Consider the following 139,437-nt stretch of genomic DNA (forward strand, 5'->3'; position numbering starts at 1 on the left):
GAAGCAGAAGACGATGATTCCCCGTTGACATCTAAGGATAGTGATGATGATAGTAGTGATGCTTATGAATAAATGTAAATGCACAGATGACGTTGAATTTGATTGCAAATTTGTTATGTTTGTTAGTTACTGTTAATGTTATGTTTCGCTATAACTTTGTTAATTTAATTGTATGCAACAGGCATCATGTCTACCTCTCGAGGTTTCTTGGGATTTGGGAGGCGATCTGGCGTTAATGCGCCAGAAGCTACAGCAGATACATCTGATGGGTCTGGGACGCATATTTCTGGGACTCCCGAGACTCCCCAGGCTTCTAGTGTTTCACGGGCTAGAAGGCCTAGGGGCCCTACAGCTGCCGCTATCAGAAAGAGAGAGGTTAAGGCACCTGATGGGAGGACGGTATTTCAGAGGCATCCTACGACTGGGTAAGTATTTTTGTTAAAATTACTGTTTCTCGTACACCATGATTAAGTGACAAAATTACTTGTACACAGTGTTTTGTTGGAGCCCACTGGCCTGTCCAAAGCTTGCACGAGCACATTTAAGATGTTTGAAAACCCAGGCGGGTACACATGGAAGTTGACGCCCCCGGCGATGAAGGATAATTTTTTTGATGAATTACAGGTACAATTAAATTTATAATACATATAAATATATCATATTAAATTGTTAAAATGTTTGATATTAAATTAATTTTCTTTTTTTCAACAGAAAGAGTTTATGTGGCAGCCCGATGATGAGCGTGACGTGAGGAAAATGTGGGAGACAAAAGCCCGCAAAAGGTACTCCGACATGATGAGCGACTACAAGACAGATCTCAAGCAGTGTATCCGCCAAGGGAGAGAGATGTCTAGGCCCGTCTGGATGACTCCCGATTTTTGGACTGGACTCCGGGATTACTGGCATCAGCCCGAGGTTGAGGCTGTTTCAAATCGAGCACGTGCCAACCGGATGTCCGAGCCCGACGGGGAGGGTACAGGGATCAGTAGGCACGTGGGCGGGTCCCAGTCGACTCGTATCCTGCAACAGTATATGGTATGTAATTAACAAATAATTAAGTATATAAATTAAATTAATATATTGACTAATATAACTTATTTATCTTATATAAATGCATCTACAGAGCTTGGATCCTGGTACTCCCCAGGATGCACCGAACTATGCCACCTTCCTCCGCCTCCACACGTACGCCGATGGAAGTTATACGTCGGAAAGAGATGCTAGAATTGACGTAAGTGTTTAAGTTTATTCAAATATTTAGTGAATGTATTTATTTTCTAACAATTATGCATTGTTATGTATGTATTAGGCCGAGGTTCATCGACTGGCCGCTGCCACAGGACGACAGGAGCGGCTAGACGAGGTGTATTTGGAGGTGGTGCAAATTGATAGGTCACGGATCTACGGCGTCGGGAGTGCCGGGCAGAGTCAGGCTAGTAGGGGGTCTATCCGCAGCACGGGCAGTTCTGCGGTGTCTCAGCAGCTTTATGAGACACGGATCTCCACGCTGGAGGAGCGATTGGCGGCAGAGCAAGCACAACGCCAACAGATGGAGGACCGCATGGCGGCAAAGCAAGCAGCACGCCAACAGATGCAGGACCGCGTAGCTCAATTGGAGGCGTTTATGAGGATGTATAATGCTCAGCTACCTCCAGGGCCTGATGCCGATGATGATGATGATGATGCTTAGAATTATTAAAACTATATATTTATGTTTTCAAACAAAATTACATTTGCACTTTCCTTTCAAATTTATGTTTTATTGAACTATATATTTCAAGTGCTTTAATTATTAAAACTATATATGTTTTATATATTTATGGCAATGATGATGATGATTGCATTTAACATAAACAAATAAATTCAAATCACATTATAATAACCAAATTAAAACACTTTTGGTGTATTAATGTTAAAATTAAAAAAAATAATAATAATTAATTATTAAATATTAATTAAATATTTTACCGACGATAAAAATAAGGACCGAAACGAACTCGCTCACTAATTAACAACATATTTCAGGTATTATCTCCACATATTCAAAGATTATAATTATATGAGTGAGTATATAGCATTTAAATGAATTAATAGATGTAGATATATCAATAATACGAGTGTTCTGTACTGGTGATCACTCGAAAAGAATTTCAAAGTTAAGCGTGCTTGACACAGAGCACAAGCAAGATGGGTGACCCACTGGGAAGTCGGATCGCCGACTGGGAAGTTCGTCTAAAGTATGCAATACCGTATAAATACGGAAATAAATTGTGGATATACAATATACAATAAAATAAATAAATAAATAAATAAATAAATAAATAAAATAAAATAAAATAAAAAAATAAAATAAAAAACATTACCGTGGGCAAAACGCCGTCGGTAGTTACCGACGGCAATTTGCCCTCGGTAAATACCCGGCCATCCTCCGGCATGACCCACCGGCCGGCGGTAGCTTGTTACCGACGGCGTTTCACCGCCGCTAGTTAGCGGCGGTAATCGCCGTCGCTAGTTTTCCGGCAAGGTCAGCCGGACTCCGGTGGCTCTCTACCGACGGCAAAATAGCCCTCGGTAACTAGCGGCGGTGTATGCCGACGCTAATTCTCCGGCTAGGCTCCGCCGTTTAACGGCGACAATTCCGACGGCATCGCCGCCGTTAACTGCCGACGGCTGATGTTCGCCGCCGTTATTGTTGTTGCCGACGAAACGTTTAGCGGCGGGAGCTTGCCGCCGTTATCGCCGCCGGTAACACTATTTACCGGCGGCCGTCTTTTGTTACCGACGACATTTAGCCGTCGGTAATCAACGTTTTTTTTGTAGTGTTCGATATACCGAAGAGTTTGGTACGACAACGATATGAAAAATCTCATAAGACAATTTACAGTACGGTATACGGTATGACAAAAAAAATTCAGTATACCGTACCGCTCCACCCTGGGGCCTCTAGTCATGAAGTGTGCACCTCAAAATTTAGGGTTTAATTGATTATTTCATTGTAAATTTAATCATTTTCTTCGACTTTATAATTTTTTTTATTTTGATTTCGTTTTTTTAGTACATTTCCATTATTGATTCGATCTTATTTTTCCACGATCAGGATTTTATGACGATTTAGCTCTTAATTAAAAAAAATATTGAAAAACCTAGAAAAAGAAATAGAAAAGGAAAAAAAGTGCCAAAGCGGCGTCGTTTCATAATGAGTAGCAGCAGGCAATCTGAAGCCCTTTGATTTGACTTTCATCAAACCCCCATCGCCCAACTCCCGACGCTCCCTCTCTCTCTCCGGTCCGAAGGTATACATCTTCTTCTCTCTCTTGCTTTTCTATTTAATTTCTCTTGATTTCTATTTCAACTTTCCGTCACCGAGGGCATGCTTTAGTGTAACTTGTGTAAGAATTCGTTTTCCTTTAATCCTGCTTTGATTGAGAGAGTTTGGGTGTTGGAATGGTGAAGGAGCGTCGTATTCATGGTTTGAGGGCGCCGTGAATGATCAAGTGGCGTTATGGAGTACTGGTGTTGGTTCGTTGTTTTCTTGTGATATCAGCTGTTGCTGCTAGCTTGATTAGGGTTTAATCTAGTATTATTTTAGATTACTTATGATGCTTTGAGGAATTCTTAATAATAAGTTTATATTCTAAAGTGTCAGTAGATAGATCAATAGATGATGGATGATTTGTTATTTTATTGAGGGTAGTGTTTTCTTGACGCTAGAGCCTAGATCTTAAGAATGGTGCTCAGAGATTCCTTTGTAAAATATATGAATCAGCTTGTATTTAATAGATTTAGGCTTCATCTTCGGTAGATCTTTGATTATGAGTGTAGATGTAAGTGTAACCAGAAATGAAGTTTACAAGAAAGAGCTAAAATCCCTTGTTTCTTATTTTGACAGCAATAGTTTTCCAACTTGTGACTCAATTTTTAGATGTTTTGGTTTCAAATTTGGAATAATACAACAACTGAAAATGGTACTTGTTTCTTTGGATTTCTGATGGTAATTGAATTACAAAAATGGCAATACTGTATACAAAGTTAAGTCTAAAATACCAAGCAGTGTCAGACCTGCTTCTCAAAATGATTTCGGCTGTGAAGTATTTTTATCTGTTGATGCACCTGTTATTTGCACTGTCTTCTTTATTGGGCAACTGCTGCAGCCTGCAGGAAATTGTGGGGTTTTGGTGAAGTAATTGATTTAACTGTTGCAAGTGGTTAGTGTTAGCTCTTATATTGCTTCATTTGTTTGGACATCTTCTGAGCAGTGACTCTGATATTCAGGCTTTGTCCACTTGCTGCAATGGCTTTGTTTCTTTGAATCAAAACCCGAGGCGTATGCAACTCTTTTCGCTGTACTATTGGCTGTGAATTGGTTGTTAAGCATTGATCAAGTTGGGAAAAATGACCACAAAGTTCGAAAAGGTATTGGATAGTGGCAGAAGTGTCATTGTTGATCTGAAGAGAAAGCGGTCAGAACGATGCACCATCCCTTCAAAGGGAGCTAGTCACGTGCCGTTCACTCTGCAATGCCCTCCGAGATCATCGATCAAGAAGATTGACAAGCGGAGGAAACTAGATGGATCAATAAACAAGTATAGCAGCTATACCTTTCCATCTGGGAAGCGTCTGCTTAAATATTATTCCAACTTTAAGAAAAGTGGGAATTTGCAACGCTTGATGTATCATGACAATGATGACTGGAACGATTTTTCCTTGGACATCATTGCACATGTCAACAAAGATCTTCGTGTTGACAAACCTGCAATTGAAGTGGAGTTTAATGGAACCAAGATTCTGCTAGATTTCTTGCATATGATGCAGTTGGACCTGAACACTGGCATGCATCGGCCCATTGCTTGGATTGACATCTCTGGGAACTGTTTTTTCCCTGAAATATTTAGTGATTATGATGAAACAGATAGTTATGCCAATGAATTTGCTGAAGGTGAAGGCGATAAGGATATGGGAAATGGGCCATTTGGTTCCAATGGTATAAACTTGCATTTGGAGATTGCTATACATGGACTAGATAATGAGTCTAGTGGGGAATCCAATGTGATTGTCGAGCAGGTACATGCTCATGACAGTGCAGCTCCTAGAAAATGTGATGATGAAACTAATGATAGTTGCGCTAAGGCATCATATGAGGAAGGTAATGTGAAATGTGAGGACAGTCAGCAAATTGATGGAAACATGATTCAAGTGGTTGGTCCTGTACCTTGGTCATTGGAAAGTGACATTGTAAAGGAGCTGTTCGTAAAAAGTATTAGCTCGGCTGCTGCAGAGATTGTTAAGATACACCATTGTGGGGGCATTCTAATGAAAAGTCGTTTGGAACTATTCGAGAAACAGGTGGAAATAACAAAAAAATACCGTGGAGATGCAAATGTCCAGTATGCGTGGCTTCCTTGTTTGAAAGAATCTGTTTCAACTATACTACAGTATGGGTTAGGGCATTACAAGCCCTTGAAGATGAAGCCCTTTAATGGTATGGGGATACATCTGATCCCTGCTAATGGTATTCCGATCAGGTTGGTTTAACAACTCTCTTATCTGCATATAATAAAGAATTGTATGAGTGAGATAAATATATCAAGAAATGCTGCAGGTCTGGTTCTTCATTAAGTATTTATTTGTCTCCTACTTATATTTCTGTCCTTTCATTTGATTTTGTTTTGTTCTTCAACAAAAGCCATGCTCTTGAAAAATCTGTTTTAATGCCAATGTTCTAGAATATGTCATGTAAGTTCTGGTTAACATTCCTTATGTCTTATGCTACAGAGCTGTAATCAGTACTATATTGTTAGGCAGTTCATCATTTACGGTGTGAAGTACCATCAGATTCTGACTGCAATGAGTTATTGTTTTTTCTGTTGAATTACATTCTTGTGCTATATTTTGGTCTGGACTATTTTTTCGCGTGGTTCTATATCATCTGTTTTTTTCAGTACCGATTGTTTTGATGTTGACGAAAATGATATACGGCATATGGTATTCTGCCGTGTTATAATGGGGAATATGGAGCTTGTTAGCGGTGGATCAAGTCAGTTCCATCCCAGTAGCGAGGAATTTGATAGCGGTGTTGATAAACTTCCGAATCCAAATCGCTATGTTGTATGGAACATGAATATGACTTCTCATGTCTACCCTGAATGTGCAATTAGTTTCAAGATGACTTCTGATGTTAAAGGTAATGGTTTAGCCTTGCATTTGATTTTCTTATTTGGTTGTATTTTCAAAGATATTATATTTAGTTAGTTATAGGGTTTCATATCTTAGCATCTTAAATGTGGCTCTGTTATTTTCATGCTGTCATGTATTTTCCGATTCCAGTCAGGTGATTCTTCATAATGATATATTTCAAGTTGGCTATTTATTATTCCCATCGTCCCAATTCAATAGGCCATGTTTCCTTATTTGGATGTCTCAATTCAATTCAATTCAATTCAATAGGCCATTTCCTAAAATGGAAAATCATACTTAACAAACACCCTCACACAACTCATTACTTACACCAATTGCCATTGTGGTCCCCACAAAATTATCTCTTCGTTCACTTAAAAAATAATATCTCCATTTCTCTCTCCTACTTTTTTCACAAATTTACCCTAATCTCTCTCCTATTTTATTATAAACTATTTGTTTCTTAATATCCGTGCGCAGGCCTTGTGGCCTATTGAATTGGGACGGAGGGAGTAGTAATTTATGCTTTTTCGTAACTAGAGATACAATCTTTATTTCTTGAGCAAGGTTTTGGATATACTCAATGAAAGCCAAGTATTGGTTACACTGTACTTACTTATCTTGAACCCTTCAACCTCCTGAACATCCATTATTAAGAATGTAAGGGGCTTGTGTATAAGCCCTTTATAACTGGATTTTCTCATGTCTAGACTAACTATTATGTTAAAAGGAGGAAAATTTGTCACTTCCTTAATTAGCTGTTGAGCTTTTCATTTTGCTCTAAACTTTTCAGTACTTGAGTGCATTTATTTAATTCTTCTACAGAACCTGTTTTTGGGAAAGAGAGCATGGTTGATCTTCCTGCCTTCAATAATTGTGATGAAAGACCTCAAGACCAGGTATGCTTGGCCTGTTTAATCCTTCACATTTTATTTTAGATAAAGTAAAACCCCAAGCAAACTGCAAGTTGTAGAACAGTAAAAGAGAAGAGAAATCAGTAAAATGGGTGTAGATATTAAATGAAATTGGAAACAAAATTGGGAAGAACCCTTGTCAGGAACTATACTCCAGCCCTGCAAATCTGTCGAAACAACAATATAAATGGATTCCATCCCATAATTCTTTACTTCAGCTCTACTAAAGGATCCACTAGGGGCTAAAACTAGCTTGAAAATAAGATAGAAGATCATGTAGTCGTAAATAGAAATAAAATAAACCAATCCACCTGTAGCCTAATCAACTGAAAAATACAAGTTCAATTGGCTAGGTACGGAACTAAGGATGGTTCTTGACTCGTCAGGAGGTCGATCTGTCCACTTAGTGAAAAACAGGGTCACATGATCATCTTCTTGCTAGTCTTCCACATCTGCAAAATCTGTTTGGGTGCAATCAGCAAGGTTCTTGGCAACTTTTGAGTACTTTTTTGCATATGTAGCATTTAACCTCTCTTCTATGGTTAGTCGCAGAATGCTTTGTACTTTGGCTAGCTCGTTGCAAGAGGACATCATAAGTTGGTTTCTTGTAACTTCTAGTCCACCCTCTTTTCCAACTTAACTTTGTCTCTGACTCGGGCTGTCTGCATTCGAGAATCTTGCTCTGCTCGAGTGGTGAACAGCACTGCTGGATCAGTCTATTATGATTGGATGCTTTATTCTTTCTGGTACTTATTTATTGAGGGAAATTTGGTGCCTTTTGGATTGTATTTAATGAATCTGTCGAATCCACCCGCCTCCAAATTTCAGCATCTCTTGTGACCCTCATATGCTCATTGCTACCTGCCTGGAGATATACATCATTGCTGCCTATTGGGTGGAAAGAATTCTGGGCCATGGATGGTGGCACAATGTTAGCACCCTGATTGCTGCCGTTGCCTTTTCACGGATGAGAGCAAATGTTACGATATCCCACATCGGTTCCACATGAAAGTGTGGAATGGTATATAAGAGGGGGTCAACCCTTTACCCTTGACCATGGTTTTGGGTTAAGTTAGGGCTCCCTAACTTATATGTCTAACAATTTGAGCCGACTTGCCGGATCCGGAAGTTTACGGGAGAGGGCTACCTGGGGAGAGTGCCGCACGACTCCAGGGGCTCGAAGGCTACCTGCCTGGGTCGATCGAAGGCTCCCCAGTGTGAGAGCCGTCCGTGGACGTCCGGTCTTAATGGGGGATGGATTGTTACGATATCCCACATCGGTTCCACATGAAAGTGTGGAATGGTATATAAGAGGGGGTCAACCCTTTACCCTTGACCATGGTTTTGGGTTAAGTTAGGGCTCCCCAACTTATATGTCTAACAGCAAACAAGAGGTTCTCTAATTTGTCTGACTTCCCCATTTTAGCTTGCTGCTTAGCTAACTTTGGCCAAATAGCCACGAGGCCCTTCTCTCAGGCAGCCACACGATTCTCCAACTGTGTGATTGTCATGAAAACTCTTGTGAAGGACTATTGGAATTAGCAGGTCGGAACAGTTGATAGAGTTGAAGGCCCTGAACACGTCTCAAGTTGTAGTAGAGAGAATAAAAAGCCAGAAAAATGGGGGGAATAATCTTTCATTTGTGAAATTCGGAAACAGTATCAGGAATAGTTCCAGTCATGTGCAAAGCTAATATGCTGAAAAAACTATCCAAAGTGGTGACATCCTAACTCCTAACTACAGCCTCACTTGTACTAAAAGACCCTCAAGTGCTAAATACTCTAGCATAACATAGAACAATTAGAGATGACATCAGGCAAATAGAGATAGAAATGAATGAAAATCTTTCTCCCAAAGCCAAATCAATTGATAGGCACAAATTCTATCAACTTTGGTGACTCCATACACATGATTGCTTGTTAGTTGTTACCTTTTCAGTTCTTCATAATTAAACTTATCAAGAATCTCTCCTATTTTTTGATTATCATAGCACAATGCTGAATTGACTCTAGAATCATGTTAGAAGAATTGCTTATTGTCTGGCTTTGGGCTGTGGCTTTATTATTGATATCAGCGCTGTCTCAGTGAGGTTATTTGGTTATAGTGCATTGGTTAAGCAATAAGCACTACATATTTCCACTATTTATTGGGTTCTTTTCAGTCTCATACACTTCCATTTCAGTGATATGCATTGAGACTTACTTTTTTTGGTCAGAGGAACTGTGTTATGCAAGCTATAATTTTAACTAGGGGTGGTAAACGGTTTGGTTACGGGTTAACTGACCAAAATTTCAGTTAGCCGTAACCAAAATTGGTAACTGAAACTGGTTGCCTGTTCGGTTAACCGATTAACCGATTCGATTAATCGAATCGGTTAACCAAAATTAACTGATTTTTACTCAAATTCAGTTTACCATTATAAGAACCTTGCACAAAGGTCATGTTAGGGGGCTGCACGCAGCATTGATCGTAGGGGGTGAGTTCCGAACTCTTTGATAAGAACTTTCTTGCATATTTCTTGAGCAAGATGATGTAGATGAAACAGAAGCAGCTGCTCCAAACTCAGAAGGCGCACTCACTGCTTTACATTCCACTTTCAAGACTTGCCCAATACCTGACGAATTATTTGATTGAAGCAAGGGATTAATGTAATCCACTGCAGAATTTCTAAAGCTGCAATTTTGATTGACAGAAGCAGGACTTTTTCCTGCTTGATGATTTGGTGAAGACCTCCATGGAACTACTAAGCTAGAAGGTTGCACATTGATTGAACGACTTGGTTTTGGCATCATAGATTGTTTCTGCTGTTGCTGTATAAAGCTTAACAAACCGTTTGTTTCTGCTACAGTACCAAGATTGCAGGCTGGTACCATGTCACCAAGGTTCTTACCAGGTTGCAAATTCTGGGTGTACATCGCCATTGGACCTAAGAGGCTGAAAACTTTGTTTGGAAATGTTGGGTAAACATTTTATCAAATGTTGAGCATAAGCAACCCGCAGCCACGCACTATTTTATTTCTCTGAAGTCTGTGAAATTCACTGAATATTGAATAGGAAATTAGGAATTAGGAATCAGGAAATTAGTATAAATTAATATTAGGTGTGTTTTAATTTTAAAGTAAAATATACTCCCTCCGTACCATTGTTCTTGTCTCATTTCTTTTGGGTACGAGAATTAAGATGTAGGTAGTGGAGTTAAATTGTGTGGTCACGGAAATTAAGATGTTCTTGTCCACTAATTTGTCCCCAATTTAGGAAATGGGACAAGAACAATGGGACAACCCAACAAGGAAAATGGGACGAGAACAATGGGACGGAAGGAGTAATCATTTTTATTTTTTTAAAATTTAATTGGTTAATCGGTTTTAACCGATTGGTTATCGGTTAAACCGATTAACCGATTTCCAACCAAAGCTAAAACCGATAACCAAACCGAACCCGTAAATTTCGATTATCGGTTAACCGAAATTTCGGTTCAGTTACGGTTATAACCGAATAACTGAAACTGGTTTACCACCCCTAATTTTAACATGAATTACTTTGGGTAGTGAGTGATAAAATGCTGAGTTTCAATAATCATAAAAGGTATTTGCTACAGATTGCAGGAAAAACATTCCAAGTTAGGACCCCTAAGAGCCCTTGGATGCCATTTCCTATGCTGTTTGCTGCCATTTCAAGCAAAGTCCCTTCTCAGCACATGGACCTTGTGAAGACCAACTATGCGTTGTTCAGAGTATGCTGGTTGACACATCAAAATATTATCTTAACTGAAATAGTTTTCTGCTGTACTAACTAATAGCCATTTGCTGTTCGACAGCATAAAAAGATAAGCCGGGATACATTTGTGAAGAAATTGAGGACGATTGTTGGTGATAATTTACTGAAGTCAGCAATAACAAGTCTTCAGTGCAAGGTATGGCCTATTTAATTCTTGGTGCATGTTATGTTCTGTTCAATTGGTATGCCTGCATACCATGTATGCTTTACCCTAAAAAAGTTGAGGTGGATGGTTATGTGTATATATTTTCTGCCGTGTCCCATTTCCTTGTTCTAATTGTAATCTTATGTCTGGCTCATGTTGACAAAGTCACGCAGTATCTATAATTTCAACAATATTTACTTGCAGATGTTCTGTTTCATCATGCGATCTTGGTCTGTATAATTTCGTATAAACACCAGATATAAGCTCTTGGATTTTCCATTTTGGGCCATAGTCATCTTCTGAATATCTTTGAGCTCCATACTCTCTGAATATCCTGTCCAAACATGTGGTTAATGAGTTTGTTGTCTTTGGCTTTCCACAGGGCTCGTCAAACTCCAACGTTGAAACGGTGTGCAGCTAATCATGAGTGACCTATAGTTGAATTATCGTACAAATATATGTGCATGTAATGTCAATAAGTATCAGTTTGCACTTCACAACATTTCGTGTAGTTTTATGCTTTCTGAAAAGCTCTAGAAGTGTTAGTTTGCTGTATGGTTGTCACCAATTACGCTTCATTGAATTGGTTGGAAAATAACGATGTTTTGTGTTTTGACAATTTTTTCTTTATATTTTCTCTAAATTATATATATAGACATGCTAAAGTTAGCAACTTTTCTCCGGTCAACAAAGTGAGTATTGTTTGTGATAATTTGCTTGGATAAGAGCATTATTGAACATTAAAATTTGTCAACATTGACTGTATAATACAGAAACCGGTGTTACCGTCATGAAGCAGGGGGCTCATAGGGTAAGGTTTTGATGAAGCTCGGCCTGTGATCTTCTAGGATTGGTTTAGTTTTGTATCTATTTATTTCTTTCATTTTAATAAAGCTTTATTTCTGTGTCATGAGGCGGGGGCAGTGGTTGACGGATCCCAGGCAGGAGCTTTGATATCGGGCCAATCGCCTCGGCATCCCAGTCTCACATACAAACTTTTTCTACCTTGAAGATCAAACACAGATGAGAAACAGGACTTTACAAACTAGCAAATACATTGCAATCAAGGTGGTGATGTTACCTGTAATGTTTTTATCGGACAAAACCAATCGTTTAAGAGCACTGAGTGAAGCTTGAGCCACGGTTTTGGTGTAAGTCGCATCCCAACCTTGGACCTTCACTACTACTTCTGCGTTCGCGTAGCCTCGCTCACCATCTTTGATATCGTTCCTCACCTCTTCTTTTGCTGACTCTTCATCTGATTTTATAAGATATTTTGAGCCCATTAACATCCTTCCAATATCACATTTTCTATGGTATTTATGAAGAAAAATATTGCAGGGCATTTACCTGTTGTACAAAAAGTTAAGGAGACACATGAAACGAATCCAATCTAAACACCATTTTTGAATGATCAATAGATATAATTACAGGGAAGATGCACTTGGTTTTGAGTATCAAAATGAATACCCTGAGCTTTATCACATTGATCGGCATGGAACATAACCTGATTTTTGTGAGGCACTAACTCGACCTATGGATAAAATTGGTAAAATCACTTGAACACAGACAGATTGCGTATCTGCAAATGGTGATTTGCAGCAATGAAATAAAAATGGGTAATTGTGTTTAAATATATGAACTTTCACTAAATTGTAATTTTGTATATGAACTAAGACTTCTACCTACACAAACTTCTACTTGTTCTGATTTTCACGTGGATTTCAATTTTCGGCAAATTAATACCATGGCTAGCTGAAGTGACAAATTAATGACATTGTGACTAACTGAAGTGTCGTAAACATTCAACTTCATTGTTTAGTACACTGACCGTTTAAGCCATGCAAATATTTCAGACGTCCACATTAGCATTAATTTGGAGACAATTGACAACTGTATAAAAAAATTAGAACAATAGAAAGTTCGTGTATTTGGAGGTAGAATTTTCAGTTCACGTGCAAACCCAAAATTTGGTGGTGTATTTACGCATAATTTACCCCTAAAAAAAATTAAAATGTTAAAAGTAGATTCGAGAAACAGGCAATCCAACATAAGGCTACTAATCTTAGACTGCTTACGCGTTGTTGGAGGTTGCGCTCCAACATATCAATACCTCGACATTTTGTCATTGAAATGCAAAATGAAGTCTCAGAGAAAAGTTGCGAAGATGCATGAAGACTTTCAAAAATACAGAAAATAACTGAAAGGAAGTGGTGCATGCTAATCATACTTGAGAAATATGTTTGGAGATCTATGAAAGAGCCATTCATCACAGTTTTCAGACACTAACTCTTGTAAGAAAGCATGCCATTGAATTAGATATATTACTAAAAGAGTGGGAATAATCACCTGTGGCTTCAGATTGGGACAGCCAAATTGTAAATCCTGCAAACAGATGCTGCCATTTGTTGGGCCTCCTGGCAGCACCGTGCTTCCCTCCTAATGTTGCAACGACTACTCTTGCTTGACTGGATTTATGATACAGTTAGGCTTGCCACATCTGAACATCTAATAAGTTCTTGTAGGAGATGAACAGTGCTCAACCAATGACCGTAAATGTAAATGCATGTAAGAAATCTTACCTACTAAGACTTTCTAATATAGCAGCTTCTGCTTCTGTGATAGAATCAGATCTGTCCTCGCTCTTCCCTGGATTGATTTGAGTGTATGGTAAAACATACTAGACCGAATTTTAGGAGAATATTTGCCATTGCAACTAGATGCTAACAATAGGAAAAATAATGTATCCTAGAAATATCTAACCAGGGGTTAAGTATAACCAGTTCAATATCTAGACAATCACTTACAAGATGTTAAGCAACTAGGAAAATTTGAAGTCTAAGAATAGGCAAGGGATTAAGAACCCCGAGAAAAGAACATCGGTACGAAACGAACTACTGGGATAGACAAACAAACTGGATATTTTATTTGACAAAATGATAAATCCAGTGCTAGATTCAGATCCCAAAAGGGGATTGATGACAGGAAATGACACTTCCATTTAGCTCGTTGCAAGTTTTCCCCTTCCAGAGGGCAAATCAAATACACGATGAATATATGACATGCAAGCATTACCACATATTACACCAAAAACAAGTGCTTGAATATCTAAAGCAAAATTTGTGCAGACAAAGAGACCATCAAAACATTTCAGTTCACTGATTGCTAAAGCCTGATGGCGCGACTCTTCCCGAAAGAGAGGCTATTCCTTGTTGCATGACTTGGAGTCTTGGTCATGATTATTCAAAGTGTTATGAATAGTAATAAGTATCCCACATTGGTTTAGTGTTCCTAGTTGTGATAGTTCTCTTACATATAAATATGTACTCTTTTCTCCAATATAAATACACCTTCCTACTTCTTCTCCTTCAATATGTTTTATATCTTTATTCTCTACATGGTATCAGAGCATGTTAGATACCTGATAATTTTTTCTACTGTACGTATTTATGAATAGTATTGTACGTATTTATGAATAGTACTTTACGTATTTATGAATAGTTTTTTTTTTTTTTCTATTCCTATAAGTATGCTCTGTGGTTGCAGCATTGTCTGATCTTCCACATCAGAAAATTTTGTTCTTATTTGTTTTCCTTCATCTCTCCGGCCGTCCTTCTCTCCGGCTGGCACTACTATTGCTGCTCGGGTCTCCCCGTCGCACAGCCTCCCTCCCTAGCTTTTGTTCTCAGCCACCGCTGCTGTCTATTCTCTATATAGGGTTTCAGTTTTCTAATCCTTTTACATCATGTCTGATTCAAAATCCGCTGCCCTAGGAACCACCATAAAATTGAATGGTTCCAATTATCTTCTCTGGTCTCGTGCCTTTCTATTGTTCTTAGGCTCTCAGAAAAAGAAAACACATGTTCTAAGTGATCCAGTTGCTTCTACGGATCTCAAATATGATGCCTGGAGTGCCGACGATTGTGCTGTCATGACTTGGCTTTTGAATAGTCTTGAAGACTCTGTTAGTAAGAATATCATGTTCTTAGAAACTGCTAAAGACATGTGGGATACATTGCGGCAGATGTATTCCAATGACAAGAACGTATCTCGTGTCTTCGAGTTATATGAGAAACTTTTCTCTCATACTCAGTCTGGCCAATCAGTTAATGACTATTTCTCTACACTCAAGGGACTTGCTGATGAAATTCTTGTTTATCATCCACTATCCTGTTCTGTCACTCAGCGGGCCACACAGTGGGAAGAGTTCATGGTTGCCAAATTCTTATCAGGTTTGGATGCTGATCTCCGACCAGTTCGTGACAGCCTGTTATCAAGTGATAATGTTCCATCATTATCCAATGCCTTATCTCGTGTGTTGCGGGTTTCCACTGGTCGTACCGATGATGCTACTTCACCTAATTCTTCTGCCATGGCTGCTCGCGGTCAGAATTATCATGTTAATGCCTCTTTTTCGCCCTCCAGCCAGGCTGTTCAGAATCAAAATTATGCTCACGGTCAAAATTCTTACGGTGGTCGTGGTCGTGGCCGTAGTGGTGAACGAGGTCGTGGCCGAGGTCGCGGTTCTGATCGTTATTGTGAGTATTGCCACCGAACCAACCACACTTCTGAAAATTGTTGGAAAACCTTTGGCAAACCAGGTCGGGCTCATACAGTTGTTCCTGATCCTCAGTCTTCCTCCAGTGATGATACGGTCTCGCTCTCACGGGCTCAATACGACAAACTGATCCAATCCATCAATTTGTCATCTGGTACTGCTCCATCAACTAGTGCAGCCTCTCCTATAGTTGCTTCTGCAGGTGCGTTTGCAGTGTCTCATGGTAAGTCTTGGTTGGTAGATTCTGGTGCCTCTGTCCATATTACTGGTACTAAATCTCTTTTGACATCTTTTACTCCTTCATCCTTACCTTCTGTCCGTGTCGCTGATGGCACCTATTCTTCGGTGACGGGGAGTGGTGTTGTCCGTCCTACTCCTCAATTAACTCTTAACAATGTCATGTTTGCTTCTAAATTTCCCGTTAGCTTATTATCGGTTAGTCAACTTACCAAAACTCACAATTGCTCTGTCACTTTTTTTCCTACCTTTGTTACCTTTCAGGACCTGCAGACGAAGAAGACGATTGGTGGAGGACATGAGCGTGACGGGGTTTACTACTTGGATTATGGTATTCCGGCACCTTCGCGTGCTCTCTCTGCCACCGTGACTCCATATCAGTGGCATTGTCGCCTTGGTCATCCGTCGCCGTCTAGTCTTCGCAGTTTAATTCCTACTTCGTCTGTTGAATTTCAATGTGAGTCTTGTGAGTTGGGCAAGCACCATCGCACATCTTTTCCTTCTAGAATTGATAAACGTAGTTCTTTTGCTTTTGAGCTTGTTCATTGTGATGTTTGGGGTCAGAGTCGAGTTGAGTCTAGAGGGGGTTTCAGATATTTTATGGTCTTGGTTGATGATTATTCGCGTATGACATGGGTGTATTTGCTCAAACAGAGAACTGGAGTCCCTACTATACTAAACTCTTTTTATCATGAAATAAAAACTCAATATTCTGTCGATTTGCGTATTCTTCGCACTGATAATGCTCTTGAATTCACTCAAAAATCTATTTCATCTTTTTGTGATTCTCGTGGCATAATTCATCAAACTTCCTGCTCACATACTTCCCAACAAAATGGAGTTGCAGAACGAAAACACCGTCATATTTTGGATGTTGCTCGTACTCTTATGTCTCATATGCGGGTTCCTAAGTGGTTATGGGGTGATGCTGTTCTTACGGCATGTTTTCTCATTAATAGAATGCCTTCTAGTGTGCTTCATGGAGATATTCCTTTTTCGTATCTTCATCCTGACAAACCTCTTTACCCTGTCCCTCCTCGCATTTTTGGGTGTGTTTGTTTTGTTCATGATCTAAGTCCTGGGTTAGATAAGTTATCTCCTCGTTCTATTAAGTGTGTTTTTCTCGGGTATTCTAGAACACAGAAAGGGTATAGATGTCTTGACCCTCTTACCAAACGTCACTATGTCTGTGCCGATGTCACCTTCTTTGAATCTCTTCCTTTTTTTCCTCATACTAGCACTACTTCTCAAAATAAGTTACAATCTGCTCCTTTGCCTATACCGGCGATAGTTTCTCCTCCTACTCAACCCTTACAAGTGTATACCCGTCGTCCTCGTCCCGCACCAGTTCCAGAGACTGTTGTTGAACCGGCCTCATGTTCTCCACCCGAGTTATCTTCTTCTGCAGATTCTGAGGATGACCAACCTGCCAACACAGATGACTTACCTATCGCTATACGCAAAGGTAAACGTACTTGTACCACTCGCCATCCAATGTCTAACTATGTCTCTTTTGCCTGTTTGAGTCTTTCTTTTCGGTCTTTTGCTCTTTCCCTTTTCTCTACAGATATTCCAACTTCTTACCTTGAGGCACTCAAACATCCGCATTGGAAGGCTGCTATGGATGAGGAGATGTGTGCCCTTTTATCTCGTGGCACTTGGGTTCTAGCAACTGCTCCTGTTTCTGCTGTTATTGTTTCTTGTCGTTGGGTGTTCACTATCAAGTTTCTTGCTGATGGTACCATTGATCGGTACAAAGCCCGCCTTGTAGCAAAAGGTTTTACACAGACTTATGGTGTGGATTACTTTGAGACATTCTCTCCCACCGCTCGTTTGAACTCCATTCGCATCTTGTTCTCCTTGGCTGTTAATCTTTCTTGGCCTATGTATCAGCTTGATGTGAAGAATGCTTTTCTCTATGGCGATATATCTCCAACTGTTTATATGGAGCAACCTCCTGGGTATGTTGCTCAGGGGGAGGATTCTACTAAGGTGTGTTGTCTTAAGAAGGCTATTTATGGTCTTAAGCAAAGTCCGAAGGCATGGTTTGACAAGTTTAGTAGTGTTCTCAGCAAAATTGGGTTTAAGCAATGCAAGTCTGACCACTCTGTTTTTGTGCGCCATCAAGCCTCTGGAATTGTCATTCTCGTTGTCTATGTCGATGACATCCTTATATCTGGGAGTGATGTACAAGGAATTGCTGATACAAAGGCATACTTGCAAGAACAATTCGTTATTAAGGATTTGGGACGTCCCAAGTACTTCTTGGGAATTGAAATTGCTCACAGCAAGTATGGAATTTCTCTGTCTCAGCAGAAGTATGCTACTGATTTACTTAAAGAAACCGGGTTGTTGGGAACGAAGCCGGTTGATACTCCTATGGATATTGACCCGAATGTCTGGGATGAGAGTGAAGATTTCTTGGAGGACAAAGCTAAGTACAGACGTCTTGTTGGGAAACTTATCTACTTGACAGTGACACGGCCTGATATTTCTTTTGCGGTTGGTTTGGTTAGTCGTTTCTTGGATAAGCCTAAACAAGTTCATTGGGAAGCTGCTATTCGAATTCTTCGATATATCAAGAAATCTCCGGGAAAAGGATTGTTCTTTAAAAAAAATGGTCATCTAAAAATTGAAGGGTACTCTGATGCTGATTATGCTGGCTCTAAAATTGATCGGAAATCGACATCTGGATACTGTACTTACTTGGGTGGAAATTTGATAACTTGGAGGAGCAAGAAACAACAAACAGTTGCTAGATCTTCAGCCGAGGCTGAGTATAGAGCTATGGCTCATACTGCAACTGAGATGATTGGTGTGAAGAATCTGCTTGGGGAATTAGGATTCACTTTCAATGAACCATTACCCATGCACTGTGATAACCAAGCAGCTATTTACATTGCTAACAATCCAGTTTTTCATGAACGGACTAAACATATTGAGGTTGACTGCCATTTCATTCGTGAGTGTGTATTGAACCAAACTATTTCTACTCCGTTCACTTCTTCGTCAGATCAAATTGCTGATATCTTCACTAAACCGTTGGGAGGCAAGCGTTTCTCTGAGTTGTGTATCAAGCTGGATATGATTAACATATATGCTCCAGCTTGAGGGGGAGTGTTATGAATAGTAATAAGTATCCCACATTGGTTTAGTGTTCCTAGTTGTGATAGTTCTCTTACATATAAATATGTACTCTTTTCTCCAATATAAATACACCTTCCTACTTCTTCTCCTTCAATATGTTTTATATCTTTATTCTCTACACAAAGAAATATGGAGCTTTATTCTGAATTCTTAATGGTTAAATAACGGTTTCCTTTTTAGCATTGCAGATGATTAATACATGCTCGGATCCGAATAGCACGTGCAATTATATATTAGACTTTGTGATTTTAAAAAAAAACCCTGCATAAACAAATCATAAGCATCAAAGCAGTGTCATTAGAAAGACTTGTTTATAGTGGATTATTGTTAACTGTTTATGGTCTCAAGAAGGACTTGAAACAGTGAAAGGCACTTTAACATAACACTTTTTTTTGGATAGTATAATTAATTCCCATTTTCTCCATACTCACGCAACAATTACGAATTTACAATCATGCCAAAGAACCACTTTAACTCTATAATATATGACAAACAGTCAAACATTCCTTTTTCCCTATGTGCACAGAGAGAGAGAGAGAGTCTTCACATACATGAATCGATAGTTTGATTGGAACACGCTTCAAGAAGCTCCTTGGTGCTAAGTGGAGTGTATCTATCACAAAGAAGCATGAAACTCTTATGGACATAAAGAAAGCGGGCCAAGCCACCAGCTAGCTATAATAGTTCTAGATGAGCTAAACACTCGAAGACGAATGCAATTAGAACAAAAAACACACTTAATACTTCTTTGTATTTTCACCTTTCTTATTTCTTTTCACCATAAAGCTATCAAAAGAGAAAGATTAAGGTTGAGTGTTCACATACCCAAGACCGACTGCTAATTCTCGAGCAATATTGTTGTTTATCTCTGTTGATTCTCCAACTAAGAAGATCGATGTTCCTTTCAGTAGTTGGGCAACTCCAGTAGTTAATGACTCCCATGATTCCACGATGTCATGCCATTTTAGTTCTGGATCTTGCTTTTTCAAGTTAACTACCAGTTGAGTGTCGTCTATATACCTGTTCAAGATGATAAATTCCTATTCAGCAATTATATACTTGTAGCCATTGGGGGTTCAGTTATCAATAGCAAATGCCAAATGCCAAATGCCAAATGCCAAATACCAAATACCAAATACCATATCGTTTCAGAAGGCTTTATCATTCCATATAGATTATTAGTATCCAAGAGAGTTTTCGTGAATCCAGAATACTGCACTTTGATTACCAAAGAGTTCTCACTTCCATCCACATAAACTTCCCCCGGACTTTTGCTTTCTTCCCCGAGTTCCAATCTCAACTCCACCTCGGATGAATCATCACAAAACTGCATTTAAGCATCACCCAAACATCACATCTGTCAAATTCAAATCTGAATGGCATTCATTGATTCGAGCTTTACAAAGAACTTTGCTAACAGACTTATTTAAAACTCAATTCTGAATTTTCTATATAATATACATGGAAAGTGTTCAGAGGAAAGGATAAGACACATAGGAAAAATATTTAGAACTGGACTTGCCACTTGAATATTGGGGAAGAATGCTGGCAAGATACAGTATTATTCCTTCTTCATTAACCCTATAAATCAGTTTCAATTCTTCTGGAAGGCAATAACAGCAACAAAAGATAACTCAAAATTATCCTGTTACACAATAAACATAGTATGATGATTTAGTTGTTAATATTAAGATTTAAACTTTCTGTTTGATTCTACTTCATGATATCCATTGAGGACATGCAGAACTACACCTCAATTTATGCAAAAGTCAATATAAACAATAACAGATGATCCAAAGCATGGTCAGTTGACAAACAAAAATGTTCCAGTTAGTGAAGTAAGCAACTCCAGAGTCCTCCTTGAAACATAATCGAGTAATGAATTGAGTAATTTTCTTAGTAGGGACAAGACAAGATCAGCCAAAAGAAGTAGCAATTTCAAGACTGCAGTATCTTGTTATATAAAATTCCTAGAAAAAGAAAACATTTTTTTTGGAGTTTAAGACACGTAATGGATTTGAATCTATAAAAGGTATAACCTTCCAAAATGTGAATTTGACCAATACAAACTTGAATTCTTAAAATTTGCAATGCCTAGATGGCCCCAGCAAGATTTGCAACTCTGCTACAAATTACTAGACAACAATTGGTAATATTAACCTTCTAAGCTGCACAAAATGTCATCCAAAGTTAATCATTCTACGCCCTATTAATTTGCAGAATTGCCCAAGTTACCCAACTACTGGAAACAGAATTTGGTTTCGTGATATTAAGTACCTCATACTGAGTTGCATTTGTGGAGATAATGGGGCTGATGCTACAGGGAGTTGTGGATGAGATTGAGGGCAATGAAACACGAGAAAAAGGAAAACAATGGCTTCGGAGTGACAAGAGATTTTGAGTAGAGAGACAAGTCTGACGAGAGAGAATTGGAGAGTGGAAGCTAAGTGTTGTGGCCATTCTTGTTGACAACAAGATAATACTAATATGGATGTTTTCTTGCACCCTATATATGCATCAATATCTCTCTCTCTCTCTCTCTCTCACTGTACTACTTTTGTTAGATATACTAAAATACACACTTATTAAATTACGTTTTTTCTATTTTTTTTTTAAATCCTTGAAAGCATGAAAAAAAAAATTAAAAAAAAATCCTTGAAAGCATGGAGTATAAAATAACTAAAATCAAATTTACATTTTTGGTTCTACAATGACATCAGTTAAAATTGAACAATAAATATTCTGTATAAAGAAATGCTTCAAAAATTGTAATGGTCGTTGGATAGTTATTTTTTAATTATTACTAGCATTGAATAGTATTCAGTTTCACTTTTTCTCAAAAAAAAATCTGTTTCACTTCTGTCAGATAGTAATATGCATTTTTTGTTGTTTTAATTTGTCCAATAGACTGTGCACGTTTGTTTTTTATCTTTACTTTTCTTAATTTATTCATAATTTTAGTGTTACGATTCCCCCAACATAATAAAAATAATTATTTAAGGCATGTTTGATAGCCATAGATAAAGTAAGATAGATAAATAATCATATCTTATTTAAGTGTTTGATAGTAATATTGATTAACAAGAAGGCCGGCATTAAGCGAGAGGCTCGCTTTTATATCACTGTTCCACTGAGAAATTTAATATTTATTCTCCCCTGGTATTATTTATCTAAGTTTTATTTGTCTAAGTTTTATTTATCACCCTTTATCTCAATTTATATATCAAAATACATTAATTTGCTAACATTTATTAAAACTCATGTCGTAACTACTACTCTTTATAGCAATGAATAAGCTCATATTTCTATTGCTTACTTTTTTGTAGGCATTGAGTAAATTCATCGTTTTGTTCTTATTTTTTATAGTTAGCGAGTAAACTCATCTTTATATGTAATATTTTTTCTATTCATAAAAAAGAGTCTCATTTAAAATGGACACGAGTTTTAATAAAATTATTATAAGCAAAATACAAGTATAATTTATAGGCATAGTGATGTGGATTAAATATAGGTGATAAGGTATGACCGTATGATGTGATGATTTAAAAAAGGGTTAAGTTGTAGATGCACCCCAGAAGTAGAGGCCTCTAGAGCATATACCCCCCATTCTCGACCTTGGATCAAATACTCCCCATAGTCTAAAAAATGGTGCAATTAAAATCAGGCCTCAAACGACCTTTTGCTTGCTTTTATTTTAATTTTTATTCCGCTGCGCATCGACCACTCCTTCCCCCACCACCGACAGTCCCTTCCTGTTCTAACCACCACCGCGCACCACTGGTATCGCTCCAACACAGTAAAGATATCTATCACATCCTCGTTGATATCCTCGGAAGCAACATAGAGTTCCCGTTCATGTGGGATTTCCTGACGGAGATGAAAAGCACCGAATCTTGTGAAATAACCCGAGAAATTTTTTGGATTGTTTTTAGGGCTTACAATAGGGCTAACTTACCGAATCTCGAATCCGAGTGTCAAGACATACAATATTTTGATGAGGGGCTGGGGCGAAATTGGCCAGTGCGGTCATATACAAAAATTGTTCAATGAAATGCTTCAATAAGGTTGTGCGGTGGATTTGCTCGCTTGGAATAGTGTTCTTGACGCTCTGCGCAAAACGGGGAAGCAGATGAAGCCTACGTGATTTTTCATAGTATGAGGAGCAAAGGGCTTGAGCACCATGCTTACTCGTATTCGATATTCATCCGCGCTTACTACGATGCAGATGATGTTCATTCGGTTTTTAAGATTCTTGACACGATGAAGAGGTACAATCTGGTGGCGAATGTGTTCACCTACAATTGTATAATCAAGAGGCTCGCTCTGCAAGAAGGGAGAGAAGCTGGAAGAGGCTTGCAGGTATTTTGAGATGATGATTGATGAAGGGATGTGTTGAGGAACAAGCTGATTGGGTTTAGATTCGCGGAGAAGACGAATACCGGTGGTGCGCACTTCTGGAGTGGAGCAATACCGGTGGTGTGCGGTGGTCGAAACGGCCGGTTGGGGGGGTTCGGTGGGCGGAGGAATAAAAATAAAAAATAAAGCAAACAGACGCTTAACGGTGGTCTAAGACTACCCACAGTCGTGACACTCACCCAACCCAACTTTACTCCACTTTTTAATAAAATATTCATTTCTCTCTCATCCACCTACGCAACCCACAACCTAACACAATTTTTACTCCCAATGGTGACACCAACCCAACCTACATATTTTTTCTTTTCACTTTATTTTTAAATTATCTTAATATCTAAAATAAAATATAAATATAAATTAAATATTTATTTATTATATTTAATAAATAAAATAAATATTTTTTTTAAAAAAATTGTAATTATACTATAATTAAACATTGTCCTATATTATAATTGATATTTAACTCAATCACAAAGGAAGATTACAAGAATTAAACATACAACTGAAATTAAATATATCAAAGTACAATACGTGAAATTTAAAAATACAATTAGAAAATGTAAATTACATATTTAATTGCCAGTGCCAAATTTTTCCCATACGTGCTCAATCAAATCACATTGAAGAGTTCTATGAGCTTCTCTATTGCGAAGTTGATCTCTATTAGTCATATAAGTAGACAAGCTCGCAATACGTTCAGTAGAATAGTGAAAATGTCCGCCATCTTCTGTTTGTACTCTTGTAGGTGTATCCATAAAAAATTCTGTTGGATCATAATAATTTTGGTAGGTATCTCGTTCATCCTCAACTATCATATTATGCATGATGATACAAGCCATCATAATTTTTCCCATCAAAACTTTGTCCCAAACAAGACATGGGCGTCGTAGAAATGCAAATCGAGCTTGTAGAACTCCAAATGCTCGCTCAACATCTTTTCTAACAGACTTTTGGTGTTGAGCGAACAACTTGTGTTTTCGGATCTGTGGGGAAGTAATTGACTTGACAAATACAGCCCATGAAGGTATATACCATCAGTTAAATAATATGCCCTATCATAATGACGACCATTCACTACGTAATTAACCTTTGGTGTTCGACCTTCTAAGACATCATTAAAAACAGGAGATCGATGGAGTACATTAATACCATTGCACGAACCTGGTGTTCCAAAGAACGCATGCCATATCCACAAGTCGTATGAAGCAATAGCTTCCAAAATGATCGTTGGTTTTCCACTTCTCCCAGTATATTGGCCGGCCCATGTATTAGGACAATTTTTCCACTCCCAATGCATGCAATCAATACTGCCAATCATGCCTGGGAAACCACGTTGTTCTCCAACATAGAGTAGCCTTGCCAAATCTTGTTCATTAGCCCTTCTAAGATACGTACCACCGAAGCCAGAAATAACACCTTCCACAAAATGAACTAAAGCATCTCTTGTGGAAGATGAACTCATTCGTAGATACTCATCGACAACATGGGAAGATGTGCCATATGCCAATACCCTCATGGCTCCAGTACATTTCTGCAATGATGAAAGACCTACTCTGCCGGTGGCATCTCGTCTCTGTTGAAAAAACTCATCATTAGCAGTAACAGCTTCCACTATTCGAATGAATAGCGGTTTCTGCATGCGAAATCTCCGCCGGAAGATTTCTGGAGTATACGTTGGGCTGTCACTGAAGTAGTCGTTGATTAAACGCTCTGCACCAAACTCACGTTCTCTATCACAATATCTCCTGTTGGCTGTTGGAATTTGATTTCCTACAATCAAATTATGATTGTTTATGATCATAGTTTGGATGATGCTATCAAATTGACGATTTTGTTGATAAACCCGTTCTTCCCATTCATCAAGTTCATTGGAATGGGAAACATCAGAACTTGAGTCTGAATCAACCGAAGAGTTTTCATTCACATACATATTTGTATGAGAAATGGAAAAATAATAGGGTAAATGTATACTTGAGTAAAGAGTGAGATGTGCTTGTATTTTATTGAGATGTGTTTCATCTGGTATTTATAGAATAATATTGAAAAGTGGGATAAGATAGCTAGATTTGAATTGATACGGTTGCATGTGATCTAGGCTGGCAAAAATGACATACGCATGTGTTTGGAAATAATGTTGTGTCAGAATGACATATGCATGTGAATCGGAAGAAATGACAAGTGCACGTGAATTGGAAGAAATGACAAGTGCATGTGAATTGGAAGAAATGACAAGTGCATGTGAATGCACTTAAAGCTTTGTCAGAATTGGTCAAATGTTTTGGGAAGCTAAACGGATCCAATGTTATTCAATTTTACATGAAATACACTTTTTCATTAATTAAACATAAAATAAGTACATAACACAATTTGCGAAAACTAAAATCAGACAAATAGAAAGCACGCAAATTAAAAGCACACAAATAAAAAGTACATAAACTAAAATTACATAGAAAGTACATGATTAAAATACATTCACTCTCCAAACACAATTTTAGTTAGTTGACGTTTCATCTCTTCGTCTTCTGGAGATAAGTGCTCTTTCGCCAACAATTGAAGCAACATATTCTCTTTCATCTTCATTGCATTTCTTTGCAACTTCTCGCGCTCCAGTTCGATTCGAGTCTTTATTAACTCAGCTTCGACATCTATAGTGAGTCTCATTGCATGAATTTCTACAGCAACAACAGATTCATGAGTACATTCAGATTGTGAGACCTTAACTTTACCTTTCCTTTTTGCCTTATCTCTTCCAGTGGGACGAGTCGCAATTGATTGTTCAGATGTTGGAGTTTCTGGATTAGAAGAGATAGAAAATCCCCCATCTTCTGAAGTCTTTGATCTTTTTGAACTGCCACCACTTTGCTGGTCATCAACATCTTCACTTTGACGATGAAAAACATGGGTGGTATCATGAACATTCCATTTGGGATGTTTACTCATAACTTCATTAAATACAACCAACTTGTTTCCACCTGCTTCGTAAATGGAATGAGCTTCTTTCTCAACATCATTGTCGCTCATTCCACTCCTTCTTCGAGCATTTGCTTCCCTACAAACAGCAACCCATTTGTTTCCATTTTTGTTAAGACGTTTCCAGCGACCTTTCATCGATTCAATGTTGCGTTCATTGAGCTCATTTGGATTTTCTGCTTGAGTGTTGTGATACAATTTATGAATACGTGCCCAAAGCGATTCTCCTCTTTGACTTTTTCCTCGAACGCTATCTTCGCTAGCATAGATCCAAGATGACATAAGGGTAACATCTTCTTTCACACACCAAGCTACATTTTTTACCCCTTTCTGATTTTTGTTTGGGCGTTGAACACCCATAAACAAATTACGAAAGACATTTTCTGGTGTGGAAATTCTTTGAGAGGTAGGAATTTGACTCAAATTTGGAGAAAATTGAGATTCATAAAATTGAGAATTTGGTCGATTTTCGAAATTTGGAAAAAAATGAGTCGAATAAGATGAAAATTTGCAGAATCTTGAGGGTTAGGATAATCTTGGGAGTTTTGATGATTTTGAGAATTTGGATAATAATAATTGGGATGATTTGGATCCATAATAGAAACAAAACGGTGAGGAAAAAATTCAACCAAATATGAAAAGAAGAAAGAGAAAGTTTTTGTTTGGATGTGAAAATGTAGTGACATTGGGCTCTATTTATAGAGCTAAAAATAATAAAAAAAAATTAATATAATTTTTATATATTTTTTTTATGCAGAAAAATCATTATTAAAATTTATCTACCATAAAATTTAATACACCAATAATAATTTGACAAGTGGCAACATCTACACAAAAGAAAGAGGGTGACCTGGGGGCGGCTGGCATCCCGGGTTATGGAAAAAGCATGACTTTGCATTTTTTTTTTTGCCAATCAATTTGTCTTATTCGGGTGACCCTCGCCGCGGGTCACCGTTGTGGATAGCCTAAGGTCTGAGTTTAATTCCATTATTTTTTGGACTATGGGGGAATATTTGATTCAAGGTCATGAATGAGGGTATACGCTCTAGGGCCTTCTACTTCAAGGGTGCATTTGCACTTTAACCCTTTAAAAAATGAAACGACACCTTTTTATGAAGAAAGAAAAGGGTAAATAGAATAGTCAATAACATATAGACATGTATATAAAATTTGAAATCAAGGTATTTGGCATGAGCGATATCCAATTAACCCTCACCCTTATGTCGTCATAAATGTATTATTAGTGGAGATTTTTCGTTCTTATACAAATATGTTTAAAATTAAGACTTGGCCTAAGTAGGTCTTGAATTCGAATTCCCTATGAGGCGATCTTAAAATTTTTTTATTTAATATTGTTAATTATCAAAAATAGACTTGGCCTAAGTAATACTTAGATAATTATTATACCGGCGTAAATTTATTGGTGGGGGTTGTTTGGTTGGATGTAGGGTTGTACACGAGCCAAGCTACTCGTGAGCTATTCGACGTTCGATTCGATAAAAGCTCGATCGGTAATTTAATGAGCAACTGTTTATCTAAACAAGCCAAGCTTGAGCATGACGATACTCGACTCGTTAGCTCGTGAGCAAACTCATTAAATGATTTATCTTAAAAACATAAGATTATTAATTGATTGTCGTATATTTTATACTATAATTAGTAATATTTGAATTAAGTATCTAATTAACATCATTTATTTACAAGAAAATAGTAAATATATTGCATTGTTGTGAATAAAATATCTTATAGTATATTTGAAAAATAGCTTATGTATTAGAAAAATAATAAAAATTTTAAATTTAAAAAATTCGATTAGGCTCGGTATTATATTCGACTCAATTAAAGCTCGATCGATAATTAAGCAAATAGCTCGTTTAGCTAAACAAGTCAAGCTTGAGCAAGACATTATTCAGCTCGAGTCGGCTCGATTACACCCCTAATTGGATGGGCACAATTAATCGATGTTCTTGAACGTAAAATTAATTTAAAATAATTTTAAATTAATTAAATCTCGAATAATTTAATACACGCCTAAAATATAAAATGAACACCGTCGCCTTGGCCTTGATAGTTGATCCGCCGCCACCTCTGCCGTATTCGTAACTTAGTTTTCTGCTCTGTTATATCTTCTTGTAAGAAGGGATTTACCAATTACCACTACTCCTACCTTTTCTGATTTCTCTCGCTGCTCCAAATTCTTCCTTGCCCTCGTCTCGTTTCACAACTTTGACTGCAGACATTGTGATGGGGAAAGAGGGGGAGCTTTGGGACGATTCTGCCCTAATTAAAGCCTTCGACCACGCCATTTCCAAATATAAGGCAACCCTCTATCATATATTTTACGCACGCGCTGATATCTGATATTTATTTTGGCTGTATTAATAATTTTCGTTTTCCAATCGGACTCTTCTGCAGATGATGCATGGAAAGGGTGGAGACAAGGCCATTATTAATACCGAGGAAAATTTACCAGGCGCTGGAGCTGATAATGGAAGCATTGAGAATGGCTCCAACACTGAGTGAGTCTGCATCTACTGATATCTACTTTGCGGTGTTTTATTTGTTGCATCTCTTCTTGGACTATGACGATGATAGTAGAAAAGCAGAAGATTTTAATTAAATATTGTTTTAGGGTTTAATGTGAAAAACTAGGGCATCAATTTGACGTATGGAGAAAAAACGGAAATCTTCGAGTTTTTGAAATGATTTAAGGGGGTGTTTGCCCTTGCTTATTTTAGGGAGCTTATAAGCTTCAAAAACTTATTAGATGTAATGTCTTAGAGTTTATAAGTCGTCAAAATGTGTAGATAATTGAGCTTATAAGTTAGAGAGAGAATTGTAAGTTTGTTAGAGAATTTTGAGTTAGAGAAAGAAAATTGAAGATAGAAGAAATTGTAAGTGTATGTACTGGAAAACAAACTATAGTAAGGTTATTTTTGTAAAATAATTGTTGTTTATAAGATTATGAAAAAATAGCATGGTGTTGAGGAATTTATTTTTTGGAGGGCTTATTTTTACAGCTTATAAGCTCCAACAACTTATAAGTTGTTTAGGAGCTTATTTTGCAAACATTTTTCAAGAGCTTGTAAGCTCCTACACAAGTTATAAGCTGTTTTAAGGAGCTTATAAGATGAGCCAAACATCCCTTAAGTTGGTTTCTACTAGTAGTACCAATTACGTATTAAGGAAAGGATTATGGCATTTTACCTCATCTTTTCTTATGCTGTTCCATATGGTGGGAGGGAACGTATGGCTATATGGATATAGAAAATGGGGGAGTTTAACGACATAATAAAGGGTTATGCCTCCACTGTTATGCTGAGCTATCTGTAATTATGGCTGATCTTAGCCTTATTAACTGCATGTTAGACAAGCTTCCCCCCTATAGACGGAATGTAAGATTATCAAGCTCCAAAATTATGTTGTCTATCGGTCATAGGCTATATGGCACAAAATATATTGTTATGGACTTGTTGAAAAAACCATACATACTCATTACTGAAAGTCTTTTAGGGCTTGTCCATCTGTAATTCAAAGGCTTTCCTTTAGTCCGATTGGAAGTTAAATCTGCCAAAAAAAATTGAAATAGATTCCACAGGGACATCATTGTTTTTCAGAATGGGTTTCTCTTATTAAGTGCAACATTTCCATACATGTTCTCGTAATGGAATTCTGAAAGCAGTGCGCTGAGTGCACCTTTGGAGGTGTAGGCGCAAGAAGATGGCAGGGCAGTCTGTTTAGGTGTTTTTATTTACCTTTCAGTTATTTGTTAGTCACTATTTTATCTATTAAGCAATTCTTTGAAAATGCTTTTGCTTGGGCCTGTCGAGTCCAGTTCAGTCTAGATTTAAATAGTGGGTTTTGCAGTTTGGTTTTTCATCCGATTGATCATAGATTATTGGAAAGCGATAGCTATGACAGGAATTCCTGTGAACCTCGGTTCAGGTGTTACTTCCTTTCTTGAACGGCCTTAACTCTATCAAATTCTGGTTCCTCAGTTTTTTGAACTTCGAACTTGCAGGTATATGCCCCATTGATTTTCTCTTTCAGGTGCCTAAACTGTAAAGTAAAGTTCTCCTCCTTAGTATGAGCATAATGCTTTTATAATTTCATGGCAAGGCATTTGAGAGCTATTTTCATCTATGACATACTGATGCTAACTTTCTTGTTATTTGTATGTTGATGAAGATTTGTCCAGAATGATGACAGCCATTTCAATGGGCTGGAAACCGCAACAAAAGTCGTGGAGACTGCAGAGATTTTAGTAAGCACAGAAGATTCTCCTTCGGAGTTGGGTTCTTCTGCACAATGTGTTGATATTTCCAATATTCAAGAGCGCCATGTTCCACCCACCAATGACATTTCTGCTACTACATCAGTTTCCCAAGGCGAACATACAGTCTCAACTGATTTAAAATATCAAAATGACACAACGTGCTATCTGGATGGTTCAGAAGAGTATAGCAAGTTGTTGAACAAATATTATGAGGTCGAGAATCAGAGGCAGCATATTCTGCAGCAACTTAACCAATACAGTAATTGGGATCATCAATATCCTTTTTCTAGTACATCCGCAACCCAAGAGTATCAAGCGTCTGTTCCCCAACCTTATGAAACTGTAGCTTGTAACTGTCCATATGGCTGTCAAAATTGGGTTGTTCCGTGCAATTCATCACCTGCTGCTTATTCTGGCAGTAAATATATTCATACTACCTGTCTTGCTAAAGGCTCTCCGGATGCGAATTCTGGGTTAAAAAAGGATCCTGATTTTGTTAATACGGCGATGGCTGCTGCTGAAAAGGCACTTTCATTAACAAAGGAAGCAAATAAAGGTGAGATGTCTATCTATGTTTTCATGTATCTCAACTTCTTTTCATTCTTAGATGTCTGATGCTTTTAATCGTTTTCATGTCTTGCTGTATCATTTTATATGCTTGGGACAATTAATCAAAATCATGTTATGGAAATATTCCTCCCAAAGTTGACTGTTCTATTCTTCTAAGAAGTGAACCGACACAAAAAATAGAAACTGTGGTATACTATCTTTTTTTGTATCGGCAGTTTAAGAATTTGATGAGTTTTGCATCAACTCTTATCACCTTTTCTTGTTATAAATTTGCAACCAAAGTGAACACACCCTTAGGAAGACATGTTTCTCTGTTTTACAAGCTTATAACCAATGTTGTAGCCATCTTAAGCAGTGTACTTTGTTCTCTATGGTGAATTTCAGGGACATTCGAAAGCAGGCAATCTCCTGAAAGCAAGTCTGCAACAGATCTTGATGTTGTTCTGAGTGCTTGGTACACTGCAGGCTTCTATACTGGAAAGTAAGAATATGCTAAACATTACATTAGATGCATCTTTAAAAGTTTAAACACCTAATTAGTGCTAATTATGTGTCATTGAAGCTTACATTGTCTTGTTTGTGATGTAGGTATGTTTCTGAGCAGTCTTCAGAGGGAAGTAAACAAGGTCAAGGCGTTTGAGGTTTGGAGTCTTATGATGTAATTTAAGCAACAGAAATCATGTCCTTTAAACAAGCATGAGGATATTGCACTTTGATGCATACTGTTTCTGCAGTCCAACCGTTTTGAAATTATTATTTTCATTTATTTTTTAGGGGCTCCATGATGAAATTATGGTCTGAAATAGATCATGGAAATCAGTTCAAAAGTACAAATCGATAAATAATGTGCGTCTCTCGTTGCATTACATTTAAGTTGATTAAAATACTTGTCCAAGGTTGCCTATGACAATGACTTAATCTTTTGTGTTGAAATGTGTTATTGTTAAAACAAAAAAAATAAAGATATGTATAGCTGAATTTAAAAAAAAAATCTAAATATGTTAAATAGGATTATATATGATTTAATGTTTCTTAAAGTAAATTTTATATATAATATGCTACTGCCTCCGTCCCACTCCAATAGGCTCGTTTTCTTTTTTGGGACGTTCCACTCCAATAGGCCCAGTCTAAAATTAGAAATAATTAGGGACTTCTTTATTATTATTTTATTTTTATTTAGTTTTATTTTAATTTTATTTTTTAAAAATAAAAAGTTACAAAAAATAATTATAAAGTGGATAATACGATAAAATAATTATTTTTCGTAAAATAAAATCCTTTCTTAAAATAAAAAATAAAAGTGGATAATTTTTCTTAAAATAAAATCCTTACGAATTATTTTTACTAAAATGAGATAAGGGAACCAAAGGTAATTAACAAAAATTAGGGATATACTTAAAAGGTTAAAATTGTGTGGGCCACACTATTTATCTATCAAAAATTGAGTTTCTTAATCTCCATGCCGAAAAGAATTGAGCCTATTGGGCTGGGACGGAGGGAGTATTATTCTACAATAAATATATGATGTCATATTAATATTTTTGTATATGTAAAATAAATAAAAATACATAACTTAAAAAATTAAAATACTAAAACTAAGAAAATAACGAAAATATTTTTTTTAAAACTAAGGTTTCTAGTTTAAATGAAAATATGGAGTATTACTTAAAAATACTCCCCCACCCCCCTCCCCCCCAAAAAAAAAGATAGTCCTAGACTAGTATTGAATAAAAATTTGGGGTCTACCATGTTATATTGAGAATAATATATTGGTTGGGTAAGTAGAACGGGACTATCTTTTTATTGACGTCCCAAAATAAAAAATTATGATTATTTTTCTTAGACGGAGGGAGTATCAAATTAAGGTCCTTTTATGATAAGGGTAAAATTTTAGAATAGCCAAAATGAATCATAAAACACAAATTATGGTCACTCATTGAAAAAACATAAATTTTGGCCATTTTTATAGCTTTGGGACGTTTTTGCCCTTAATTGGGCGGACTGGGTAGGATCAGGAGCGCGGGTCGCGTGCCGGGTAGGATCAGGCACGCGGGTCGGGTTAGGCACTTATGGCACTAATAGTGCCATAAGTGCCAACGATTTTTTTTTTACTCCCCCTGCCCTGTCTACCCCAGACCCCCGACCCCACCCACCCCCAAGCCAAAAAAATTTACTTTATTATTTTATTTTATGGCACTTATGACACTAATAGTGCCATAAGTGCCAACGAAAATCTAAAATAAAATAAAGTAAAATGGTCTTTTTAGCACTTATGGCACTATTAGTGCCATAAGTGCCAAACATGCAGAACAAATATAGAAACAACAGCATCATCTAAACCCTAAATGGAACATTTAAACCCTAAATGGATAATCTAAACCCTAAATGGAACATCTAAACCCTAAATGGATAATCTAAACCCTAAATGGAATATCTAAACCCTAGGGGAAGTGTTTGAAAAGTTCATTTTGGCTTGGGGGTGGGTGGGGGGGGGGTAGGGTCGGGGGTCAGGGGGTAGGCAGGGCAGTGGGAGTAAAAAAAAAATTATTGGCTTGGGGTGGGTGGTGGGGGGGTGGGTGGGGTCGGGGGTCTGGGGGGGTAGACAAGGCAGGGGAAGTAAAAAAAATAAAAAATTTGGCTTGGGGGTGGGTGGTGGGGGGGGAGGGGTGGGTGGGGTCGGGGGTCTGGGGGGTAGACAAGGCAGGGGAAGTAAAAAAAAAAAAAATTGGCTTGGAGGTGGGGTGGGTGGGGTCGGGGGTCTGGGGGGTGGACAAGGCAGGGGAAGTAAAAAAAAAAAAAAATTTGGCTTGGGGGGGTGGGTGGGGGGTGGGTGAGGTCGGGGGTCTGGGGGGGGTAGACAAGGCAGGGGAAGTAAAAAAAAAAAAATTGGCTTGGGGGTGGGTGGTGGGGGGGGGGTGGGGGGGGGTGGGTGGGGTCGGGGGTAGACAAGCAGGGGAAGTAAAAAAAAACAATTTTTTTTGGCTTGGGGGGGTGGGTGGGGTCGGGGGTATGGGGGGTAGACAAGGCATGAGTTAATCCCTAAATCTGGATCCGGGTCAAAGGAAGTTGTTGGATCTATTGGTTTAAAGGGTAGATTAGGTAGATCACATAAAAGATGGCCAAATATTGATATTTTAAATTTTGTGGACAAAATTTAAGTTTCAATCACCAATAGGGCCATCCGGCCCTATTGTTTCCTTATGATAATTTGTTTCACAATGTATATTATATATTTTATTCAAAACATAATTAAATGAAAAGGAACAAAATGTGCTCTATCTACCATATGTGAAAAAAGAAAAAGAAAAAAAATGAAAGTAGCAACTAATTGAGGGGCTAATGGATAACTAATTTGATTTTCATGAGATATTAAATTTTGCATAGATTATGACATTGATTTCTCCTTAATTTTCAAAATTGTCATTGCCATTGTTAAAATTATCCTAGGCACACATATTTTTGGTAATAAAATTTTGGAATAGTCAAAATGGATCATAAAACATAAATTATGGCCACTCATTGAAAAAACATAAATTTTGGCCATTTTTATAGCTTTGGGACGTTTTTGCCCTTAATTGGGCGGACTGGGTAGGGTCAGGAGCGCGGGTCGCGTGCCGGGTAGGATCAGGCACGCGGGTCGGGTTAGGCACTTATGGCACTATTAGTGCCATAAGTGCCAACGAAAATTTTTTTTTACTCCCCCTGCCCTGTCTACCCCCCAGACCCCCGACCCCACCCACCCCCAAGCCAAAAAAAAAAAAAAAATTACTCCCCCTAGATAAAAATAAATCAAATTTTACTTTTGTTATTTTATTTTATGGCACTAATAGTGCCATAAGTGCCAACGAAAATTCAAAATAAAATAAAGTAAAATAGTCTTTTTAGCACTTATGGCACTATTAGTGCCATAAGTGTCAAACATGCAGAACAAATATAGAAACAACAACATCATCTAAACCCTAAATGGAACATTTAAACCCTAAATGGATAATCTAAACCCTAAATAGAATATCTAAACCCTAGGGGAAGTGTTTAAAAAGTTCATTTTGGCTTGGGGGTGGGTGGGGTCGGGGGTCTGGGGGGTAGACATGGCAGGGGGAGTAAAAAAAAAATTCGTTGGCACTTACGGCACTAACAGTGCCATAAGTGCCTAACCCGACCCGCGTGCCTGATCCTACCCGGCACGCGACCCGCGCTCCTGACCCTACCCAGTCCGCCCAATTTGGGGTATATTAGGCATATGGCCTAATTAATGGCCATAATTTGTGTTTTTTCAATTAGTGGCCAAATATTGTGTTTGCATGTTCAATGTGGCCATTTGACACCATTGTTTCTTTTTGGTAATTATAACCTTTGTGTATTTTGCATGCATTTTAAAATATGTATTTAAAAATCATCTTTATTTAAAAACAATTTTTTATAATCCCAAAAATGAGTTAATAGAGGTTTGAGTGTAATGATAAAGAATGTTAGTAGTAAATCATTAATTGGGGGGGCGAGGATGATGCGGTAGCTGAAATGCACGACTAACCTGGCAGCTGCATAATTTTGCCAACCCCCAATCCCAATCCCAATCCCATACATATATATGGTTGAAAAAAACATAAAAATGAATAGAGATGGCGAGTGATGCATCTCTGAACAAAGGGGCGTGGAGTGTGGATGAAGATACGACTCTGGCCCAATACGTCGCCCTTCACGGCCCCAAGAGGTGGAAATCTGTGGCCATCAAATCAGGTTCCGATCGATTCTCATCATTTCTCATTTCCTTCTCAACATTGTTGAATGGGAGTTGTGGCATTGCAGGCCTCAACAGGTGCGGTAAGAGTTGCAGGTTGAGATGGCTCAACTATCTTAGACCTGATATCAAAAGAGGCAACTTCTCCGATGCTGAAGAGGACTTGATTCTTAGGTTACATAGGCTCCTAGGAAATAAGTTTGTGTTTCTCAACTTATTAACTAATTGGAAATTCCTGAGCATGTGTGTGTGCATTACTCATTTAGTATGTATGTATGTATGTATATGTAGGTGGTCGTTGATCGCCAAGAGAATCCCTGGGCGGACTGACAACGAGATCAAGAACTACTGGAATGCTCACTTGAGGAAGAAAGCCATGTTGATGGACAAGTTACCCGCAATCTCAACCGCAGCAATGAAGCAAAACAATATTTGGAATGAAACGGACGAAACCGGAGGCGACGATGAATCCTTGGACGTCTCTGCCTCTGGGTTGGATTGGGTTAAAAGTTTTCTTGAACTCGACGAGGATGAATGAACGATGCTGCAATTCATCACCAGCTGTAGACACTCAGTTTTAGCATACGGTACAGTATGTCACAATCCAATAATTAATGTTCAAGTAGAAGAATGGAAAGGGAATGAAATCAAATAAAAGAGTGAAATTGTAACAATAATCATTACTTTTATTGAGTGTTTGGTTTAACTTTGGAAATGAATCATTAATAAGAGATTCTCTTTCTTTGTTTCCCCTCTATTTTGAGGGGTAATAAATTGGGTGATTGCGTTACCCTCAAGTAAGGGTAATGATTATCTCATTATCCAAACCAAACAACAAGTAATGGATTCAATCACTTGATTCCCTTTCCAACTTCTAAAAACGATCAATTTTTGAGCTTAGTATTTTCAACTTTAATTTGTTTGTTATAGTGTATGCCTTACGATTTTGAGAAATTATTTAATTGTGATCTGTTTAAAATTTTCCAACAGCGAAAATATCACACTCCCACCAAATATAGTAATAGCGGTTCTTTTTAAAATTACACCATGAAATAATGACCGATCGCCATGAGCTAAAGCTTAATATATTCTATTAAAGGGAATTTCCAATAATAAGTAGCCCAATTGTCATGGGAACAATGATGTGATCAGAATTGCCATTAACAGTTGGTTCAACAATATCAATTTTCAAGAATCATTTGGATCACTTGTGACAAAAAAAAAGAAAAATCATCATTTCGATCACAACAATGTTCCAATAATAGATGAATTATCAACATTTGAAAATCCCTTTTAATGTAGAATGCATTTAACTTTAGTTTATAGCTGAAATTATGGCATTTCAAAACTAATCATAATTAAATAATTTTCAAAATTTAAAACAAAAATAAATCAAATTGAAGCTACAAAACTAAGTCACTAAAAGTTCGAAGCTATAATTAACCCTCAAATAAACCAAAATCCAAATTAATGCTGACGGGGGCAGACTGCAATGGATCATGGTCAACTGTATCAAAATTTCCGGTACAACAATGTTGCACGAAGAAGGTTTTCTATACAATCTTGCATTCTTTTTTACTATTCACTGTTTATCTCACTCTTCATAATAATACATATATATTTATATATAAGAAGTTCTCTAGAGAGCAAAAGCTCTTCTAAAAAGATTGAACATTGTAAGAAGCAGGAGCATCGCAACTATCCTTTTAGAAGCTAGCACCCTGAGATTTACCCTCAGACCATATCTTCTCATTAGTTGCAGTCCAGCCTCACACAGCCACATCACCCAAGAAAGAAAGCAAGAGAGAACCACTCTCATGGTTTCCTTGGTTCCATGCACGCGTTTTACGTCGCTCACAACCTCCAAATATGACCAACCGATGGCCTCTTGGTTCGGGTCAACCCGGTCTAGACCAACCTTCTCATTCAGCCAACCGGATATACTGACCAAAATGGAGGCTAGCCACGCAATCTCATCGCTGGAGGCGGGCCGCTTCATCCAGTCACCCTTGTATTTTATCTCGGTCCCTGTTTGGTTGCCAAAGCTTCTAGGCTTGAATATTTCTTCACGTGATTGATGTCTCAACTGAGGTGTTCCTGATGGAGATTTTGAGAGGGGACTACCAAACAATTGGCTTAACTGGGCTCTAATAGAGTCCAGACATTGCAGATTCTGAGAGAGATTGTTTCCAGATACTGACTGCAGTTCAGACTCAGCACGCAACAAAAATAGCTGCAAAATAGTAATCCTTCCAAGTTAATAAAGGACGTGAAGATGTAGATATCACCAAGAAGCTACATTCTTATGTATAAATCTAAACCTGAAGCAATTGTTGCCCACCATCTTCACCGTCTGCAAAAAGTCGTAAATCTTTATTCCAGTTCTCATGCAAAAAGGATCCATCTGCATCACTCTCACACAGGCCATCCTCCCAATCCTGAAAAGAACAGAAACTAATGATTTAGAGCATCTCCAATGGGAGATGCTTAAGGGGTTGCTTAAATGGTGGTCCCCACCTTAGCACCTCCCCTCTCCAATGCAAAGGTGCTTAAATCCCCATTTCCATTTAATCCTATTTCTACATTTCTATTTTAAATTTGAAATTTTCATTTTTAATAAAATTAAACATTACATTAAAAATAAAAATTACATAATTTAAATAATTAAAAATAAAATCCAGCCCAAACCCTAATAGCCCAACTGAAAGAAAATCAGCCCAACAGCTCCTCAGGCCCAACTCCCCAGCCCTCAAACCCCTTTCTCCTTCTTCTCCCAACATATGCCGCTCAACACACACAAACCTCTCTCAGCTCTCAAAGTTCAGACGGAAATCACGCGTCCCCAGCACGCACTCCCCATCTCCCCCCCTTCGCCTCGGTTCTCCGCCAAGCATCGGGGACGCACCACCGCGGTGCGCCCCATTCGGCGGGTCGATCCGGATGCTCTTAGGAACAAGTCTAAGAAATATAACACCAAGTTCCAACATATACCAGCAGTAGCATATAAATGCCAGGGAATTAGGAGACAATCTACAATATTCCACTTGCCACTATTAGTTCAACAATTTCCTTTATTCACTATTATAAGGGAAACTAGAGATTTAATAAATTGTAGAATATACGGATATCATGCCTGTTCAATAGATGTAAATGGAGCAGGGTTGTTGAAACCAGGAAACTACCCGGATAAGGCTTTTTAGGGTCCGCAGACCTGTTCTACTATTTTATTAACAATAACATCATAAGCTCTATAAATTAACACCAAGAAGAACAGCCTTTCAGTAGGACAAACAAGGGCAGAATATATCAAATAATTCCAACATCACAGGCAAAGCTCTTTTCATTATGAGGTAGTATAACTACAATTGCAGTGAAATATTTTTAGGAAGATGACATAGCAATTTAGAGAGAAGAAAAAAACTGCACGAAAGAGACAGACAAACAAATGGAATACCTGCAACTGTTGGCGTATTGTTGGAATATATTTGTTCAATCCAGTAAGTATCGATTTAGAAGGTTCAGCAGCAGCTTTTGAATGAAAAACACTGTCGACATTCTTTATCAGATCCACAAGCTCAACAGATGAAGTTAAGATATTAATTACCTGCATTAATTCACAATACATGAAAATCTCAGCATGGCAAATGAGCCAAGAGTCCAACATAAGTCCATAAACCTCAACTGTTGGACTAGTTATACTTCAACAATTCAAAAGTAAATAAATAATTACTCCCTCCATCCCCCAAATAACTTCCTAGGAGGGAGGGGCACGAGTTTAAAGACGAAAAGGTGAAAAGTAACGACAAATGAGGTATTGGGAATGGTGAAAAGGTGAAAAGTAAGGGTAAATGGAGTATTATCAGTGGTGGGGTATAATCCAAAAATAGAAATCGAAGGTTTTTTGGGGACGGCCCAAAAAGGAAAGTTAGAAAGTTATTTTACGGACGGAGGGAGTATCTAAGTCAAACAAAAAGTCAGCGCTTAATAATGTGTACAAATAAAAGAATATATCAGTTATTTTTTGGGGTAAAAAAACACTCCAACATTATTCAAAAATTCCCTTGGGAAGATAAATGATTTTTAAGAAAAATATAAAACAATCAGCAGATCCCACTTGGTCACTTCATAAGTTTAAGATATCAAAAGAACCAAGTTTAGATTTTATTTTTGTTTTAAAGTGCCAGAAATGGTGGCACCACATGGATGGGAACAGTCGCTAATATCAAGTTATCTATCCATTCTAAAATAGGACTCATTGAGCATATATATGATAGTGTCATAGACTCATAGTGCACACATCAAATAAAATGAGTCAGAAAAGATGCAAACAGAAAATGCAGGCAATCGCAATGCTAGGATTGAGTCAATAAACATAAGCCCCGTACAGCGCTAAAGTTAAGCCTCACTCTCGATCTCATGACTAGATGGTGTTCTGATCAGAGAAGGCATTGAAGTTAACAGCTTATCACATGTACTGACACATAGCCCATCTACAATGTTAATAGCTTATGCAAGCATACAGACGTGTGCAGCATCATGGAGAGAGAGAATAACAAAATCAGTGAAATAATAACAGCATCATGTGTTCAGATAACATCTGTGAGCACTGAATTAACAAGCAGAAAATACAATATTCACGGTCTCAGGCACATAGCAGTTGATACATTACAAAAACATAAAACAACATTCATCCAGTTAGTTCGTGCATGTAAGAACTACAACGAGGAAGAAACCACAGTAGAACTCAAAGGTTTATATATAAAGTCATACTCCATGTAGCCAAGACCCATTTTCAGAGCATTCTCCTTTGTTAAAAGATGCAAATGCCTCATCCTAGCTCATCCTGTCAGACCTTTTTCAAAAAGTGTAACTGCCCTGCCCCAGACATGGCTCCTTGAAGATTTTATTAAATACCCAGGGAGATTATGCTCCATCAAGACCATCATAGCAGACTAAGACTATGAAGACAGTCTTCTAAAGCAGAAAAATGAAGCCTCATTTCCCACAGGCCTATTTAATTCCAGAAGCATGCTCAAATCTCCCTACATGCACTTTAAAAGTTTTGGACACTCAAATGAGAACGGTCTATGCGTTTATGCTTTCTACCGCACCAGAAACTTGGGACTAATAAGAGTTAGAAAATACTGAAGATGCAAAGATAAATTATTACTTGTGAGATTAAACATTAATGTAAATATGATGAATCCCAGGAGAAGGGTTACAAGATTCAAAACAGATACTCTCTCCGTCTCACAAAAACATGAACATTTGTAAGTGGCATAGGTTTTAAGAAATATTAGATAAAAGTGTATTATGAGTGAAAAATGGGTCCCACTTTATGAAAAGCAGAGATGAAAAAGTAAAGGGATTGTGGTGGGGTAGTGTCCCAAAATAGAAATGTTCATGTTTTTGTGAGACGCCCCAAAATGGAAAAATGTTCATATTTTTGTGAGACGGAAGGAGTACTATTTTAATAGCCAAAAGCTTTGAAATGTGGCATAAAGAAGTGCAACTTCAGGGTAAAAAGATAAGCAACAAGGAAATCACCAGTTGTCAGGCGAGTTGCTCTAGAAGATTTAAACAACAAACTTAAAAAGTAACAAGTTGAGGTCTGAGGGGTACAGCATGTAATAAAGAGAAAGATAAGTTGGCAGAAAAGATAATTGAGTACAACTTCAGGCAGGTGATACCTAGGGTGTAAGAAAGTTATAACTTGAACTACAACAAGGATCCAAGGAATGTTGCTAAGAGAAGTTTCCAATACATATAGATGCAACCATGGAATAATCACTACCCATATTATAGGAAGGATAGTGTGAGACTGAGACATGAGGACAAAAGGGGAAGAGAAAACTTATTTGAAGGTGACAGAGAAGTGTAAAGCTGGCTGGGCGTAATGGTAAAGGATTTAAAACATTAGCAAGACCAAGGTTGTGACAAGCTGCCTCTTCACTAACTGGTCTGGCATCTATGATTTATTAGTTTCGAGCAATCCCCATACTTAAGAACAAGATAGATCCAGGAGAGAGAGAGAGAGAAGAATTACCAGGTGTAACAAGTTGTAACACAAGCAGTAAATACAAAGATAAAAGGTGGGAAGTTCGTGATGCAAAATCAAGATGTAACTGACCTTAGCAACCATCTGAACAATTATTTCTGCATCTGTATGGAGAAATTTGTGAGCAAATCCAATAAAATGCATGACCAATGAGCTATAGAACAGATAGTTGTCCAGTACAAATCCCTGCCAAGAGGATGCATATCCAGGAGTTGATGATTTATTGATGCAGTTTTCTGAGCTTAAAGTTGGCAGTCCTAAAGTCTCATTGAGATCAGCAAACTCTTTGAAGCTAATTAACCAAGGTTCCATGTAATTGACCCAGAGAGAAAATGCTTGGGATGCATTTTTTATAGAGGATTCCACAGGACAAAATAGAAATGTTCTCAATATATATCTGTACAATGGCCTTTGAATCATCAAGTTCCATGATCCACTAGAATTTACAGTTAGAGCAGCATCCCTTGTCTTTGCAACATCATACGAACCAGAAACTCTCCACCCAGGACTTCTGACATCAGACTCATCTGGCCCATCCATAGCTACTAGCGAAGTCATATTTAAATACTTAACGAAAACATTAATCTCATCACCCAGTCCTGATGTAGGAGGGGTCTCTCCAAGAACAGACCTAAAAGGGAAAGTAACACCATTTGCCTTGCACAAGCCTGTAGGCAAGGGTGAAAAGTCACTATCGACCAGCCAAAAATGGATCATTGTACTAATTACAAACTCAGCTCGCTCCACTGCAGAACTATCATAACCCGGAGAATAATGAAGCAGGGAACTGCGGTAAGGCTGCACATACAGATCTTGGGAAGGCACAAAAGTATGAAGATACACATATAGTAGCCGTATGTACAAATTACCCTCCGTCTTCTTTTCTGTTTCCCGTTTAGTACTTGAAAGGCCGGGTATTGAATAAGACCAATTCTCCAACCGAAACTTTTTTGTTCTCTGAACCTTCACTGTCTCAGAACCCTCACTGTTACCTCTACAAACAGGGTAATAAGCAAACCAAAATAAGTAATACTCCAAAACATTCAGTTGAACCTGATATGGAGTGCCCTTGATTGGATCTCCCTTAATTCTGTTCCTAAACAGAGGGCACAAATCAGTCAAAATCCTACAATCTTGCTCAGTTTGAAGCATGTAACGAACCCACTCTGGTAATCTTTCATTGGGGAAGACATATTTAACTAGAGAAAGCCGATCAACTCCTGAGATTGAAGACAACAGCAATCCATTTGGAGATAGAAGGCTGAAGATTCTACCTACAACCAATAAATCCGAACATAACTAATATCAGTAATATAGATGCAGAAAACAGCAAATAAGTCATATCAACAGATAAAATGTAGAAGGCTAGTGTACTCACGCACACGCTCTAACTTATAACAAACTTTTCTAACATGGAACAGACAAAATTTAAAACCCGAAGCAGAGTTTAAAAGTAAAGAAGAAACAAAACATCGACTAAATTCCAACATATTTTGTTTAATATAATTCCAGAAACATAGAAGGAAATTTCATTTAAGAGGATGAACCGCACATTATGTCCATATAGCTGTGGTTTTGGCAATTGTCAATTAGTAATACAATACAGTAATTTTTAAAATCAACAAACAATATCAAAGAGTCCCTGAATTTAAGTGGCTGATGCTGTTAGGAAGAGAGGGGGGGGGGGGGATACCAGCTGAAAAGCAAAAACAGGTTTAAAGTAGAGGAAAACAAACTCACTTATAAAAAAAATGATTCAACAGTTCATACCAACAGGAAAAATTAGCTAGGCAAATTAAGAACTCCAGAAGTTTCTGTAGACGGATCAAATGGGAGGAGACTTAAATTAGCAACTAGAGCTTGTGCACATTAAGCGTTTACTGTGTTGCAATTAGACAATACATAAAAGCTTGACGACAAATCTATGAAATCGAGGAAACGAGAGTCCTCCAACAAATTCGGAGCCGAAATCCACGAGTGTTGGCAGTAACCATACCTGAAAGCTCAGTATCGTGTACGGAAGTAGCAACGTCTATCCAGCCGCTGGACGGAGGGCGTTTGGTGGTTGCAGAAGGAGGCGATGAGTCATCGAAGCCGAAGATTCTGCAAATTAGGGCAGGGAAAGTGAGGGAGAAGAACCAGCGCTGCTGGTCGGGGGCGTGCTTCCGGAGGAAGGACTCTACGGCGGCGCAGGCGGAGGCGATCTGCGGCTGAGAAACGGCGGCGGAGACGGTGGAGGCGAGCTCGGTGGCCTTGGCCTGAGTGTCCGTAGCGTAAGAGTGAGGAATCATTAGGTCGGTGTGAGAGCGAGAAATGTAAATGTGTAGGGCTAGAGAGAGAGGCAGAGGTTAATGGAGATTTTGAATGGGGGAAGAGGCAAATGGCGCGTTGTTAAGTAGCGTAGGTGAGAAATGGAGATAACTACGTGGCTGTGCGGAACGTATGATGTGATGGTGGGGCCCCACTGATGGGTGGAGTGACCGAGAAGATGAAATTCCAATTTCCAACTTCTCTTTTTTTTTTTTTTTTTTTTAATTTACAATATTAAATAAAGAAATTAAAATGCATCACATCACATGAGACTTGAACTCAAGACCTTTAGCCTTAGCAATTAATCCCTTATCGTTTGGCCAACACACTCACACTTGACAAACATAATTTTCGTACCCCAATTCCACATGATTTGTTGTCATTTCCCTTCATGTTTTGCTTGTGAATGTTTGTTTGTGCCCTAATATTTAATTTTATGAAAATTTGATGCATTGGTGTAGTTTTGGAGTGATTTCAGGGAAAATCAAGGATTAATTGGAGGATTTTGAAGACATGAGATTGAAGTACATCAGATTGAAGTACATCTCGAGAGGAATCCGTGAGCGCAAACGGCGACCAAATCGGAGTTCGGACGAGAGAGAACGGAGCCGAACGAGCGGACTCCGCATGAAGCCCAGTACCCCGCGGTCCCGGGCCCCTGCTCCAGAAGTGCCAGAACGCACGGTTCGGGCCGCGACCACGGGCCCGACCGCGGGCCCCTCCAACAGCTTCCCCACGGTCCTGTACCGCGGTCACGGCCGTGACCACGGCCAAAAGGCGGAATTGCTCATTTTGTGGGGGCCCTAGAGGGATTTTAAGCTCATATACTCTTTCAACCTTCAATTTAGGGGGATTCATCACATTCTCTACCATTCTTCACCTCTCCAAACCCTAGCCTCCAATTTTCTTCTCCAACCCATCATTTTCTTCTACCATTTTCTCTCTTCCACACATTAGAACAACGCCAAAATCAAAGAAAGAAGGGGAAGACTTGGAAAGGAACTCATCAAAACTACATGATTGAAGATCAAGATTATAGGATTTGTCTATGAATCTCTATCTCTCTATATCTTTATTTATGTTTTCTTATGACTTGAGATTTGCTTTTATTATGAATATGATTGGCTAAAATCTCTTATCCTAGGGATTATATTAGATGGATTTGTAATGGATTAATTTCTTTGTTCAATATATATCTTGATTGTGTTTATTGTTATATTTTCAAGCCCTAGATTTATCTCTTGTATGCAGTGACGTAGCCAGGATTTTATTTTAGGGGGGGCCAATATATAATAATTTTAATTATAATTAATTAATTAATTAAAATTTATAATAAATAGTGTTATAATAATTTTTGAAATATTTATATATGACTATCACATGTCCTAATAACTTACATGTTTAAAATTATAAATATTTAATAAAACTTGATTCATTTACCCAACACGTACTAATATTCACATAAAAAATTGTTTACTAATAAGTTGTTACAAATAAAATATGAGGTGGGAATATCTAATTAAATTATATTACTCCGTCCATCCCGGCTTTTGGTATCCAGTTGAGAACGGCACGGGTTTTAATAAAGTGATTGATGAGTTGTGAGTGGAATAAGGGTCCCACATTTTATGTGAGAGTTATAATAATTAAAGTGGAGTAAGAGCCCCACCTACTTTTACCAAAAATAGAAATGGATACTAAAATATGGGACGACCAAAAAAGGAAAGTTGGATACTAAAAGCTGGGACGGAGAGAGTAATAACTAAGATTTTAATAATCACACAATAATAAAAATTGAATATTTGAAAAAGCTCAAACACACAAGCTATTATATAAAAAAAATCATAGAGAATTCAAGATACAAAAATAAATTACGAGTGTGTTTGTAAAGGATTCTACATTTAAACTCAAATTTTATATTTTTATAAGTCCACTACAAAAAATTACCCTATAAAAAAAATTAATTTAATCTCACCTAATAGATAAAGAAAAATAAACAAAAAGATATGAAATAATAATAAAATTACAATATATAATACTATAAGGGAAAATTATAGTATATAATATTAATCAAAATGAATTCTCAATTAAATAATTAATAAAAAAATACATACTATATATATACTATTTTTTTTAAAAAATCCAGTGGGGCCCAGTGCCCCCACTGGACCCCCTGGCTACGTCACTGCTTGTATGATTGGTTGGCCACCTTTTGTGCATTTCTAATTTGTGATTTGAATCGAGAGATGACAATTACAATAGATTAGGAGTTTGAAATATATCATTTCAATAAATCGGGAGGTTGAGAGTTGGGTGAGGGTTGTTGATCTTTTGTGCTCCTGGGAGTTATAGGTTAGAAATTGACCGGGACGGCAATTATGACCCGTAATCTACTGTTTTAGTCGTCCGGGAGGGGGCTAAAACCAGTGGGGAGATCGCCCTAGATAAGTAGACCATATCAAAATTAATATTGATGTAGATTGAAATTCATTACGATCCATCGAAATCTAGTCCCTGGGATAACTTTCCTTTGAGTCAATCCCCAATTTATTAATTAAGTTTATGTTATTGTTATTTATTTTGCTTGCTTTAATTTAGCTTTGTTTTAGTTATAAACATCTTTTGAATTTTGGTTGTCTAAATAGATTGAAAACAACTTATTAATAGTATTTTGAAATTTGAATTCACCAATCCTTCTGGGATACGACCTTGCTTCCACTTATTGCAACTACACTGTACACTTGCGGCGTAGCGAAAATAATTAGCGAACAACACTCCCAATCCAATGGGCCAAAACGTGTAGGGCGGGGAAGCCGACTTCTAAATGCTTGGCTGTGCAATGATCAAACATTTTTTACGACTCGAATTCTCGTACAATCTATATCTATTTAGTGCATGTTTGGTTGTAAAGTTGGGTTTATGTTTAGTTAGAAAAATTAAAGGGCCCAAAATTACTAAAGCTAGTTTAGTAATATGTAATTGTGTTTGATAGTTAGGGCATGTTTGATTTCCTAGTTTAGTCCTAAATAGATTAGTTATCTAGTCTAATAGTGGTGATTGGTATTTTTTTTAAAACACTTATCGGCCCTACACTAATAGAAGGCCCGTCCTTTTTCTCCTGTAGCCTTTTGGGTAATTAATCCTTCCACTGATGTCCGATTATTTGACTTGAAATGAACAGTATTAATTACTTAATCACATTTTCTCACTTTTGCCCTCATTTTCGATATCTACATCTGTTACTCAGGCATTCTTTTTTCTTTCCAGAAGCGCCGATTCACGATTCCTTCTTTGTGTGGAGAACGAAACCATTGATCGTCGTCGAAGCTCCGATTCGCAAGATTGCTGCACCCCTCTCGCATTCCAAACACGATTCAAGGTTGTATATTTCTGGTCGAGAAATACTGGTCGTCGGGCCGGACGCGTCCGTCTAGGGTTTTAAATCTGCCCCTAATTTATATTCAAGGTTAATTTATGTCTCCACTTTGGTTTTCTTGTTGATGGTGCGTGCGTGTTCTTACCAGTTTTATTTGAATCAAAACTAGAAAAAAGTCAGATGATGTTTCCTTTTCCTTTCTTTTTCTATTTATTTGTCTCATCATAAGCTCATTATTCTCTCTTTGTTTCACTATTAATTTTGAATTGATTTTTTCAATTTCATCAATTGAAAAGGGTGTTTTTATTGGTTTTGAATCATGGTATACATTATTCTTTCAATTCTTTAGATATATACATGGTGTATAAGTGAGTTTTGAACTATACTGTTGATATGATTAATTTGTTCACGGTGTTTTATATCATGTATGAAATTTGGTTTTATATCCATGGGAAATAATGCATAAGAGAGTGAATTTAAATGATGAAAGTAAATTCTGTTTTGTGATTTTTTTTTTATTTTTTTGTTGTTGCTGTCATTACTTTGATATCAGTTTTTTGGTGTGATACAATGCACTGCTTATGAGAATTATCTGCTATTATTGGCATTGCTTCCTATAGCTAAGAGTATATTATTTTACTTCCAATTATATGCAGAATTTTGTATACCTATCCATCCACAGTAGCCAATGACGCGCACTCGTAGAGATGTTGAAATTGTCCTATTGATACAGGAGATTGTTCATCAGTTTTTGATGCAAATGATATGTGTAATTGCAATTCTAACTAGATTGAACTATCGAAAGAGAAAGCGTAGTAATATAGCTAATACATATTCTTTGATCCAAAGAATACCAGACCAAATTAAGCACTTGAACAGAATGGTAGGACTTACTGACATTGATTGCATGGCAAATCTTCGCATGGATCGAAACACTTTCGGTAGATTATGTCTTTTATTGCGACAGTTAGGGGGTTTGACTGATGGGAGATTTGTTAGTGTAGAAGAGCAAGTCGCAATGTTTATATCTATTTTGGCACATCACCAAAAAAATAGAATAATTGGGTTTAATTTCTCGCGGTCCAGCCAAACAATATCCCATTACCTCCATGTTGTTTTAAAAGGTATTTTGAAATTACATGGGATATTCTTGGCCAAACCACAGCCTGTCCCAGAAGACAGCAATGACCCAAGATGGAAGTGGTTTAAGGTATCTCGTTCTAATGTTCTTTAATAGTTATGTTTAGTTTAATGTAGGCTAAATTGACTCTGTCTCTTGTTGTGTATAGGGTTGCTTAGGAGCATTGGATGGCACATACATTAATATTGTAGTGCCAAACGTAGACAAGCCGAGGTATAGGTCAAGAAAGGGTACCATTTGTACGAATACACTAGCCGTATGTGACAGAAATATGAAGTTTGTTTACATATTAACTGGTTGGGAGGGATCAGCTGCTGACTCTCGGGTTTTAAGAGATGCTATCAACCGAGTGCACGGACTCAAAGTTCCAAGAGGTATATATACTTATGTAAATTGTTAATTAACGCATCTTTGTTATCATTTGTGGAGGACATATACGCTAACTAGGCCTTATGGTGTGTTTGTGTTTGTTATTCTTTAGGAAATTACTATTTATGTGATAACGGTTACGCGAATAGCGAAGGGTTTTTGTCTCCATACAAAGGTGTTAGGTATCACCTTAAGGAGTGGGGTCCTGAATCTGTGAGACCTCAAAACGCCAAGGAAATGTTCAATATGAGGCACACTAAAGCTAGAAATGTGATTGAGCGTGCATTCGGACTCATGAAGATGCGATGGGCGATACTTCGGAGTGCGTCGTATTATCCTGTCCATGTTCATAATAGGCTGGTTATGTGCTGTTTTCTACTGCACAATTTCATTCGTTCAGAAATGGTGCATGATCCACTTGAAGCACTGGTTGATAGACAGCCTGGTGCAGATGCCTATGAAGAGCATGGAGACGAAGATGATGGTTTTGTTGATGCTATTCAAACGTCTCCCCAGTGGAATCGCGCTAGAGATGCAATCGCTGAAGCAATGTGGAGACAGCCTTGATCAGCTTTAAGGAGACATTAGTACTATATTGTGCTTAGTTTATGCATAATAAGGTGTGTTTGTGTTGTCATAAGTGAACAAGTGGATTATGTTTTGCAAACATGTGTTTAGCTGGATTCTAACTTATTTACCTTTTGCCCATGTTTTTTGGTGGCTGCAATTATGTGATTGTGATTATTGGCCTTGTTTAAAGCTTTGTTTCCAATTGTATAGTTTATTTTTGGCTGATTTAAGAGCTCAATGAATAAATCAGCGGGAGCTCAATTGTATAATTTATTTTTTGGCTGATTTGTCAAGCTTCCTGTTTTAGTCAAAAACCAGCATGGGCTATCACTTCTCTATCTTTCAAAAACGTGCTGTCATGCATTGAAATTTTCCTTTATCTGCAACTTGGTTGAAAAGAGTGTGTTTTGTCATTTCTACGCAGTGAACTTGATAAACAAGGATGTCTTCCTCGCGTGGGGACCAAATACGTCTGGTCTTATCGGTTTTGTTAGCCTTGCCTCCATCTCCGCCACTAGCTGTATCCAAATCTCACGAAAATGCGCAGCACAAGTATTAGATAATCTACAAATATATGATTTTTCTAACAAATTAAAAAGCTACATCAACGAAACAACGATTTTCTGTACTAGACCACAATGTTAGGGTAAAACTGATAAATTTGACAAAGTACAGAATCGATCGTTTCGCTTAACAAATCGAGGTCAATTAGCATAAACAAGTGATAAATGGACGATTATTATGAAGCAAAAATATCGTAAAGGAAATCTACATACCTTCTTGGGTAGAACTCATGTCGAACGAAATCGAGAGCACCGGTGCCAAATTTCCAGAGGAGAGTAGTAGGGATGTGAGCGATTTTGGTAAACTTCAACAATTTCGCTGCTTGAAAATGGGGTCACGCAGAGATTAGAGCCATAGCTTGAGGAAGATGGAGAAATTGGGAAAACCCGCCAGATTGTTCATCTGCGTGAAACTAGTTTTGATTTGGTAAATGGAAAGGTGATTTGATAAGTGATAGGCACTCTTGTAATTTTTTTATTTTATTAAGGGCATTTTTGTAAAACTGTATATTAGTCTTCAAGTTAAACAAGGAAACCAAACTGTGCTTGTGTGTTATCTAAGTTTTTAATATTACATATCAATCACCTAAAATATAATACTAATCTACTAGAGCCATACTAATTATCTCAAGTTTAATTAACTAAAGTTAATTTGAGATGGAAATCAAACATGCCCTTAAGATACACCACACTAGTTTAACTAGTCGGTATATATATATATATATATATATATATATATATATATATATATATATATATATATATCTTAAAAATAGAATTTCAAATATGATTTAGATTTATTAAATTTTTAATATGTTTTTGTATGAATTTTATTATTATTATTATTATTAAATTTAATATTCCCTCCGTCCACTAATTCAAGACCTTCTTTCCTTTTTGGTCCGTCCACCAACTCAAGGCCTATCTATTTTTAGTAAGTTTTTATTCATATTTTAATTGGTGGGTCCCAATAAACAATACATTTTTTCTCCGCTCAACTAATAAACAAATACACTTTGTGGGTCCCTTATCGATTTTCTTTAAAAATAAATTGAAGAGTTTAATTTTGTAGTAGCACGTCTATTTAAATTTACTGAAATTGTATACATTTTATTTTTGAAAATGAACGACACATATCTCATGTTGAACCCTTTATTTTTTTCACTTACCAATTGATAAAAAATATTTGTCAGTAAAATAACACAAATAAGAATTTTGATGTATATAAAAATAATTATTGTCATGTTTATTCAAATTACATGGTATCAGGGGCATATCCAAAGGCCAGGCACCCTCAGTGGCTGCCTAGTCATTTATTTTTATTTTTATTACCCATATATTTTATGGATTAAAAAAATTATATAAATTCATCCATGAAATCTCGCCCGTCCATGATTAAATTCCTAGATCTGTTACTTCATGGCATGTATACACTTACGACTCACTGATAGAACCATTTTTTCAATGAATTTTTTTTTTATTATTATTAAAATCGAGCTGTACTAACATAATGGAACGTCATTGTTCAATATTATAAAATTAGACTTAATAAATTGACCAATTTTATTTATGAAAACAAATCATATATTTTATGAAAAATCAAATCTTTGGATGTTGATAGAACTTTATTTTAAAATTTGTATTTAAACAAAATGACCTCATAAATATGATTTAAATATGTATTCAAAAAATATATTAAACTATATGTAAATAAATAGTTTCGTACATCTTAGAATATTATATAATCCATAATGATACTCATTATCATTTATACTTGCTTTTGATATTTGATGATTTATACTATATTTATACACTTTATCAATTAAATCAATTAATTGCTATTTTAAAAATTAAAAAATTCAAATGTTTTCATATTCATATTTTTTTATTAAGATTATGTTTTGGATAATTTAATTTTTTTTATTGAGATTCATGTTTGTATTTACTTGTATATAAGTTATGTTTAATATTTATATTTATTTATATAAATTAATATTTAATTTCGATGATGGTCGTGCATCGCACGATCGGGCACATACTATTTGTTAGGTCCGGAGGATCTCGAATAGGTGTATGGGGGGGGAGAGAATACACCTATAGGCTATTTTTCAAAATGAAACTTGAAACACAAACTGGCACAACCTTTTCAGTTAAATGAGTTTAGTAAAGTTTAGGTTGATGACTGATTCTGAATACTCTTCACTAAGGAGTTATTAATTAAGTCTGAGACTTTAACTGATACACGTAAATCTTCAGTCAAGTTTGTTGAACAGAGAGATGTTATGAATCTTACTGACTATCCGAAGATTATCAGTTAGACTATTAACACACGCAGCGGAAAATTTTTCTTCCGAAATAGCCCGGGAGATCAATCACGTTGTCAGATATTAAGTTTCTCTTTGCAGTTAATCAGTTTTCAGTTGGAGAAGGTTTGGACACAAGTAAGAAGGTAAAAACTGAAAGTTGTAAACAACACAGAGATTTTTACATGGTTCCGAAAATAATTCCTACATCCACGGTCTATTGATCACGCTGACAAACTTCACTGGGCATGTGCTTACGGGTGCACAACAAACCTAGACAACTGAAGATCCTATCTGCAGTACCAACACATGTGGTTGAATTTCTCACTCTTAGCGCACACTGGGCACTAAGATCTCTTCGGAGATAGAGTACTGGTCTGAACTCCTTTACAACTCAAACTCTCAATTCGGTCAGTTGAATAGAGGTTCGAAAACTTGCCAACTAGATTACAAAGAACAAGTTCTCTGCAATCAGTTATACCTAGGCTTTGGATATACAATATTTGCCTAAGTTCTAAGAGAATGTATGTAATCAGCAGTAACTGATTTTTGACTTTGTGATTCTCTTCTTTGATTCAAACTTTGGAATGGCTTTGAATGCTGAGTGACGAATTCGACAGCGTTTCAGCTTATATAGTTGAATCGATGAAGATTGAAGTGATCCTCAAGCTCTATTTATATGAGAGGTTTTGAATAGATCCGTTTGCTGAAATGGTCTTCAAGAATTCATCTGTTAGAGATAGATTTGAACTTTGTTGTGGGAAAAAACGAAAAGTGACTATAGTTTAAGAATTTAGAGGCATAATAGTGTGGATATGGCACGCCTTTTTCGACATCGCAGGCTCAAACAATGACATCAACGTCCTTAACCAATTGTCATTGTTCAATGATGTTCTTTCGGGCAACGAAGCAGCGGTCCACTTCATCGGCAATGGCGTCCACCACACAAGGGGCTACGGGATAGCCGGTTGCATGCTCGCCTTCGAGATGATTTAGTGGAGCATCTATAGGCACATTTTGGTCCACTTGAGCCTCAGGTGGTCTATGTGGTCCCTTGCGTGGATGGACTTGACTAACATGTCGTCGATGTAAACTTCCATTGTTTGCCCCAATAAATTCACAAATATTCGGTTGACTAAGCACCCTCCATCATTCTTCAGTCCGAATGGCATATATTATTATTATTATTTGTAGATATTCTTTTATTTTTATGCTTTTATTTGTTTGATATTTTTTCTTCTCTTTATTTTATTAGATCAATAGTATCACAAAATCACTAAGGAATTTTTTAAATTGTAAAATAGTAATATTTTCATCGGTTCCAACACTACAAATACATATCTTAAACTTTTACATTAATGAGAATCGTGTTTGCTTAAAGCGTTAGACCATTAAAGCAACTACGGGTATGATTACATGAAGATGACTACTAGCTTTATAGTGTGCTAATCTTAATCGCACAACGTGAGCCATGGACATCAGTTCCATAAACTTAGTTTGGCCTCTGTATATATTTGTATGTTCTGTTAAATAATATATCCCCATAAATATTTTAAAAATCAATTCAAAGGGTCGGAATATACAAAATAAACCCCAACATCAGAAGCTTTTGTTCGAAAAATCTTTAGAACTACAATTGAAAAACTATAATCAAAGCAACTAAAACACATAAAAATCAAATTAATTAAACATGCTCATATTGCATTAGCCTCATTGCAGTCTTGACTCTTGACAGAGTAGGCCATTTAAGTTTGGGATTTGCCCTTATTTAGTGATCTAATAGAAAGAAACGGGACTACAGTCTTTTAGATGGTATAAGAATATCAATATATTTCATACCAAAATATCAGGCCTGATTATTGCGACTATCCCTAATTGCTATTTCAATATTCATGATTTTTCATTTGGATTTCTGTATGTCACAGTTACAAACTGCAGGATCATAGTTACCAACTTACAAGCTTAAACATCCAAGAGTGTAATAAGAGAGGTGAAACATAACTTCTCCATCTCATTGATATCTAGAAACAATCACTAATAATCTGCTCTCACTATATGCTGCAATACTAACATATTTTTCATTGAGGAAATTGACCCAATATTAACACTAACGGATGTCCAGTTTTACTCGTTATCCATTGTCCCGACAATATTCAGCAGGTTACCAGCAAGCTCCGCTCAGTCAATTTTAGATACATACCTATCCAAGAAGGCCCGAGCAAGATTGCTAAAGCTTCCATTAACTGCACCAGCTGCTGCAAATCTTTTGATAGCATCCAGTACCTCTGGTTTCAAAATTTCACGCTCAGCATTTTCACTACACAGATAGTACAGAGCCCCGATAGCGTAATTCACCTACATATAAAGTAGAGTGTTTTAAGGAAATTTCAATGAACATAACCTCAAGTATACCGTGGGATGAGAGATAAGTCAAATCCAGTTCAAAGTACCAAAACAATCTTGAATGGAATATTTTTTTGATGACAGTAAAGCCAATGTAAAAATGATTGAGATCAGTACTAATGCATTAAGAGCTCAAATAACATTTCTTAGATGCAGAATCCAGTAAGAAACTGGATGTAAGCTGGAAAATAAAATCAATCAGGGCGCTGATAACATAGCTAACCTAGTTCTAACTAAATGAAGTGGTTGTATATAGACTAGCTGCACCTAAAGCAGGAAACCTTTCAGTCTGTAGTAGGCTGGTCGTTGTATGGCATATTGAAATAGTCCATTATAAAAGAAAGTCCACTTGCCTCAGAGCAAGCATGCATAGGCAGTTAAAGTAAGTTCATTAGCTTCAGAGCACATGCCAAAACTCTTAAAGTAATTCAGATACCATGTTATTGCTTTTACCGTATTTCTAACAGGACTTGATAAGCACTGGATGACAAGAGGAACACCGTCACATTGAATGACTACTGCAGCATTTGTTGGATCTGCATATGTTGGAAAAGAATTCTAAATGAGAAAATGTTGCAAGGTAAAAATGATAACTACATAGCCTCTGATCATTACCAGCACAAGCATTGCAAATTCCTCCGACTGCAAACTCCACAAGCCTCTCATTGGACTCTGTTAGGCAGTCCAGAAAAAGTTCCAAAATATTTAGCTGCTCCACAAAAAGGAATCATTGTTTGTGTAGACAATACAAGAGCTGTTTTAATCAACTAAACCTGACGGAAGAATGTATAATTGTAAGGATCATAAGCAAAGTTTCCCAAACTAGCAACAATTTTCTCTTTTGTTTCTGCAATATCACGAAGTCAACAAGTCGTCATATATTTAATGCCCAAAAGCATAAAATACAAGAACAAATCCTACATACTATATGAAAGATAGATCTAAAGAGTTAAAGTCAAGGACACAACACAAACGTGCGCGCGCGCACACAGAGCTCCTATTGCACAAGCCTACGAGCAGGTTTCTCTATCAGAGCTAGAAAGATTTCATTGAATCATTGATATTAATGCACGGAAAACATAAGACATTGTTCTAAGAGTACTGCACAAAAAGGAAATGATTCCATCGCATCTCTATTGAAATTTTCAGACAGCTCTACCTACTTGTATGTGTTACAGAAATGAACACTGTATGACCCCTAGGTGAGAATGATATGTTACCCTAGTTCATCAATAAATTAAACTTTAAAAAAATTACTAAAGTAATACAAAGCAGCCACATATTGTCATCACTCATCAGATCGAGTAATAGATATCGGAAACCAGAAAGCCAGGTATATACTAGATTTTTCAAAATTAAATAAACTTCCCAATATAAACAATAAGTCTTCCTACTTGTTCAAGCCTTTAAGGTCCCTAATATGCAGTGACACTATGAATGTTAAGTCACTTTTCATGAATGTTAAAGCAGAAATCACTAGGTTTTTCCTTGTCAGTTCATTAACAAGGAGAACAGAGACCCCTCCAAAAACATCGAGAAATTTCAATCAAAGTATGTAATATGATAACCATTCCTTAAAAAAATGAGTACCCGTCTCAGAACCAATCATCATGCTGAAACCACGATAGGAGACGATATCATTTTAAAGAAGATAAATTCTCATGTGCTTCAATTGGTCTATAACCATAACATCATTTAACAATAAAATCTGGTTAGAAATGACAGCCACCAATCAAATTTATAGCTAAAGTACGTTTGCTCATGCAATTCGAAAATGTATTTAATTTAGGGTCCACTAAGAGCATCCACAGAGGGATACTCAATCCCACCTACTCTCGATCCCACCTACTCGAGTAAGGTGGGGATCGAATACCCCACTGCAGCCCCCTTCTACTCGATGCTTACTTGATAGATCGGGTATGATTCATTCTCTCTTATTTTGAGCGCGTGCATGCACGCATGGAATTAAAAAAAAAATCGTTTCTTTTCTTGTTTTCTTGCGTCCCATATGTATTTACATTCATTTGTTTGTTTATGTTTTGCTTTTCTTCCTTTTATTTTAAATTTCTTTTGTTTTGCTTTCCATTTTCCTTACGTTTTATTTAAATAAATTATATTTTATTTTTAAATACACAATATAATTTGCTTTAAATTTTTTTATTTGTTACATTTTGTTTTTGAATTAATGCAATTTAAATTTGAAGTAAATTGTATTATTTAAATTTGTGCAATTACATTTAAATGAAAAATACAAAAATCAAAACTAAAAAAATCAAGTAAGCTATCAAGTCACTCCACTGAGGCCTCCTTACTCATTGTGGCCCCCTCCTATCAAGTAAGTTATCAAGTAACCCCTGTGGATGCTCTAAATCTTAATAGATTATTCTTGTAAACTGGAGCTGGTTAAAATCACATAAATGGTGAATCCCGAGTTCAAATATAAGCAAGTGGGTATTAACCCGTACCTTCATCGGATGCATTTTGAAATTGTGCAACCAGTTCCTGTGATACAGAAATAAAAGAAAGCTAAAGCGCTAACAAGGAGCAAAACTCTCCATCAATTGATAATTATCATTTAAGGAATCAAAATTCAAAAGATGTGTTAAATAAACGATAAATTGAATAAGTTAGCTTTTGATTGAGCGAGAGGAAACTGAGCAGTGGCACCTGGAGATATTGCAATCTTGGACTTCCATATTTTCCAGTACGCTCCTTTTGTCTCTGATCATTGGTAAACATGTTACTGTAACGACAAAAATAGAACATCCAAACTGTTCAAGAAAGTGGAATACAGTTTGTGCTATACTATGTGTAATTAGCTATACTATATAGTACAATATCACTATTTATCCAATGTACTGTATAATTTAAAAGTGAAATCTGATATTCAAAAATGAATTCAAGTCTTGGATAGAAAATTAATATGTGAATATAACAAAAAATTTGATGATTAATACTAAATACTGAGCTTTGGAGGTTGGATTCCAGAATTGAATTCAATTCTTAGCCTCCAAGTTTCACCCCCTATAAATATGAATTCTTCACTCCCACATTTTAGATTTGAGATTTGCTCCCACATTTCAGATTTGCAGTCGATTTACCTGCTAATGCTATTAGCCGTTGGGCTGGAGAGGTGTCGGTAGCTGCTACAGAGTCGCCGGAGGAAGCAAGACGACGGAAATTGATGGGTTGCACAGTGGCGCACTGAGGCGGAGCAGGGGCAGGCTGCTGCTACAAAGATTTCGAGGTGAAGCGAGGTGGGCGACGACAAACGGAGCAGGCGAGCGGCATCGACGACCGGCCGGAAACAGAGATAGGGAGAGCTTGCAGACGAGAGAAGAGGGGGAAATAAGGATTTGTGAATGCAAACCTAATAAAGAGAGTCTTTTTATTAGTTATATTAAAAGTTAAGATTGTGATTTTTTAAATTAATGATAATTAAGAGAGAAGAAGAAAAAAATAGACGAAAAGAAAAGATGCGGCTCAAACAATAGAGATAGTAGGGTAGAACTATTTTTCATTTTATAATGGTTATATTTATTTATTTTGAATTTTGCTTTTGATTGTTAAGTTTAGTTAATTTTTTTTATTATTATTTGGGCTTTTGATTTGAGCTAATTCTATTCACGTCCTCATTTTACTCACATATAAAATAATAACAAAAAGTAATTATAAAATTACAATTTTATCCTATTATTCATAGCCTCAATTAATTAAGTTAGATTAAATCTCTACTTTTATATTGTCCCCAACTCTTTTAAATTATTTTCATAACAAAAAATCTCCACGAAAACACATCTAGCCAATACTTTTGTACTTTTCTTGTGGTAACATATTCTATCACACAAAATCCCCATGAAAACACATCTTGCCAATATAAATGCATCATATATCATAATCACGTGTGCATAAACCAACAAAATTATGATTTCTCAAATCATCAGTTGAAAAATACAAAACAAAAAATTGACATGTGATAAATGGCTTCAAGGCAATCGAAATGGCCGTAGTAAGCCAAGTAGTGCAAGCGAGTTCTTCCACTAAGCATATCAAACATCAAATTCTAACAAGATAGAATCAAAATTAGGTATGAGCAAAGATGCCTGTTTTGATTGATACTGTAAATAAAGAGACATTTGTGAGGAATACTGACGTACATTGGCACCAGACTAAATTAGCTTATCAAAACAGACACCAAGAACCCAAAAGGGAAGGGGAAAAAAAACAACTAAAACTAAAATTGAGCAAAATAAAGTAAGACACTTTCAAAATTCCCACCTCGATCTGGCCATTGGCAGCAGTGATATCCAGAGGAGAGTTACGATCATTAACATTAGAATGATAAATGAGAGATGAATCCCTTTTCAATATGGCTTCAAACATCTCTAAATCCCCCAATTGCATTGCACTGAACAGCCTCTGTGCTCCTCACTACTATTGCAGCTCATCCCCTGACTAGGGATGCCACGGTTCAACCGGGACCGGTGGGCCGACCCTGAACCGGCCCGAAAGTCTACGGTCCGGGCCCGGACCGTTGACCACGGGCCGGTTCCGGGACCGGCCCGCCAAGGAGCTCGGTCCGGTTACGGTTCAAGGGGAGGGCGGCCCGCGGCCCGCCGGGCCGGCCAGCCGGTTCGGCCCTGAACCGCCGGGCCCAGCCAATTTTTTATTTTTTTTAATTTTATATTCAAATCTTAATAATTTTAACTAAATGTAGTTTCACTATTTATAGTGTACTACACATGTAGAGAATCCTACATTTTTCAATGTGGGATAATGTAGCTTCACTATTTATATTTATAGTGTACTAAACATGGTAGAGAATCCTACATTTTTCAATGTGGGATAATGTAACTTCACTATCTATAATGTACTACACATTGTAAAGAATCCTACATTTTCAATGTGGGATCACTCAACCTAACTTATAAATATATAACTTATATTCATGTAATAACTTATAACTTCTAAATATATAACTTATAAATATGTAACTTATAACTTATAAGGTCTAGGGATCAATTAGTTAATATTAGTTAGTTTACTTATTCAATTTTAAAGATTATGTAATTTGTATCCTTGTAATATTTTTTAAAAAACAAAACATATATTTAAAAATTATATATTTATATGACAATAGTATATAAGTTATTAAGTAATTTACGACTTTAAGTTGAGTAATTTTAACATTTTAAGTTTTTAACATCATAATTTATAAAACTATATAGTAAAAGTTGAGTAATTTTAATATTTTTTTCAACATTTGTAAAGTAAAAACTATTACATGAATATAAGTTATAAGTTACAAGTTATATATTTATAAGTTGTAAGTTATATATTACATGAATATAAGTTCTATATTTATAAGTTAGGTTGAGTGATCCCACATTGAAAAATGTAGTATTCTTTACAATATGTAGTACACTATAGATAGTGAAGGTCCATTAAGTTGAAATTATCCCACATTGAAAAATGTAGGATTCTCTACCATGTGTAGTACACTATAAATAGTGAAGCTACATTTATCCCACATTGAAAAATGTAGGATTCTCTACCATGTGTAGTACACTATAAATAGTGAAGTTACATTTAGTTGAAATTAACACAAATCATTTAATTTCATTAAAAATAAAAAAAATAAAAATAATACAAAAAAAAAGTGAAAAATCGGGAACCGCCGGTTTTTGGCCCGGCCCGGAACCGCCGGTTCAAGGTCCGAAAACCGGCCTTTCACATTTCATCCGGGCCGGTTCCGGTCCGCCAGATTCTCGACCCTGAACCGCCGGTTCGGGCCCGGAACCGGCGGCAACACTACCCCTGACCCATTTCTCCCCCTCTCACTCTCAAGATAGATATTCATATGCAGAACTTGGAGCAATGGGGCACCTTCTACTATTTATGATTGTAACTCTGGGAAGGATTGACACAAACGTAAGGTCAGAAAATAGTAAAATTTAGAATTTAATTTTGCTAAGAAAAGAACAAGAAGAGTGGCCTGTGATGGTTGGGGGTTATACAAAAGTAGGGATTTGATTTGAACTTAATTTGGGGCTATGAATAATAGGGTAAAATAATAATTTTATAATTATTTTTTGTTATTATTTTATATGGGGGCTATAGTGAAAAAAATGGGCGCTGTAATATAGTTTGAACTTTTAAGAGCCCAAACTTGTAATCTTACGTGTGAGCTATTAATTTCATTTTAAAAATGCCAAAATTATAAAATTAAGGAGGACCTATTTTGTTAAATTTAATTATTTTTTTAAAATATTGGATGCTGATTTGATAATAGTTTGGACTTTTAATTTAAAGTTACTTAATCCAATTTTTTTTTTTTGATCAGAAAAGATTTCATTAAGATAACTGTGGTACCAGGGGTACCTAAAAATTCAAACAAGAAGAGAGAAAAAAGGAATCAGAACACCAAGAACTGAAGCTCGATTCCTTTGCAACAATATCAAAAGATTTATTCCAACTCCAAATTCTTCCTTTAATTTCCAGCATCAAGTTTTGGATCCCCCACGTTTTCCCTTCAAATCTGCTCTCGTTACGTCGTTTCCAAAGGAGCCACACCGTGCAAATCCAGACCGCCTTGAGCATGTTACCGCTCTTCTTTCCTTTCCCAAGATGAATGAACCAATTGTAGTGCTGCTCCAGCTTCATGGGTCTCGCTGAAGAGATACCAATCCACTTCTGGATCTCATCCCACACTTGTTGAACTTTATGACAGTGCAGGAACAAGTGGTTTGTTGTCTCTTCACTAGCCACACACCCATTACACCAAGACTCCTCAACATTCACTGCCACGTTTCTCTTAATCAAATTATCACACGTAGCTAACCTGTTTCTCAGACATCTCCAAGCGTGGACTTTGGCCTTATGAGGGATGGGCGACTTCCACACCGTTGCCAGAAGATCTACTGGAGTGTTTGTTGTGGGCTCTTCAATTATTGTAGTTGCAATAATTTGATACGCAGATTTTGTCGAGAATACTCCATCTTTAGTCGCCTTCCAAGTCCACTTATCCTTCTTACCTGCACAAGGAGCAAAACAGACAAGTACTCGCTCAAGGACTCGATCGCCCCCCTCTCCCTCTCAAACAGCTCCCTACGCCAAAGAAACTCCCACTCCCATTTACCCTCAACCCACCTGCCCGACTCCCCGATGGACGCCTCCTTATTACCACATAACTGGAACAATCTAGGGAAGACAAAACGTAACGGTTTTTGTCCCACCCACCTGTCTCCCCAGAACTTGGTATCAAACCCATCACCCACTAGACGTGATAGGTTTTGAACAAACCAATTCTCGGACGACCCCCCACAGCCTTCAACAATCTTTGGCCACCAACCCCCCTTCGGATGCCTCTTCCCCAACCTCAACCTACCCTCCTCCCCCCACTCCACCTCCCCAAAAATAGATCTCACCACCCTTGCCCACAGAGACTCCCTTTCTTGAAGGTACCTCCAAACCCATTTCACCACCAAGACTCGATTAAACTCCTCTAAATTTCTAAAACCCAACCCACCTTCATCAAATTTAGAACAAAGATCACTCCATTTAATCCAAGCCAAAGACTTCGATTCACCATTCCCTCCCCATAAAAACTTGACAAAGATAGAATTGACACTTCTCACAATGGTTTTAGGCATGAGAGAGAAGGAGAGCTGATAGATAGGAATGGCTTGCAACACCGCTTTAACCAAGGTAATACGACCAGCTAAAGACAAATTCCTCACCTTCCAATCTACAACTTTCTGTTTGATTTTATCGGCAATGTTATTCCAATCAACGACGCTATTGCTTCGGCCACCTATTTTGATACCAAGATACTTGAAAGGCAATGAGCCAACTTTGCATTCCAGAATATCAGTCATCCTCCTTACCTTCGCCTCCTCGACCCCCACTCCAATCAAACTGCTTTTTTCGTAATTCACCTTCAACCCCGAAACAAACTGGAAAAGATGTAGAATATTCTTGACAACAGCTGCGTTCCTCTCACAACCATTAAGGATAAAAATTGTGTCATCGGCGTATTGAAGATGAGAAATCAACACATTCTCGCTCCCCACTTCGGCAGGGAATAACAATTGCTTTGACGTTGCTTTCTGAATCAGCGAATGGAGTCATTCAGCTGCAATAAGGAATAAAAAAGGAGACATCGGATCTCCTTGGCGTAGACCCCTTTCCATCGAAAACTCCCCCGACGGCGATCCGTTAACCAACACATTTGCCGACGCGGAAGAGAGACAGCCATTAATCCACTTCCTCCACTGAGGATCGAAGTTAAGTAATTCCATCATGGCGTCAATGAAATCCCATTCGATCGAGTCATAGGCCTTTGCAAAATCAATCTTGAAAAAGATTCTGCCGAGCCTCTTCTTTTTTGCCTCATTAATCAGTTCGTTCAGTATTACTACACCATCAAGAATGAATCTTCCACAAATGAAGGCGCTCTGATTGTCGGAAATGATTGAGCCCATGACTTCTTTCAATCTCCTTGCGAGGATCTTGGCAATAATCTTATAAAGGCTGCTGATCAACGAGATGGGTCTGAACTCTTCAATTGACCCTGCTTCTTGCTTTTTTGGTATGAGAACCACGAACGAAGTGTTACACCCTCTTGGAATTTTACCATTAGCATGGAATTCCGCCAATACCTGGACGAGGTCTCCTTTGATAGTGTCCCAAGAGGCCTTCCAGAATGTGAAATTAAATCCGTCCGGCCCCGGACTTTTGTTCCCGTCGCTGTTCCAAATTGCTTCTTTGATCTCGTTTTCCTCGAAGGGTCGGATGAGCCATCTACTATCATTGTCATCCAATTTTCTTTCCATGAAATCTGAAGGAAATCGCGGCAGATTCCTTTGTCTTTTCTTGAAGAACTGTTGAAAATGGTCCTTAACTTTGCTCTTGACTATCTCCGGCTCTGAAATCCATTGATTGTTGAAGGAAAGCCCTGAGAAATCAATCCTCTTCCTTCGGCCCGTAATCACTCGATGAAAGAAACTCGTATTGAGGTCTCCTTCCCGAAGCCATTTTCCATTTGTTTTTTGATGTAGCAAGCTTATCTTGTTTTTCATCTGTAGAAAGATATTGGCTTTAATTTCATTCCTTCTGATTATTTCCGACTCTTCTAACCCGAGCGTATCATCCAAAGCATCCAGCTGCGAGAGTTCATCTTTAAGATTTTGGATCCTATGTTCGATGTTGCCAAATGAGGTCAAGTTCCATTCCTTCAAAGCTCCCTTCAACTTCTTAAGTTTTTCTTTTACTACAAAACTCCTCCATCCATTAACCTTTGTCTCCCCCCACACTTTTTCCACCAGCTGCGCGAACTCTGGATGGGAAGTCCACGCATTGATGAAACGAAATGGCCTCGGACCCCAATCCGTTGATTTGGTTGTGAGAATTATTGGGCAATGATCCGACACTGATCTTTGTATCCCCCGACTGCTGGTTGAAGCCCACACTCTAAGCCACTTCTCATTGACAAGAAACCTGTCCAATTTGCTCTTGCAGGCTCCACTTGGCTGATACCAAGTATACTTCCTCCCTTGGGTACGAATCTCCATCAACCCACCCTCTGTAATAAAATTGTCAAAGTTCCTAATTTCTGCTGAAACGTTCATCTCCCCACATCTCATTCTCTCATCCGGTTTCCTTACGGCATTGAAGTCGCCCAACACACACACACAAACATCCTCATTCTGTTCAACAATCAAACCAATCACCTCCCATAGTGCTGCCATCTCACCCGAATTTGCAGGTCCGTAAACATTAATGAAACAGTTTTTAATATTACCTTGTTTCCAAACTCCGTTGACGATCACCGCTCCTGGAACATTCCAAGTGCTTGATGCCTCAAAAACCTCTCTATTCCACACACTGGCAATTCCTCCTGATCTTCCGTCGGCCATCCGGACAGCGAAATCGACGCTATTCGATCCCCACCAAGCTTTGCATACACCTTCCTTGAAGCACTCCATCTTAGTTTCCTGTAAAAAGCACAAATCGATATTCTGAGCTTTGATGATATCTCTCACATCTTTTTGTTTCACACTGCTTCCCAGGTCTCTAATATTGTAAGACACTATATTCATGGATTCACGATTTGTTCATCTCCCGGCTTTTGAACCTCACTGGCCTTCTCCCTTTGTGCTTCGATTTGTTCAACAATCACTTCCTCCGGCAATTCTGTTGTCAGACCCAATTGTTTCCCCAATTTCCAAATTTCGCATCCTTCGATTTTGTTGAGTAGATCGGTCTTTTGAGGCGCCTCGTCTCGTTCTTTGTCTCTTCTAGCGGTCAACTCGCCTTGTTCCCCTTCATCTTGAGCGATTTGAGAGATGAAATCCTTCCATCCACTTTTTTCAATTTCTCTTACACAAGCCTTTTTCTTCTTCTTGTTTTTCCCTTCACCTTTCTTCCTCGGTTGAATGTCCTCTCCCCTGTTTCGCATCGAGCTCTCGACCACCCCGGAAGAGACAAGAACTGTTGAACTGGACTCCAGCGACCCGGAGACCCAATTCGCGTCATTCCTTTGTGCAGAGACGCCGGATTTCCTTCCTGAATTTGGAGCTGCCTCCCTCGGATCCAAAGTTGCGGTAATTGCGGCCACTGAAACAGACATCCTGCCTTGACTTGTTTGTTGGTTGTCATCGTGACTTGTGGTCCCCTCTTCTTGGGCGTGGATAATGGGTTGCTGCGAGATTGATGGATTATTGCAAGGCCCAAGATCATTCCCATCATTCACTTGGTTTGGGAAGTCACAATATTCTTTATGGACTCCCACTTGTTTTAGAACCTTTATGACCCCACAAGGATTCCCCATCTGCGTGAAAAGCTCCCCCAAAGCACCAGAATTATTATTAAATTGTATCCTCCTCTGAGACCCTACTTCCACCCACCCGACATTACCATCCTCGGTTTGGAGCGCCCCAGCCACGCTTAGCTCAGGAATCGAAGATGTCTTCTCCTGGGTGACTGAGATATCTTTTTCATGATTGCTTTGTTCCTCTCCGTAACCGATGCATGCCTCCGCCGGTGCCTGAGAACCCGCATCCGACGACCAGTCGGACTCGGTTCCTGATTCCTCAAACACCTGGGAGGTCTCCAACTCCGATCTCCTCAAGTCGTGCAATTCTTGGATCCTGATTCTAAAGCAGGCTCCTTCGATTCTACACTCCATCACTCTGTCAATCGGTGCTAGCCCTGTAGAGATTTGGATAAGGGCCTCATCCAATTTCTCTTTTTGCTTTGTTTTTTCGTTGATCTTAAGAACCATTCCGAAACAAGCACTTGCGGTTTCGAAAAACCTAGGACACCATGCGTGGAGCGGGACTCCGCTCCATTTGGTCCAAACCACGCGTTGCTGTGCTACATCCACATACTTCCAAGGACGGTACCATTGGAACCAGAAGTCACGCCATTCGTCGAGCTCCTGTAACGCCTTCTCCACCGTAATCTCTCCGTTCTTTTGAATAAGCACTAGATTACCCCCCATGGTTGTCACTTTGAGTTTGCCAGCACACTCACAATTAATCTCTTCTCTAATATCTTCCCAGCAAAAGTCAGATTTGATAAACCCAGAGTATGTTCCTTCCAACCACGACTTTTCCGCTTCCGAAGGTTGGAACTGCAGCAATTTCGTTACATGTGTATCCATACCTTTGTTTCCCACCAAGGCGTCCTTAAAAGTGGTTCCCGTCGTTCGTTTGTTATCTGAAATGATCCCGCTTTTTTTATACTTCGGGTTCGCCTCAAACTTCGTCACCTGCCTTTGATCGCTTGCCACCTCCTTTTCTCTTTCGAATCTCGGTTTGTAAACTCTCAGTTTATAACTCCCAATCCAAAGAGAATTAAGCTTTGCAAGAAGGCTCTCTTGTTCATCAACTCTTTCGAACCTAACAAAGCCAAAAGGCTTACCCTTTAGGTCGAATTTTCTCGGACAATATACCTCGACTGGTTTCCGTACTGTACCAAACTTTCTTCTCAGGAAATCCACGCTACAATCTTTAGGGAGATTATTGAAGAAGAAGGTAGTCATTCCATCCCTTCGTTTTGCCAAAACCTCGCCTCTGTCATGATTCCGACGTCCATCAGCGCCATTCCTCCCAGCAGCTCTCCATGCATGAAGGTTAAGGTTCCTAGGGTTTGGGGAATTTTGATGCCTCACCGGAATACGCTCGGGACGGGACCAACCTACCCCTCTCTTCCTCACCACTCTCCACTCACTCTCCATTTTACTTAATCCAATTAAGTGTTCAAAATTTTCATATTGCATAGATTGTTGATTCCTCTAAAAAAATATTCACTTCGTCCGCGATATCGTTTCCACATTTACCATTTCGATCCGTCCGCAATATCATTTCCACATTTACCATTTCGATCCGTCCGCAATATCGTTTTCACTTCCATTTATAGAAGTATGGTTCATAAACTCCACTCACAACAATAGTGAGACCCAAACTCCACTCATCACAATATTCATTACTATCTACTATTATTCATCACTTTTCTTAAAACCTGCGCCGTCCACAATGTGGAAGCAGCATCGCGGACGGAGGGAGTATGAGTTATTGAATATTATGCATTATTCATATACTATTATTAACTTTATCTCTTATCTAGCATAGCTAATTTTATCTATTATAGCTAGGGTCCAAATATGATAACGGTAACAATGATATAAATGACATATGTTAAATAAAATTTAAAAGTTTTGTGGACTAATATGTAATTTATAAAAATATATAGATAAAATTTAAAATTATAAAAAGCTATATAATCGGTATATATATAAGAAGAATGTAAATAAATTCAATTAGAATGGTAAATTGAAATTGACAAAAAAGAAATTAAATTCACAATCAAATACAAAAGTAACGAAACTTTGAATACACTTCAAAATAGAAAACCACTGAAAATTTCACTATTGGGGCGTGTTTGTTAGGGGTTACAAGGGGGTATTAGCTTATTTATCTCCCCTAATTGCATGTTTGATAGGCAACATAAGTTATAGCCTCGGCCCGCAAGAAAATCGAGGCCCGCTGTAATTCTACTGTTACACTTAGATAATGGAACCCTGCCTCCCCCCCCCTACCCACAATCCCTTTTCTACAGTAGATGACACTAATTTTGGGTCTTCCAATTTTGGCCTCCCTCGTCTCTCTCACGGTCCTCCTCTCGCCTTCCGTCAACCACGCCGCCGTCTCCCTTCCCTTCCCTCAGCCACGACAGCCTCAGTCAGCCGGAGGGCCGCCATCATCGCCTCCCTCATCAGCCGCTGCCGACCGATGATAGGCCCCCCTCCTTGCCCGCTCTCATTCTTGCGGCTGGACGGCGAACGACGAAGAGTTGCCGCCGCCTCGCCTCCCTTTGAGTCTCGTCCCTTTGGACGGCGAACGACGAAGAGTCGACGAAGATAGGGCCCCGCCTCGCCTCCCTTTGAGTCGCCGCCGCCTCGCCTCGCTTTGGGGGTTGGGCAGATGGGGTTGGATCTGGTGCAAGGGGGTGCATTCTCGTTGAATAAATTGGGCAGATGGGGGTTGGCGAGGCTGAGAAGAAGAAGAAAATGGGTTGGGGGGGTGGGGGGGCGAGAATGAGAAGAAGATGGGGTTGGATCTGGTGCAAGGGGGGTGGGGGGCCGAGAATGAGAAGAAGAAGAAAATGGGGTGGGGGGTACGTGTACAATCACCCCATTTTTGATAGTTTTTTTTATATTTTTTTTATTTCTTAAATAAAGGGCAAAAAGGTAATTTACTAATTTAATCTTTTTTTTTAGACAATTTGTTCATTTAATCTTAACTTATATATTGTCTATCAAACAAAAATATTAGTTATCTCAACGATTATATCTAATTATCAAACACCTATAACATATTAACAATCTCACTCAATCTATATTATTTATCTAGGTTTTATTTATTATCCATTATCTCATTCCAACTATCAAACAGGCCCTTGCAATATTATTTAAAAATTTCAATTTCTTCCTTTTTCTTTTAATTTATGATATGATATACAAATAAAAACAAAAATTCACTATTGCAATATTATTTAAAGGGTTAAGGTGCAGATAGGCCCCTTAAGTGGAGGCCCTTAGAGCGTTTCAGTCCCCTTACTAACTGTGTGTGCAAATTGGCCCCCGAACTCAAAAAAACGGTGCAGATCGGCCCTTCTGACTTAACACCGTTATGGGCCGTTAGTCAAGGGGGCGATCTGCACCGTTTTTTCGGAGTTCAGGGGCTAATCTGCACCTTTTAACTTTTTAATTAATTCATCTCTCTCGCTCAAAATTTGATCATCGTTGTCGCTGATTCAAGCTCCGGCGAGGTCGGCGGAGGGCGCCGCCCCTTTCTTTCTCTCTTGGGCCCTAAACCTCGGAGCTCGCTCGACTGCACACGCTTAGCATCAAGGACGAGCCCTAATTCTCCCATTCCGTCGGAAATCGCCGCCGCAATATCCGGTGAACCCGCCGCCTGGCTTTTCTCGATGAGGAGTCGCCTAGCTTTTTTCGATAAGGAGTCGCCTCTTTCTCTCAAATCCGGTGAAATCCGGTGATAAAGGCCGACGATGCCCGTTGCCATCTACACTATCGACGTGTTGTTGAAGAAGGACGCCTCCAAATCAGAGACCATGGCCAACATGATCTCGATCTCGATTGGGGTCACGATCACCGCCTACGGCGAGGCGAAGTTCGATTCGTTGGGGGTGATTCTGCAATTGGGGGGCGGTGACGTTCGAGGGAGAATTCGAGTTTCCATTTCGATTATGTGATTTTCGGGAGCAATGACGCCGATTTGGAATTCCCCATTTGGGGCTTGGGAACTTGATTTCGTGATTTTCCTCATCTGACGGCGATTGACGCCGGAAAAGTTGGTCGGAGAAGATGAGATGTGATTTTTTTTAATGAACGGTGTGCAGATTAGCCCCCGAACTCCAAAAAGGGAAAATGTGCAGATTAGCCCCTGAACTCCAAAAAAACGGTGCAGATCGCCCCCTCTGACTAACGGCCCATAACGGCGTTAAGTCAGAGGGGGCGATCTGCACCATTTTTTTGAGTTTGAGGGCCAATCTGCACACACAGTTAGTAAGGGGACTGAAACGCTCTAAGGGCCTCCACTTGAGGGGCCTATCTGCACCTTAACCCTTATTTATAAATTTTAATTTCTTCCTTTTTCGTATTTTATATAGTGACATGCACCTATCGTATGATACGATCAAAATACTTGTGTATGTCCCAGACGGACAATACACACTCATATGCCCACAATCGGACTGGTTAGTCTCAGCGGTAAGTTAGGGTCAAATCCCATAGAGAGTGAGGAACACTTTGTTGTCAGTGTACAAATTGAGTTGTCACGATCTCAACTTGTTTATCTGCACAAATAAACTTAACGAAGATCAAATATAAAAAAGTGTAAGATTTGAGTTAGGTCATGATCATTGTTGATATTTGCATTCGATCATAGGCATACTAAGGATTCGTCCATACTTCGTATAAACTCAATGCGTGGCCCAAAGACATTGGGGCGTTTCAAGAGGTTATACTCCACACTTGGGATGGTTGAGTCCCTTGTAGTCACTTGGTTCGAAGGTCACGCACCCCGTCACAAGGTTGTGCTTCACTCTTCCTTAGATAGTAGACATACCCGAGCTCTTCAAGTATGCCCCTCACCAACATTCTCTCCCAAGGTCCCCGACTCCGCATCTAGTCAGCAGACATACCTCGCGGGATATTCACTTTCGGTACTACGTCCAATCGGTTATTGATACGTCTACGATACGTGAGGTGTTTTCCTTGATCAATAACCATGACTTTATGCCTCGTCACAGTTGATGGGTGATAACACTCATGTTTCCATAGTTTTTAGTGTTCATATAATGTCAATTTTATAAGAAATTGAGTGTTGGATAGTTGTTTTGTGCTTATATTACCATATCTTGTGAAATATGATACTTGCTCGAACTTTGAAAGAATTTATAGGAATATTGAGCCTGAATTTGAAAAAAAGGTCTGAAATAGAAGTTGTAGTTCGTCTCGACACGATTTCAAGAATGCAAACGGATCGCATATCGGAGTTCCGACGAGAGAGTTATGATCGAAACAAGAAAGTCACGTGCAACAACGAAGTCGCGGCCTGAAGAGCAAATATTGTGTGCTGGCCGGCGTTCCAGCCGGCGACCTCCGGCAAGGTCGCCGAAAGCTCGGCGACGGCGGTGATTTCCGGGAAGGTCGCCGGAAAATGCAGTTTATTGTATTGGAGTGCGGCGGTCGCCGCCGAGCGTCCAAAAAACTTTATTTTTATGCGTTTTTCAGTGTTTTTTCGAGCTCTAGTTGTATTTTTTTCTCTGTGCCTTTATATAAATCCTTTTCTTGACCTATTAGAGATTTATTCACCTCTTTTCATATTTTCTTTCTTTTAGACTTAGAATTTTATTGTTTTCATAAATTAACTTTATTTTCCTGCAAGATTCCAACTGTCAGTCAACATTCATTCCGAGTTTTATATAATTCAGTTTTTATTATTGCTTTCTTCTGTATTATGCTTTTGATTTATTTTCTGATGTTTGGCTAATTATTTTATCTAAACCTAGGGTTGTACATAGTTGATTGAATATGTTTATTTGATTTATTGATATAAATTTGCCCTCCAACTTGTGATTCATGATTTCTGGTGCTTGATTTCTTGTGAATTACCTGATCAATAATTTACATGTCTAGTTGTTCAACTTGAGTCTTGAATGTGATAATTGTTCAGCCGATTCAGGAATGCATGATATAATTTTGCCTTGAGTCTTGAATGTGATAGGTGGGCTATAGGAAGCTATTATTTGTGTGCTATTTGGACTTAATTTTTTTATTTGAGTCTTGAATGCGATAAGGGGTTTATTAATCTACTTTCATAGTTGTTCGTTAGAGAAGATTATGAATAATGTTGTGAGTTTTCATCTAGGCTAGATTAAATTGGTAATTGAATCAATAGGTTGAACGCATGTGTTTGATTAACAATAGTACATTCCCTAGGGTCAGAGTCTTTTATATTTGATTTATTTACCTGATTTTTATTTGTTATATTTTGCATTATAAAATTTAATTTTAATTGTTCATCATCTTGGTGTTTTGCCTGAATATTGTTAGAGTTCTTTTTAGGATTATTTAGAGTGATTTCATTTATGAGTCATCGTGGATACGATACTCTGCTTACTATTTATTGCTACAATTACACTGATATAGTTGCAGTTACAATTACTATTTGTTTCTACAATTACACTGCTTACTATTCCCCCCATACACCAGAACATACTCATCTTGGGACCAACAAAAATTTTGCTCCATCTATCCACCAAAGTAATACTCATTTTGTCATTTCGATCCGTCCATAAAAAAATATATTCATTATATATTTTCCTTTGTAGTATGTACCCCACTAATTTTACTCCTCGATATTACCCTTTATTTACCAATATTGTTATTACTGAATCCACCACTCAACTTATAAATTGATTAATTTAAAACTACAATAAAAATGAGAGCCTTATTCTACTCGCACAACGCACCTAATTAAAATTCTTAATATTAGTACTTCTTATTTATCAATGTTACTATTTTGGGCCCACCAAAATAATCAATTTAAAATTACAATAAAAATATTACCCATATTATACCACAACATACGAAATATGTATTTTTTTGGAGGATGGAAACAATATATACCATTTATGTTTGTATATTATAATTTGATCTAAAATTATGTTTTTTTTAAAAAATACCCTATAAATTAATAAATAATTATATTAATATCTCTCTAAACTGATAAAATTTTTCCATAGAGGTCTTACTATATTAGAATATCAAGCAGAACTAACAAAAGAAAAGAAAATCCCATAAAGCAATACTGTCGTCCATCACAAATTAATTCAAAATTACAACATATACATATAATTTTTTTCTTTCCACCAAATACAATCATGAGACACCATATACTGATGTATATACACAATGTTATAAATATCGAAAAGTAAATATGAAAATAAAATAAAAAGAACGTAGATTTATGTGAAACCTGAGATAGGGAGAAAACCACTAATAAATGAGAGAATTTTATTATGTGTCGAAAATAGAGTATAAAATGAACAATAAACCCTAGATGATATTGTGTATACATATGGGTCCAATCTCTCAAACCTCAATCACATAACGAAAAAAATTCTAAAAGTCGCATCGCGAGCATATCGAACTCACCCAAACATAATAATGCGTTACTAATGTCAACACTCAACACACAGAGATGTCAAATGGGTGGATAATCAGCATAATTTAGAATTTAAAATATTAATTATATTTTTGTTTTAATCTTGTTTGATATGGAATTACAATATGCGCATACGCAAATGGATTAATTCAACTCCCTATACAGTAATATAAATCTCGATGCTTTCTCTGTTCACGTGCAGTCGATTTTGAAGCCTTGTGGCCATCCAAATTCCTCCAAGAGCGCTAATACGACGCCGTTCGACCAGCCAAATCCCGTCTGCTCACATTCATATTCATATATATAGTATTAAACTAAGAAACAAGAATGAGGAATTCATGCTCTTAATTCCATTTTTCATTAAGGGTGCGTTTATTTTGATGGAAAATGGGAGAAAAGGTATATTTTAACCTATTTTTCACTATTTTTAATGTTTATTATGATGGAAAATTTATCCGAAGCAAGGTGAAATTGCTATAGAATTGCTATCTTTCACTAATGGCAATATTTTCCTTGAATAAGCATCCTACAACTTATTTACTAGCATAATATCTGTTTGAATTTCTAAGTAGTTGACCTAATAATTCAATCATATAAAGATGATCATAAATACCAGCCATGCAATTCTCACTCTTTCAATACGAAATTGTGTGTAACCTTAATCTTTTTGAGGTGATGAGCTTAAATTAGATGGAAGTGATGCGAAATTAAAATAACTTACTTGGGGTTTATATTCGCCACCCCCACCGGAAGCTCCACATTTTCGTACGTCGTATTTTTCGTGCATTGCTCCTGTCTCCTTAAAACCCACATAGTTGGTCCTTATCCACTTCACCGCGATATCTTGAGCAACTTGCCTAGCCTTTTCGCTTCCGGACTTTACAAGTCCTTCAGCAATCATGTGTTGCAGAGGAGCCCAACCGTTTGGAAAATCCCTATACAAAAAAAATAAATGAAGTATATATATGTATATATGTACCAAAATTCATGCCATAACGAGTTCAAATCTACTTACCATTGTTGTCCTGATTCGATGAGAGAGGTCGCAATCCCAGCAGCACAGATCAGACCGGATTTTTCAAGACTTTCGGTTACTTCATCTACCAACTTCGCATCTTCGATCACATAGAAACACATGAAGCATGAAAGTCGTAAATGATGTTGTAAGAGAAAGGGACATATTCGATCATTAATTACTTATGAAATCATATATTTGTATTATACAATTAAGTTAATTACTTCAAATATCAGAGATGAAGAATCTTGTGTAAGACAGTTTGAGCTTCAAATACTTGATTCGTGAGACAGTCTTACACAAATTTTTAGGACGAACCTGAATTAAAAGGGTGGATCCACAAGGGGACGAAGTTGGAGGCGTATAATTTGTGATTCTGGTTGGAAGCGTTCCATGTATGGGAGGTGGAATCGGGTAGCCAGTAGTCGAGCCACTGGTGCTTCTCGGCATTCCAAAGAATTGAATTCATAGCCATTTTTCTAGAATCAGAAGCTTCTCTGAAACGTTCTGCTGTCACCGAATCTCCAATTGCATTTGCCAACAAGCTTATGTCAACTTCCATCTAATTATATATATATTTACCACACAATTAATTAATCTGTGATCATCATCATTTATTACTAAAACTCTGAAAGCATGCACGCAAGTTTACCTTGAGAATAAAAGCATTCAAGTCCACTGGTAAAATTGATGTCGTAGCCAATGTTGTTAGATCAGATTCATCCCTGAATCAACAACATTTAACATATATAATGGATATATAATATAAAAATGGAAAATATATATACGTTTAATGTTTTTTCTAAAAAAGGTTCTAAGGACATCCAAGTTATGTGAACAGCGAGGTTTAGAGTTTTGACGTTTAAACCCTAAAATATTATGATTTCAAGGTTGGCATATTTACATTGTAACATTGATATTTGAATTTGGAGGAGAAGGAGAGTTGTGGTACCTCATCCATCTAGTGCTGAAATCCCATCCAGATTCAGCAGCAGATGCCAATTCGCGATATAGTTTTTCTTTACCACATTTGCTTGAGAGTTTAGAGGCCGTTTCTGTATCCTGCATGCAAACACGAATTTCTTGTTTTTGGAATCTTATTTATTTGATAAATAAGATTTAATAAGTTTAATTTGATTGTTCATACAATGGTTAAGGACTCTGGTCTGGGTTGATTCCACCTTGCATAGTATCGACTCAAAGTGTGATTCGAGCCTTGAGCATCTTCAACAATCACCTTATGAATCCCTTCAACAATCGCAACACTACTTCAGCTACTCATACACTTTATTAATAACCTAGCTTGTTTTAGGGACAACTTCTATTCTAGGGCCTCATTTGAGGATTTACTCGATTAGTCACAATGACATTAATTTGACACTTTAATTAGTCACGATGACATGGATTCATCGGGAACTAACATTCGTGTAAGAAAATAAGAAAAATTATTATTCATATATTGCAAGGCAGAACTTTGAGTTTATGCGCAAAAGTAGAATCGGGTGAAATTTCGTGTATTTAAGCGCCATCATTCCTACATAAAAATAATCTGTTTATACAACGAAATTGGAGATACGAGAAGAAGATAGGAACTTGGTGGTTACCTGAGTTCCAAAAGTGGTACTCCTTGAGCAATGCAGGAAGCGATTTTGTAAGTAGAGTCTCATCTCTTGTTCTATTGTATACATCAACAACCATTGAGCTAAGTAGAGGAGGTTGGCTGCACAAGTTTAGTTATACCTCAACACGTTATACAAAGTGAACTACTTTTTTTTAAAAATAAATTAACAGTATTAAATAAAAAAATTTAAAGGCCGCCACAGGGAACTCGAACCAAGACTTGTGGCCTTAGAAGCATGAACCCCCAACACATGCACACACAAAGTGAATTACTTGACTTCACTTGTGATGAATAACTAGTTAAAAGAGAGGGAAAAGCTATAGAGAGGCCAGGCATATACCTCCTATTAGTGTAATAGGCCCTTGCACCGTTGAGAACATAACCAAATTCATCTACGAGGGAAATGAGATTATACACCATCCCTTTAGCCGTCTCATACATTTTACTAGCTAACAACCCCCTGCATCACAAACACAATCTCCTCAAACCAAAACTGATGTTTAAACAACAATAGCAACACAAAAATAATATAATTAAGGGTTAAGTAGCAAATACATCATTAATGTTTATAACAAAAAACAAATGGATCTGCATGCAGCATTATATTTTCTGCAACTAGGTCTTTAACGTTCATAAATTGAAGCAAATTAATAAGTCCATAACATTCAGAAATTGAGACAAATAAGTCTCTTCATCTAACGGTTGTGGAAATCAGGGACCTGTTTGCCCCAATTTATAAACATTAGGGACCTATTTGATTTTCTATGTAAACATTACGGGTGTGTTGTTACTACTTAAACATTTTTTTTTCTTTTTCGATTTTTTTAAGTAATGACTTTTAATACCATATTATATTTCTTTCATTTTTTTTCTAAATTTTTAATTTATGTTTTTTAACTTCTTATTATATTTTTAATAATTTTATGAATAAATTATTGCATTAAGTGTAATTTGTACATTTATTCAAGATAATTTATAAGTTATTATATTACCATACTAAATACTCCCTCCGTCTCACTAAAAGTGGCTCAAAACTTCTCGGTACGGGAATTAACAAGAATGTGTAAATTGATTAAAAGTGGTACAATTTACACTTTTTTAAAGGTTAATTTTTTTTTTATTTGTGAAAATAGGCCAGTTATAGCGAGACGTCCTAAAATGGAATATGGACCACTTATAGTGAGACGAAGAAAGTATATAAATCGATTAGTGATTCAAGCACTTTCTTTTATTTAGGATCATGTGTGGCATCCTTTACATCCTCTCTTAAAATTATCATATTGTGCATTTTTTTTCATATATTTTTAAATTGAATCCCACCTCAATGAGAACAAAAAATGCACAAAACCACATTTCTCCAAATTCCGTAATGGTATAGAGTCAAGGTCAAAACAGCTCAGCAATAAAGGATGCTTATCTTTTTGTTTTCTTATCTGTTTATACCTACAAAAATAAAGATCTCGTGACCCTATAATTTACAATCACGGATCAAGCTGTCAATTTTTTTTGCCATATATCTTAATAGCTAAGACTACTGACAAATCTCACATCTATATCTATATTATATATAAAGCAGCAGTTCCAACGGCTAAAAATTCCCGGCAATTTTTGTTGACAGTTTTTCATCCCAAAAATTTCGCTAATTTTAAAAAAACGTGTGTATCATAGATATCTACAGTTTAATTCCTCCAAAAATCTCATAGATGCAGCATATACTTCTAACGAAGAAACAAAGGCCCTTCTTAGTCACTAATCCAGCGCTGACTCTTTCAAAGGCCCTCTTTTGTTTGCCAGCGCTGACTCTCCTTCAGCTTCTTCAGGTAATACTCGATCTTTTTTCTCTCTTTTCTTTTGCTAGCGTCGACCCCTTCAATTATTTTCCTTTCCCCTACCAGCGTTGGCTCTTTCATTTTTTCTCTTTTTTATTTAGCCAACGTTGTCATTTTATCAAATTTGCCAGCGCTGACATTCCTTAAGTAATGCTGGCCCACTCTCATAATTCATGTTTTCCTTAGCCAGCGTTGTCCTCTTCATAATTTCGGCCACTCCCCTCTTTTTTCGCTTTTGCATATCAATTTAATCATACACGTGTATCAATTGACAACATAATTATATGAAATTAATGATTAAAATGGTTTTATATTCCATCTATAATACGTTTAAATTATTTACTACTACTAATTATAATTATCATTGCACTTTATATAAAAGTGAAAAGTTTGTTTCAGATTCAAATTCTTTATTGAATAATTGATATGAATTTATTTTATTTTAAATAATTTCTATTTTTTTATATTTTGATTTTATTTAATATTATGTCCGACATTCGTATCCGTCGTGCATCGCACGAATGGTAGTACTAGTATTAATTAAACATACAAAATTAGAATTTTTCACCCCAAATCATATGACGGCAATAACATCATTAAGTTTATCATAGTTTGTTGAAAGTGTATGATTGTGAAGCCTTGAGCAGCAGCAAACACGCCCACGGCACATCTACACTATATATGTTGAATAATGGCCAGTTTAAACTATTGGAATGAGTGTGTATTATTATTTTTATTTAATTATCATCAACACGTATAAATTGGCGACATAGTATTACTAGCGAGACATTCATAGGTAAAATATATATAGTCGTTATTAATTATTAAAGAATTAAATTTTGTCAAACACATCCTATATTTTAATCTCAAGATTGCCATTTGTCATGACTTATCCATAAATGCAATAAATCATGAAATATGACTAGGTACGTACATAGAAGATTCGGCTAAACGTTATCTGTCTTAATCATCTATTGTCAAATCATTTATTGCATTTAGAATGAAGGATTATATGACAATCATGAAAAGGAAATTTAATGGTATTGATTAACAATGTATAAGAAAATTTTTAATATAATTGAATTAATTATTATAGAGAATGGAAAATATATAGACCATCTAATTATTTTTCCATTAGTTTTTTTCTTTTTTAAAATTTGTTACACTCAAATAAAGGAGAAACACACTCACAATCTAGACTTTTAGGTGACTCGAAACTCCAACTTATTAATTGTGGCTCGAACCCTCGACTTATTAATTGGAAGAGAAACATCTTACCTTCTAAGTGACTCGAACACACGACTTATTAAATGGAGGAGAAACGTCTTACTAACATACTCGAACCCCCGACTTATTCATTGGAGAATAAGCATCTTAACAACATACCGTGCTTCATCTCTATTTTTCCATTAGTTAATGTTTTCTAAGTTCTAACATATAGATAATCCGGTTCGCTGTAAATCTTGGTGCAAAACTTAAAACGTCTTTATTTGATCGGACAAATAAACAAAAACAAAGAAAAACCAACCTGATGATCCAATAAGAATCCCAATAATAAACCTCTCTGAACCGGGAACCGGGGATGATAACCGGGTTTCCCAAAGGCAGCAGCGTGTGAAAATCGGGCTTCTCAAGAACCCGGCCCGAAACTTTCCTCGTCAAATTCTTCCAAAGATGATGCACCTTCAAGGCCCAAGCCCTCACCTCCGGGCTCTCCACCTTGACCAAGAACCCTTCGGGCTCCGCCACAAAGTCGACCGGGACCGCAACCACCAAATCCTCCTCCGCCCCGCCCAGATACTCCTCCACGAACCGGTTCAGCTCCCCGGCCCGAACCGAACCGGACCCGTTTCGCGGGAGTTTGTCGAAGGCTTCGACCGTGGCCGAGAGGTTTTGCTTGAGTGACAGGTCTACGTAGAGCTTTGGGTCAAAGTCCTTGTGGCCGTACGTTTGGAGAGCCGTCTCTTGAAGCCGCTCGAGAAATTTGATTAACGGAGTCGTCGGCACGATCGGGCCCGACGGTTTCGGGCCGCATGCATCTGCTGTGACGGTAACGCTAGAATTGCCCATGAGTGAGAAGGCGAAGAGAGTGGCGATGATCTGTGATAATGATTTGTGTTCCATGTTTATGAGAGATACATGATTGCGTGTATATGCGTAGGATGCATATCTACGATTTTGAGGGAATAAACCTACAAAGCCGGCCCTAGGAATACACGCACTTTGAATTTATTAATTAATGAAATTTACTCCAAACTTTTATTTGATTCCAATCTGTGTTTCAACATTATTTTAATAATCTTTTGTACCATCTTTTCCAATCGTCATGCCTCCAGGAATATGTACCGAGGCACCAAAGATTATACTTTTCAAGACATTATTAATTCAAGTTTTGACCGTAACATGTGAATTGTATTTTGTTTAAATATGTAGGTTGTATACTTGTTTAAATATTAGTTTATAATAATATTTATATAATTGTCATTTGATTAATTTATTAATATAATATACTAACATAATGTATGTTGTATCTCAAAAAAAAAAAAGTTTGAACACATTAATCTTTAGTCTCCCTATCTTTCCAGGTATAAATATGTATACATTAATTAACTGTAATATCCCAACATTTTTAAATATAGTTTTGAGCGATTAATTACAACAAAATTTTGCATTCTTATGATTATTATTAACTAAAGCTCGAAAAAAAATTATAAGTTGCATTCCAAAGATTATTATTAACTAAAGCTCGAATAAAAATTTATATAGTCGTTATAGTTTTTTAGAAAACAGTAACAAATCGCATTTGATTATATTCATGCAAAATGAGATAGAATTTTCGAATAATGTCTCTGTTTCCATTTATATTTATTTTAAGTCTCCCGTTTAAATTGAAAAGTTATATTCACTCTGTCTCATAAGAGTATACATAATTTATTTTTTGTTATTCTGGTTCGTCTGAGAAAAATGTGTATATTCTATTTTGAACATTACTCCACCACACTATATAACAATAAAACGGATCTCTTTCTCCACTTACAACACACTTAATAATTACCTAATATTATTATAATTCATATCACCAAAAGTGATGCATATTCTTAAGAGATGAAGTGAATAATTTTTAATTTAATGAATCAACTTTTAAGTCAAGAACTTATTTTCTATTTTAATCGAGAATTAATTTACAATTTCAAAAATTTAATAATGTTAATAGAACTCATAAGAAAATTGAGTAAAATGCCAAAATCCGGATAAAAGAATTACTCCCTCCGTCCCACTTCAATTGACACTTTTACTTTGGGCACGGAGATTAAGAATAAAGGGTTGAGTGTGTAAAGTGGGTGGGGGCCATTTGTTTAATATGTGTAGAGAAGGTAGGGACCACATGCTATTTTTGGAAAGTGTTAATTGAAGTGGGACAAACAAAAAAGGCAAGTGTGCCAATTGAAGTGGGACGGAGGGAGTATTACAAAAACCAAAATGAAGTGAAATATTAGATCGCGATAAATGGACGTATCAACCCTCTCACATCACATCATACCAATGTAATAATTTATGACCTTACAACTTTACAAGCCCATGCCTTCTTACACTTACCATATATCAGAAAAAAACAAAACAAAAAAGTGAAAAGGAAAGGAAACTGCTTACGAAGATCTTCCTTAATTATTGAGGTTTCATTTTAATCTCAACTCGTTACATACCAATACCATGCTGCAGTACGATCATTTCAGTACATCAAAAACCCAACCCATTCTAGTCTTATTCACACTAAATAAAATAGTACTAGCATAATTCAATTTACAAATACAACCAACAATCCACGCACAGATTCTCATTCTTTTAGCTAAATTTTTAAACTGATGCAATATTGTTAAGAGTATAGGATATACTCTATTAATTAATATATATTGTTATAATGTAGAAAATCCGTAACTATCGGTCGATGTATTTCTTGATGTTAGTACAGTCCGATGTACTAATTGGTGTTTGAAACAGTTTGGTACTTATGCTTTGCAGAGATTTTTAGTAGCAATTTGGAAACTTATCTTTTGGCGAATCTTTGGATGTACACAACTTCTAATCTCCAAATTTATTGAACTCTTATTAGATCGCAATTACAGATAGGCTTTGCCTTCATTGATAGAGTCCTATTCGAGCTGAAACTCTTGCTAGGATTCATCTATTTAAGAGCGTGAAAAAGAGGACGTTTATATATTGTTGCAACTTTTACATTATTCTCTTGATTTTTTCGTGAGCCGTGAGATCATACTGTGCATGAGTGTGTGTGACCTTGTTCGATTGCTTCTCATTGTGTTCATCATGAGCGGTCGATAGAGTTGTGCGAACTTGTAATTGATTCTTTCACTAAGTGATTGGTGAAAGCTTTCTAGGAGTTTAGGTGGTGAACGCGTTGAGTTCACGCCTAGGGAGTGAATTTTCGTCTTCCTTCTAATTGTACACCGTTGGTTAGGTTTTGAGAAGATATAGAGGCTAAGTAAGACTGAGTCTTATTGTGTAAGCACTTGTATATCTTAACTTTGGATAGTAGATCCTTTACCCTGGCGAGGCCCCCCAGATGTAGGTATTTTATCACTAAAATGGGTAATTATTCTTGGCGTACTGTTATTCACTGTTATAGTATATTTTGTTTATGTTGGGTCCCTTAGTGTTACTAAACTGGTGTATGGGGGGAGGGGGGAATACACCAGTAGGCTATTTTAAAAAATAAACTTAAAACTTATTTTCTAAGCTGAAGTGAATATCGAAACTGATACTGATGTGAGTTGACTGAAGAGAACAATGAGTTGAAGATCAGTTAAAATAGGTGTAGACTGATACTGATATTGTTTCAGTAGGTTAACTTCAGTGCGAGGAACTTGTCGACTCACTGATAGTTCAAGTAGGGCTTTAGTCTATTCAGTTTTAAATAAACAGAGAAGTGTTAGAAATCTTACTAACTATCCAAAGATTTGTTAGTTGGACTGATAACACTTAGAGCAGAAACGATTTTACGAAATAGCCTTTAGTGAAACACTTTGTCAGATTTTAGGGTTTCTCTTTTCTCTTAAACAACTTCAGTATGAATAATGATATGTGCAAAAATAATGAAAAATGAAAATACTGAAATTAAGAAATAACACAAAGAGTTTTACGTGGTTCAAAAAATAATTTCCTACGTCCACGGTCAGTTTATCATACTGACAAATCACTGGGCTTGTGCTTACGGGTGCACAACAAACCTTACTTCTGAAACTTCAAGTTTCAGAGCCAACACATTGGGTTGGACTTCTCACTCTTTCTTAACTCGCAGTTGCTAAGACAACACACGTTTAGCTTGCGGTGGCTAAGATTCTCTGAGTACAGAACGACGTCTCGGACTCTCTCTATCTCAAACACTCTTTTCACTCATTGTAAAAAGGGTTTAACTCTCCAACTATTGATTACTGAGAACAGGCTCTGGAGTAATCAAAACTAGGCTAAGGATGATGAATATTTGCCTAGTAGCTCGTAAGAGAATATTTGTATATCAGGTGGACTGATATTTGACAATGAAGGATTCTCTTCTTCGATTCAAAGATTTTGGCTAAGTATAAACCAAGTCTTTAGTTCGGCAGAGTTTCAGCGTATGTTCTTGAATCGGTGAGGTCAAAGGTTGAATTTTGAGCTCTATTTATAGCCGAATGAGAGGGAATAGTTCCGTTGGAGGAGATCCTTCTAACTTATCTACCGTTTGACTTGTCAATTAAAATTTAGCTCAAGTCTTCATCCTCTATCTCCTTTACGCCGAAAGAGGCATGACTTTTCTGGGCTAGGATATGGTGTTACAGTGCAAGGTAACACGGAAAGGAAAACTCTGCAGGTTGAAGGACGATTCACCATATGATTGCATTAAATGCACTGTCCTTAGCATTAAATATGGCGTGTACTGGAAGCATTGAAGTTGTCCTTTGTTAACACTGAGTGTGTTATGCATAACTCCATCTTCAGTCCGCATATTGCATTATCAATCCGAGGTTTCTAATCAGAATATTCCTTTCTGTTGCATTGAATGCTCTTTGACTGATCAGGTGTACTGAAGTGTTTTCCTAACACTTATACTTCAGTGCAGACGCTTCATTAAATTCAGCATTTAATTCAGGTGCACTTCAGTTCTTCAGTATGGTGAATAGTATAACTTCAGTCTTCAAGACTTCAGTTCTTCGGTCTTCAGTTCTTCGATTTTCAGTTGTTGGTCTTTAGTCCTTCAAACTTCGGTGTTTTGGTCTTCAGTACACTTGTTTTCAGTCCTTGCGACTTTAGTGCTTTGGTCTTCAGTCTATACTAGAAAAATGAACTCCAACAGTTGAGTTCAAAATAAATTATAGTCTAGTAAAATAAAGTCTAAGGGTTTTGGAATCATCAAAACACAGTGTAGGATATTTCTTCTTATTTCCCAACAGTTTATCTGCACACATACTTACTTTTCCCGTGTGCGAGATTTTATGTGTTTGGATATATGACAACTTCAATTGGCATCAGAGCGGGTCACCCAAATTATAGGTGTTAATCATGTGTTTCCGTCGCTATTCTATCACTGTTTTCGTGTGCTCATTGGCTTCTCTTAGAGAAGATGGATATATTGTTAGACCACCATTACTTGATAGTTGGTTTTTTCCCAAAGACACTGAAGGACATGAAAAAGCTTAGAAACATGTGGACGAGTGAAGAGCTTGCTACTTCAAACGCCAATCAGAAAACGCTCAACTCTATTTAAATTGTTGTGTTTATTGATGTTTTCACTCTTATATCTATGAGCACCATTGCTAAAGAAGTATGGGACGTGCTTTAGAATACATAAAGGAAATTCTAATGTGAAAAAGACAACGTCTCCAACAAGGTTTGAGGAATTAAAGATGGAGGAGAGTAAAACGATCAATATGTTCCATGCAAAATTGTTGGCGATTGCTAATGAAAGTTTCTCATTAGGAAAGAGAATATCTGAGGAAAAACTTGTTCGCAAAGTAATGCGATCTCTGCCAGAAATATTTGATTACAAAGTTACAACCATTGATGAAGTCAAGGATGTGTCGAACATGAAACTTCAGGGATGTGTTAGACATGAAATTTGAAGAACTTATGGGTTCTTTTGAGAACGTTTGAGATGAATTTCAGGACTGAGAAGTCAGGCAAGAGAAATGGTATTGCTTTAATCGCTGATTTTAGGAGCAAGAAAATTGATACAACTGTCATTGATCAAAATGAGTTAGTTAAATCTTTTGAATTATTCACCAAGAACTTCGGAAAGGTATTCAATCAATTCAAAAAGAAGAGTGGTCCCCAAAAAGTCTTTAAAAACTCAAAGTATCATATCTACTCTCAAGGACAGAATATGCATACTTCGTCCTTGAAATAAAGTATTCAATATCGTCAGTGATATGAATTTGGACACATTCAATTTGAATGCGCTAACATGCTGAAGAAATCACATAAACACAATAAGCCTTATAATGTTTCTCATAGTGGCGAAGAGACGAACAACAGTGAAAGTAAATATGAAGAATAACGTGTCTCTTACTAGCTCTACGAAGAAATTAGTATTTACAGATGACCCTCTAAAGGAAGAGAAGACAGTAAATTGGGAATTAGGGTTCTCAGTTTGTGTTAGCGTAAGAAGAATAAGAGAGAACCTATATACTTATAAAAGCAAAGTATTTAGCTTCAGTAGTTTTCCGCCATAATTGCCATATTTTTATTCGATGTGTATCTTAAATTAAAGATCATGACAAGATCTTTAATTTGATGTAAAAATCATTAAATATGAATTTGGAACAAATAAGTTATTATAATTTAAAATTTTAATCCTCTTTCTTTTTTGGGGTAATTGCCTGTAAATTCCTAACGTTTCCACGGAATTGGTTTTTGCACCTTTTTTTATTTTTCTTCTTTTAAATACCTAACCTTTAGTTTTCGTCTGGAATTTATCCGACGACCGGTTTCCCCCAAATTTTAATTAACGTGGCACCGGAAAATGACGCCGTGGCACCAAAATGTGCACTGTAGGATGCCGGAAATTGAAAAGAAAACGACGCCGTTTTCATTAAGTAGAAACAGCGTCGTTTAGTGTCATTTTAAGCATTCACATTTCAATTCCCAAACTCATTTCTTCGATTAGGGTCGATTTTCTAGGGTTCATCATCGAATACCATCGGTCGTGGGCGATTCAGGACAGAGCAGCGTGATTTCGGGCGACAATCGTTAAGAAAAAGATGGCGGCTGGTGAAATGGCCGACGACGAAGTCGCTAACCCATAAGTATTCGTCTCTCTAGTTGCCGAATTATGATTGCGAAAGGTTTGGATTTTGATTGTAATTTGTCGGGTGTTTGTTGTGTGCAGTGATACTTTTGCTCTTTTTATACACCACGGGGGTTATTTTGATAAGCATGCGGGGTTTCCGGTGTATGTGAAGGGCTTTTACTTCGGTATTTTTGACTTGGTGCCAAGTTCATTTGATTATGCTAAGCTTAAGCGTGCTGTGAATTATGTAGGGTATAAGTCATGGAATAAATTGTACTTTCGTTACCCTAGGACAAACATGTTTGTTTTGATTGAAGGGGATCAACAGTTTAGTCAAATGAATCTTTTGAATGAAGGGCTTACTGTCATAAGTGTGTATGTGGATGGGGGAGTAGATGATGGGTCGGGTAGATTGCAAAAGAACACAGGAAACATAGATATCACACATAATGCAGTGTTTACCAATCCTAAAGAAAAGAAGAAACAACAAAATGAACCAGTTAATGTAGATGTTGAGGAAATGCATGATGCTCAAGAAAGTCAATTTGTTGAGGGTAGTTTAATAGACACTGTGGTGATAGAACCTGAAGTAACACAAGTAAATCTCAGGCTGGGGATGGGGACCTAACACAAGTAGAAAATGAGGCTGGGGAAGGGATGGCGAATGATGCAGCAAGTTCTGACTTAGATGAGATTCTTGATGTGGTAGAGCAGGAGTTTATGACTTTAGAGCAGGATGATAGTGATGATGGGCTGAGTGAGGAAGACTTAGAGAATGATGACCCTGAGTATTTACATGCTAGGAGAATGGCAAGGGAAACTGATGATGAGGAATTGAACAGGCTCATGAAACAACTGAATGAACCTGTCATTGATGCAGATGCTCAGAGTGAGTATGAGGCTAGTGATAATGATGTCAACAGTGATGAGACTGATCCTGAGATGGATACTCAGAGTGAGTATGAGGCTAGGATAAATTCTCATAGGATTGTTTATGACCCCAACTGTGATCATAAGACTCTTGAAATTGTCCTTGGAATGAGATTCCAAGATGGGTGGCAGTGTAGAGAAGCTTTGACAACTTGGAACATAGAACAAGGGAAGTTTGTCCAGTTTAGGAAAGTTAGCAAAATTAAATGTTTTGCTAGATGCATTCCACCATGTCAGTGGAAGGTTTATGGGAGTATTGACAAAAAAGACATGTCTTTCAAGATAAAGACATATTCTGGTGATCATAGCTGCCCTAGGCATATGAGCAACAAGCTTCTCACAAGCAAATGGATAGCTAAAAAATACTTAAATGTATTTAGGTCTAGACCTCACTTCTCAGTGACAGACCTTAGGCAGGACATTGTTCAAAGATTTCAATATGATATACCTAGGGACAAGTTATATAAGGCTAGATCCATTGCTAAGGAACTGTTGAGGGGAAGTGTTTAGTACCATTATGGCTTGCTTAGGAGATACTGTGCAGAACTTAGGAAAAGTGATAGGGAGGGCAGATTTGAATTGATGTTGGGAGATGGCCATGTTTTCAAAGGGTTATATGTGGGGTTTAGTTCATTGTTAAAGGGGTTTAAGGCATCTTGTAGACCTATAATAGGACTTGATGGGTGTCACCTGAAAACTTTTCTGGGAGGGGGGTACTGTTGTGTGCCATTGCAAAAGATGGGAATGAGCAAATGTTCCCAATTGCATGGGCTGCATGTGAAGTTGAAAACGAGGAGTATTGGAGCTGGTTCATGAAGCTTCTGCTGCATGACTTGGAGGTTGGAGATGGTTCAGATTATACATTCATATCTGACCAACAAAAAGTAAGTACCAGTTTTATTGATTTTACAGTGTTTATTCATTGCTATTTATACTAATTTTTTCTATTTGCAATGCCTATCAAGGGTTTGGAGAAGGCTGTGAAGGAGATAGCTCCCAATGCAGAACATAGGAATTGTTCTAGACACATCTACATGAACTGGAAGAAGTACCACAAAGGTGGCACGTTGAAAAACATCTTTCTGAGGGCTTGTAGGAGCACTTATATGGAGAAGTATAACACTCATCTACTGGAGATGAAAAGAAAAAGCATTGATGCATTTGAAGACTTTGTGTCTAGGGACACAAGCAGGTTCTGTAAAGCATTCATCTCGACTACTGTGAAGTCAGACATGATAGACAACAACATCTCGGAGACCTTTAACGGGTATATTTTAAATGCAAGAGGGAAGCATGTCATACACATGCTTGAAGAGATCAGGAGCAACCTTATGGTGAGACAAGTCAAAAAGAGGGATCAAATGTTGAGTGTAACAGACACTATATGCCCAAACATAAGGAAAAAGCTTGAGAAACATAGACAGAAGATTTCTGATTGTACTGCCAGGCCTTCACTTGATAACAAGTTTGAAGTTTCTCACTTCAAAGACATGTATTATGGCTTCATGAACTTCTCCTTGCAATTTGTGAATTTATTAAATATTGATTTTTTTTGTGTACAGGTTTGTGGTAGATATCAATGCCAATAGCTGCACCTGTAGAGAATGGGACCTCACTGGAATCCCATGCATCCATGCTGTCAGTGCACTACATTGGATGGGAAGGGACCCAGTGGAGATGGTGCATGATTATTACAGTGTCCCTAGGTTTTTGAAGGCTTATGAAAGTGGTCTGGTGCCCATAAGAGGTGAAAGCATGTGGCCTGAAGTGGAGGGATTTAAGGTGAAACCTCCAGCAGTAAGGAGAATGCCTGGGAGGCCCAAGAAAAAGAGAATCAGATCAGCAAATGAGAGGGAAGGTAGGAATCCAACTCAACTGTCAAGAGGGGGGATGATCATGACATGTAGGAGGTGTGGGGATGCAGGCCACAACAAGAGGAATTGTCAAAATATGTTCATTGAAAAACCTCCTGCTCCTAAGGTAAATATCTTTTAAATTCAGATTATTCTTGATTGCATTACTATTTCAAAACTAACTATAGGTATGTACAATATAGAACAAGGTTGGCAGACCTCGTAAGGTGAGAGAAGAAGGCACTCCAAGCACTTCTACAAGTACCACTCCAAGCACTTCTACAACTAATACTGGAAGAGGGGCTGGAAGAGGGGCTGGAAGAGCTGGGAGAAGCACTGGAAGATGGGGTGGAAGAGCTGGCAGATCCTCTGGAAAAGGTGGAGGAAATGATGTTTTCTTCAAAGAGAGGAACTTTGCAAGAGCAGGGGCTGGTCTGTATATCAGTGAGAGGACAAGAAATCAATACCTAAGTGCCCCAAATTCAAGAGATGTTAGAGTGATCCAAACAAGGAGCAAGGCCTCAATCCCATCAACTGACATTCAACCATGAACTTTAATTTTGTGTTGACTGGCAAACATGATTATCTATCTACCTTTTGAACTATATGTTACACATTTTGTATTGATGTAAACAGTGATCTGCACAAATGATGTAAAACTCTATTTTGGGAGATTGTTAATGCAAGTTGCCAGTGCTTTTGTTCATACAATGTTTGTTCAGTAATTTAGAATTAAAGTCAAACTCATTTCGTTCCATCAACAAAAGCATGAGTACAAATTGCATTGTAGGCCATTACATGTTCAATATTATAAGCTATGGCAGTTTACACAACATATTGTTTGCAAACAAACCAAGTACTATGCCTAAAATGAAGACTATCATCTGAACTTTCCTTTCTCTTTTACTACTTTCAATCTCTTGATCCTTCAGCATAAGCTTAAATTCTTCAATTTCTGCACACTTCACTTCATACATTTGCATCAAATCGACATATTTTTCCTTCAGGATTTCTCCCATCAGAGTGCTAAATTTCAATTCCTCATAAGCTTTATCTCTCTGCAGAATCAAATTGTTCATGCTCATCTTGTAGTATGTAGTAAGCTCTGGATCAAACCAGCTCCAGAAGCCACAATTGTCAGACTGCAAAAAATCCAAAAAAGTATGAAATCCAAACCAAAAAGAAAATACTTCAAAGAAACTAACCATTTTCTGAGAACATCTGCAGAAACGCCGCAGAGGATTTTTTTCAGTTTGAGATGTATCGATTTTGGCTGGGATTATATGCTCACAAATAGGAACCCCTTCATTGAACTTCGAATTTCCACTGGATTGTGAAGACGACATAGCAAGATGATGAAAGCCACAATCTAATCAGTCGAATTTTTAGGGGATGTGAAATGGGCTACGAATCTTCCACGATTCCCTACTGATTCGCACTCTTTTCTCTGAATTCGTCGATGAACCCTAGAAAATCGACCATAATCGAATAAATGAGTTTGGGAATTGAAATGTGAATGCTTAAACTGACACTAAACGACGCCGTTTCTACTTAATGAAAACGGCGTCGTTTTCTTTTCAATTTCCGGCATCCTACAGTGCACATTCCGGTGCCACGGTGTCATTTTCCGGTGCCACGTCAATTAAAATTTGGGGGAAACCGGTCGCCGGATAAATTTTAGACGAAAACTAAAGGTTAGGTATTTAAAAAAAGAAAAATAAAAAAAAGGTGCAAAAACCAATTCCGTGGAAACGTTAGGAATTTACAGGCAATTACCCCTTCTTTTTTATATATTTTTCCTTCTTTTTTTCTCTCTCTCCTTATTCACCTCGCATTGTTATTGTATATCTTTATTTCTCTCTTTTTCTCCTACACAATTGATCTCTCTTCTCTTTTGATAAAAATAACAAAATAAAATATCATATTTATGTGTTGAATTGTTTTATCAACCATAACATAAAAAATTTTAAATTAAAAAATATGATACACTTTATCAAATGTCTAGATAATATCATAAAAATATTTATTAATTTTAATTTTTTTTATAGAAAATATTGGAAAATTAATGAAATATCATTGGCCTTGTTTTGATGATACCAAAATCCTTAGATTTTTCTTAACTAGACTAGGACATTCTGAACTCAATTGTGAGAGTTCAGTTTACTACCTAGACTGAAGTTTTAAAGACTGAAGACCGTTGGACTGAAGAATGAAGACACTTGTCTGAAGATTGGAACTGAAAAGGCTGAAGACAAAATTCTGAAGTAATTAAGGACGAAATATCACTGAAATCTCAGTTATGACTGAACACTAGTACTGGCTACGTGGAAGAAGCAGACTGATACTCGAATCAAGTATCCATAGAGAACGTAAAAGACATTCTTCCTCGGACTGAAGACTTAAGTTTAAAATAAGTCACGTAGTCACGCCAAGTACAGCTGGATTAAATGCACTTGATATGAAGATCGTCCTTGCTTGAACAGAGTTTCTTATTTCGTGCTAACTTTTCAAAAGCACCATGCTCCCGCTGCTAAGGACGCCCACTCCTCAACCAATCAGGAGCCTTGAAGATTGAAGCCTCGGCCGAATATTCAAATTTATTTCACAACGACAAAAATATTGAAGACCATCTCACCAACGGCTCTATTCAAGACTCCGACTATAAATAGAGCTCGAGGATCACCTTCAATCTTCACTGATTCAAACACTTAAGCTGAACCTCTACCAAATTTGCAACTCAGCCTACTCACTACTTTCCAAAGTTTGAATTGAAGAAGAGAATATTCAAAGCCAAAAGCAGTTCACTGATTACCAAAATTCTCTTATTGTCTTAGGCATTTTCATTGTAAACCCTTAGCCTAAGTTTCGATTACTGAGAGCCTGTTCTTAGTAATCTAGTTGGTATTCGAACCCCTTTTCAAAAAAAAACGAAAAGAGAGTTTGAGAGAGAGAGTTCTAGACTGTTGTCTGCGCTCAAGAGTTCTTGGCCTCCGCAAGCAAGACGTGTGTTGTTGTTGCAACTGCGAGCTGAGAATGAGACGAGAAGTCCAATTCAGTGTATTGGCACTAAAACCTAGTTGTTTCAGTTTAAGGTTTGCTGTGCACCAGTAAGCATAAGCCCAGAGTGTTTGTCAGTTTGATCAGCTGGCCGTAGACGTAGGAACTTGTTTTTCGAACCACGTAAAAATCTTGTGTTGTTTATCGCTTTCAGTACTTTCTTTACTTCTGCTGTGTTCAAACTCTTTATCTAACTGAAACTAATAAACTGAAAAGAGAAACATAAAGTGATAAAACTGACAAAGTGCTAATCAAAGGCTATTTCTCAAAATTTATTTCCGCTGCAGGTGTTATCAGTGTAACTGACAAATTCCTGGATAGTCAATAAGATTTATAACACTTATCTATTTTCAAAATTCTAGACTGAAACCTTACGTGGATTATCAGTTTATCAGCTTGTTGCTAAACTGAAATCAAATATTGAAACTCTTTCTGTATCAGTCTAAACCATTTCCTAAACTGAAATATCTTTGACTGTTGACTTCAGTCTATACTCTCTCAGCATCAGTTGATACTCACTTTAGTTTTGAAAAAGAATTTTTCAAAATAGCCTATTGGTGTATTTCTCCCCCTCTCCACCAGTTCAGTGACCCTCCGGGACCCAACAGAAAATGATAATCAAATAGCAAAGAACAATCTCAAATTTGAAATAGAATAGATAACATTTTTGTACTATAGAAATTTTAAAATTTTAAAAAAAATCATCGAAAATTCCTATTAATGTTGGACATACGAATTTTTTACCCTCTTTGTTTTCTATTTTTATATTAATTTTATTTCATTTTCTATATTTTGTTTGTTATGTATTTGTTATTTATATATATTTTAATTATAATAATGTTTAATACAATTAAGAAGAGTGAGATTATATTATTTTAGTTTAGTACTCTTCAATGGTAAAAATCTATATAATATATAAAAGAGGAGTTTTTTCCCTCTCTTTTTCTCTCTTCTTCCACCAATTTTTTCACTATTTTTTTTTCTTTTTATATTTTAATTATTTTCTAATGTCATCAAATTTGATTCATGAAAAAATGATCAATATCTATCTTAAATTTAATATAGTATTAAAATCATAAAAAATGAATAAGTTATGAAAAATTTAAAATATTTTATTTTTTTGTCTTTTCATTAAAAGTTTACAACTTTTTATTTATGTCTGTTTATGAAAATATTTATTATTATGTATAATATATTATATAATAATATGCATAATGCAAATTTTTATTATCGAATAATTTTAAAATTTATTTAATAATTATAATTGTCATTACACTTTGTATAAATTGAAAATTTACATTTTTAAAATTCAGGATTTTATTGAGTAATTGATGTGAATTATTATATTTTATTTTTAAAATATATTTTTATTTTTTTTATTTTATTTTTTTATTATATTTATTTATTTATTTAAATTTGTCATTTAATTTCGATATTCGTCGTGCATAGCACGAACATGCTTGTGAAAGATGGAAAAGAGGAATGGGTTTGGAGTTTGGTTTCTTTTGTATATAATTAAATTGGGCCTAATTTTAAATAAGGTTCCAGGCTCGAAATAGCCAAGAGTTAGGTAAGTTTAATTAAGGAATCAGTTGGGCCTGATTTAATTAAGACTTGGGCTTGAGATAGGCATGTGCTTGATTTTAATTGAGAATTAGTATAAATAATACTCCCTCCGTCCCACTAGACTTGGCACTTTTGAGTTGGGCACGAAGATTAAGAATAAATGGTTAAGAGTGTAAAGTAGGTAGGGTCCACTTATTTTATGTGAGTAGAGAAAGTAGGGACCACATACTATTTTAGGAAAGTGTCAATTCTAGTGGGACAAACAAAAAAGGCAAGTGTGCCAAGTCTAGTGGGACCACATACCTTTTGTGAACAATTAATTTGCGGTAAGGTTAAAGCTTAATCTATAATTTATAATTTATAATATATTAAAAATGTAACTTTCGATGTGAAATCAATTTCAATTGAGTGATAATTTTGTGATTATAATAAAATTAAAAATTTATTTGTATACTATATTTTTTCCTTTTTATTTACTTTGTCTTCTTATTTTTATGTTTTATTTTATTTTTCTAAAATTTTGAAATTCGACTAATTATAAAATATTTGATATGCATATCAAATTAAATATAACGGTAAAAACTTTAATTTGATATATTTTATGTAAATATTATATTTAAAATATAAAAAATATATTTATATACATATTAAAACTTAAAAAAATAATCTCTCGTCTCTCCTCTTTTTTTCAATAAGTCCATTATTCAATTTATTTCTATTGTGATTTCCCCCCTTTTTCTTTTAACTTATTTTCTTAATTTTTCTTCTTTTTCATCATATCAATTTATTATTATTATTATTATTATTATTATTATTATTATTATTGTGAATCTTCTTTATTTTTTTTTATTTTTTTCCTATATTCAACTAAAATTATATTTTTCTTATATTTACAATTTTTAATATGGTAATTGGGTATATATAATTTTATACTTTCTCCATCCAAATTCAATAGGCCATATTGCCTAGGCACAAATGTTAATAAACGAATAATTTATAATAAAATATGAGAGACAAAATAACTTTTTTTGAGTATATATTTATTAAAAAGGTGGGACAAAGTAAAGATATTCTTTTTCATTTAAAAAAGAGAGATAATTATTTGTGGATCACAATAACATTTGGTGCAAAAGTAGTTGAGTGGGTGTAAAAAATAAGTTGAGTTAATTATTATTATTATTATAAATATAATTGGACATATGGTTTTCTGTGATCTACAACACACCATATAATCTACTTATATAGATATAATTAGACACACATATGCAATTATGATCAATTCATATATGAGATAAGATAGTGAACTTATGAATCATTGTATACAAGCATAAAAAATATTGCTTTCAGTAAACAAATCCAACGTATCAAATCTGAGTTGACGCAATTGTGAAGTTGGTGGTTGCGAATGGAGGATTGTCAAGCCATATACTGTCGAAATTTCGGTGGAGCTCAGGTGCGAGGACAAAATACAGTCGAGCTACTTGAAGCCTCGTTGTTGCCCTCATCTTCCTATTCCGATGCGTACTCGCCTTCGTCTTCGATGATCATGTTGTGTAAAGCGATGCACGTAAACATGATGTTGCTCAACCGCTCCATCTTCCAAAGGCGAGCTAGTCCTTTGATGATTGCCCATCGCGCTTGAATGATGTCGAAAGCTCATTCGATGTACTTCCGTGTCGCTTATTGCATCAACTTGAATCTCCTACTATTCTCATCCGATGGAAATGGGGGATTCTTCATGAAAGTGGGCCAACTGGGGTAGATGTTGACAGTCAAGTAATACCCCATTATGTAGTAGGAGTCATTGACTTGAATGTGATCAAGCGAGCCCTTCCTTCAAGAACTTCATTAAACAACGATGATGTGTTGAGCACGTTGATGTCGTTATTTGAGCTAGGTATCCCAAAATATATGTCCAAATCCGCATATCTTGGGATGCGACGGCTTCGAGGATGATAGTTGGCTCGCCTTGATCACTTTGAGTGTATGCTCCTTGCCACGCTACCAGACAATTCTTCCACATCCAGTGTCTTCAATCTAGGCTCCCTAGCAACCCGGGGAACCTGTGTTTTGCCTTTGCCTCCAAGGGCTTCCCTACAGACCAACTACGTTCGGGATTTCTAAAAATTCATTAACAAGTTGCGTGAATTGGACAATACCTCCATTGTCGGAGTTTGAGTCGAAAAAAGAATGAGAAGATGATGACATTTTGTAGGAAGAGTGGAAGAAAGAAGAAGTCGGATGAAAGTAGAAACTGATGTGAGAAATGAAATGAGAGTGAAGTGGTATTTATAGAAGGAAATAATTTTTTTTTTTTAATTTGAGGACATAGCTGTTGAACGGCTCTTTAAAAAAATTGTTTTTATATTTTTTTCAAAAAAACTATTACAATTTTTAAAATTTGATTTTTTTTAGTACGACGCATACACTACACTCGCCTATTTTAATCTCACTAAAGCCTTGTGCTTAATAGTGCACCCTCCTTGATGCCCCTTGGTTCGCCAGCAGCTCTAGCCGCACGGCTCGATCTGGCGCTAGAGTCGCCCGCAGGAAGTGCTCTAGAGGACTCTTGAATGAAGATGATCTTATACCTTAAAACAAATGTCCCTTTATATTTGTATCTTTGTGCCACTAGCTAGATTTATCAATAATTAATGTTAAGGTTTAAAAGTCTCAAATTTGAGTTCAAAATGAAAGGATTCGTATATAAAAATTCTATGGCTTATTTGACTTTCCTTTCTATATGAAATTAAAAATAGAATTGAACCATCTCAGCTCATTTAGAATAAAACCCTAGCTTTCTTCTCCATCTCAAGTGTACTTTATGTGTGTGTAAGTGTGGTGCTTATCTTATAAAGTGTAAGAGATGAGTTTTCAAGAATTGGTGAGTATCATTTTCCTGATACCGAATGTGTGCCATGAGAAGAATGTAGCAATGGGAGCTTGAGAAAGAACGTTTGTTTGTGAAGCCGAAATTGAAATCTACCAACCCGACAAGGGAATCTAACTCAAAGGAAAGGGACTGAAAGCTCGAATTCGTAGCTCTCTAGCCTCCACGCGGTTTCTCACTAGCTCAAAGTTTAGATTCCCCGAATAAGCGTACTCCGTCTGTAATATTTTCAACTAAAACGTAGGTACATTTGTTGTTTTTCTAATAACTATAATAAATACACCCTCCGTTTCTTTTTAAAATGTTAAAAAAAATTACTACTTATTTTTGGATTATACTCCATCATCTTTATTTTCACTTTTTCATCTCTCACAATAACAATTAGGACTACAAAATATATTTTCGATACTTCTAATATATTTAATAACTTTGTTTTTTTTATATAAATTACACAAACAAATAAAGAAATTTCAAGATCGTATGACGGTAGACTCGAACCCAATACCTCAAGGCCTTGCACATTAACCATCTACTACTTGACCAACACACATATACATATTTAATAAATATTTATCCGCTTTTAATATACTCAACGACATTTTTTTTACAATAATGCTATTTGGATAAAATTTGTCCAGACAAATATGGTTAAATACTTTAAAAATAAATTTATTTAAATTTTTTGGTTCAAAATAAAAAAGAATTTAGTTAGTTTCATTGTTTTCTTCACATTGCAATTTTCTTACTAATTTTTTTAATTTTTATTATTTTTAAAGTACAAAACTACAAAAAAACAATTAAAATGAAAAAAATTGTTAAAAAATTACAATATAGAGAAAACAATAAAAATAATTATTTTTTTTTAAATTTAAACTAAACTTTTTAAATAAATTATTTTTTAAAATATTTATTTTTCTTCTGAACAAAATTGTCCAAATAATACTATTCTCTTTTCTAAATCTATATCATTCTCTCGTACTCCCTCCGTCCCATGAAGCATGACACACTTTTTTTTGGCACAGAAATTAAGAAATTGATATTTTGTATGTTAAGTGTGATAGGTGAAAAAGTGAAAATATGAATAAAGAGTAATTTTTTTGCCATTTTTAGAAATGTGTCATGCTTCGTGGGACAGACTAAAAAAGAAACTGTGACATGTTTCGTGGAACGGAGGGAGTAATAAACTGTTTCCATCGACGGATAAAGTAAACGAAATGAGACCCAAAAAAGAGCACTTTGTTTAAATTCGATCTAAAACATTCTACAAACGATGTGTCGATAATTAAGTAAAATTGAATGCTAAAATATTAAAATATACACAGATCACAGTCTCAGATGATGCGCAAGATAGTGGAACAGTAAGTCGGTAAATGGAAATTGCAAAGATTTAAGTTTAGACAGAGGGACAAAATGCCACGAAAATCGAAGTCTGACAGCACAGAAATCGAAGAATCAGAAGATCAATGAGTGAAGCACGTTTGAATTTTACAATCCACATACCAAATTACCATTAAGCCTAATCACACGTTGATAAAAAAGAAAAAAAAATCAATAGTTTTAATTTGATAAAATATTTTCAGATAAGTAGTTAAATATTTGTAAAAATAAATTTATTTAAATTTTTTGATTCAAAACAAAAAATTTAATCAATTTTATTATTTTTTCAAACTGTAATTTTTCGTAATTATTTACTTATACATTTTTGCCTCTTAATTAGTTTGTTATATTTGATAGTACTTAGTTGTGAGGATTTTTTGTACGTTTGATAATTAATTTGAGTGAATAATGATTTATAGTTGAAAACTTGTTACTTTCTTATTATTTGAGTAAATTTACAGAAATATTGAAGTAGAATATGAAATAATGATCTGAATGAAAGTTATAGATCATTTCGATTCGAGTTCGTAGGCATAAATATATCGTAAATCGGAGTTCCGAAACAAGAAAGTCAAGAGCAGTAATGAATAGTGGCCGACGAGATTCACTGAATTTTGCTATTTTTTTCCAGATTTTATCAGTATTTATCGAGTTATGTACTGTATTTGACACTCTAGCCTATAAATACCCCTTTAAAGTTTTAAGAAAAGACCTATCTTTTACCTCTGCCTATATTTACACTTGGAGAACTTGAAGAGACGACAGACTTGAAAATAGAAAGCAAGAACTGAAGATTCATCATAGCTTTACGTATTTTATTATTGGACTATTTATGACTGTTCATTACTAGTTCATATGTCTATGTGTAACTAGTACTTTAATCCTCTGAACTTTTTAGGAGTTATATGTTTAATAGTGATTCAAGGACGGTATAGTCTTGCATGTAATCCACGATTTGTATGTCACGACAGTGGATATATAATAATTTTGATATTGTTTTAGGAAGAACTTGTCAGTGATTATTGAATTGAATTTGTCTGATTTCCTGAATTTGTTAAAACCATAGCCCTTAGATATTTATTCTTCATAGTTTTCTCTCTTTCTACTAGTGTGAATTTATTTATTCTTTTATTTATTTATATTCGTTCAAAATAAATAAAAAAACTTATTTTCTGTCATCCAGATAAAAGATAATAGTTTAGACTAATAATTATTAGGAATCAATCTCTATGGAATACGAACTTGCTTGTTGTTATACACAAAGGACGTCATATTATAAATTTATAATAGGTCACTTCCTACAAAAGGAAAGTTTATAAATAATAAATATCCTCACATAATCTATTGTTTACATTATATGTCACTCATACATAATTATTTCTTTTATTTCTGGATAAATATATTTTTAATAAAAAAATTATTATAAATTATTTATTTCTTAACATTCGTACCCGGCCCTTGTAGTCTATTAGTGTGGGACAGAGTGAGTAATAATTCTTTAAAATTTTACAATTTTTTTATAATTTTTGTACTTTAAAAATAATAAAAATTACAAAAAAAAAACTACTATGTAAAAAAACATTAATAAAACTAATTAAATCCTTTTTTGTTTTGAATCATTTTTTTTAATAAAAAGACATTTTTATGCATTCAGTCATTGTTTATTTAACCATATTTTATCCAAATAACACTACTCTTATATGTATTCGCGTTGAAAATATAAACTTTCCCCTCGAAACGAAACTCTAGAATTGGGAGGCAAAATCATCTTAAATCATGTTAATTATTTTTTATTTTTTAAAAATAATATTATTCCCTTCATCCCAATAAAATTGATTTTTTTATTTTATTTAAAAAAAATATATTATTCCCTTCATCTCAATAAAATTGAGGTATTATTTTTTTATACATAATTTAATGAGTTAGTTAGTGTGCTTCTAATTTTTGGATAAATGATTGTACGTATAATTTGTGATTTTAAAATAATTTAAGATTATTTTTTTTTATAAATTTCTATTTTATAGAAAAATGCTTAATTTTTTCTTTCATCACCACCTTTTCTCCTCTTACTCCGCCTAGATCTTTCAATCAAATCTCTCTTTCTCTCTCTCTCTCTCTCTCATCCCCATCTGCAAACAACAACAAAAAAAGCTCGAGCGTAAAACAATGGAGAACCAAAAATTGATATTTCGTTATTTTGATTGAATCAGAATCCCCCTCTCCCCTACTCCAAACAGAATTTTGAGTCGTTTCATCCTTCCTTAGCGGCAACAGCCACGGGCCGCCACCGTCGACTCACAACCAATCGACACAATAACAACACAAGTTTGACTCACAATCCCGTATATATCCTCCCTTTGTGCCTCTCTCAAGCAATCATCACTGCCATCTCACCTCCCTCAACATCGTCATAAGCAATTGTCGTCGCTGTCGATCTTTCTTTCTATCGGAGAGAGAGGGATGGATGAATTTTTAAAAAAAATAAGTGTAATTAATTTTAGGATTAAGTATCAAATACACTCTTCATATTGACACCATTTTCATGTATGACACCCTAAACTACACTTAGGTTCAATTAACCATCTGAAGTCTTAAATTGGGTTCAATTCACCCCTCTGCCCTAACGGCTAGAAAAAAAGTCGTTTGTTTTTATAATTTTTTTTCTAAAAGGTGCCCCCCTCCCTCTCTCTCTCTCTCTCTCTCTCTCTCTCTCTCTCTCTCTCTCTCTTATTTCCCAGGTGCACATCTCTCTCGCACAACGCATCTAGAAACCTCTCTATATCGCTCTCGCCATCTCCTTCTTCATCATCGCTTCTGGATTTAACTCTTCAGGCCCCAATAATATATCCTGCACAATCCATTCCAATCCAATCAATACTCTACATTAAAGATTCTGCAAACTGTGTATGAATAATTAACCTGCAGCGACATGTATCCATGGCTGGTCATGGCTTGATCCAGAGAAATCGGAGCTCTGTTTCTTTCGATAGCAAGCCTTACAGCTTTGGCGTTCACCTCCATAGCTTCTGCGATCTCTTGGTGCGTAGGAAACCTTCTTAGCTCTCTACTTAACGCGTTGCTGGCTTCGTAGATTTTAAAGATTAGCTCGCTTATGTTGCCCTGTAAACGAGAAGCTAGCCATGTATTCACTAATTATGATCCTTAATTATGAAGAATTCAACATCGATTGATGTAGGATTCAATCGTATTTGCAAATGCCTGAGATTTGGAAAGTCAGAAAAATGTACCTGAGTCAGATCTTGTGTGACGCCCGAGGACGAAGTGCGAAGTGATCGCCGATGCAAAAGAGGCACAAACAAAGAGCGACTCTGATTAAGACTTTCAAGCGGAGGGGCGCAGGGATGAACCGAAACACACCCGAACGAGAGGGATTCCGAGAATATGTTGGAATGGGACGACATATTCAAGGAGAGCTTAAAGGATTTGATTGGGCTACTCATAACAACAAGATGTATCATCTATTCTAGTGCCCATGTGGAAGAAACTTCATGGTTAAGCGTGCTTGGCTTGAAGCATTTCCAGGATGGGTGACCCCCTGAGAAATTTCTCAAGAAGCGTGCGACTGAGGACAAAACACGCTAGAAAAGACTAGTGTTGATTTGTGGGGATAGTTGTCAAGTCTGGAGCTGGGCTGTTACATCTTGCAAGCTTAATTCTCTGCCTAGATATGAAGAAGTAATCGATACAATGAGGCCGTGATAGCAGCTAGTGATTCTTTTCTCTGATTCTCTCCCATTCCACAAGATCTTGTCTAGTTTACACCAGTTAATTCATGCGACCTTAACCGTCAAGTTTGGAGCTGGGCTGTTACATCTTGCAAGCTCCTCTGCTTAGATATGAAGAAGCAATTGATACAATGAGGTCGTGGTAGCAACTAGTGATTCTCTCTCATTCCACAAGATCTTGTCTAGTTTACACCGGTTAATTCCTGCGGCCTTAGCCCATTCGTTTGAGGAAACTTCATCTCCCTCATTCAGCCTCCTTCTATCATTTCTTCAGTTTCATGGAAGACAATAGCTATGGAGTGTTTTACTGGAAAGAAATGAGAGAGAGAGGTGGGTGGGGCCCACCTTTTAAAAATTCTCTCTCCTCTCTCATCTTTTTTTGAATAAATCTATTTTTTACTTTTATTTTTGTTTTTGTTTTTTTTTTAACTTATTATTTTTTCCTTTTCATAATATGTGTTTTTAATGTTGTAATTTTTATAATTTTTTATATTCAGTTAATTTTTTATTATTATATTTTTATACGTATAATAATTGAGTTGGTATCGGTTTTATTTTAATATAAAAATATAAAAATATTTTTTGTGTATTACATGGGATGCAAGTGTTAATTTTATTAAAGTGGAACATAGTAATATAAAATCACAAACAATTAAGGAATATTCGATTACCTAGATTAAATTAACTAGAAATTATTCGAAATTGACTTGAGATAAACTGTGTGATAGAGAATAAGTCAAGACTTATAATTCAAAATTATTTTTATATGCCATTGTCCCAAAATTAATCATAAAACTAATTTAATCTAATTTTATACTCCATCTGTCCCATTTTAATAGGCTCATTTTCTTTTTTGGGATGTCACACTCCAATAGGCTCATTTTTCTTTTTGGGTAAAAAAATTGTATTTAATTGGTGTGGACCACACCACTTTACTACCAGTTTACTACTAAAAAGTAAGTTTTCTTAATCTCCGTACCCAAAAAAGTGAACTTATTGAAGTGTGACGGAGGGAGTATAATCCTTCAAATCAAGAACCTCTTTCACTTAAAACTTACAAGCAGATACCACGGAAGTTGATAAAAGTTTGAGATCTGCGCGATAGCTGTGTGGTCGATCAAGAAAGGTCCATCCTTTCCTCGAGACGAGAGGAAAAATCTTGGGAGTCATACTCATACTCACTATATTTAAGCACGGACGATTGGCAAAACCAAAAGAAAATAGAAAATACTTATTTCCTTTCCCAATAACTTCATAATTTTTTCTTAAATAACTTCGTAACTTTTTCCTTTTGAGCGGTCTCTTAAATATTTTTGATTTATTTTAAAATACTACTTTATTATTAGTAATATTTTATTTTATTTATTTTTCATATTTTTACTCTTAAGTATTAATTATAACATTTTTAACTATTTTTAATATTAATTATAATATTTTTTTTATTAATTTCAATATACTTAATAATTATGTCTTAAACCTTATGTACCTCTCTCCTAAAAAATTATTTGGCCCTCTTAAGAGGTTATTTAGGGATGAAGGCAATCGAAAGTAATTAAATAGCACAATTAATTAACCCTAAGTTTGTTTTGACGCCAAACATAATTTCCTTAATTTTATTTCTAAAACAAAAGTTCCATACATTTCTCCCTCTCTGTCCTACACACACAAAATGTAAACAAAGATCTGAAAAGCGAGAGGAGAAAGTAGAGAAGAAATCTCAGTGACAGAAGATAACTTTGAGCTCTTTGGGGGAGGAGCACTCGTGCATGAGGGAGGGGCTATCGTGCGCGTAGGTGAAGGTGGCGGGGCAGGCGTGCTTGAAGAACTCCGAGTAGCTGGAGGCCCGGCAGGTCTGCGGGCTGTTGAAGTGGTTCCGGCAGCAGAGCTCGTCGGTCCCGAAAGCCGCGCAGCCGCTCTTGCAGCCGACCACGGCCCCGTGCGGGCCCCCCTTCACCTGCAGCGCGTGCGGGCACGTGCTCAGCAGGTCGGCGCGGCACCCCACGACGGGGCACTGCCCCTTGCCCTCGTGCGGCGTCACCGTCATGGGCACGTTGAAGCCGTCCACCAGGCTGACGCCGTAGGTGGAGAAGTCGGCGTGGCCGTGGTGGAGGGTGAACTGGGCGAGGGTGGCGGGGGCGGCGCCGCCGAGGCCGTTACACTCGAGGCGGCCGCCGCAGTCGCCGGTGGCGCAGGAGAAGTGGCCGTTGGTGTGGGTGCAGCCGGTGCGGGCCCAGATGCGGCCTGACCAGTGGGCGGCGGGGGCCGGGAAGGAGCGGTGGGTGAGGGTGGAGAGGGCGAAGCCGCCGCGCTCGAGGGCGGGGTGGCCGGCGTTGGGCTGGATGGCAGGCCAAATGGTGTAGGGGCAGTTGTTGACGAGTGTTAAAGTGAGCGCCGGGGGCGTGGCTTTCGCGAGGGTGCACAGGATAAGGAGGGTGGAGAGAGAGATGAGAGAGGTTGCCATTTTACCGTTTGGGTGAATGTGACTATGACTGTAGTGTGTGTATGCATAAATAGAGAGAGAGAAAGGGGACTGCACTGCGTTGCCAAGAATCTTTTCTCCTTTTTCCTTATCTGTAAACCTGTCATATGCTCCCTCCCTCTCCTCTACTTCGTAGTAAAATACATTATTTTGGTGAAACTAATTTTAATAAATACATTTATATTTTTCAAAATCCATTTATATAGGAGGTGCAACCCGATTGCAACCTCACTTAAACCTGACTTGTACCCTAATTCAAATCTGTATTCTAATCCGAATTTTATAAATAAATTATTTTTAGATGCGGGTCAATCTGATTGTACGACACATTCGATTGTACACAATTTTTTGTATATTTATTATAATTATACTTTATTTATCTCACTCTAATAGTCTCAATTCTTTTGGGCACGAATATTAAGAAATTTATATTTTACGAGGAAAGTAGTGTGGTCTACATTAATTAAATACATTTCCACTTACTTTACATCATAAATTTATTTACATTTCATCTTACAAATGATGTTCATTTACTTTACACTCTTAAATACTTCTTTCTTAATTTTTATGTTCAAAAAATTGTGATATTATAAGTGGGACGAAAAAAGTATAATTGGAATGTTGTCAAAAAATGAAAATTGAACATTACCTTTGTACCAATTCAATATGTCATATTTCCTTATTTAAAAGTCTCATTTCAATAGGCCACTTGCTCAAATGAAAAATCAATACATAATAAATAATTTTAAATAACTCATTATCTACATCATATATTAATGTGGGCTACACATAACCATCTTTCTTCTTATTTAAAAAAGAGTATCTTCAATTCTATCTTACACTTTTAATTTTTTACAAATATATCCTCAAAAATATTATTTTATCTTTCTTATTTTATGATAAACTATTTATTTCACACGCCGCAAGTGTACGGGTGCAATTGTATGTAACGACAAGAAAGATCGTATTCCACAGATATTGAAAACTAAAATGAGTACTATTCTAAAACTATAATCCTCTATTTAGATGAATGGTTAAGTTGGGTTTGTTGTAATATAATTAAAATAAACAAGAACAATAAAATCAACACAAGATAGATAAACAGAAGATAAAGATATTCTAGAGTTTCGACTTCAACAGATTTTGGAAATCAAATAAATTCGGCTCGATTAATCGTTCGAGAATCCAATTCTTTCTAAGACAATTACGAATTAAGTCTATATACACTCTCGTAGCATACAAATCGTAAATTACATTCAAGACTATTGTCTCTGAATCGCAATTAAACATGTAATTTCCAACAGTTCCTATGATTAGCCCTCACATAAGTCTGATCAATACTTCTACGCTAATATTGACACGCATGTTTCATGTTCTTAGTTCAAGCAATAATGATCATCTCCCAATATTAAATCAATTCCAATAATAAAGAAAAATTGGTGGCTAATCAATTAAGCAAATATCAAAGCTCAAGAACACGAACATGAAAAAATAGTTCTAGATTAATAAATCCAAATAATTGAGAAATTCATTCCTATCCATAGGACAAAAGATTACTAGCCAAATAAAGACGTGTAAACTAGTAACTATAAACAATGAAAAATAAAATCATAAACAATAAAATCCGTAGGAAAATCGTAGAATCTCGCTATCTCTTGTTTTGACTCCACATATCTTCTCTTCTCGTCTCTCAAAAAATCAGAAAATAAAGGTTATATCTCATTTCTTGAAGCTTTCAGAGGGTATTTATAGGCTGGAGTGTCAAATTAATACTGAAGAAATCAAGTGAAAATAGACTTTCTGGCAAATTATCTGTCAAAACGCGATTAAACCTAACAAACACGCGGTCGGTCCATGCACCAGCGAAACACGATCGCGCGTCGTAAACAGAAAAAATCGGCAAACCACGCAGCCCATATACGCAGCCGTGTGTATGGCCCGTGTGTGATTTTTAGCTATGCACAATATTTTATTTCGTTCCATTCTCCCTCATTCGCGATTTGATTTTCGATCTATTTGCGCCTACGAACTCATATCGAGAGAAATTTGACTTCCATTCAGGTCATTTTTGCAAACTAAGTTTCAATGTTCCTAAAAAATTAATCAAACATTAAGAAAGCAATAAGTTCTCGACAATAAACTAATATACACTCAAACTAACCATAAACGCACAATTCCCTATAAAATTGACACCATATTGATTTAGAAACATAGAAATATGTATGTTCATCAAGCATAGATTCAAGATGTCATGAGGGCTATATATTCTTTTACACACCAAGATACACTTTAATTTTGTCCCATTTTGATTTTTGTTTGGGCATTACCTTCGAACAAATTACGGAAGATATTTTCTTATGTGAGAACTCTTTGAGATATAAGAATTTGACTTAGATTTGGAGAAAATTGAGTTTGGTAAAATTGAGAATTTAGTTGATCTTCAAAATTTGAAAGTAAAAAAAAGAGAGGAGTCGAATAAGATATAAAAGTTGCATAATTTTGAGAGTTAGGATAATCTTGCAAATTTGGATTAAAATAATTACGATGATCTGGATTCATAACTTCAAATAAAAATAATATGTGAAGAAAAATTTAAGAGAGTGTAAAATTGTGAGGAAGAGAGGGATTTAGTTTGTGTGTGAGAATATAGCAAAATTAAATTCTATTTATATAACTAAATATATCTAATGATAATTTTAATAAATTTTTAATATTTTTTATAAAAAAATTTGTAATTAAATTTTATCTACAAAAAATCTGAAAAGCCAATAAAATGTTACCACACGGTACAATGAGATGAAGGATCCCTGATGACATCCAAGTCGGCTGACATGCTAGATTATCACACTTCAATGACTTTGTAATAGTTTCTATTTACACTGTTTTTGTCTTTAATTGGTGACCCTCAGTGATATATTTATCTCCTTGATAAATAAATGCAATATTTGATTTCAAATCCTAAAGAATCGAAAGTCTTATTTATATATACAATTCATGATTTTTCTTTCTGATAGATAAACAAATTAAATAAAACAACAAAGTATAGAAAGTACTACTCAAACATATCTTAAAAAGGGCAAATGGTTTTTAATACCCACTTTTATAATACATCTATCAAATCTACCCACCTATATAAAACATCTATGAAAAATACCCACTTCATTGTGAAATACCATTTCTACCCTTATACTTAAATTCTCTTTATCTCCCATCTCTCGCCTAATTAAGCTTGACTAGTATATCGGCTGGAAACTTTCCTCGTGCCCGATAGGTTACTTCGGTAAACTGGGTCTGGACTGTGTGACAACGCCACGTACTGTTAAGCAAAAAATGGTTAAAATTGATAAATGTTCAAATTGATCCCGCGCTTCTCAAAATGGTATCAGAGCGGGTTTTTATAGAGGAATTATATAATTTTTAATGTATTTTATGACTAACCCATATGGGAGGAGACTCCATTTAAAGTCTATGGATCCGGACGAGTGTCCGAGATGTGTACACTACAGGAACTCTCTCCAAAATCTGGAGATAGAAATGGGTCACTTTATAAGTGATCTCAGGTGGAACAATCGAGCCCTCGTGACCAACCTACGACGAGGAGGAGATATTGAACTTATTCGCGATATCATCGCGAGTATCCAGAATTATCATGAGCATCTCATGAGAATGGCCTCAGCCAGAGAGACCATTGAACAAAACATGGCGGATGCCCATTGGTCTCACTACTGATGGAACCAAAAGACAAGACAAGCGTAGCTTTTCCAGGCTACCAAAAGATCGAGCCAAGTTCTTCCGACAACGTTAACTTGCGGGAGATCCAAAAGACGGTGGAATATTATGGCGTCAAGCTGTATGATCTACCGATGGAGCTGAGCAGAATATCACTCAAACAAGAGGAAATATTAACCCTCTTGTGTGATATCCAGAAAAGAATGAAGGAAATCGAAAGGCGAAAACCATGTTCCGGGAAAATTCGGAAACAATGGTCCAACGACCCGACGAATTCCCCTATATTTGATGCAGCACCCAAGGAGTTGCAGCCAAAGGATATAATCCGAATCATGAAAGGCAAATATCATGAATAGCCTTGACAGAATCGGATTAGATGATCTACAGGAGTTAGCAGAATCTTTTGCTAACCTCAATATGGTTGATCTAAAGATGAACCAAGAAGATGAGGTGCCCAAAAACGAGCCTCAAGAAGAAAGTTCGTCAAAAAGGGGTGGAGCTTCAGACGATGCAAGCCACTACCAACGAACCAAAAGACGCAGGCCACAGATGCGGGATACTCCTGTAGGGAAGGCCACACTTGAACCAATCCATCCATATGGATTGATTCTCAACCTCGACGAAGCCAGTTTCAAAGATTGGGAGGATCTCATCGATGAGTGGGCTTCAGCTTTGAATATCGTAGTCACCACAATTGAGTACGATAAAAAGGAGTTTGCCAAAATCTTCGAAGCAAGTCTGGCAGGAATGGCAAAACAATACTGGGATAAAATCGACATCTCAGCAAGGGAAGAACTGTTTAATAGCACAAAACCTTATGACATTATTAAGGAAGCTACTAAACAGATTAAGATCCATTTCTTGGGAATGGGTTTTTTCGAAGGATCCGCAGAGGAGAAACGCAAGAAATATCATCAGGCACTCTACAATCTAAGATTAATGGTGCTAGAGCCCAAAGCTCTTGATGAATTTCTACGTCTGTATACCCTATATGTTCATATGGGGGTAGTTGATGATACAACCGCCAAGGACCTCTTTTTCACAAAGTTTCCAAGTCCATGGAGGGAAATGCTCATCAACGAGTATGTATCACCGGGAGAATATCCTCTTGATAGTGCATCAAGAAGGATGTCTTATGTTCACAAGAAGCTGTCCGAATGGTGCCAGAAGGCGGCGGACCTGAGAAATCTCAAAAAATTGAGGAGGCTCAACAAGAAATCTCCATTGATGTGCGACAACATAGATCTTCCAACTGAGATCGGTGCTGAGTTGCTGTATCAAAAGAGAAGCCGAAAGAAACATAGGTATCAACCCTATGAAAGAAAGTCCAGAAGGAGTTCTTGGAAGCCGAGGACTATGTGGACCAGACAGAAGGCACGCTCCTACAAGTCAGGCCAACGGAGCGGACCATCAAGAAACCGATTCTCAAATCAAAAGAGAATCCCGGCAAGAAAGACTTTCAGGCGCACTCAAGCCAAAGCAAATGAAAGTTTTAAAGATTGCAACTGCTGGTCGTGCGGTGCAAAGGGGCATATTTCAACCAATTGCCCAGACAACGAGAAAAGGCAGATAAGGAGATTCGAGTCCACACCGGATATCGAAGACGCGATCTACCACCAGAAATTGATACCCGTGTATCAATTTGAAGATATATCCTCTGATGAGAGTATATATGAGCAAGAAGAAGTCTTTAGTTCTGAAGATTCGGGGATGTCCAATGGATCAACCGGAGACGAGTCAGACTAAAGAGGAACACGAGGTCCACCACATCCAGAAGGAGGATCAGAATGGATTTACTAGCCATTTTTTGATTCCACAGGAAGAAGTGGTGAAGAAGCTCGTAAGAAGACTCAACCGGGAAACTGGGGAGGTACAAACATACCAAGGGTTTTCCAATGGAAGATTGAATCGAGTTTTTAATAGCTTGATACCATCAAAGAGGAAGCATCATGTCTATTTTGGTGTCACAAACCGAGAAATGGCGCTTCCAATGGAGATTACAAGTAATCAGGTGGAGATCCAGCTGGTACCTGCCGAAGATATTAGGCAGGATCTTAAGAAAATGAAGCCAGAAGTCGCAAATACGATGAAATGGATTCATATTGGAGCAATTCAGTTGGTGATCAAATCATCCCTATCCCCTGGGACAGACCAACCAATTGATGTCGCACTTTGCGACAAAAGAATCAGAGATACTAGAGCATCAGTTCTGGGAGCCTTTTCAGGCAATCTCTATGCCAAGACGATTATAACCGAGTTCTATCCACAGATCGCTTATAATCTACAAGATTCATCCTTCAGCAGAGCCCTGACCCTCTATCAGGACTACAAAAAGAAGGAGCTGTTGACAGATGGGAATAGGCCATACTCACTGACTTATCAAGTCTCGTATGCCCTATCAAATTCTCATCACACGGAATTATTTCTGGGAAAAGAATTTATTGAGATTCCAGAAATATTCAAGGAGGTAGCCAGGGCAGTCAAACCAAACCGAGTGGAGATTCCTCAGATCGGAGAAATCGACATCGATATTGGAGACAAGACGGTGCTAAGCCATACTCAAAGTCTCAGACTGGGAGCACCGAGGCTATCATTTCAAGGAAATAGACTGACTTCAGGGTCTATTACAAGAAGTTTCTCTCAATCATATGAGAGAATGGCGATCCAGGAAACACCAGCTCCAGACATGAGGGTTAAACTCAAATGTCCCGAAGGATGGAGACAAGTTTCCACAAAATTTGATACAACAAGCAGGGAAAATCAGTTTCCTTGTAGTTCGTTGTATTATTTGGCAAATCCAGGTGACAACCGATACATCGGAACTCTGGAGGTTGGAGGTTTTGAAATCCAGACCGAAGGCCAAGCCGGACAAGAAGCAGATGTCCTGATCTTAGGACGAGATTTCCTTGACAAATATAAACCATGGTCATGGAAATCAGGAAGAATGGAGATCACAATCGGGCGTCAAAGGTTGATGATCTAATGACAAGTCCATTCTCAATTTACATCTCTGTTGGGATGTTATACGAGAAATTCAAAGCAGAATATTTTGCTGCTTATGTGGATTCGGGAGCAGGAATCTGTACAGCAAAACGAGGAGTCTTTCCAGCAGAAGTGGAAGAAGATCTACCTCGAATTGCAGGAAGGGATTTCTCTAAAAAGATTTTGCTTCTATCAAAGGGAGTAAAGCAAACGGAAATATTGATTGGCGGAGCAGGACAGACACCTTGGTACAAGGTCAAGACTCCACCAATTTATTTCCATGATACCGGAGCAGATATATTATTCGGCAATAATTTTCTGCAAAGCTTCAAGAGGTATATACAGGACAATGAAGCCAGGAGGCTAGTGTTCACAACCAATTGTGATCACAAAATCATTGTGCAAAGGCTCAATGGAGCTTTTCATCGTTCAATGCCAATCAAATTCCGCAGCAAGCGTGGTGATGATGGCAGACTCCGGCGACCCCAAATGAAGGATCAACGGAGATTCGGAGAAGTTTTGCTCAAATGCAGAACTGAGGGATTCCCAAATCTCTCTGAGGAAGAAACTCAAATCCTCAAAGTATCCCTGATATCACACAAAGATATCAAGGAAGAAGAACAGGTGTCCATTGCCGACGTCAAAAGGAGGATTCAGAAGAGTTACCATGAGAATCCTTTGGCATGGTGGGACAAGAACCAGCTCAGAGCAACCTTGAAAGTTAAAACTGGAAAGGAGCATGAGTTCGTTAGGTTCAGACCTATCCTGATGAATCCTCAAGATCAACAGGATATGAGGAGCATAATCAAGGAACACCTTGATTTGAAGCTGATCGAACCAGGAAGATCACCTTACAGCAGTCCTGGATTTCTGGTGAGAAATCATGGGGAGATCAAGCGAGGAAGACCAAGATTGGTCATTAATTACAAAGGAATTAATGATATTCTTGAGTTTGACGGATATTTCATCCCAAGCAGAGAACACCTTATCAACTGCATTAGAAGTGCAAGGGTATTCTCAAAGTTCGATTGCAAGTCAGGGTTTTACCAGATTCGCATGGAGGAAGGGAGTAAGAAGTTCACAGCCTTCTCAACTCCTCAAGGACATTACGTCTGGAATGTCATGCCAATGGGGCTAGCCAACGCGCCTCAGATATTTCAAAGAAAGATGGATAATCTCTTCAAAGATTATTCTATGTTTATGTTTGTTTACATTGATGACATTCTTATCGCATCAAAAAACATTCATGAACATGTCAGGCATCTGGAGATCTTTGCAGATGTTTGTCAACAAGAAGGACTAGTGCTGTCAGAAAAGAAGGCAGTCATAGCCACCCAGAAGATGGAGTTTCTGGGAATCGAGATCGATGAATCTGGAATCATTCTACAAGATCACATTGTGGAAAAGGTCCAGAATTTTCCAGAAGATCTCAAGGAAAAGAAGCAGCTCCAAAGCTTTCTCGGAGTTGTTAACTTTGCAGGAATGTTCATCAAAAATCTTGCGGAGTACAGGAAAATCTTTAGTCCATTACTAAAGAAAGATGTTCCATTTATATGGAAGGAGGAACATAGAGAGGGTATGAAGAAGTTGAAAGAGATTTGCAAGAATCTCCCAAAGCTTTCAATACCACAAGACGAGGATGATTTGGTCCTCTACACCGACGCGAGTGATTTTTGGTGGGCAGCTGTGCTTACAAAGATCACCCCTTATGGAGAAGAACCTTGCAGATACTGTAGCGGTCTTTTCTCCGACGACGAGGCTGTGCGATGGCACATCAACGAGAAAGAATTCTTTGCAGTGCGGAAGGCGTTTAAAAAATGGCCGCTTTTCTTACTGGCTAAAAAATTCGTTTTGAAAGTTGATAACACTAACGTTAAAGCTTTCTTAACAAAAAAGTTTGAATCTAAACCCGAAAGGGCTAGATTAATTAGATGGCAAGCAGAATGCCAATATTATGATTATGATATTGTCGTTTTGAAATCTGATCAGAATGTTCTTGCAGATTTCCTTACAAGGGATGGAGCTCCCTGAAGCGGAGGCCATCGAGGCAATACAGGGGCAGCTCTTTGAGAGTCTAGAGCTGCTACAACAAGAGTGGCACAGATGTGTGCTGCATACTAAACAAGCAGGAAAGATACAAGCGGCTGACGAAGCCAAAGTATCTAGCCAAATTGATGTCTGTTTCATGAAGATGTTCAATCTTCAGGAAGCAACTGAAAAGCCGCTCTTGCGCGCAGTCCGTGAAAATCGGGCTAAAGCAATGCTTTCCGTACAGGGCGGATTACCTGTAGCAGGGGATTCAAGTACCCCTAGCCCAAGTCCTGAGAGAATGGCTTCACAGCCGGACGCTCGAGGAAAAGATGTTGTTAAGGGGTCACTCCCTGAATCAACATGTCAACCCTCCACCTCTGGGGTAAAAGAGGGAGAGATCAGCCTTAGGCCCATGACAGGCCAAGTTAAGGTTGATACTAATCTTATTATTTCTTCTCCTTCTTGGCAGAATTATCAAGACAGGTGGGAGAAACTTCTTACGAGAAGGGGCATTAATCCGGGAAATTGCCGGGTTGATGTTGCAGGAAAATATCCAAGGGTTTGGTTCACGCCAGGAGCCAATCCAAACGATGTTAAAGAATGGTATGAATTTGGGGCATTAGCTTCAGTTTATACCACTTCCCCGGCATTCACCGAAATCAAGGGTCTACCCAAATGGATCCAGAAAACGGTGTTCGACGCATGGGAGAACAACGAGTCCCTCAAAAGGGGAGATGTTCTGGAATTGTACTTCTTCAGTGCAGCTCCAGAGCCAGTTGGCAAAGGAGTCTACGAAGCCTTCCATTTCATCAAGCTTCGGAGACCAGATACAGGAGCCTTGAACCGGATCAAAGTTCCTGAGTTTAATGCCGCAATCGTCTCAACATTTACGGAGGATCAAATCTCCACGAGACGAGCATGGGGTCTTTGGGTCTGTCTTACAGAGATGGACAAAATGAAGTCCAGATTCAAGTTCTTTCAGAGCTCAGATCTGGGAACGTTCCTGGTCAATACAATGACAGGAACCACAACCCAGTTTGCTGAAAATTCTTTCGAGAATAAGAGGCAAACTATTTGGGGAAACAAGATCGCGGGGAGCAAAGAGACTCGTCGCAAATTCTGTAATATGGCTCATGTTAGCCATTGGATCGAGAGAATCTGCGACCAATGTTCGTCGCAGAAGGAGCCAGAATTCGGCAAAGGTTTCCTCCCGAAACCTGATAGAAGAAGGTTCCGGTCTGATGAACATGACGAACGTCAGACACCAAAGGGAAGAACACCTCGGGCACCAAAAAAGTAAGGTGGCCGACAAAGCAGAGTGAATCATGTGATTCACAGCAAGGATCGCACCCACAAAAGAAACGACAAAAGTGGGTGGAAGAACAGGAGGACCACTCACCAAAAGCTTCAGGACAAAAGTGAGTGGAAGGAAAAGTTGCCGGCCCCTACCAGCATTATCACAAGACGATAAGGCGAGGATCCAGCACCATGTGATGCCACTAACAAGTGTCGGCAATCAAGGCCGACAAAAGAAGGTGGATGTCATATTCAAGCAAGCTGGCCACGAAGAAGGAATCCGAGGCCAACAACCAAGCAATAATAGAGGGGTTCAAACCTCTATATAAACACAAGTGCTGGGGAGAAGAGGATCATCGAAGAATTTCCACAACTTTCTCACACTACACACTCTCTCTTCAGAATCTATCTTTGTAATTTTTAATTCTTGTTTTTAAAGTTTTCGTTTTTAGTTTTAGTTCCTTTTTATTTTTATGTACACAAGTATTAGCTACTATGAGTAGCTAAACAAGTTTGTCTCCTCCCTTAGGGAGTATTTTATGAAATAAATTAAATTTTATATAATTCCTCTATAAACACTTAGTTTTTGCCCAACTATTTCGGTTTAGTATAAATATCTTCTTTTCATTTTTCAACAAAAATATTTAGAGTCGATACACAGCGAAGGAGGGAAACTGATTCCTGAAGGTGACCATTCGGCAAAAGCCGGAACACAGTGAAGGAAGAAGGTTGCAACCACCACTTGCGAGCGTGTGGTTGGACGAAGGCCGAGGAGGCAAGAAGTCCGTAAAAAGCGATTAAAGCTCCGGAAGGTGACCAGTCGACGAAAGGTATACTGTTGATTTATGTTTTGAATTATTTAGAAGTTGTACGGAAGCATGTTGGGCCTGATTATGTATTATTTGAATTATGATAATTTGAACATGAAATGGTTTAATGATGGATTTGTTGAGGATTGGTTGAGGGATAGTTTGGGTATGAATGATGAGTTGGATATGGTTGATAGGGGTTTTGTGAAAGTGGGTATTTTTAATAGATAAGTTATGAAGGTGGGTATTTTAAATTTTGACCCTCTTAAAAATACAACAAATTACATACTAACGTGGAGGAAATGTAGGTATAACTTCCAAATTATAATTGGTATAGGTGAGGACAGTGACACCATGATGACACACAACACAGAAGTTAGCGTCATCTACACAGACGCTAGTGGCCATTTACGCGATGCGTTTCCGATGTCTTAAAACGAATAAATATTCAAATTAAGACAATGAGACAAATTCAACTGAATCACTTTATAATATACTCCAACAGGAGTATATCGTGTATATATATATAATATTTTACAAAATTTATTAGAATGGGCAAACAGAGAGAGAGAGTCTTTATTAGGAGAGGCTAATGGTGATCGCATAAGGGTTAAGATTCAGATAGCTCATGCACATAGGATGTTCCACTTTTATAAAGTGAAAAAATCTAAGAAAAATTAAAAACAGTACACGAGTGGGGCGGGATGAAAAGGATAAAATGGTCTCAAAATCAAATAATCAATTATTGGTTCCAAGATAGTAGTATTAGAAAACAATATTAATGTTATTAATTTGAATAAAATATGTCCCATAAAAGTAATTAAATATTTTAAATTTTGATTTATGTAAATTCTTTTATTCAAAATAGAAAAGAATTTTGTTAATTTTATTATTTTCTCCATATAATACTTTTCTTAATAATTTTTTAATAATTATTATTATTTAAAAAAATAAAACTAACTAAATTCTCTTTAAATTTGAACAAATTTTATAAATAAATCAAAATTTTAAAACGTTTAACTTTTTTTATACGAGTATATTTTGTCCAAATAAACTACTCAGAAAATACTTTTGATGTCAACGTTTGCTAGGACTTGGTCTTCCATATGGGAGATCGCACTTGAGTGGATTCGTCGGTACAAATTTTTGAGTTTGTTAAGACCTTGATGACAAAATATTAAAAAAAAAAAAAAAAAAAAAACTAACAAATTTTACATCAATCCAAAGCGCTGATATAATATCTGTAACGATCATGAATATTATATATCTACTAATATAAAATAATTATCAATGACTTAATAATGATGGACTGTGAAGATAAAGTGGATCATTCAATATGCATGAGCTATCCGAAATCTTAAGTCTATGCAGCCACATTGTGGCCACCCACACACTAATATAATAAGGATAATCTTGATTTATTTAATTTATTTTTTTAAATAAAAATAGGATTTAGTTATTTTATTCTATTCTCTACATTGTACTTATTTTTTTAATTTTTTTTTGCATTTTTTATTTTTTATTTATTTTTTAATAAAAATAAAAAAGTTACCAAAAAATTGCAAAAAAATAACTATAATGTAGAGAATATGATAAAATAACTAAATCTTATTTTTATTTTAAAAAATAAGTTAAATAAATTAAATTATTTTCTACTTGAATAAATTGTGGGTAGCCACAATGTGGCTGTTTAGCATTACTCTTTTTCTATCACCATTAGCCTTCTCACGCTATTATAATTTAAACTATCAACTGGCTGTCCATCTCCATTGTATTTAAAAAAAAAAAAAAAAATCGTAACAACTTTTACCCGTACAACCTAGTAAGTTAGTAACTATGTTACATAAATATAGAATAATTATATTTTTACATATTTAAAATTTATTTTCATATCTAATTTGTTTTGAGATTATTTTTTTGACAATAGCGTTACATTTTTGAAAGAAAAAGAAAAAGGAGGAAGAGGAATTTGATTAAGAAAAGGGGAAAAGGCTAAATTATCAAAAAGTTATTGGTATACGTGTTTCATGATGCTATCTTATGTATAAGATCAGCCTTTCTTTAATTTTCATTTATAAATTTATAATTATACACCGGATACGTCTTTAAATAAAAGTAGGGGAGTGGGATTAGGGATATTGTCTTTTTTTTTTACTTTATAATCAAATCAAAAGGCAAGTTCTCTTTACTTAGTAGATTCGAGAACTTAATTCTAATGAAAAGATTAGGTATTACCGCATCCTCACTAAAATTTCATCAGATTTGTTAATTCCTAAGGTGAAAATTACAGATTGTATCATCTTTCGTAATTATAATTACTGACTTTTATTTAAATTTACTCGAAAAAAATATCTCGGTGATTTTTTTTATTTTTATTGTGATATGCGTATTACAAAATCATAGATGCCAGGATAATATAATACTAAGTCTTTATAATGAACTAACATAGACATAAAACAAGAAGAAACATATTACTGCAAAGAGTAATGCTAAACAGCCACATTGTGACCACCCGCAATTTACCTAAATAAAAAATAATTTAATTTATTTAACTTATTTTTAAAATAAAAATAAGATTTAGTTATTTTATCATATTCTCTACATTGTAATTATTTTTTTGTAACTTTGGTAACTTTTTTATTTTTATGAAAAAATAAATTAAAAAAATACAAAAAAAGTAAAATATAGAGAATATAGTAAAATAACTAAATCCTGTTTTTATTTTAAAAAATAAATTAAATAAATTAAATTTTTTATTATTATATTTGTGTGTGGGAGACTACAATATGGCTGCATAGAAGGTAACAATTGTTTAACGACAGCTAGTTGAAGTACCGAGTGTTTGAACGAGCAAAATTAATTTAAGAACATGTATTCTTTGTGTTCTTAATAATTAATATCCCGCCGCTGATTTATTTAAATTTGGGGTCAGGCGGATCTCAGTCAAAATCTGGGGATATGAGCAGTGTGAACATATTACCAGTAATGTCGCTGTCAAATCTTTAATTCGTATTCAGATTAATCCCAGTTACGTTTTTAAACTGAATAAATTTTATTAACATGAACCAAAGCAAAACAAGAGAAAGAAGCAGTATGCGGAAGCAAGAGTCATAAAATTCTTTCGCTGCACATTTATTCCTACACTTTACATGATTGTCACTTTTATAACTGCTTTACTTCTTTTACATCAACATGTGTAAAATGATACTTTACCATGTCCATCACGCTTTTTACGTGTTTCGATGGCCATACATATTATTGGTGTAAAATGGCACAGTTATTTCCTTTCAGTAGTTGGAATAAATAATTTATTTAATGTCATAATTATATTGCAATGAAATTAATTTTTTTTTGGAATCTACGTGTTGACTAGATTAATTTGGTATATTTACTTGTTCAAATCTATAAAAAATTGAAGGGCAAATGTGCACATTGGCCCCTGAACTTGACACCCATATAGCCTTTATCCCCTAGGATCGGTCAAGGCGCGTTGACCTCCATGAACTCTCGAAACAAGGGTGTAAATAAACCCCTCCGTTAAACGGCGCTCAAACGCCGTTTTTTTTTTAATTATTATTTTAAGGGGGCCCCACCTTAACGTCTAGACCTCTGTTCCAGACCTGCAATGGCCGTCCTCGACCCGCAAATTCACCTGCACACCAGCCACCGTCCTCGACTGATGGCCGTCTCCTCCGGCGATCCACCACGGGTGGAAGATGCTGCTGGCCGTAGCAGCAAGAAGAACTGCATCTCTCAACATCGATATGTTCGTAAATCGCGTCTGCAAAACCTCCGCCCGACATCGCCCAAGCCGCGACATCTCTCCTCCTCCTCCTAAGATTTTTCGAATTGAGCTCCTCGAATTTGTGAGAGAGCTTCATATCTTGGCTTGCTTCGCTCGAGGATGCTGAATTGGGGCTCGAATTAAAGTTTGATAGGAGCTCCGATTTTGCCGGCTTGGAAACCTCGCCGTCGCAATCCAAGATCATATCTTGGCTTTCTTTGCTCGAGGATGCTGAATTGGGGCTCGAATTAAGGTTTGATAAGAGCTCAAGTTTTGCCGGCTTCGAAACCTCATCGTCACGATCCAAGATCATATTTTTGACACAAACCTCGTCGTCGATCTGTGAGAGGAGGATGAGAATTCGGCGGCGGTGGCTGCCATTGAGCCCGAAGAAGAGAGATGAGGGAGTCGGATCTGAGAGAGATGAGGTGGAGGTGGTGGTATCTCGCCGCTGCGTAGCCTCTTAGTGTGAATGTATGTCGAGGGCGGCTGTGTCCGAGTGAGAAGGCGGCAGCCTTGTCGCTGCTCATCGGAGAAGGGCCTGTGTTGGCCGGAGATGAGGGAGAAGAGATGGGGGTGCTTGAAATAAAGAAAAAAAATAAAATTAAAGCTAACGACGTTTGAGCGCCATTTATCAATCTTCACCAATTCAAATACATAAGCTGAAACGCTGCCGAATTCGTCACTCAACAAATCAAAGCCATTGCAAAGTTTGAATCGAAGAAGAGAATCACAGAGCCAAAAATCAGACTCTGCTGATTATATACATTCTCTTAGAACTTAGGCAAATATTGTATATCCTAAGCCTATGTATAACTGATTACAGAGAGCCTGCTCTTTGTAATCTAGTTGGCAAGTTTTCGAACCTCTTTTCAATCGACCGAATCGAGAGTTTGACTCGAGAGGAGTTCAGACCAGTGTTCTGACTCCGTGAGATCTTAGTCTTTGTGGAAAGACATAGTTTTGTCTCAGTGAAGCTAAGAGTGAGAAATCCAACCTAGACTAGTGTGTTGGTACCAAAGATTGGATCTTTGGTTGTTTAGGTTTGTTGTGCACCCGTAAGCACAAGCCCAGTGAAGTTTGTTAGTGTGATCAACTGACCATGGATGTAGGAATTGGATTCCAAACCACGTAAAAATCCCCTTGTTGTTTATCGCTTTCAGTATTTACTTTCTTATTTGTGCTCAAACCTTTCGTGAACTGAAGCTGATTAACTGCAAAGTGAAACATAAGTCTTGACAACATGATCAATCACTAAGGCTATTTCAAAGTAAAGTTTTCCACTGCCGGTGTTATTAGTCTAACTGATAAATCTTCGGATAATCAGTAAGACTCATAATACACCTCTGTTTTACAAACCCGACTGAAGCCTAACGTGTATCAGTTAAAGTCTTTGACTTAACTGATAAATCTTTACTGAAGAGATATTCAGTATCAGTCGCCAACCGTAGTTTTGCTAAACTCTTTTAACTGAAAAGGTTGAGTTGGCTTGTTTTTCTTCAGTTTCGTTTAAAATAGCCTATAGGTGTATTCCATCCCTCATACATCTATTCGAGACATTCCGGGACCCAACAATAAATAAGAAAATGAGCAAAAGAAAAAAAAATTAATGCGGCTTTATTTTAATTTGCGCTAAATTCCAAAAAATGCTATATATATATGTATTAATTGACTAATAATTCATATAAAAATGTCATTTAAGAACATTTTTGCATCTGCGTAGGATTAAATGTGGCGGGAATTTTAATTATGACCAAATTCCAAAAAGTTCAAAACTTATGTATTAAATGATCGAAAAAATAGTTTTGATTAAAAATTGAAATTTGTGTATATTTCGTGTATTTATAACAATGATGCCCAGTTCGACCCTAAACCGTATGAACCGGCCTGAAGTCAACGGTTCTGGCCCAGATCGTTGACCAAGGGCCGGAACCGAAACCGCCAAAGACCTCAGTCCGATTTCCGTCCGAAGATGCGTGAACCGAAAATCGGCGGTTAACCGCCCAAAAACGATGGTTTTCGAATTTTTTTATTTTTTTTTAATTCAAATTTGATACTAGTGTAATACTAGTAAAAAAAATTTAGTAACTTTAGTTTACTTGTTCAATTTTGTAATTAAAAATTATAATTTATTTGTACGTGTAAATTATAATTTTTTTACTTTAAATTTAATAAAAATGTGAATTTTATTACATTTTGGGTGTTAATGTGTTATAATCTTATTTCGTTTATAGTTTTTCAATAATTTTGTTATATGTAATGTATTAAATAGTGTAATTTAATAAGAAAATTAAATATACACAATACATAAAAAAAAATTTAAAAATAGAAAACCGCCAGTTAGGCCCTTGTACCGCCGGATCAAGGCCCGGCCCGGAATTGGCCCTTCTCAATTTCTTCACGAGCCGATTATGATCACCTTCTCGGTGAACCGTGAACCGACGCTTCCGAACCCTTGGGTATCACTAACTTATAAACAATTAACATTTAGAAGAAAACAATAAACAATACATATATATATTTATAATGGTTCGAAGACAATCCATGTTAGAGGTCTCCTCAAACGATAAATCTTTCGTCCGCCGCATCTTTATGAAAAATAGAAATTACTAGCAAGTACTTTTCAATCCTTGATTTCACTCTCTTCACTTATTTAATTACACTATCAACTAACCGCTCGATCATGTTACTCAGATGCTGCAAAATAATGGGAGTATAAGTCTATAACAATAGGAAAATAACATATTATAAATATACAATAACTTATAGAGGATCGAAGTATATAACAATAGGAAAATAACTTATTATAAATATACAATTACTTATAGAGGATCGAATTTCAATTTCGAGGCAGACTTCAAAATGTTGCCATTCGACATACAAAGGATAAGTGACTACCTTATTAACATTAAAATTTCATAATGTTATGGAGTTGTATAAGAGAAAAATGCGATTTGTGCCCTCAGCAGTTAGTTTATATGATGGATGGCATTATATCTTAGGAAACACATTACAAATGATAAATTAGGCCCAAGAAGCTTCAGCCCATCCGCTTGGTATGAGGCCCAACTTGGGTAAAATTATCTGATTCCTTTTAAATACTCTTATTATACGTCGACAGTATAAGAGCTAAGGCAGTGAATATTTTCTTTAAGAAACGAAAATACTATGCTTAAGAAACACAAGTTTAATGTTATGAGACCTAGCTCAAGTGGTAAAGTTGAAGCACCCAAAGACTCTCATTTGTGAGAGGTCTTGGGTTCAATCCCGTTTGCCTAATTTTTCCACTTTTATGTGGGTAGTATTCTCATCTTTGTGTGGATAGTGTTCCGCCTGCATGCAGTTTGTTCAACAATAAAATAATACCACTACAAGAGGAAATAAAAATTAAAAGGATGTTTGGCTAAGTTATAAGCTATTCAAATTGTTCCCTTAATCATTTTTAAAACATAAATATTTCCATTCCAAAATAAGGTGAAAGAAATTTATAAACAGTTCTATTTTCATGTTTACACTTTTATTTTTGAAGTAAGGAGTAGTCCCAGAATTTAGATATATACTATTTGAGAAAAAAAAATGCCAATCCAACAAAAATCATTTCAAATAAATTTTCCAGTCAATTTATCTAATTGATAATGATTCCTAATCTGATCATAATCAATTATCTTCACTATGTTCACCGGTGGCAGAATATTTACTCTAAGTAAGATGATAGATTGATAAGTACTATTAAGTAGATAGTCAAACAAGTTTAAACTTAAGTAATCTATCAAAATAAAAAATAATTTAACTTGAATTATTTGTATCTATCAATTCTTTCAGTTGGGCTCATTTGCTATAAGTGATTAAAATATAGTATAATATATATCTTGTTTACTTCAAGCAAGTGTATATTATGTATTATACTCCATCCGTCCCACTAGAATTGTCACACTTGTCTTTTTTGTTTATCCCACTAGAATTGACAATTTCCTAAAATGGTATGTGGTCCCTAAATTCTCTACACACATAAAATAAGTGGACCCTACCTACTTTACACTCTTAACCCTTTATTTTTAATCTCCGTGCCCAACTTAAAAGTATCAATTCTAATGGAACGGAGGGAGTACATATCTTTGAAAATCTATATACCACTACCTTGATGGGATACATAATATACATTTTAATGGCCGGTTTGGTAGGTCTGATAAGGTCAAAATAACAAACATATTCAGAATATATATACCACCTATTTGATAAGCTTATAAATTACAAAAAGTCCGGCCTAATTTATAACTGATCACTCCGTAAACTATTTGACGACGGGCTCGTTTAATCGGTGATCTCTCGGTAAACTATTTTACCTAGGGGAGTTATATATTTACCGACAGAAATTTCCGTCGATAAAAAATTATTTTTTTTGTAGTGTGGTATACATAATTTCAAAGATTTGTCTATATAATACATATTATTAATTAGCGGCTTGCTTTATAAAGGGCCCTTATGTTTTGAAATGATATTAATTAGGTAGTAATAGATATGTTATACATGCACCTTGCATCCGTTTTCTTAATATGTGGACCTTGCATCCGACCTTTCAGGAGATGGTGGCGACATCTTGGAGGGAGACTGTCAGCACACGCTGCCCGATTTTATGTGTTATGTTGAAATTGAAAAGGCTTCGTAAGGAGATTGGGGTTTGGAATAAAGAGGTTTTTGGCAATGTGGATTCCTCCATTTCTTCTCTCATGAAACAGCTTGAGACTACTCAGGGGAAGATTTCTGCTTCTGGATATACGAACGATCTCTTTGATGAGGAGGTTAGTCTTCAGGCAAAGCTAAATGTATCGTTGACACATAAGAACTGTTTGCTTCAGCAAAAAAGCCGTGCGAACTGGCTTCGGGATGGAGACAGGAATACTGAGTTTTTTCACCGTTTGACCAAGTTCAAGAAACGGAATGCGCCTTTCACTCGCCTCAAGATTGATGGTAGAGAGACTTATGATGCCACTATTATTGAGAATCATATTATCACTTTACGTCTCTTTTCGCTGATGATGGTCGACCTTCTGGAGATCAGTTAGAGATTGATGCGCTTTTTGAGTCGGGGGTGTCTGATGATCAGAATGCGCGGTTGGTGAGTATACCCGATGAGAGTGAAATTGCGGCGGCGGTTTTTAATATGGATGCTTCAAGTGCTCCTGGCCCTGATGGTTTCTCTGGTAACTTCTTTCAAAGTTGCTGGGATGTGATTAAAGCGGATGTCATTGCGGCTGTTCAGAATTTCTTTCGCCATTCTTATTTACCTTCTGGGTGTAATTCCAGTACGATGATTTTGATTCCCAAGAAGGATTCAGTCGACACTGTTGCTGATCTTCGCCCGATTGTCCTTTCGAATTTCTTTTTCAAGATTATCTCGAAGATTCTTGCCTCTCGTCTTGGCGTGGTGGATGCGTCTCATGTTTCTGACAATCAATTCGGCTTTATTAGCGGGCGTAATATTCATGATTGCATCATGCTCAGCTCGGAAGGTTTCAACTGTATGAAACGCACGGACAGAGGACGTAATATGGCTTGTAAAGTTGACATCCGAAAAGCCTTTGATACTATTCGATGGGATTTTATCTTGCAAGTTTTGCGAGCTAATCACTATCATGAGAAATTCATTTACTGGATTTCTATTATTTTCAGCTCGGCGAGGCTCTCTATTCTCTATAATGGTCAGCCGCAGGGATATTTTGCTTGTTCTCGCGGAGTGCGTCAGGGAGATCCCCTTTCTCCGATTCTCTTTGGAATTGCGGAGGATATCTTGAGTCGGCTTTTTAGCAGCTGCGTTGATTCTGGGCATCTAGAACCTATGCGCTATAGTCGAACTTTTCAGTTCCCTACTCACTTGTTCTATGCGGATGACGTTATGATCTTTTGTAAAGCTACGGTTCGGAATGCTAGAAAAATTCATCAGATCTTTTCGTACTATGACTCTCTTTCGGGTCAGCAGTGTAGTCTGGAGAAGTCTTGCATTTACTTTGGTTCGGGAGTTCTCAATGACAGGAAAAGTGCTATTCATCGTGAGCTTAGTTTCACTACCGGGAACCTTCCTTTCAATTACTTGGGAGTTCCGATTTTCGTTGGGCGTCCGAGAGCTTCTTTCTTTCAGGCAATTCATGATAGGATTGTCCAGAAGTTTGCTCGATGGAAAGGTCGTCATCTTTCTATGGCTGGGAGGCTTTGTTTAGTCAAGTCGGTTATTCAGAGTTCGATTGTTCACTCCATGATGGTTTACAAATGGCCAAAATCGTTACTGCACTCCCTTGACAGGAAATGTCGTAATTTCGTTTGGTCGGGAAATATTGATAAACGGCCCAGCTGTGCTGTTAGTTGGGGTAGAGTCTGCTCCCCCTTGAAAGAAGGCGGCCTCGGCATTAGATCTTTTACGTTAATGAACAAATCTTATTTGATGAAGCTGGCTTGGAAGTTAATTCAGGGAACTGTTTGGGCGCATTCCATTCTGAGATCGAGATATCTAAACAATTTTGGGGTTGCAAAGGATTCGGTGTCGAACTCTTCTGTTTGGATTGGGATGAAAGAAGAAGTCAATCAGTTGGTGGATGATTCTTATGTTTGTATTGACCGTGGTGAGCATACTTACTTTTGGCGGGATGATTGGCTTGGGTACAAGCTTGTGGATAAACTTAAAATTCCGATATATATGCATGATTTTCTGAGCTTCTCGGTTAGTGATTATTTTTATGATGGTGTTTGGCATTTCACGACATCCTTTGTTTCTCGTTTTCCTGATATTGTGGATGATATTCTGCGTATTCCGATGGGCGGCCAGAGGGATACGAGATATTGGAAACAGTCGGTTAAGGGTGAGGTTTCGGCCTCTTTGGCTTTTTCTAATATTTGCCATCGTTTTCCTGCTGTTAGCTGGGGCAAATGGATCTGGGAGGAATTTATTCCGATGAGGCGATCTATTCTTTGTTGGCGTGTCCTCCATGGGCGCTTGCCTACTATTGATGTTCTGATCCGGCAAGGGTTAATTGCGCCCAATGCTTGTTCTTTGTGTCTCCAAGATAGTGAGACGATTTCGCATGTGCTTTGGGAGTGCTCGTGTGTTCACCCTATTTGGACTGATTTTTTAAGTTGGTTTGGTAAAGAGAATCTCTTGGGGTGCATGGATATTCATTCCTTCTTAGTTCTGGCTTGGAATCTCTCTTGGAGTTCCCAAATTGGTTCTTTTTGGAAGGCGGGAATTATCACTCTGATGTGGCGTATCTGGTCGGGACGCAATGCGCTTATTTTTTAGGATTTGTGCTTTGATAGACGTGCGGTTTTGGCCTTTGTCAAGGCTTACTTTATGGAGATTGATGGGGTTTTCCGGAAGTTGGGTAATATTTCTAATTCTTGGGCTGACTATTCGATCACTCGTGCGATTGGGGTGAGGAGCCGTGCTGCTCCTCCCCCCTGTATGGTGGAGGTTCACTGGTGGCCTCCCGTTGGTCAATGGATTAAAGTTAATACAGATGGCTCGGCGGCGGGAGCTCCTGGAGTTATTGCTGCGGGCGGGGTTTTTCGAGACAAGTGGTCTCATGTCCGAGGTTGTTTTCATTTTAAAGGCGGCAACAGCTTTGCTTTCGAGGCGGAATTGTTGGCTGTGATCTATGCTATTCACATTGCTCATACCCGAGGCTGGCGGCATCTGTGGGTTGAGGCTGACTCTATGTATGTGGTTCACCTTTTGTACTCTCGCTCGAGTGATGTTCCTTGGAGATTTAGGGCGTTTTGGCAGCATACTCTTCGCCTGCTTCGGGATTTTTCTTTGATGGTCTCGCATATTTACCGTGAGGGTAATCAACCGGCAGATATTATGGCCAATGATGATCGGCAGGAAGGCTGGTGGCCTTTTGCGATTGAGGAGATTAGGATTGCGGTTGCGAGGGATATGTCGACGCATAGTCATATCCGTATGGTTATATAAGCAGGTTCGTTGGTTCCCTTAGGCTTTGGTTGGGTTGTTTTCTTTTGTTGTTGGTCTCCTGTTTTCTTTCTTGGTTCTTCTTCTTCCGGTTTTCTTGAGCCGAGCTTCTTAGGGGTGATGGTTAGGCCGGAACTCCTGAAGTTGTCTCTTCCCGCTCCTGAACCGAATGTGAGTCTTTCACGAGTACTCTTTTTCCTTCTAAGGTCTCTTCTTCTTAGAAGGTTTTAATGAGGCTCGGTCTTTTGTTTGCTCTCTTTTGCGCTTTCTTGGATGTTTTGTACTCTTTTACTTTTCCATTAATACAAGCCTTATTCTCATCATGTTATACATGCACCTTAATAACCCATGTCAAACAAGTCTTAGCATGAATTTCATCATAAAATATACTATAGTATTCAATGTGATCTAATTCTTTAAAAGTTCAATCACCGAACACTTGAATACTTTATATGGCAAAAGGTTTTGTAAAATGGAGGAGGCTAAGCCAAAGACTAGCTTTAATTGTAAAAAGTGGGGAAACTCAGAATAAAAACTAGCTACTTCATGATCGACCTAATTAGCGAAATGTGTACATGTAGATTGGTCCATTACACTTTTGGACCAACGTTTACTTACAAATGGACTAAAACAATTCACTAACGTTGCTTTCTTACAAAAAGTTTCACACTCATAATTTTGTTCCACAAATTCTAGCAAACGTGTGTATGCATATGCATGTGAGAAAATGGGTAAAGGTTTTAGTTCACGCCAATCTCATATGAGGCACGCCAAGTATCATTAATTCTTTTAGTGGATCTTAGATGGTTACACTTATAATATCATGTTATGATATACGTCACACTTATAATGATAATGTTAAAATAGTATTCGAATACTATGTTTTATGAAATGAGATGGACTATAAGAATTTTATTTTGCAAGAAAAAACCTATGCCAATCCCATAAGTGAAAAGCTATTATTCATGCATGGGGTTTCGTTTTTATTTTGGGCATGGCTTGTTAATTTGGACTGAATCCTTATTTAGTTTGGATTATTAATTATTCATGAGCTATTCGGATCCTAGTTCGGCAAAAGATTGTTCGGGCTGGTTTAGTAAAGATTGTTATCCAAACGAACGAAGTTTGGACTTGGTAGTTAGGGATGACAATGGATCCTGGACCCGGTCCAGATCCGCGGATCCAGATCCTTTTTTAGGATCTGGACCTTAAGAAAACGGACCCAATGGATCTGGACTGAATCTGGGTTATTCCTATAATTTTCAGATCTGGATCTGGAGCAAAAAATCTGAGACCCAGATCCAGTCCAGATCCGGTCCATGGATCCATTTATATATAAAAATATATATAATGTTATTTATTTTTATCTAACTCTAATCTAATATCTATGACTAATCTATATATCTCTTTTCATAAATAATATATAATGCAATTAAAGATAATATTTTACTTTTATTTTAATTTAAATTTTAGTTTTCATTATTATTATTATTATTATTATTATTATTATTATTATTATTATTATTATTATTATTATTATTATTATTTGTATTGATAACATTAATTTTCTTTTTTCTATGTAAAATAGAGGACACATTGTTCCACTGTTATTTAGTACTTGATTATTATATTCTTATTGTTATTAAAATTTGATAATATTTTTATAGAATATGGTTAATTCATTTATTTTGAATAATTGTTGAAAATCTAGACAATAATTATAATTTTATTTAGGATTAATTTAAGATTTATAAATTTATTTTAAAAGACAAAAAGTATGGATCTGGGTCTGGACCCGAGATCCTGTAGATCTTATGGATCTGGACCTGGATCTCATTTTTTTGGATCCAATGAATCTGGACCGGATCTGGGCCTAAATCAAAAAATTCGGATCTGGATCTGGACCAAGCAAGATCCGGTCCAGATCCGGCCCATTGCCATCCCTATTGGTAGTATTCGACTAGCTAGTATATTGACAAATTTGTTCAGTGATTTAGCTTGAAAATATAATATTACTAACTTGATGTAATTTATATCTATATACTATAATTAGTAATAATTATATTTAGTCTCTAACTAATTTTTTTTGGTAAGAAAATATTGAATATGGAGTATATTTTTGTAAATAAAATAATATTTTTCAGAAAAATAATTACAAATATTTTAAACATAAATCTTAATTTAGAAAGTTTATTTGGACTCAATTATGCTCGAATAAATTGATGAGTCTCGAAGTATTTGGTGAATAAAGCTTGAGGCTTGACTCGATAATGAACGAATTATGAATGAATATGACAATTTTTAGCTCGGCTCGATTCGGATCCACGATATATAACGCGAATGATATTAAATTTTGCAGATTGTGAAGGACGTTTTGCTGTAAAGTATACATTGTATGTAATTCACTAGATATATATTGGTAATGTGCTAGTGACAAGATCATCTTGATGAACATGACAAAAAGCAGGTATACAAATGAGGAGAATAATAAAATATTAGAAACCAATATTTAGTTGCTTTTTTTCGCCTTAAAAGAATAAATAAATAAATAAATTGTTGCTTTTCAAAAGTGCGAGGTGTTTTTAATCATATTCCAAAATTGCCTTCCAAGTTTCCTATCCATAAGTCCTCTCATGTACCTTCTCTCTCTTTGTGCGTGTGTGTACGTACTTTATTTTTATTCATTTATTTAGGGGGGTGTATTCGTTGTGGATTTCCACAGACTTTAAAAAGTCCATGGAATTTAAATTCCATGGAATTCACATAGATTCCAGACGACTTTCAAAGAATTCGTGGTTGGATTTCACCCCGATTTTCACAGATTTTCGAAGAATTTAGGGGATAATTCTGGAATTGAAATCCATGATGCCAACGCCCGCTGAGTCCCAGCACCGCTGGAAACCCAGCGAGCGCTGGGTTCCAGCGAGCGCTCAAATCCTTCCATTCCAAGATATACTGAAGATATACACACTCAGCGAGCGCTCAAATCCTCCCATTCCAGCAAGCAAAATTTGTTGTCTACAAACTGCCTGTGTGAGTGTGAAGTAGCAAAATTTGATTGGTGGGATGCAATTGTATTTGATATATTTTGTAGCCTGAAGGAGTTGAACGAGGTTTTGCTGGAGGGGCTTCCGTTGGGAATGGAGAAGGAATTTGAGGAATCATGCAGAGTGCCTTGTTGGTGCGGCAGTGTTTTATCAACCTTATTTACTTGTTGCTGCTCGCCAGTCTGTCTCAGGGAGTCAGCGGCGACGATCGTTGTTGCCTGAAAACAGTGAGAGAGATGAGATGGCGACAACACCGCTTGACCCACGAGCGGCGGCTGTTTTGCTGCGGTTGTCGGAGAACTTGAGGGAGCCAGTGGCGCCTTGCCGTTGCCAAGGGAAGAGACGGCGCGGGGTGGTGTGTGTGAACGACTCACCTTTTTTATCTCTCTGCAACCTTTGATTGAACGATTGCTGAGTTCCAGCGCTCGCTGGCTTCTTGGCCACGGGCGCTGGAACTCAGCGCTCGCTTAAAACTTCATGGATTTCAATTCTCGTGGTTCTTGGCCGGATTTCGTCGTGTGTATTTTTTGGATGAAATCCATGAAAGTCATTCCGGATTTTAAGTCAATGGAATAACGAATACACCTAGATTTGTATGGATTTTAAAAAATCTGAAACGAATACACCCAGATTTATATGGACTTTTAAAAGTCTTGAACGAATACACCCAGATTTCTGCAGACTTTTAAAAGTCTTGAACGAATACACCCAGACTTTTAAAATCCATAGAAATCCATCAAATTCCAGAACGAATACACCCCCCTTAGTTTGAATTTTTGCTTTCTATAATTTAATTTAATGTTGAACTACGTATATGGTGATTATTGCGAATACAAGAAACTGACAGATATTGGCTCATGATATATTATAAGGTGTAGAGAGAGATAACGACTCAACTAAAGGGAGGAGTGTTCTTCCTCTTCTCCTTAATTAAACTAAACATCTTTAGAAAGACGGTACTTTAAAGAGTCGTTTATCTTATAAGATTGAGTATTTTTATCCTTAAAATTATGATTAGTTTTTTTAATTCCACCATTTCAATAAAGTAAGAATTAAGCAAAATTAGCTTAAACGATTAAAAATAATCAAGAGTCTTGGTATTCTAAAATTTTAATTCATTTAAATAAATACATAAATAATCTTATTATTCTTATATATATCAGAATTAGTTCTAAAAAATAAACGTCCCATTACGGTTAAGCTGATTATCTTAAAATGTTTGTTTACTAACATAACTTTATTTTACAAAATAAAATAATTATATGTAAAGTATATATATTTTTTAATTTGTGTGAAAAATAAAAGAAAATTACTTCGATAAAATGAATGTCGTTGATCACTAATTATTTACGTTTAAGCAAAGTCTTATTTACAAATTAAAAAAAATTCTAATTAGGGTTTATGCAAGTATTATATTTACACTTAAGCAAAGTCTCATTTACGAATAAAATTGTGTAAAAAAACTTATTTATACTGCTGGAATCGAACACATAATCTCTAATTTCGTAAACTAATCGGTCAATAGTTAGTCAAATTGGCCCTATTCGATTTCGATTAATCTAAAAATCGGTTCAATTAATCCATAACCGAATCGATTACCAGCCCTAGTTGTGCCCTAAGCTAAATATTAGGTATGCCACATATTTTTAAAACATTTTATCAAAAGACAAATATCTTCCGTGCGACCAGCTTTATGGATATGGCGGGCTTGGGATCACTTTACAAATAACGTTTATAATAATATTTTTCATAATAAAATATAATTTTATAGCCCATTCAGTATATTTAAAAAAAAAAAACTCATGTTGGATAATACTGCCACAGGAATTTGAACTTGTTACCTTTGAAAGAATGGTAACAGTCTTTATCCCATCCACCAACATGTTATTTATGCTTATTTAAAACATAAATTTTTTATATAAAAACATGGACTTATATATATATATATATATATGGTGTGGTTATAATGAGAACCACACTTATCGTGAGAACATAAGAACCATTAAAATCAATGCATCTGCTATATAAATTAATGCATTCGTTATTAAATTTAATGCATCCGAAAATAATAAAAATTTTGCTCCCTTCAGGATTCGAACCCAGGATCTACATTCATCCACCAAGATGATGCATCCACCGTAGATCTTGATGATCGAATGACTTAAAATGGTTCTCCGTTCTAATTTTATTTAGTGGTTCTTATTTGAACCTCTCCCTATATATATATATATATATATATATATATATATATATATATAACCATATTGGATGAATTCGTAACCCTGATGGATAAAATTCGTACATTAAAAAACGTTTATATTTATATTTTAAGAAGTGTTTTCACTGTAGCCCTCCCCTATATATATATATATATATATATATATATATATATATATATATATATATGGGAGGGCTAAAATAAAAACACTTCTTAAAATATAAAATATAAACAATTTTCAGCCCTTAGATCATTAAGATCTACGGTTGATTAGTAACCCTGTTGGATGAATTCGTGGTCTTGGGTTCGAATCCCAAAGGTAACAAAAAATTATTTTTCACAATTCGTAACCATGTTGGATGAATTCGTAACCATGTTGGATAAAATTCGTACATTAAAAAATGTTTATATTTATATTTTAAGAAGTGTTTTCACTATATATAACTTTAATTCTAAAATAAAATATAATATTTTAATTATTAATTCGGTTAATCAGGTTTAACCAACCGTTTAACCAAATTTTCGAGATTTGATAACCGAACCGGTGAAAATAGATTATTAGTTAATCGATTAACCCAAAATTCGGTTCGATTACAGTTATAACCGATTAATCAAACCCATTTTACCACCCTTACGCACAACTATTGACTCTAGATTGGCTCAACTTGCAGGATTTGTGATTATTTTTTTTTCTTCTGCTTTTTGTTTATTCCTTTGTGTATAAACAACGTTGGTGTTCCTATTTGAGAAGGTGCATGACAAATGAAGAGCGACATAGTTGATAAAGCATTTTCCTTCGGGTCATTAAATTGAGGATTTGCATCATCACACGAGGTAGTAATGAACCATTATTAATCTTATTCTTTTTTTTTGAGAAAAATCTTATTCTAAAAAAGGAAAAGAAAAGGTACAAAGAAATGACTAATGAGAAAAAAGAAAGAGTTATATAATTAATCTTCTTCATGTTAAAGAGAATTTTTTAACATTAGGTCAGCTCCATACTATATGTATAATGGAGGGATTTTGGAATTTTCATAAATATGGAATGTTAAAAAAATCTCTTTAAGAAACAAGATAATGGACAAAACGTAGAGATAAAAGAAAAGGCAAAAACAGTACAATAGTAAATAATCATCTGAAAAGGAAAACTATAAAGCATTATAGATGGTTTGAAGTTTGAACACATGGTTCCAACTCAAAAGAGCAACCCCAAAACTTGGACTCCAATTTTAGGATACTCTTTAATGCTTCTATTTCATATATGCCTTTTGGTTCAACCCCTTTTTCTTTTCACTAACTACTTTTTGCCAACCGTCGTTAGCTCTCAAAATAAAATGGACAAATTAATGGTCAAACTAACATAAGTACCGGAAAATCTTACCAATAATAGAAAAAGCATTTAAGTGGAAATTGAAGTTAGTGCTTATCAGTTAACCAAATGTCCCTTTGTCTCTCTTGCTTTGTTTGTTGTTCGTTTGTTACGATTTACTAACTCACAATTGATTTGGGGATGTTTATTACTTCTGCTGTTTTATTTTAAGAGGATCTTTAGTCATGATAGATAAAAATAATAAGATCAATTTTTTATTTAATTAATTAGATGGATTGAAGCTTTGGAATATTTCAATGCATTTGATTATATATACCATTTAAACTAATTTTAGTTGATTCATATCTCATTGAAAGGATGGAATTGAAAAAAATACGCAATCATGTAAAGTAAACCTAAGGATGTTTTATCTTTAATTATAAATTTATCACGAGCAAAGTTGGAATAAGAAAAGAAGAGAAAATTTTATTACACGGTTTTTTTTTTTATTTCATGTTCTTTAGAGTGAAAAATATTATCACGCCAATACCTCATGATAATATTATCATGAATTGGAGTGACAAAGAAAAAAAGATAAAGGAGACTGCCCAAATTCTTTTTCGATGTTGTCTGAGAAAAAGTATCCACCTACTAGGGGTGTAAATCTGATCGGGTTCGAGTACCCTACTCGATTTAATCGGGTACCCAAACTCGAAATATGTCGCAAATTTACCACTCGATTCCGAACCTGAATTTTTAATTGGGTATCCTAATACTCGATTTGGATACCTAAGTCGATTATTCGAGTATCCTTAATACCCGATTTTTTTTTTTTTTTAAAAAGAACTTCTTCCAGCTTTAGCCTTTAAATTGTATAGTGTCCGTTTATAATTTTCTATATTATAACAATCACAAAAATAAACAACAAGCATAAATCACATTCAACATCAAACTCTCAAGTTTTAAATTTTCTATATTAACAATCACAAAAACAAACATCAAGCATAAATCACATTCAACATCAAACTCTCAAGTTTTAAATTCAACCAACGACTCAACGAGGAGCAACGAGCAAACTCAAATAACTTATAACAAAAGAAACAAGTTATAATCTTCCAATTTCCAAGTGAAGGTAAAACCAAATGATATCAATCAATGCAGTGAATCCAGAAATTCAAAATAATTAATGCAATGCAATGAAAAAAATTAAGAAATTCGAGATTCTTGAGCCTTCAAGTGATGAACCTACTCGAAGAGGCTGTCCAAGTAGCACAGTGCCGGAGGCAAAGGCAGGAAGCGATGGGGCGGGGCTGGCTGAGCACCGTAGCTCAGAGGTGGCACGACCGTGTTGCAGGGGAGCTGAGCTGTTGGCCTGTTGCTCCAGGGAAGATACTCTCTTCAAGAGAGTTAAAGAGAGACGAGAGAATTGTGGGGGCAGACCGTAGTTGCAGAGACTTAGAAAGGGGTGGCAGCGGTGTGCCGGCTTGGGGCCGGACAGCGGCGACCGACGAATGGCGATTGGCGGCGGAAGGGGACGTCCAGAGAGAGTCATAGAGATAATTAGGTCGTTGTGGGAGAATTCTCAAAACTCAATTTTAGTATTTTCAGAGAGTTTCAGGAGAAAATAAAAAATAAAAAAAATCGAGTATGTCGGGTATGCTCGATATTCGAGTATACCTCACCCTTAATACCCAGTCTCGGCATGATATCCTAATTTATTGGATATCGGGTATCATATACTCGACTGAGTATCCAGTCTGGTATATCCGATATCCTAATTCGCCCCCCTACCACCTACAAAACATGTAAAAAGAATAAAAAAATGGTGAAAATGTATATTTTCTACCATTTTCTATCAAAGAGTATGCACCCTGAAGGCATACGAAGTTATTAAACTATCATGACATTCACCTATAGTACAACTAGTATCTCACTCTATGCTAACATAGGATTAAAGACAGATCCAAAAATTTGGTTATAATGGGGTGAATTGAAAATAAATACTTCAATGCATTATATTTAATTTGAAAAAGTATTTTGATGTTCACACATATATATCTTTATCAAAATTTCTTTCAATATAAAGCCTTAATGAATCTTCATATGTAAATCATCCCTCATCTTGTTCAACAATGTTCATTTTTTTAGTAATATATAGTAAAAATAGACAATATTAGTCTAGTTAACCTAATATAGACCCTCAACCTTTCACTAGTTGACTCTATTAAAAAAGATACAATTAATAAATTGTTCAAAGAGTAAAGAAGTAGAGGTACAAGCGTAATTAATTTCAAAAACTTAATAAACATATACTCTCTATGTCCCGTTATTTTGCGACTCACTTCTTATCGGTATAAAGATTATGGAGATTGTGTAAATTGGATAAAATTAAAATGTTGAATCCACACTTTTTCAAGAATTTGATTCGTGGAAGGTAACTATTAATGATCTGATCTAGTGACTTGACTTTTTTCCTTTTCACTATAAAGTATTGTTGGATTGTGTTTACGAGGAAGTTTTAGGACGATTTCACACGATAGTATGATTATTGGATTGAAAGGATTAATAGGGTATTCTCGTACATTTTATCCTACTGGAGGATATCTTATTTTCGTGGATGCATTCTAATTGTGATTGCATGCCTCACCTTTCTTCAAATATTGCAACCATATGTTATTTGATTTTGGATGTGGAGACTGGTAAATTCATTCACATTTTGTTTTGGTGTGGGACTTCTTCCTTGTCTATATATTGCTCTCATAGCTTTCTTGTCGCGGTATGTATCAACTTAATCTTTTGGAACAATGAATTTTATTTTATATAGGAAAAAAAAGGACATGATTAAATGAAATTCTTGACATATATAATTAGAACTTGAGTTCGGATGTCCTTACCTTGTGAAATTAATTAACCGTGTAATCTATATGTTTTGTACTTTATCATCTTATATTCTTATTATTCTAACAAAATATAAAACTCGCATAATAAAGAAGATCGATCGACTAATAACATACATAATTGGCATACTTAGGGCCTGTTTGATATGGGTTTATAGGTAGGATAAATTAAATTAATAGAGATTAGTGTGATGTTTGATATCATGTGCAGTTAATATGGTCAACTCCTACTTAATCCCACTTCTCCATGCTATTTTGTGGGAATAACCCATACTAATAATCCGCCCCTCCCCCCTTGGATAACTTTAATACTGCGAAGTTGGATAAAACATCTGCTACCCTTCCTCACGCATATCGATGCAAATGCCCAAGTAATGGTGGACACACATGGTATTTTTAAAATTATATGAGGATAGTTTTGGTATTAGATAATATAATCCAACATAATCCTATGGATATCAAACACAATATAGGATTAAGTAGCCATGATATCAAACACCCGTGAAATAGTATAAATCCACACTAATCCACACTAATTTTTCAAGATAATTTTAATCATAATCAATCCTAAACTGCAAATCAAACGGACCCTTAAGATAGTAAAGTGCAATTTACACTAGACAAAATATTTTTTTCAATTTCTTTTTTTTTTAGAATTATTTTTCAATTTCATTCACATGCATTTGTATTAAACGTACATACACTGTTTATTCAATTCTATGCCAAAGAGGAGAAGATGTTAGTATATAATAGCACGAGGGGGGGCAGATAAGAAATTTGCATCATGTGCATGGAAAAAATGATGAAACGAGAAAACGAGATGGAAATACATTGGAGTCTCGATCGGGAAATAGATTCTCAAATAGTGCAGGGACAAACAAAAATAAAGCAATTTCTTTTTAGCTTTATCTAATGTTGAATTAATGATTGAATACCTTAACTTTATTTTTCCGAAAATTTATTAATATATTTTTGTTCTTTTAGAGTATTTTAGTACTGGCATATCCGGTTTCTAGAATTTTAAGCTATCGACTTTCGAAATTCTGCCTCATATTTTGAGTTATTCTTAAATTTTATAAATTCGAATTTTGACCTTTATATTCTATAGTAATTTTTTTAACTTGAACTTAAAAATATCAAAAATATACTAGTTTATATTTATCTTCGTTGTTTGTTTAATAGTCCGAATCACAATTTTCGAATAACATAAGAGATCACTAGTTTAATTTTCAACATTTTGAAAAATGTTTCAGGTTGTTTGTAGACGTAAGTATTATCGGTTTTGATGTATGTTTCTTTTTCTTTTTCTTTTTTTTTTTTGAAACCATGATGTTTCTTAAAGATACATCATAAAAAATGAGTCGAAAATAAGATTATTAAATGAAGAATGAATTAAGATAAATACAAGTTATATTAATTTGTAACATTTTTAAGTTCAAATTAAAAGGTCATCATATAATCAAAGTTCAATAATTTAAGAATAATTCATATTTTATTAGTAACCAATTTTGTATGAAGCTAGCTTTTTATAGAGAGTTATCAACGAGTCAAAGCGCTATAATTTTAAAGTAACCCTTATTATATTATATAGTAATCAGTTTTGCAAAAAGCTAATTTTTAAATTTTTAAGTGATCAATAATGGATCCTCGTTTTTTCACGCGATAATTCAAATCTCTAATTTAATGATTAAGCTATCTTACAAGGAAATATTAGTTTTTACAGTAAGCTTAATCTAAAAACAAGGGGGGAAAAGAGCACGAAAATTGTGTTCGATACATATTCAATTAATTACAATGGAAGTCAGATTATTGGACCGTTTTCTTCACAAAATCAATAGGTATTAAACTACGAAAGTTACCACTGAGCTATAAATATTTAAATTAATAAAATTAAAATGACCGATAAACTGAGAAAGAGAGATTTTTTTTTTGGAAGCAAAAGAGAGTATATTTTTGAATATATACTACACATAAGCCAACACATGCAATTATTTAAGTTCTGGTTTGGTTTATACTGCAAAGAAATTCAAGTGAAGTCCCACGAGAAAGGTTCAGCATGACCAGCCTCACTACCGGCCGCCTCCATCCACGGCGACGCCGCCGCCGCCGCCGCTGTGCAGAACCACGTATCAAGACGGTAGTGGCCGTCGATACCCAAGAACAGATCCGGTAAACCAACAAATGCATCATCCTCAGCTGAAGAAGAAGAAGAAGAAGAAGACACGGGTGATGAGAGTTGGCCGCCGTGCTCAGCCGTGGAAACCACCAGCTCAGCCGCTTTGGCGGCGGCGGCCTGCACGTCTTTCGGAGACTTGGAGGCGGCGCGGGGCAGTTTCTCAGCCTGCTCCGGGAAGTTGAGGACGGCGGAGCGGCCTTTGATCGCGACGGCGGCCGCATCGTGGGCTCGCGCGGCCATCTCGGCGGTGGCGAAGGTTCCGAGCCATATCCTCGATTTCTTTCTGGGCTCTCGGATTTCCGAAACCCATTTTCCCCAGCTCCGCCGCCGGACTCCGCGGTATGTGGGGTGATTATTCGTTTCGGCGGTGGAAAGCTTCTTGATTGGTGCCTGTGATGAAGTGTGATCGGAGGAGGTGGGGGTGGATTGATGCATGTAGTGGAAGATGATGAGTTGTTGATGTGGATCCATTCTTCAATTTGCACAACCTCACCATGTTTGGTTTTATATATAGGAGGGGTGGGCTTAGAATTATGCATTAATCGTAAAAGGTTATAAGTTTTTAAAAATTATACTATACCCTAATTTTTGAATAATTAACTTTAATACTAATTAATTATTAATCTAAAAATATAAAATTAATTTTTAATTATATCTTAAAACTATACTAAAAGATAGTAATAAATTTATATTGAAAAAAAAATCTACTGGAATTTAAAATTCACTTCTATCGTGTTTGAAATTCACGTTAATACGATAGAAGTTATTCTTCTATCGTGTTTATACCTAATTCTAGGTTATTAGCGTGAATTTCAAACCCGATAGAATAGAATTTTAAATTTCAGAGTGTACTTTTTTAAAATGATATAGTACGAAACGATGTCGTTTTTACCATTGCATTTTAAAAAAACAGAATATAAATTACATTGTGGCATCCGGCGAGCCACATCACGTTTCTGGTGACCGGAAAATAAATGCGGGATATATTTGATAAAAATCTGATAGCTAGTTTGAGGGTTTAGAGAATATTTTAAAAATTTCATCGTATTTTTGATAAAGCGGGTATACTTCAAGAATTTTCATAATATTTGCCCAAAAATATAAAATAATACACAAATAAATTAAAAATTCATATTTATTTAACGCTTTTTAAAGATTATGTTAAAATTAAAATTCCTAAGAAATGCATGTATTTGCACTCCAATAACCCTAATTTAAGAATATATAGGCCATATAACTTATTTATTTCTACACTGTTTATTATGGAAAATGGATCACAAAATAATGAC

The 139,437-nt window shown here is 36.6% G+C and overlaps 12 protein-coding genes and 1 pseudogene across 18 annotated transcripts; 5 read left to right on the forward strand and 8 right to left on the reverse strand.

Annotated features, from left to right (window-relative positions):
* Positions 1-1,032: 1,032 nt before the first annotated feature.
* On the forward strand, positions 1,033-4,359 carry LOC131008009 (uncharacterized). The gene is made up of 3 exons (XM_057934917.1): positions 1,033-1,231; positions 1,310-1,632; positions 4,257-4,359. The coding sequence occupies exons 1-3, from the start codon at positions 1,112-1,114 to the stop codon at positions 4,357-4,359; spliced, it is 546 nt and encodes a 181-aa protein (XP_057790900.1). The 5' UTR covers positions 1,033-1,111.
* On the forward strand, positions 3,136-11,629 carry LOC131015116 (inactive poly [ADP-ribose] polymerase RCD1-like). Of its 5 annotated transcripts, none has more exons than XM_057943370.1 (7): positions 3,136-3,293; positions 4,273-5,522; positions 5,940-6,181; positions 7,000-7,073; positions 10,687-10,821; positions 10,906-11,001; positions 11,393-11,629. In XM_057943370.1, the coding sequence occupies exons 2-7, from the start codon at positions 4,393-4,395 to the stop codon at positions 11,429-11,431; spliced, it is 1,716 nt and encodes a 571-aa protein (XP_057799353.1). In that variant the 5' UTR covers positions 3,136-3,293; positions 4,273-4,392; the 3' UTR covers positions 11,432-11,629. The 5 variants fall into 5 exon arrangements, with proteins under 5 accessions (XP_057799353.1, XP_057799362.1, XP_057799375.1 ...); XM_057943379.1 differs by having other exon boundaries at positions 3,180-3,293; positions 4,257-5,522; XM_057943392.1 differs by having other exon boundaries at positions 3,285-3,519.
* Positions 11,630-11,712: 83 nt separating this feature from the next.
* Positions 11,713-21,481, reverse strand: LOC131015147 (probable inactive shikimate kinase like 2, chloroplastic). 2 transcript variants are annotated; one of them, XM_057943420.1, is made up of 9 exons: positions 21,230-21,366; positions 20,475-20,597; positions 20,181-20,279; positions 19,778-19,972; positions 19,504-19,565; positions 13,593-13,659; positions 13,360-13,478; positions 12,092-12,268; positions 11,713-12,015 (listed from the first exon to the last, which is right to left on the reverse strand). In XM_057943420.1, exons 3-9 carry the CDS (start codon positions 20,204-20,206, stop codon positions 11,918-11,920), a joined length of 744 nt encoding a protein of 247 aa, XP_057799403.1. In that variant the 5' UTR covers positions 20,207-20,279; positions 20,475-20,597; positions 21,230-21,366; the 3' UTR covers positions 11,713-11,917. The 2 variants fall into 2 exon arrangements, with proteins under 2 accessions (XP_057799403.1, XP_057799395.1); XM_057943412.1 differs by lacking the exon at positions 20,475-20,597 and having other exon boundaries at positions 20,092-20,279; positions 21,230-21,481.
* Positions 21,482-23,940: 2,459 nt separating this feature from the next.
* On the reverse strand, positions 23,941-25,298 carry LOC131008016 (uncharacterized; annotated as a pseudogene).
* Positions 25,299-25,840: 542 nt separating this feature from the next.
* On the reverse strand, positions 25,841-26,620 carry LOC131008022 (glutathione S-transferase T2-like). The gene has a single exon (XM_057934928.1). It carries the CDS (start codon positions 26,618-26,620, stop codon positions 25,841-25,843), a length of 780 nt encoding a protein of 259 aa, XP_057790911.1.
* Positions 26,621-28,365: 1,745 nt separating this feature from the next.
* LOC131015158 (uncharacterized) lies at positions 28,366-31,950 on the forward strand. Its single transcript, XM_057943432.1, has 5 exons — positions 28,366-28,657; positions 28,754-28,857; positions 30,527-31,170; positions 31,569-31,665; positions 31,773-31,950. Exons 1-5 carry the CDS (start codon positions 28,583-28,585, stop codon positions 31,822-31,824), a joined length of 972 nt encoding a protein of 323 aa, XP_057799415.1. The 5' UTR covers positions 28,366-28,582; the 3' UTR covers positions 31,825-31,950.
* Positions 31,951-35,677: 3,727 nt separating this feature from the next.
* Positions 35,678-36,696, forward strand: LOC131015177 (transcription factor MYB114-like). Of its 2 annotated transcripts, none has more exons than XM_057943453.1 (3): positions 35,678-35,921; positions 35,991-36,120; positions 36,214-36,696. In XM_057943453.1, the coding sequence occupies exons 1-3, from the start codon at positions 35,804-35,806 to the stop codon at positions 36,458-36,460; spliced, it is 495 nt and encodes a 164-aa protein (XP_057799436.1). In that variant the 5' UTR covers positions 35,678-35,803; the 3' UTR covers positions 36,461-36,696. The 2 variants fall into 2 exon arrangements, with proteins under 2 accessions (XP_057799436.1, XP_057799442.1); XM_057943459.1 differs by having other exon boundaries at positions 35,991-36,096.
* Positions 36,697-37,407: 711 nt separating this feature from the next.
* Positions 37,408-44,388, reverse strand: LOC131015169 (uncharacterized). Its single transcript, XM_057943442.1, has 5 exons — positions 43,977-44,388; positions 42,053-43,254; positions 39,377-39,526; positions 38,244-38,360; positions 37,408-38,155 (listed from the first exon to the last, which is right to left on the reverse strand). Exons 1-5 carry the CDS (start codon positions 44,269-44,271, stop codon positions 37,562-37,564), a joined length of 2,358 nt encoding a protein of 785 aa, XP_057799425.1. The 5' UTR covers positions 44,272-44,388; the 3' UTR covers positions 37,408-37,561.
* A 3,599-nt stretch (positions 44,389-47,987) lies between these two features.
* LOC131015193 (uncharacterized) lies at positions 47,988-49,940 on the forward strand. Its single transcript, XM_057943469.1, has 3 exons — positions 47,988-48,876; positions 48,956-49,181; positions 49,289-49,940. Exons 1-3 carry the CDS (start codon positions 48,355-48,357, stop codon positions 49,741-49,743), a joined length of 1,203 nt encoding a protein of 400 aa, XP_057799452.1. The 5' UTR covers positions 47,988-48,354; the 3' UTR covers positions 49,744-49,940.
* A 4,547-nt stretch (positions 49,941-54,487) lies between these two features.
* LOC131015199 (uncharacterized) lies at positions 54,488-58,549 on the reverse strand. The gene is made up of 7 exons (XM_057943478.1): positions 58,117-58,549; positions 57,683-57,758; positions 57,481-57,517; positions 55,789-55,862; positions 55,631-55,724; positions 55,469-55,551; positions 54,488-54,967 (listed from the first exon to the last, which is right to left on the reverse strand). The coding sequence occupies exons 2-7, from the start codon at positions 57,752-57,754 to the stop codon at positions 54,791-54,793; spliced, it is 537 nt and encodes a 178-aa protein (XP_057799461.1). The 5' UTR covers positions 57,755-57,758; positions 58,117-58,549; the 3' UTR covers positions 54,488-54,790.
* Positions 58,550-73,316: 14,767 nt separating this feature from the next.
* On the reverse strand, positions 73,317-80,026 carry LOC131015208 (probable trehalase). The gene is made up of 10 exons (XM_057943492.1): positions 79,266-80,026; positions 76,249-76,368; positions 75,892-76,007; positions 75,435-75,535; positions 75,240-75,349; positions 74,940-75,012; positions 74,606-74,849; positions 74,288-74,387; positions 73,994-74,207; positions 73,317-73,551 (listed from the first exon to the last, which is right to left on the reverse strand). The coding sequence occupies exons 1-10, from the start codon at positions 79,859-79,861 to the stop codon at positions 73,465-73,467; spliced, it is 1,761 nt and encodes a 586-aa protein (XP_057799475.1). The 5' UTR covers positions 79,862-80,026; the 3' UTR covers positions 73,317-73,464.
* Positions 80,027-103,014: 22,988 nt separating this feature from the next.
* Positions 103,015-104,051, reverse strand: LOC131015214 (osmotin-like protein). The gene has a single exon (XM_057943504.1). It carries the CDS (start codon positions 103,893-103,895, stop codon positions 103,152-103,154), a length of 744 nt encoding a protein of 247 aa, XP_057799487.1. The 5' UTR covers positions 103,896-104,051; the 3' UTR covers positions 103,015-103,151.
* Positions 104,052-137,834: 33,783 nt separating this feature from the next.
* On the reverse strand, positions 137,835-138,625 carry LOC131015223 (ethylene-responsive transcription factor ERF039-like). The gene has a single exon (XM_057943517.1). It carries the CDS (start codon positions 138,617-138,619, stop codon positions 137,999-138,001), a length of 621 nt encoding a protein of 206 aa, XP_057799500.1. The 5' UTR covers positions 138,620-138,625; the 3' UTR covers positions 137,835-137,998.
* Positions 138,626-139,437: the final 812 nt, after the last annotated feature.

This window comes from Salvia miltiorrhiza, chromosome 1 (assembly GCF_028751815.1).
Source record: "Salvia miltiorrhiza cultivar Shanhuang (shh) chromosome 1, IMPLAD_Smil_shh, whole genome shotgun sequence".
Taxonomy (NCBI): domain Eukaryota; kingdom Viridiplantae; phylum Streptophyta; class Magnoliopsida; order Lamiales; family Lamiaceae; genus Salvia; species Salvia miltiorrhiza.

Excerpts from the sequence above, each read along its gene's own strand:
- LOC131015158 (XM_057943432.1), top strand. The coding sequence starts at position 28,583 with ATGGGGAAAGAGGGGGAGCTTTGGGACGATTCTGCCCTAATTAAAGCC. Across the intron at positions 28,658-28,753 it reads ACGCCATTTCCAAATATAAG|ATGATGCATGGAAAGGGTGG; the intron begins GCAACCCTCTAT and ends ACTCTTCTGCAG. Across the intron at positions 31,171-31,568 it reads AACAAAGGAAGCAAATAAAG|GGACATTCGAAAGCAGGCAA; the intron begins GTGAGATGTCTA and ends GGTGAATTTCAG.
- LOC131008022 (XM_057934928.1), bottom strand. The coding sequence starts at position 26,620 with ATGTCATCTTGGATCTATGCTAGCGAAGATAGCGTTCGAGGAAAAAGT.
- LOC131008009 (XM_057934917.1), top strand. The coding sequence starts at position 1,112 with ATGCATCTACAGAGCTTGGATCCTGGTACTCCCCAGGATGCACCGAAC. Across the intron at positions 1,232-1,309 it reads AAAGAGATGCTAGAATTGAC|GCCGAGGTTCATCGACTGGC; the intron begins GTAAGTGTTTAA and ends TGTATGTATTAG. Across the intron at positions 1,633-4,256 it reads TTGGAGGCGTTTATGAGGAT|TGACTCTGATATTCAGGCTT; the intron begins GTATAATGCTCA and ends TCTTCTGAGCAG.
- LOC131015116 (XM_057943370.1), top strand. The coding sequence starts at position 4,393 with ATGACCACAAAGTTCGAAAAGGTATTGGATAGTGGCAGAAGTGTCATT. Across the intron at positions 10,822-10,905 it reads CCAACTATGCGTTGTTCAGA|CATAAAAAGATAAGCCGGGA; the intron begins GTATGCTGGTTG and ends GCTGTTCGACAG. Across the intron at positions 11,002-11,392 it reads TAACAAGTCTTCAGTGCAAG|GGCTCGTCAAACTCCAACGT; the intron begins GTATGGCCTATT and ends GGCTTTCCACAG.
- LOC131015199 (XM_057943478.1), bottom strand. The coding sequence starts at position 57,754 with ATGTTTACCAATGATCAGAGACAAAAGGAGCGTACTGGAAAATATGGA. Across the intron at positions 57,518-57,682 it reads CAAGATTGCAATATCTCCAG|GAACTGGTTGCACAATTTCA; the intron begins GTGCCACTGCTC and ends TCTGTATCACAG. Across the intron at positions 55,552-55,630 it reads AATTTGCAATGCTTGTGCTG|ATCCAACAAATGCTGCAGTA; the intron begins GTAATGATCAGA and ends CAACATATGCAG.
- LOC131015147 (XM_057943412.1), bottom strand. The coding sequence starts at position 21,412 with ATGGCCACAACACTTAGCTTCCACTCTCCAATTCTCTCTCGTCAGACT. Across the intron at positions 19,566-19,777 it reads GAATTAGCAGTCGGTCTTGG|ATACACTCCACTTAGCACCA; the intron begins GTATGTGAACAC and ends TCTTTGTGATAG. Across the intron at positions 13,660-19,503 it reads CAATCAAACTATCGATTCAT|GGAAGAGCGAGGACAGATCT; the intron begins GTATGTGAAGAC and ends AAATCAATCCAG.
- LOC131015208 (XM_057943492.1), bottom strand. The coding sequence starts at position 79,861 with ATGGAACACAAATCATTATCACAGATCATCGCCACTCTCTTCGCCTTC. Across the intron at positions 75,536-75,891 it reads GTACCACTTTTGGAACTCAG|GGATTCATAAGGTGATTGTT; the intron begins GTAACCACCAAG and ends CGATTGTTGAAG. Across the intron at positions 73,552-73,993 it reads GTGGCGAATATAAACCCCAA|ACGGGATTTGGCTGGTCGAA; the intron begins GTAAGTTATTTT and ends GAATGTGAGCAG.
- LOC131015193 (XM_057943469.1), top strand. The coding sequence starts at position 48,355 with ATGACGCGCACTCGTAGAGATGTTGAAATTGTCCTATTGATACAGGAG. Across the intron at positions 48,877-48,955 it reads CAAGATGGAAGTGGTTTAAG|GGTTGCTTAGGAGCATTGGA; the intron begins GTATCTCGTTCT and ends TGTTGTGTATAG. Across the intron at positions 49,182-49,288 it reads CGGACTCAAAGTTCCAAGAG|GAAATTACTATTTATGTGAT; the intron begins GTATATATACTT and ends GTTATTCTTTAG.
- LOC131015169 (XM_057943442.1), bottom strand. The coding sequence starts at position 44,271 with ATGATTCCTCACTCTTACGCTACGGACACTCAGGCCAAGGCCACCGAG. Across the intron at positions 39,527-42,052 it reads TTGTTCAGATGGTTGCTAAG|GTAATTAATATCTTAACTTC; the intron begins GTCAGTTACATC and ends GAATTAATGCAG. Across the intron at positions 38,156-38,243 it reads GTGGGCAACAATTGCTTCAG|CTATTTTTGTTGCGTGCTGA; the intron begins GTTTAGATTTAT and ends ACTATTTTGCAG.
- LOC131015223 (XM_057943517.1), bottom strand. The coding sequence starts at position 138,619 with ATGGATCCACATCAACAACTCATCATCTTCCACTACATGCATCAATCC.
- LOC131015177 (XM_057943453.1), top strand. The coding sequence starts at position 35,804 with ATGGCGAGTGATGCATCTCTGAACAAAGGGGCGTGGAGTGTGGATGAA. Across the intron at positions 35,922-35,990 it reads ATCTGTGGCCATCAAATCAG|GCCTCAACAGGTGCGGTAAG; the intron begins GTTCCGATCGAT and ends GTGGCATTGCAG. Across the intron at positions 36,121-36,213 it reads CATAGGCTCCTAGGAAATAA|GTGGTCGTTGATCGCCAAGA; the intron begins GTTTGTGTTTCT and ends ATGTATATGTAG.
- LOC131015214 (XM_057943504.1), bottom strand. The coding sequence starts at position 103,895 with ATGGCAACCTCTCTCATCTCTCTCTCCACCCTCCTTATCCTGTGCACC.